The 144,179-nt window shown below is 36.0% G+C and overlaps 3 protein-coding genes and 2 long non-coding RNA genes across 6 annotated transcripts; 3 read left to right on the top strand and 2 right to left on the bottom strand.

Moving 5' to 3' along the window:
• Positions 1-3,108: 3,108 nt before the first annotated feature.
• Positions 3,109-8,328, bottom strand: LOC141379272 (uncharacterized). Its single transcript, XR_012395792.1, has 3 exons — positions 8,240-8,328; positions 7,024-8,193; positions 3,109-3,248 (listed from the first exon to the last, which is right to left on the bottom strand). It is a non-coding gene; the product is annotated as an uncharacterized lncRNA (long non-coding RNA).
• Positions 8,329-33,886: 25,558 nt separating this feature from the next.
• kcnk13b (potassium channel, subfamily K, member 13b) lies at positions 33,887-40,175 on the top strand. Its single transcript, NM_001025483.1, is given in 2 exon segments — positions 33,887-34,226; positions 39,277-40,175. Coding segments are annotated over 2 exon segments (1,239 nt in total).
• A 12,908-nt stretch (positions 40,176-53,083) lies between these two features.
• On the top strand, positions 53,084-76,240 carry psmc1b (proteasome 26S subunit, ATPase 1b). The gene is given in 11 exon segments (NM_001002091.1): positions 53,084-53,113; positions 53,976-54,029; positions 54,119-54,215; positions 56,627-56,751; positions 56,836-57,021; positions 61,131-61,259; positions 63,857-63,953; positions 65,318-65,507; positions 72,284-72,435; positions 72,716-72,870; positions 75,966-76,240. Coding segments are annotated over 11 exon segments (1,323 nt in total). The 5' UTR covers positions 53,084-53,110; the 3' UTR covers positions 76,101-76,240.
• A 2,158-nt stretch (positions 76,241-78,398) lies between these two features.
• Positions 78,399-118,887, top strand: calm1b (calmodulin 1b). The gene is given in 6 exon segments (NM_200082.1): positions 78,399-78,461; positions 103,064-103,094; positions 103,171-103,314; positions 114,620-114,726; positions 114,851-114,986; positions 117,939-118,887. Coding segments are annotated over 6 exon segments (450 nt in total). The 5' UTR covers positions 78,399-78,458; the 3' UTR covers positions 117,968-118,887.
• LOC110439135 (uncharacterized) lies at positions 92,870-99,867 on the bottom strand. 2 transcript variants are annotated; one of them, XR_012395791.1, is made up of 6 exons: positions 99,476-99,867; positions 99,262-99,362; positions 99,095-99,149; positions 98,840-98,909; positions 98,221-98,322; positions 92,870-93,795 (listed from the first exon to the last, which is right to left on the bottom strand). It is a non-coding gene; the product is annotated as an uncharacterized lncRNA (long non-coding RNA). The 2 variants fall into 2 exon arrangements; XR_012395790.1 differs by lacking the exon at positions 99,095-99,149 and having other exon boundaries at positions 93,350-93,795; positions 99,476-99,588.
• Positions 118,888-144,179: the final 25,292 nt, after the last annotated feature.

A 144,179-nucleotide genomic window follows, 5' to 3' on the forward strand; every position in this document is an offset into this window, starting at 1 on the left:
ATGGTGTCACCATGGTGTGTCAGCCCCAAGCCATTCACCAGCCTCCCTTTTCTTTCTGTCTCCGCCTAGGTCCATGTCTACTTTGACTTTACCTTAAGACCCCCAATATACTCTTTGATTGAGGGCGAAAAGAAGAAGTCGGTCTGGGTATGCTGTTTTAGAACACCCATATACCCCCACGCTGCAGTAGGCAGGTTTCGTAAATGAGTCAAGCTGTTCACATTGACCCTTAAACCTAGGGTGTCTAAACTCAGTCCTGGAGGCCCAGTGTCTTGCTGAGTTTATCTCCAACTTGCTGTAACACACCTGCCAGGACATTTCTAGTATATCTAGTAAGAGCTTGATTAGCTGTTTCAGGCATGTCTGATCAGGGTTGGAGCTAAACTCTTCAGAACACTGGCCCTCTAGGATTGAATTTGGACACCCCTGATCTAAACACAATAATTGTGGCTAAAAGGAAAGAACAGTTACAGCATAAACATCTTGCAGACAGCCTTGTCCATGAGGAGCACCACCACAGAGAATTACATCTTTACATTGTTTTCTATTAATTTTCCATTTGTATTCTTTTCAAATGGCAATTGCTGCGTGTGCAAACTGATATAAAATATCATCCGCCGTGTGACCTGATGTGCTTTTATGTGCCCACCGGTCTCCTTTTTTCCTCCACATGTGCTTTTCAGTCTGCTGAGTCACATTCTCTATCTTGGCCTCCAGTTTTACTTTGGCCTTTTAGCCGAGTGGATCTTTGTTACCTCAGGTTTGTCTGCGTCTCCACCTTTCTCTGCTTGACCTGTCATTTAAAATCCTACTTTCACCACTTTCCCCATTCGTTCCTAATGCTAATGGATTTCCTCAGAATGATCTGAATGCTGTTCTCCCTCCACATACTTTTGGGCTCTTCTCCTGGCTCCCCCATCTGAACTGTTGAACTGAATCTGTTGTTTCATAGTGATGTGGCAAAGTTTCTACTTACCTGCATAGTTTTTTTTTTTTACCAAAAACCACCTCCCTCAATCCATTATTTGTTTTTGCTTTAACTGATCTTGTGTCTTTTATCCAGTGGAGTTTTGTGTGCATGTGTCTATGAACTAGCCAGCAGGTCTTTTTTTTTTTCTCAGGCCATTTTTCTTGCTGCAATCATGACATTACTAGGAACTATTTCTGGTAGATTATTGCATTAAGTGTGTGTGTGTGTGTGTGTGTGTGTGTGTGTGTGTGTGTGTGTGTGTGTGTGTGTGTGTGTGTGTGTGTGTTAAACATCCAGTAGCTAAGGCTGAGAAAGGCACAACACCACAGACAAAGATGACAGATAAATGTTACAAAAATTACTTTTGTGTGTATCTTAATAAAAAAAAGTGTGCCAGTGTTTGTTATGGCATGCATTTTTCCAGTTAACATACACTTATATCACTGGTAGTTACTTGTGTGCTGAGTTAGACCCCAAAGTCAGAGCTAATGAAGTTATACCAAAAGATGTTCCTGTAACTAAATTTGTCCAAGCTCTTGCAATGCGAACATGCAAAATATTTCCAGCAATATTTTCAAGAACTATAAAAGAACTATGTTCATAATGAGCTATTCTACTGTTGTTTCCTATTTTATTTGATGCTCATTTTAAGAGGAAAGTGTATAGAAATCAAATGGAGAACTATAAAACTATAAAAGATTACCAATCTTGCATAGGATAATAGAAATCTAACTAATCAGACACTGATATGGTCAGATGGGAAAGCCTGGCTTGCAGGTTGCATTCTAATTCATCACAATGGTGTTTAATCGGGTTGAGGTCAAGACTTCAGGCCAGTCAAGTTCTTCTACACCAAACTTGCTCATCCATGTGTTTATGGACTTTGCTTTGTGCACTAGGGCAGTGGTCCTGAAACACCAGTCTGTGGATCAATTGGGACTAGGCCGCACAAGAAATCATTAATTATTTCCATTTTATTTATTTATTTACTCAGAACGATCTTTTATTTAGAAAAATGACCGTATTCTCCCGGTTACATCTCAGTCACTTGAGCACCCAAATTTAACCAACAAGCCGCAAAATAAGTAAGAATCAGACTGTTACGCACCGTCTAGGGATGGTGCACAACATGAAAGACAAGACAACAAAATGAATTCAAAGATTTATTGGGGTTTGAATTCGGGAGCTGACAAGGCCAAAATAACAAACAAAAATTCCTTTATATTAAATCTCTAACTTACCTGATCACAAATAAAAGAAAAGAAAGTACAATTCACTTCCCTAACTACCTAACACAAAAACAGAGGCAAAAAGGTTTTACAAAGAAAATGGCGTCAAACTCCTTACTATCCCAATATATACACTATTTACAATCTATTTACAAAAACAGGCAACCATATTTGAAGGACAATCCAAAATCAATGTCAGCAGGCAACAAAGGTCAAACAAGCCGGTGGAACAAAGTATCATAAACAAAGCAAACACTAAAACAAACAGTACTCACAATTCTCAATATAATCTCAGAACTCAAACAAAACAAACAGTACTCACAAATCTCAATATTCTCTCAGAAGTCAAACAAAGCAAACAGTACTCACAAATCTCAATACTCTCAGTCCTAACACATCCAAAAACTCTGCACTTTACCACAATCAAACATTTCAACAAACACAAGCAAGTGACCAAAAACAAGATGGCTGCCAAGGAAGTGGTGTCATGGCTTTTTAAAACACCGTAGGCCAATCAGGATCAAGCAAGCTGGAAGTGGCCAATTGGATGTGTTCTAAGCAAAACAGGAACAAGAAAAAAAACAGATGAGACAAGACAAACATAGGATTGTAACACCCCCACACATAAGTGTAAACATGGTTACAAGTTTACAAATGTGATCTAGACAATGAATCTGCAATTATATTGTCAGTACCTTTCTTGTACTTAATTTGTAAATTAAAACTTTGACAAATGAGAGCCCACCGCATCAGTCTTTGATTTTTGTTACACATTTGTTGAAGAAACACAAGTGGGTTGTGGTCAGTAAATACTTCAATGGGTTTTGGACTGGATCCGACATATACTTCAAAATGTTGCAATGCTAACAAAAGAGCTAGTGCTTCTTTTTCAATGGTACTGTAATTAACCTGATGACGATTGAATTTTTTAGAATAGAAACACACAGGATGGTCGATTCCTTGTTCATCTTCTTGTAGCAGGACAGCACCGGCCCCCGTACCACTGGCATCCACTTCAAGTTTAAAAGGTCGGGTGAAGTCTGGGGCAACTAAAACAGGAGCATTACACAATAAATTTTTAAGACATTCAAAGGCAAATTCACACTTAGAGTTCCAGCTGAAGGGTACATCTTTGCGAAGGTTATCAGTTAGAGGTTTTACAACATCAGAAAAGTTTTTACAGAAATTTCTGTAATAACCAGCCATTCCAAGGAACCGCCTGAGGTCTCTTTTAGTTTTGGGCACAGGAAACTCAACAATTGCCTGAACTTTAGCCCCTAGAGGGCGAACAGTACCATGACCAACTTCTTTTCCCAAGTATGTTACAGTGGCATGACAGAACTCACATTTTGCTAAATTAAGAGTAAGATTAGCTGCTTGAAGTCTTGAAAACACTTCCTCCAGTGTTTGTAGGTGATTACCCCATGTATCCGAGTAGCATACCACATCATCTAGATATGCTTCACAATTTCTTACATTAGCCAATACTTGATTCATCAAGCGTTGAAAAGTAGCTGGAGCGTTTTTAAGGCCAAAAGCTAGAACTTTGTATTGTAAAAAGGAGTTTGGGGTGGCAAAGGCTGAGATTTCAGAAGCACGCTCCGTGAGCGGCACCTGCCAGTATCCTTTAAGCAAGTCTAACTTGGTCACAAATTTAGCACTTCCAATGCGATCAATGCAATCCTCCATTCTGGGAAGAGGGTAGGAATTGGATTTGGTTAATTGATTCACCTTTCGGTAATCTGTGCAAAAGCGGGAAGTTCCATCAGGTTTTGGAACCAACAAACATGGAGAACACCAGGGACTACAGCTTGGCTCTGCCAAACCATTCTCAACTAGATACTGGGTTTCTTTTTTCATTATTGCACGCTTGACTGGATTCACACGGTAAGCATTCTGCTTTACTGGACGATGGTCACCAACATCAATGTCATGCATCAACACACCAGTCACAGTTGGGACATCTAAGAAAATACTAGAATACTTGTCAATTAAGTGTACAAGCTCACTTTGAGATGAACTTGGCAAATGGGAAAGTTTTGAGGCAAGAGATTCTAAAGTTTCAGAATTTTGCAATTTAGCACCAGAAAGATAAGCACTTCCTAAATGAAGATCATCTAGGCAAGGAGAATACTCTGGAGAAACCACATCTATGGATGTTACAACAGCAGGAGTTACCACCGGAGAACTGACAGAGTCTTTACAATCAGGGCGAGAGACATACAATTTAAGCATATTGATGTGGCATATCCGAGTCTTTCTTCTTCTTTCAGGAGTTTGTACGACATAATCAGTTTCACTTAATTTTTCCTCAATCACATAAGGGCCTGTGAATTTTGCTTGTAGAGCAGAGCCGGGTAAAGGCTGCAATACCAGAACTTGATCACCAACCTTAAATGAGCGTTGGACAGATTTCTTATCATATCTGCTTTTCATTCTGGACTGAGAGGTTGCTAACGACTGTTGTGCTAGTTTCCACACTAAATGTAAACGTTCACGAAATGAACTCACATGATCCAATACATTCTTAGGAGGAGTGACTGACTGACCTGTAGAAAGTAACTGTTCTTGTAACAGTTTCAGTGGTCCGCGAAGAGTATGTCCAAATACTAATTCAGCTGGGCTGAATCCAAGTGATTCCTGTACTGTATTGCGAATAGCAAACAATAAAAGTGGGACATCTTCATCCCAATCTTTCTCACGTTGGACACAGTAGGTTCTGATAAGGGTTTTGAGGGTCTGATGAAACCTTTCAAGAACACCCTGCGACTGCGGATGGTACGCACTAGAGACACAATGTTGAATGTTTAGCTCTTTCATGACCTTACGGAAGATTCTTGACATGAAATTTGACCCTTGGTCCGACTGAATAAACTTTGGCAGGCCAAATGTGGTACAGAACTTCACAATTGCCTTCACAATGGTTGGAGCCTTTAAGGAACGCAGTGGGATGGCTTCAGGAAACCTAGTAGCAGAACACATCAAAGTTAACAAGTAGGAGTGACCAGATTTAGTCCTTGGTAAAGGTCCAACACAATCAACTACAAGTTTCTCAAATGGCTCAGTCATTACTGGAATTGGCTTTAAGGGAGCTGGGGAAATAACCTGATTTGGTTTGCCAGCAACCTGACAAGCGTGACAAGATCGACAATAGTGAGACACCGTAGACTTCATTCCAGGCCAAAAGAAATGTTTCAAAAGATTGTTATAGGTCTTCCTTATACCTAAATGACCAGACAATTCATGGTCATGAGCCACACTTAGCACATATTCTCTGTAATCTTTTGGAATGACTACTTGAAATACAGAGCTCCAGTCACCCTTCATGTTTTCTGGACTCCACTTGCGCATAAGTACCCCGCCATCTAAAAAATAAGCAGCTGGATGATTGGGTAAGTCAGATATCTCAATCACAGCAGCAAAACATGACTTCAACGTATCATCTGCACGTTGTGCATCTATTAAGCGCTGTTTGTCAAAAGGAAAGTCAAATTTAGATTCTAGACTCAGATTCTGTAAACAAGCATCTTCAGTTTTGTTCTCAACATCTGGTAAATCTGAATTCATGAAGGAATTAGAAAGATCAATTTCCTTATCAAGTTTACGAGCTTGTGCACGAGTCACAACACAAGAACGAAATACACTGGGAAACTCTCGAGTCAACACATCCTCTTCTGGCACACAAGGTACCTCAGTAACCTCAGGAAGACAAGAAACTTTGTTCCCTGCTAAATCATTCCCAAGGATAAGGGAAATTCCCTTCAGTGGTAACTGAGTACGTACAGCCACTTTAACTAAGCCAGTCACAATGTCAGAGCGTAAATAAACAGTGTGCAAAGGAACCCTAACCACACCAAGTTCAATTCCCTGAACTAAAACATCTGAATTACAGCTGGACTGTGAAGAGAATGGAAGCACATCTGCCAGAATAAAAGACTGAGCAGCACCTGTATCCCGAAGGATGTGAACTGGTTTATGCTCCTGATCTAATTCAGAAAATGACACTACACCTTCAAACACAAATGGATAAAAAGAGGGATCAATAGAGTCTACTAATTCAGAAGTGTGAGTACTCGCAAAGGCCACAGTTTTAGATGCATCCTGAGCTTTTCTCTGATTTTTGCGCAGTAACACAGGACAACCAGCAATTAAATGCCCCTTTTCATGGCAGTAATAACACTCGCGGGACCCTGTTGAAGATTCAGCAATGCGATCATCTTTTGGCACAGCTACTGCTGTTCTAGAGCTACCCCTGCGATCTATAACAGCACGAGATGAACGTGGGGACGTGAATGCAACCTTGTGTGTGAGCACAAACTCATCAGCAAAAATCGCAGCCTCAGATAGTGATGAAACTTTTTGTTCATTCAAATAAACTACAATCTTTTCTGAAATGCAATTCTTAAACTCTTCCACTAAAATGAGTTCTTTCAGTTGCTCAAATGTGGTAATTTTGCTAGCAGCACACCACTTTTCAAACAGTGTGGTTTTCTCACGTGCAAACTCAACAAATGTTTGACTGGGGTTTTTCACATGCTTCCTAAACTTTTGTCGATAGGCTTCTGGAACGAGTTCGTAAGCTCTTAACACGGCAGCCTTAACCGAATCATACTCCAAACTTTGCTCAAGTGTCAGTGCAGAACATACTTCTTGTGCTTTGCGAACCAGTTTGCACTGTAACAATAAAGGCCAAATATTTCTTGGCCACTTTAACGTGGCTGCAATACGCTCAAAAACAGTGAAATATGTGTCAACTTCACTCTCTCTAAATGTAGGAACCAATGAAATTTGTCTGCTAATATCAAAATCAGTGTTAGGACTTACCGGTGTCACAGATGGCACTGCAGGAAGAGGAGAGGAGGCATTTACTGGACTCTGCACAGGAGTGCTTCCCTTTGTCAGGGAAGAAGGTGGACATGGATTTTGTCCAGTCTTTAATTCAAGTTCCAGCTCTTTCAGCCGGATGTCTCATTTTGTCTCAAGCTCAACTGCTCGAACATGTAAAAGCTGGCTCTGATACTGCTGTCGACTTAACTCCACCTCCAGTTCTTTCAACCGGATTGCCAGCTGTGGATCTGTTAGCGAAGGCGGATTAATGGGATCCATGCTCGCAACATCCGTAGGTTTGAACTCTGCCTCAGCAGCTTCCAACTCTTCAGATAATGCTGTATTTGCAACACCCAAACCCTGCACATTCGCATCAGGTAAGATCTTTTGTTTAACAAGCTCCATGTACAATGCCTCTCTGATCTCCTTTTTCAGTGCATTTCGAGGTACGACTATATCAAAAAAATCTGCAATCAAAAACAAATCGTCTTTGCGACATTTATCTAATTGCTCCTCTGTTGGTGCAATTGTAAATTTATCAAGTTCAAATTTTGATGCCATGCCAATCAAAGTAGTTGGGCCAATCACTATATTTTCTCCCTTATCAAAAGAAAAACCCCAGGCAAACAAATGCAAAAACAAATGAGCCAAGTAAATTCAGCTAATAGAGCATATAACCAATGGACGAGCCCCCAATTTCATGTTACGCACCGTCTAGGGATGGTGCACAACATGAAAGACAAGACAACAAAATGAATTAAAAGATTTATTGGGGTTTGAATTCGGGAGCTGACAAGGCCAAAATAACAAACAAAAATTCCTTTATATTAAATCTCTAACTTACCTGATCACAAATAAAAGAAAAGAAAGTACAATTCACTTCCCTAACTACCTAACACAAAAACAGAGGCAAAAAGGTTTTACAAAGAAAATGGCGTCAAACTCCTTACTATCCCAATATATACACTATTTACAATCTATTTACAAAAACAGGCAACCATATTTGAAGGACAATCCAAAATCAATGTCAGCAGGCAACAAAGGTCAAACAAGCCGGTGGAACAAAGTATCATAAACAAAGCAAACACTAAAACAAACAGTACTCACAATTCTCAATATAATCTCAGAACTCAAACAAAACAAACAGTACTCACAAATCTCAATATTCTCTCAGAAGTCAAACAAAGCAAACAGTACTCACAAATCTCAATACTCTCAGTCCTAACACATCCAAAAACTCTGCACTTTACCACAATCAAACATTTCAACAAACACAAGCAAGTGACCAAAAACAAGATGGCTGCCAAGGAAGTGGTGTCATGGCTTTTTAAAACACCGTAGGCCAATCAGGATCAAGCAAGCTGGAAGTGGCCAATTGGATGTGTTCTAAGCAAAACAGGAACAAGAAAAAAAACAGATGAGACAAGACAAACATAGGATTGTAACACAGACGTCTTTGGAAAGTTTCTTTGCTAAGGGGAAAAGGCTCAGTGAAGGACCCGCAAACTGCCAAGGAATGGATTCGCAACCCATTTGTCAACAAATCAGGTGAATCCACTAGTCTGTGCAATAAGATCAACTGCTGAAGATTGCAAATGACAGCAGCCTTAGGTGCTTTTTGTGCGGCTTGTGTGAAGTACGTGATAAGAACTGACCAATCAGCTTCAGCTTGTATGGAATATACACATTTCAGCCACATCACCCTGCAGCCCAAGACCGGCTACTCACTGAAGCTAGGCAGAGCTGAGCCTGGGTAGTACCTGGATGGGAGACCACATGGGAAAGCTAGGTTGCTGTTGGAAGTGGTGTTGAAGGGGCCAGCAGGGGGGCGTCAATCTGTGGTCTGCATAAGTCCAACCAGTAGTCTGCGTGAGTCCTAATGCCCCAGTTAAAGTGAAGGGGACACTACACTGTCAGTGGGCACCGTCTTTCGGATGAGACGTTAAACCGAGGTCCTGACTCTCTGTGGTCATTAAAAATCCAATGGCACCTCTCGTGAAGAACCCCATGGCTACTCTCCCCCCACCTCACCCCATCCCCTGGTCTGCTGTAAAATTGTTAAACATTGACCCGTCTGAGGTGATAAAAAGGTTGGGGACCACTGCACCTGGGCACAGTCATGTTGGAACAGAAAGAGGCTGTCCCCAAACTGTTCCCACAAATTTAGGAGAATGCAAATGTCCAAAATATATTGGTATGCTAAAACATTAAAAGTGTCTTTTACTGCAAACTAGAAGCCACACCCAAGCCCTGAAAAACAACCCCAAACCATAATCCACCTCCTGCAAACATTACTCTTGGCACAATAGTAAGACAGTTGTCGTTCTCCTGGTAACTGCCAAACCCAGACTTCTCTCTCAGATTGGCAGAGAAATACGAATGTTGACTCCAGAAAACATCAGGCAGACTCGGGTATGGTTCACGGGTGTGCACTCTAGTTCCAAAGACAAATTCTAAACACCTATATTCAATAATTTCGAGGGCTGTCCCAAAAACTTTGGCAATACAATAGTGTATGCTATAGAGGGGTCCAATTGTGCTCTTTTGCAAATTCTTGATTCTGTTAGGAGGTGTACAAGAACTTGCTCTTGTACCTGGCAGTTAAAAAATGCATTGTTTCTCACATGATTTACATTGTTACAATACCTTTCTCCGAAGCCTGGCACATACAGCTCGTTTAGTTCCTGGTTTGATTAAGGTCCACCTTTGGCTCCAAGTTTTGTCTGTTCTGCGATGGCTGGTACTTTGCCAAAGAAACAACAACATTTGTGCTATCTAGTAATCCATTTGACCTAAGAATATTGGTCAAAGGGAATAATGTCGAATCTTTTCAGGCATGATAGGAAGTTACAAGAATGGCAACGTTATTGTTGTTTTGCCTCCCCCAACCTCCTAACCATTTGAATTTCTATAGTCCATAGATATGAGCTGCTTTTGTCATCACAAACACCAGAAAACAATGCTGAAAGTCCAAATGAACCATTCATATAGTTCTTATAAAGAGATGTCCCTTTGGAGTAAATCTTAGACATCTTTGGAGACATAATTTTATGTCCAAAACTACAAACTGACTAACATTCAAAATGTGAACAAGTATAATACGAGCCCTTTAAGGATATTTAACTTGCGATGAGCGTTGACATCATGACATCTTTGTTGTGCTCCAAGAATGGCATGAGCCGTTCACAGGATGCCAAGTAACCCTTTCATAAATGGGTCCTATGAGAAAAGGGAAACTCGTTGCAGGGAAACACAGCTCACCTGACTGGGTCAGCAATGCTTTTTGTGGTTCTGCCACATCATGAGAAATAAATAGAGAAGGGTTTTGTTTCTACACACCCATCCAAGTAACTGTGTAATCAGTGTTGCCCAAAGCAACGCTGAGAGGTTGCCAGAGGGTTCCTCCCCTCATGGGCTTCACCCGCACAGTCAATGACAATGTGTTTGAGGGCATGTTTGTGTAAGAGTCTAGTGGGATCCAAGACAACACTGATGAATTGCTTTCAATGTTTAATTTAAATGTTTTAATGGGGATCACCCAGATATGAAAACCCTATCATTGTTTACTCACCCGTAGGCCTTGTGTATTACAGAAATGCTAAGATGTTTTGATTTGATTTTATAAAGAACTGTTTTCGTGTTTTGTTTTGTCCTGTTATACGAGTTTTGCTTTGCTTGTTTTGGATTTCAAATTCAGATATTTTGGGAAATGTTTTAGTATTTAGGTTTTATTTGTTTTTGGAAGAACACACTTTGAGAAATGTCAATGTATTGTTTTCGTTTGGTGTTTTGTTTTGTATTGTTTAAAGATTAGCATTGATTTTGAGGTTTTGCTGGGGTTTTATGTTACTTGTTTGTTTTTATTTTGTATTCTCTTTAAAGATATTTTAAGATTTTTGTTTTCATTTGTTGGTTTGGTTTAGTATGTTATTTTGTAAGAAAATATTTCTGTGTTTTGTTGGTGTAGGCGTACCCCAGGGCAATGGAAATTATTAATACAAATATATTTTACATCACAGCCTCTTGCAACTAACTAATTGCAACATTTCAAATTGCGATGGTGATTCAGTTCCGATTAATTGCACAGCCCTAGTTTGTATTATTTTGCCATGAACCAGAAGAAAACAATCAAAAAAAACTTGAATTAGAAAAAGTATTCAATAAATTCTTATTTAGGTTAGTTTCAAGAGTTCACACTTAGCTGATGATTGATAATAAATAGAGCTTATAAGATCCTCGAGCCCTGGGCTCCCTCCCGTTGCAAGGCGAGACGGGAAGTTTGAGCTCAGGTAGATCTTGATGACTCTACCTCCTGCTTATTGTAGCTAAGTGTCAGATGCTGAAAGGTGTACTCAGAGTTTAGCTAAAATATTTTAGATTAATTGTTTAGGGTGCTTGTTTTTGAACTGTGGGAGGAAACCGGAGAACCCAGGGAAAACCCAAGTGATCACGGGGAGAATGAGCAAAACTCCACACAGAAATTTTGCCTGGTTTGGAAAGGAATTGAACCAGGGGGGCATTCTCGCTGTGAGGAAACAGCGCTAATCACTGGCCACTGTGTCGCCCGTTTGAAAGGAGGGAATAGGATTGGGTAGGGGGGTTTCTTCAAAAGGAAGATATTCTGTCTGGTTATTTATGGTGAGTGAAAGATCCTCTGATAGGATAGTCATTAGCTAAAGTTGGAACAGCTGTGAACAATCATAAGCACGTGATCCTCTCGAAATTTGTTTATAAATAAACTTCACTTATTGCTTTAATTGTTTGATTTCTTTGCTTTGTTTCATCCATGCAATCAAAGTTAGTGGGTTTTTTATGTTTTAATGTTCCATTGTTTTCAATTTATATATATATATATATATATATATATATATACATATATATATATATATATATATATATATATATATATATATATATATATATATATATATATATATATATATATATCTTCTTTTTTTGTGCGAGGTTAAATTTTTTAATTGAAAGTCAAATAACAAGTGATATTAAAAATATTAGCCCCCCTTTTAATTTTTTTTCTTTTTGAAATATTTCACAAATGATGTTAAACAGAGCAAAGCAATTTTCAGAGTATGTTCAATAATATTTTTTTCTTCTGGAGAAACTTGTATTTGTTTTTCTGTTTTGGTTTTTGTTTGTTTTTTGTTTGTTTTTTTCAGCTAGAATAAAAGCAGTTTTAATTTTTTAAAAATAATTTTAGGATAAGTATTATTAGCACCTTTAAGCTATTTTTTTCCCAATAGTCTACAGAACAAGCCATCTTTATACAATAACTTGTCTGATTACCCTAACCTGCCTATTTAACCTAATTAACCTGGTTAAGTTTTAAATATCACTTTAAGCTGAATAGAAGTCTCTTGAAAAATACCTAGTCAAATATTATTTACTGTCATCATGGCAAATATAAAATAAATCAGTTATTAGAAATTATAATAGTTATTTAAACTATTATGTTTAGAAATGTGTTGAAGAATTCTTTTTTTCGTTAAACAGAAATTGAGGGAAATGATAAACAGGGGGGCTAATAAATCTGACTTCGACTGTATATTGTTTAAATAAACACTTGGGGCAGGTGTCCTATGGTTCACTTAAGCACCAGTAAGCTCAATAAAGAAATGTCACTTTCAGTAAGCAAGATATTGAAGCCCAGAATGCTTTGGTTGTTGCTAAAACTGCTCTGAATACCATAGCAACCACATCACACACATACAGAGGAGTCAGTTGGGGATATTACATAAAATTATCATAATTTAACTTATTTAGTGATATACAAACCGAAATTGTCCTTGCATATTTTACCCTGAAAATGACAACTCCCTTATAAAGATCCATATTCACTCAATCCGTCCAATCAATTGTTGCCCAAATGCCCCTGGTTCTCATTTCTGTGTTTGGCTAATGAAGAGGAAACAGATTGTGACTCGTGTGAATCTGCTCTGGTAATGAGGGAGAGAAAGGCATCTGAATTCAGCTCCACCGGGTCTGGTTTTGTCATATATGCAGACCATCTGATACACCCTCACGTCTCTGTGGGCACATCCTCCTTTCATTTGGATTCACTGCCACAGGCTTTCTCGTACTGAGTCTCTCAGCACAATATCAGCAAGCAGAGCCTCTGTTTTCTGTCCTATTTTCAGCTTCAACAGGATATGAGCAGCTGTGGGTAAACAAGCTGTTCAGCTACTGTAATGCTTTTCTAATATGGATCTTATTGTGCATGTTTTGTCTTGAGAATAACTTTTTTTTTAATACAGAAAACAGAAGGAAATTATTTCCCTCTTTTAATATTTAATTGACATTTAAAGGTATAGATCACCAAAATATAAATGGAAAATATAACTGTTTCCCCATTGTATAATCAAATTGCAAATAATCATTCTCCGATATTGATAGCTGTTCATGTAGCTTCTCTGTAAACTATGGCCCTATGTTGTACATTGCAGAAAATGATTTTCTTACTTGGATTTTTTGTCTTGTTCTTAGTCCAAAAATCTAAAAACTTTTATATTAAGAAACATTTTCTAGGCAAGCAAAACGTATTGTTTTGTTTTCAGAAATAATATGCCAATATTGAGTTTCCTTTTGACTTAACATTATTTTGCTTACCCCACTGGTAGATTGTTTTGCTTGTTTTAAGGAAAAACTTAGTTAATTTTGGCATATTATTATTTTAAAACAAGACAATATGTTTTGCTTGTCTAGAAAATTCTTCTTGATTTAGGAATTTTTAGATTTTTGGACAAGAATCAAGACGAAAAAAAATCTAAGTAAGAAAAGCATTTTTTTTTTCATCTGACATTTTTGCTCTAAACCTTAGAATTTCATTCGAGTGTTTGAAATAAGTCCTGTGAGATGATAAAGCACACAACAGATTTCATAGTGTCAGGAAAATTCTAATAAGAAGTTGTATAAGACATATGTTGTCATAGCTGTGTGTTTATTAATTCTGTTTTAAAAGGTGAAATCAGTTAAAAGTCTTCTGTCTATACTCCGACCACTACATTAATTTCCTGGGTTTCTTCAGGGCATTTTTGTGGTTCTGTGCAACTCGCGATGCGCCAAATACCCTTTGGAGGAGATTTATTTCTAATCACATCACGTACGTTCCTCACAAGATGTGCAAGAAAATCATAGATTTTGCTAAATTTCAATTGCAATTTTATTTTGATTCATCATTCAGAACTGATATATACATCATCGTTCAACATTAGAAGGTGTTCTACAATATAGCAAAATAATCTTGTTTTTCGATTTGTGATAAGATTATTTAGCTTACCCTATTGGCAGATAATTTTGCTTGATTTAAGGAAAATCTCACTTCATTTTGGCATATTATTTCTTAAAACAAGACAATATGTTTTGCTTGTCTAGAAAATGCTTCTTGATTTAAGAATTTGTAGATATTTGGACTAGAAACAAGACAAAAAAAAACTAAGTAAGAAAAGCATTTTTTGCAGAGCACTGCCATACACACATACACTATGGACAATTTAGCTTACCCAATTCACCTATAGCGCATGTCTTTGGACTTGTGGGGGAAACCAGAGCACCCTGAGGAAACCCACGCGAACACAGGGAGAACATGCAAACTCCACACAGAAATGCCAACTGACCCAGCCGAGGCTCGAACCAGCGACCTTCTTGCTGTGAGGCGACATCGCTACTCACTGCGCCACCACGCCGCTCTAGTCATTGATGTCTTTTTTACTGTCATTTTTGATTGACCATAATAACTCATGTCAGACTGATATCACAGCACATTACAAGAACAGAGTAATAAAAACCCACTTTAAGTGACTACCTCACTCTAAAATCAAACCCAAGCCTGCAATCCAGTCAGGAACACGGTTTACTCCCCTTAAATCACTTGAGGTCTTGATTATACAACATAGGCTATATTCGTTAATTTTGATGTTACTGTTTCTTTTTTGAAGACATATGTGAGTGTAGAGCCGGGTGTTGAAATGTTTTGAAACAGCAACTCTTTTTGCTTCGACTGTTTCAGTGTTTCACTAAGCTCTGACCACCATTAGGGTCAGATCAGGCAGCAAACAATTATGAAACACGAGACAGTCAAGAGTACAAAAACGGCAGTAAACAAGGAAACATTAAGAATTGTTGCAGCAGTTAAATGAAATCAAAATGTTCTCTTCTTATTTTTACATGTACATAGTAGTGCTTGTCATAAACTATGTATCTGTGCACTTCATTATTGAAACAGGATGTGGGACGCTGACAAGGGAAGTGTGGATCAAAATGCAGGTTTATTTTGCAGAGAATGGTCAGGCAAGCAATCAGTCAACAAAAGAGCAAACATATATATACAGGCAATCCAGAATCGTAGTCAATAAGCAAGCAGCTGGTCAAAGGCAGGCAGCAGACATGAATAAACAAACAAAACAAAACAAGCAAAGATTGGTACACGGAAGGCAAGGGAAACGCTTTACAATGTTCACAGTAATGTATAACAACACTCAGCAACTAGTGTGTCTGTGCTGCTTAAGTGAAGTTTTTCAAACTAATTTCGAGAGGAGCACGTGATATGATTGACCGCAGCTGGCCGCCTATCTACATTCATTAGTTAGCCATCAGATCTATTCTAACTTACTTTAAGTAGCCTAGCTAGATATTCTCCCTTATCTTCGTTTTCCGAAGAAACCCCCCATCCACCCCTTTCTCCTCATTTCCTCCTTTACTATAGGGGAGCTCTCGAGAACCACCTGATCTCGTACTCCCCTCACATGCTCTATGAACCTGGCAGGAGCCCTGGGCTCAACTATCTCTGAGCTCAGGGTTCTCTCCCGGGACAGCATGCCAAACCTGCTAACAGTTGTCAAACAATATCTAAGTGTAAACTCTTGAAATTGTCCATGTAATCAGTCTTTGACAATCCTCCAGCTGTATGTATGCATTCAGTCAGGATTAGGAACTGCTGTGTGTGTGTGTGTGTATGTGTTGCATGACTGAATCTTGTAGTCCATGACCGTATTAAGTAAAAATTCATTTTGCAAACATTCATAATCTTTAATCTAATACCAAATATCTCAAAACTACTTTTCTTTACTTCTAGTCACATAATCTGCCTTAAAGATGGGGCTATCAGTGCCGGTCTCATTTCTTTCCTGCTTACACAGCAGGCAGTGGTTTAAACAAATATCACAACTGAGTGCAAACCGGCATTCAAATCTTCCTCCATTTTGTCAACAACAGCATCTTCCAAAGATCCAATCCATTATCAAAAAATGAAATTGTGCGCCGCCTTACATTTTTTGTTTACCTAAGACAACCATTTCAATTGGATGCGTGTCATGATAGAGGGATTTTTTTTGTTTAACCTGTATGAGACTCTCAAGGTAGAAGTAGCTCCTAAGACTCTCATTTTATGAATTACCAATGCCCACAGCTGAAAACCTTCTTTACTGCTCTACTGAAGGGGATGAAAATGTCAAGTTCATCAAGAATGGCCTGAGAGTGAGTAAATTATCATCAAATTTTAGGGTGAACTTCATCTTTAAGCCATGCAAACTGAGCGTCTGCAGTGCTGTTTGTACAGTGACCTTGAAGGTTTAACGGCGGCCTGTCCTGCTAAAAAACAGATTGCAGAAAATGAAAAAATGGACAGGGACTAATGACCCTGTTTGGCTTTAAGAACACTGTCTGACTTGAGGCCGGTAATCGCAGAGCTCTGCCATTTGATCTGCCCTCAGAGAGAAGATGGAAGGTCAGTCATTCATCTGCTGCAATTTAAAACATTCCTCTTGTCTGCCATTTCATTGAAGCACTGCGGTATATAGATATAAATGCACAGCTGATGGTCAGCAAACAACCATAACATTATAAATATCACATATTCTTTTTAACAACCCCAAATCAGAAAAGGTTAAGACAGTTTGGAAAACAAATCAAAAAGAAAGTAGTGAAGTTTACTTTGACTTGTATTTTATCACAGACAATATAACAAACATTATTGAAAGTGTTCCTCGTAATTTTTAATTTTTAAATAAACATGTATTCCAACTTGGCTTCTTGCAACACATTTAAAAAAAAAGTTTTAACTGTAAAGCATTTACTACTTTATAATGTTTTCATTTCTTTTCACACTTGACATTAAGGGATAGCAAGACACCAAGTGATGAAGTGTTTCAGGTGTAATTTTGTCCCATTCTTCTTGCAAACAAGTCTTAAGGTGGACAACAGTACGGGGTCTTCGTTGTTGCATTTTGAGCTTCAAATTGTGCCCCACATTCTCTATTGGAGACAGGTCGGGATTTCAGACAGGCCAGTCAATTACCTGTATCCTCTTCCTCATTAGCCAGGACATTATAATGTGTTCAGAATAAGGTTTCGCATTGTCTTGTTGAAATATGCAAAGGCATCCCTAAAAAAGAAGGCAGCATGTTGTGCTCCAAAATATCTATGTGCTGTTCAGCATTAATGATGCCTTCATCGAAGTGCAGGTTACCTTTGCCAAGGGCACTGACACAATCCCATACCAAGACAGATCCTGACTTTTGACCCTGTTGCTGGTAACAGTCTGGAGTCTGGATACCACAGTACATGTTTCCACTGTGTGATGAATCATCCCAGATGCCTCTGAGTCCAAAGATGTCTACATCGCTTCTGGATGCTGTTAACATAGGGCTTTCTTTTGGCACAATAAATTTTCACTGGCATTTGTATATGTAACTACATATTGTGGTCCTTGACAAAGGTTTACCAAAGTAGTTCTGAGCGCATGTGATGATATCGCTTAAAGATAAATGATGGTTCTTGATGCTGTGCTGCTTGAGAGATCAGAGATCACGGTTATTCAGTACAGACTTGTGCCCCTTGTCCTTTACACACTAAAATTCCCTCAGATTCTTTGAATCTTTTAATGATGTTATGTACTTTTAAAGGTGCAATATCCAAATGTCTTTCTTTCTTTGAGGAATGTTTTTTTTTTTTTCAAAAATTTAAATTATTTTCTCATGTATTTGTTGGCAAACTGGCAATCCTCAGCCCAACTTTGCTCCTAAAGGACTAAACCTTTCTTGGATGTTGCTTTTGTATCAAATCATAATTACAATCCACTGTTGACATCACCTGTTTCAAATCACATCATTATTAACTAATTTACTTGATTTCCACCCCTAAACTGCTCCTTTCCAAACGTTTTTGGAATGTGTTTCAGGACTGAATGACAGGCAAGAATGTATGTTTACAAATGAAATGAAGTTCACCAGACAAAACAGGAAATTTCTGTCTTTATTTTGTCTGAGATGAAATATAAGTCAAAGTAAATTTGGAAAACACTACTTTCATTTTTATTTGTATTTTCCATGCTGTCCCAACGTTTTCTGTTTTGGGGTTATAGTTTGAGAAGTTTTAATAAAGTAAAATGTATTTTAAAACATTTCTAAAGCCATTTGAGTTATGTATGCTGAGCAAGAGTGTTTTATTCAAATATCTGGGTGTCAGTAAGACCTTTTGTTTTTTTTGAGTGAAAAAGTAGGGGAGAGATCGAGGATGAAAGTAATAATGAAGTAAAAGTAACAAATGATTTTCTCAGAACCCTTACATTTGATTTCCAAGCTATAGCAGCACATTCTGCATGCAACCCTTGACAGAGCTGCCAAATGTCAGAAATTATGGTAAATGAACCAAACAACAAAAATGTATGCATATAGCCAACAATAAAAAATTCTAAATTATTAGATTTTGTGTTGTTGGGTTACTTTTGAAACATTTGATGGAACTGAAAACATAACATATTAAAAAGGTCATAAGCTATTAACAAGGTCATCCTCAGTTGTAAATAATATAAACAAGCGTAAAAGGCTAATAAAGCAATAAATGTGCTCTTTTTAGAATCTTGATATAGCTGTAAGCAAAAGAATCTTGATATAACTGTATATGACCAATAGGAGCATTTACAACAATAGACCCTTTTCACTTTTCCGGGTTTTTTTCCGGGTCGTGAAAGTCGGCATATTTGAGTATAAGCTTAAGAGTGCAGTGAATTGGAGGTTAAAACAAATAATTGTTTGCTGAAATAATAGTGTTATCAAGACTTTCAGGAAAAAAAAAATAATGTGAAACTGATGATGACGGCCAAAAAAAAAAAATTTTAAATTTACTCTCAGCCCAATTGACACTGCAGTAGAAACACCTTGCATAAGCGGTAATTTGTTTTTTGAAATTTGACGCAATGATTTAATAGATTCATAATTCCATATAAATTTTCATACGTTTTAAAAAATCTAAATATTAAAAACTTTAAAGGATTTAAGATTATAATGACCGTTAAGCAAATCATAACAGTCTTGTGAAAAGGGTCCATGGTGTCCCTACTGTAAGGCATATTGCAAAAATCTTCATTTATATACATTAATCTATATAAACGTTTGGGATTTGTGTAGCTTGATTGGTAAAGCATTGTTTTAGTATAATTGCTGATTTGATCTCATGCAGGGCTCACATGTACTGATGAAATGTGTTTCTGGAATAGACTGTAAATCATGTTCTATTGCCTCTGCCAAATAAATATGGTTAATTAGGAAGGGAGCAAATGTGGGAAAGGAACTGTCAACAAATTCCACACATTATGGAGAAATCAAATTGCATTTTGGTAATGCAGATCATATGAATCATACTAAAAGCATTTCTTAATAGTATTACATGAGGAACATATATTTTGAAATATAGTGAGTGAATGAGTGAGTGATGATAGTAAAGTATCAAACTGAAATCAAAGCACAAATAACTTAAAATGGAAGTCATCTTGTGATAAAAGTTCACATTTCAGTTTTAATGTAAAAGATACGTTTTACAATTTCCTCTGTATACTATTAAGACATGGTCACTTCATCATAGTTATCATGTTTACAAGCTTTTTGCACTATATAATGTTTTGTAAAATACACTCTTAGAAAAAAAGGGTACAATGTTGTACAGAAGAAGGCACAAATCCTTGTAACTGGTGCAGTACCTTTTTATGGGACAGAATTGGACAGAAATTTGTACCATTGCAGTTTGTGCCTTTAAGGACATGATTTGTACCATGGGAAACCAAAAGGTACCTTTGATTTTTAAAACCCATCAGATACAATATTGTAGCTCATCCATAATGACGGTTTGGTTTAGGGGCGGGATTTGGTGCAGTGCCGTGTTTTTTAAAATTGCACATTTTCGTAGGACTGAACTCATAAGAATTTGTATTAATTAGCCCTATAAACTGACAAATGTAAAATACTTATGTTTCCTCAGGAGATCAGGCTGCCAGACCCTTCTCTTTTTAAATAGTTATGCTGGCAGTTCATTGTACTAAGAGCGACCTCTTATAACTTAGGTGATGAGCTGAAGGAAAGTGAGTGAGTGGGGCTTAACACATTACAGCTTAATAAAAAAGTGTAAATAACTATTGCTACTGTAGTACTGTACTGTGATGTTCTGTCAGATATCTGAATATTTATTGGATAGTCTGCGCTCGTTTAAACTTATTTGCTATGAAAATGTTTGATGTTATGATCACCAGAGACCTAGCGGCTGAAACGCACAATTCGTTTGAGAACTAATCCGCAACATTATGGACTACGACTCCATACATGCACTCGTCTCACACACACACCTGTTTCAAGTTCCAGTTATAAGCATACACACAGCCAGAGGATTGTTACCAACTGATTACATGGACATGGTTAACAGGAATCGGGCCAGTGCTTTACAGCCTTATCACAAACGCATGTGCTGGAGAGAACTGCGGGCCACACTCGGCCCAGATAACACTCGCCGTTGCAGAGTCGAAGCTGGAGGCGCCAAAGGGAAGCCGATCTCGGGCCGATAACTACCTGCTATCTGAGTAGCGCCACTTCAGCCAGTGGGAGTGGGAATAACAGTTAGCGACAAATTACAATAGATAACCCTGAAAAAAATGACGGATCACCTTCAGATTTTTCCCTCACTGCTGAAAAAAAAATCCATCAATGACGAAAAATATTCGGTTAACGCAACCTCTGGCACACACATACATCTGGGCTAAGTCTTTTATGAAATAGTAAACATTACCATGCATTTTCCTTGCCTTGCCTTGACCCTCGCTTTGTTTTGTGTTTACGTTGCTTTCTGCCTGCTTATTGACCACGACTCTGAATTGCCTGTACACATCTGTTTGCTCCTGTGTTGACTGTTGCTTGCCTGACCCTTTTTTGTTTAATAAACCTGCATTTTGGATCCACACTTCCTTGTCAGTGTCCCACTCCACATTAAAATGGTACATGAGTGGGGAGTGGGGAGGTGGGGGTTTGAATTGCACTGCCTGACCAAAACCAAATAAACCTGTAACAAAGAATAAAATTTACCTGACGTATGAGAGACTTGGGTTCTCTGTATATTTTGTCAGGTTGAAAATAAAATCAAGCTTTCTTAATTATTCTCTAATGTTGATTTATTCTCAAATGCAATATTGTTCACCTAACAAATGGTAGAAAACATATTACGGCTGACACACTAAATCTTATTTTATTCATACAAAGTGTAATACTTACCCAATACCAACCAGACTAAACTTTCTAGGTGTCCTAAACTTTGAACAATATCTGGTGTCTATGGTAACAGAAACAGGGAAACAGAAAAAGTGAGTTAAAAGAGTTACTGAGAACATGGTGAGAAATAATGAGAAAACTACATTCCTCCACAAAGCCCTCTTTTGTGGTGCCTTCTGCCCAAGCACAGCAAGAACCAGTGTGAGCATTTACATTCTTGTAAATCAAAGTTACCATCAGTTAGAGGCTGCCAGAGCTAAAGTTGCAGTTGAGGCATTATTATAGCCTCAAGTTTTAGACCCTTTGCGATTTACATTATACATGCTACCCCTGGATAACAATATTAGAAGGCACAGAATCAGCTTTCACAGCTATGCAGACTATAATCAATTATATATTTTTAACTAAACCTGATGAGATGTCTGAACTGTCTAAGCTAAATGACTGTATTAATGATGTAAAAGACTTGATGAGCAACAATGTCCTTCTTTTAAATTTAAACAAAACAGAATTATTACTTATTGGACCAAAATCCTGAACACAGCAGATCTCACAACTCTACTTTAAAAGATCTGTGTTGTATTAGACAGCTTGAAAACTATATCTCCCATGCCACAAAAGCAGCCTTCTTTCATCTCAGAAATGTTGCTAAGCTAAAAAAAAACATGCTATCTATGTCAGATGCAGAAAATCTAATTCATGCTTTTATGACCACCAGATTAGATTACTGTAATTCTTAAAGAATAATGAAAACTGAAGCCCTATTGTTGTTATGTTTTCATATCAACATTTTCCATATATACTATATGTGGTACAACATAACCCAAGTATTGCCGTAATTGGCCAGAGGATGGCGTAACAGTGATCTAAAGTAGTCACACACTGAAATGTCTCATATAACTGGAATCTACTGTTAAATAACTTTTTTCTTTTACTTTTGTAAGTTAGGTTTCTCTTTTTATTTTTTTCTTAGAAACCACATAACCCTAGCAACATTCAAACTTGCTCTAAAAGTTGTATACATTATAGTCTATCACTTTTACCAATTTGGATCAATAGTTTTGATGACATCACTCTGCACTATGTGTTCATTTAAGCTTGATGGTTATGAACCCCCTAGTGTTGGCAAATGCACCAATATTAGAAAAAAAAGAGCTGAATCTCAGCAAATACTTGCCTCATGGAGTATATATATATTAATTTTTCTTGAGTATATAAATAGTAATATATCTACATAAAGCTGGAAAACCCAACTTGAAAACAGAAAACTAATGTTATTTGGTTTTGTAATCTGTATTAAACAAATATCTTAACTTTCTGACCTAATTATCTTTATTAAGTTCCCACCTACACATGCAAATCATATGAAAGCGACAACGATAACACACAAACACCCACAAACTTGTAAACAAAGAGGCCATTGTCGTCTAAGGTGAAGATTTGTAATGAGGAATAAATGATAAATTACCTCAGAATTACATCAGATTTAAACTTATGATACACAAGAAAATACTTATTTTTTTTAAGCTATATGTAATGCAGGTGCAATTTGCTGCACTTTAGGCTATGTTTACATGACAATGATGTAGCCAAAAACAGAAGGGTTTTACAAATTTTAGAATATTTTTTAATGAAAATGACCAAACATGCTGTATTACATTGCATCTTGTTTGTAAACAGTAACTTAAATTGCCGTGTATGTGTGAAGAGTCAACACTGTTGATTGTAATGTGAAGTAAATTCAAATTTTGCTGATGAAGCGTTATCAAACCCTTGAGCAACAACAACACTACCACGTACTCTACTGTTGTGTGCTTGTTCCTGCCTGATCTAAGGAGGAAATGTAAGTATTTTAGGAGTTCAGTGATGAAAATGTAAAATAATTAAAAAGAGGTGTTGGGAAAAAGCAAATCATACTAAATTGTATGAATGGGATCGTACAAATTCATACGAAATTTAGAAAAGTTACTAATTGCCATACGATAACATTGGTTTGTTCCTTTAATCTACACCTGCCTAAACACATACTACTGTATGCACACTCACTATGTCATTGTATTCTAAGACTCTCGTTTTTGAGTGTTTATACAGACACCACAATAGCAGATTTAAAAAAAAAATCCATTTTGTTGCTCATTTTCAGATTTATGCATTTTCTTTTCTAAAAACGATGTTGCTCTGCAAACGAAAAGGCAAAACACATAAAAGTTTGGCATTTTGGCTGAAAACATAAACTGTTATATAAGCATACGCTTAGGCTAAAAAGGTCAGGAAGATGCCAACCTGTCTCTACTGTTTTTCAATGGTGTATGATTTCAGTTGGTAAGGAATATGCAATGTGTTTATGACCAATGCAATTGGATGTATATCTGATGCATTTCTGCATAATTTTTTATTATGGAACCTGAAAATTTTGGAAGCAATGTGCTTTTTTCATGCTTACATGACAATCATATCCAATTTGTGTCAAACGGGAGAAAAAAAAAATTTATATAGTAACTTAATACACCAATATGAAAGCAACCAAGTGACCAAATACTTGAACCAACTGTTTCAGACGGTATATTATGAGCAAATTAAAGTCGTTTTTGATTGCAATTGACTGTAAAGCAATTACAAGAGACTTTTAAAGACTTTTATGTGCGCATTTCAGGCGCACACTTTAGTCTATAACATTTTTGTTCAGTTTTCTTTTGTTAGTTTACTGAGGAAGGAAAGATAATGAAATTCTGCCTTCAACAAAATAAAAGAGATCTTTTTAAAAACTGAAGCCTTTAGAAATTCTGTGATTGCATGAGGTTCAAATCTGACAAATTTTGTTGTTAATCCAAATTACAAATGATAAACTCTGTTTTCATTCACAGGCAACATTCAGTGTTCTGCTCTGTCCTTTGTGCATTGGTGCTATATATTACCATCTGATGTCAGGAAGACCTCAAAACTCCCAGGAGGGCGATGTGTGCTTTTGGCTGGACAGACATCAAACCAACTGTGTAGAGGAGGAAGAGAAGCGTAAAAAACACAAACACTGATCCAGCAGAGATGAAACACTGTTTAGATTTGCAAACAGGTGATGTTGAAAACATTCCTATTATTTACACCCTACTCTACTTCCTAACGGTTAGCCCAATATACCAAAAACCTCAGTTTTTGTTACAGTAAATTGGGAATTACTACTAAATGAAGGTGAAAATAATAATTAAAAAGATTTATACATGCGCACAGTTGAAAATCTACAGCCACTGTGACTCTTCTAAATGAAACGAAACAGCTTTTATCCAGAGAGGGTGGAACATCAGTCCCTTTTCTTCAAAGCTTTGAAGGTACACTCTCCACTGGACTATGGGGGTCATTCAGAGATGGACTGAAACAACTTTGGATTGAAATGAGAAGGTAAATCATGCAGTCAATATACTAAACAACTGGAATGTTGAACTGAATAAAATTATGCATCAGGTGGTTCTTTGCCTTTATATTGCATTCAAAATGTCTATTAAATTGCTGTTGCTGTTTATTTTGATTGGCTGATGAGCTAAGGTGTGTAGTTCTGAAATGGTTCCAGATTGGTTTCGACCATATTACAGTAGTATATTAGTATGCCAAATTAGTGCTGGGCAATTAATTGAAAAGTAATTAGAATTGTAATTCAGAATCTATAATCGATCCCAGATCAATTCCCAGATCAAATTTTTTTAGACAATTTTTCCTACTGCGTGTAGAGTCACGTGTCCCCCTCTGTTAACACTAATTTATATTTCCGCGTTGAGCACACATGTATGGTCGTGTGACCACATAACCGTGAAACTCTCAAAAAATATGACTAAACATCACGACGACTTGTAGCGCAAGGTCTGTAATTGGTCGGTTTGGTAGCTGTGACGAGCGTGGGCGGTGCTGAAAGCCGTAAACCCATTAGAGCATGTGTTTACAGTGTCGAGTCCCATTGTTTTGTGCTTACCGTTTGATTAAAGTTGTTGCACATCCGGCAACGCAGTGGCGCAGTAGATAGTGCTGTCTCCTCACAGCAAGAAAGTCACTTGTTCGTGCCTCAGCTGGGTCAGTTGGCGTTTCTGTGTGGAGTTTGCATGTTTACTCAGCAATCGCTTGGGTTTCCTCCAGGTGCTCCGGTTTCCCCCCAAGTCCAAAGACATGTGAGTGTGAGTGAGTGTGTATGGATGTTTCCCTGAGATGGGATGCGGCTGGAAGAGCATCCTCTGCTTAAAATGTGCTGGATAATTTGGCGGTTCATTCAGCTGCGGCGACTCCAGATTAATTAAGGGACTGAGATGAAAAGAAAATTAATGAATTAATTAATGCACATCCGCCGGTTCCTGCCTCTAAATAAGCTAGTTTTAGCTTCTTGTACATTAAAGTAGCATTCAGAAAAAGTACCCTGTGAAGAAACTAGACACAGAGGCAAAAATAAAAAAATAAATAAATTAATTAATTAATTAATTAATAATAAAAAAAAAACTTTAGATGAAAAAAGTAGTCCTCACAGAGCAGTGGCTTAAGGACAAAAACCTGATAAATGTCTTGAAATACAAAACAGTCCAGAAATCTTCAGGGGCCTCGTGTACGAAGACTTGCGTGGAAATCATACTAAAACATTGCATACGCACAAAGCTGTAAATGTGCATACGCAGAATGGAACACTGCGTACGCCGAATCCCACGCATATTCTTTTGTACATCTGAATGAACGTGAAACTGAGCGCAACATACACGAGCACAAAACCCCTCCCTGCCTCCTCCCCCGTATGAATATGCTAATGACTCTACTTTGGCAAAGCCCAACAAAAAACCAATGGCAAAAACAAGCAATAAGAGAAACTTTGAACAGAATGTGAATTGAAGGTGCTGCTTTTGGGGGTAGACCGAAGGAGAGTTTAGCTGATGCGGTTAACACAGTTAAGTCTGAACATCGCACTGTGGAGTTAAAAGAGAAATAGTGTGATTTATAGGTGTAAAATGTTGTAGTAGCCCTTAACAGTCTTAGTGGCGCAGCTCGTAAAATCCATGTTAACATGTTTTGACAAATTCGAGCATGAACTCGGTTCGAATCCAGCATCTGATGAACTCATTCTTCTTTTTTTCCCCTGCTACATATAAGATTTTGCCAACTATTTATCACGAGAAAGACAAGTAGGAATCATTAATAAGTTTGTGCATCATATTTTATTTGCACATTTATTGAATGGAAATGTTTCTGATTCACTCATGCAAATTCATCTTCAGATGGTGTCTTTATAGCAATGTGCGTGCGGTAGATCGCTCCCATTACAATGGGAAAACAGGCGACCGTTGCAAATTGCGCTTTAATGTTTGGCTGGTCAACTGTATGGTATGGAAACCTTATATACCTGCTAGATGAACCCGTCTCATACAGCTGCCATTGTAAGGCTCAAAGACACTTTGTAGAGTGCAATATAACACAACTGCCTCTAGGAGTCACCAATGGAAATAAAACAGACACGCACAAAAAACGTGCGTACGCCAGCCATAAAGCTGCCGTGGAGCTGCGCACATTCCCACGTTCAGTTCATCAATAGTAAATCCAAACGTGAGCTATTCTGAGCGTGAAAACTTTGCGTACGCAGCATTGATACATGAGGCCCCTGGTCTTCAAGTGCGATAACACTATAATAAGTGAAATATTCAACTGAGTTTTAAAGAAATAATACACATCCTGGCCAAATCACCACATTGGGCATACATTAATTTTTTAATAATTCAATGACCATTCATCAATCATTTCTTTTACACAATTGCTTTGAATGTGATAATTAGTGTCAACTCTCAATACTAGTTGCTGACTTCCAGTCTTTCCTTGGGCCAGGACTTCTCTTAGTCCAGCATCAAAGGCATGCATTTGAAACCACTTCATGGAACTAGGACTCTGTAGAATGGGTTTGGCACCAAAAGTATCTTTGAGTGAAATAAAAGCTCCTTCACACTCCCTTGTCCACTGGAACTTGAAAGGATTCTTTTCAATAAGGTCAGTTAGTGAGGTAGCTAGGGATGAGACCCTGCGTAACCATCCAATTAAACCCTGAAAGAATCTCACTTGGTTTTGTTTGTGGCTTTGTTTTGCATAGCTGTAAGCTTTTCAACTTGCAGTTTATACAATGAGGTGTCCAACACACTTCTGTTTTGACCCATGAAGTTTACAGGTTAATGGTAAGTTCAGCTTTTTTGAAGCTTTTGCATATGCACCAAAGAGATGGCCTAGGTCAGGGGTGTCTAAACTCGGTCCTGGAGGGTCGGTGTTCTGCAAATTTAGTTTCAACTCCAATTAGACTAGCTAATCAAGTTCTTAATAGGCTTTTCTAGAAACATCCTTGCAGATGTGTTGATGCAAGTTGGAGCTAAAATCTGCAGGACACTTGCCCTCCAGGACCGAGTTTGGACACCCATGCCTAGGTGTTTCTGCCATGTGTGACTACAAATCACAACATCACGCAAATATGCTCGTGCATATTAATCAAATCCAGCAAGAATCCTATCCATAAGCCTCTGAAAAAATGCAGGGGCTCCATGTAAACCAAAAGGCAGAACAAAACCAAAAAATAACCCAGCTTTACAGAGTCCAGACAGCCTATAGCTGTCTGTATAAACACGCACACACACACACACACACACACACACACACACACACATAAGCACCAAGCACACACACACAGACAAAGCTCTCTCTCTCTCATTCGCGCGCACACACACACACACACACACACAGCGACAAACAAGCTAAACACAGCACCGCGCTGTCTCATTCACACACACATACGTGTGCTCGCTCTCTCGGGTGTCGGGAGCGATATCGCTAGACGGCCCCCTCCTATCCAAAATTAAACCAGTTACCGACCGCTCCAGCGCTTTATTCGGAAATTTATTACTGCTCCGCAAAAATCTAGTCGGGTCCTGCAGCTCCTGCTGGAAAGCCGTGGGAATGCAGACCTCTACCCTGAAGTCTGAAGTGCATAGACATCACCAGACGCTGGGTTTTATTTTTGGTGGTGTTCTGCTAGGTCTCTACAGCAACTGTCTTCTGTTCATGCTTTTTCTTGGGGCATTTTCCCTTCCGTTTTGTCTTTAGCAAGTGAAATGCATGCTTAATCGGATTCAGGTCAGGTTCAGCACAAGGGTGCTGAAACAGACACATCCAATGATCATCATTAACCAAACAGCATTTGTCCAACTTTATATTTTCTTTCATTTACAGAATCCAGACACCTAGCAGACACAAAACAGACACTCGGGAATGTGCGCCTTCCATATAATTAAAAGAAAATTAACAGAAATACCATTTAAAATCAAAATAAACTAAAAATTGTGGTAATTTGCATATATTCAGTATACCACAATATACTATATTAACCAATTAAAGACAGAGAATCTGAGAGCATATATATATATATCATAGGAAGCCCAGCTGGGAAAGCTCTTTTAAGTCTTGCAATGCAGTCTAGAATGATGAATTCACATTTGGTCCAGTTTATGGCCTGAAACCCAATGAGGCTTTCATTAATTTCGGACATTCAAAAATAATTGACATGCATGTGGGTCGAGGCTGAAAGTGGACGACCTTGTTGCCTGTTTTTTCCACCCAGTTTTCCATAAATGTTTGATGCTTAATTTAGCTTGCAACCCAGAGAAACAGACTTTTTAGGTCAATTATTTTAAATGATAATATCGCAGCTTCTCCAGAACCTAAAGTCATATGATTCTAAAGACAAACGTTCTGATCTGAATGAGGACTGTTCTTCCATAACAAACATCAAATGAGGATTATGGCATATAATAAAAATAGTAATAAGCATACTTGTGTTGTAATGTGAGGGAATTAACTATCCAAGGTCCTGAGCACAAGGACATTTCTGGGCTCTAAAAATAACGCAATGCATCAGACTTCAATGCCTAAACCGATCAATTGGACAGTTTAGGAATGAATCTATAAATACAGGCTGTTCGTCTGTCTTAAATGCATAATGGATTTTCATCTCCCTCTCCAAACTGTGACATTTGCAGAAGTAGCCTCCGGACGTCTCAGAGTAAATGTTGAAAATTTCCCAACCAGATCTGAAAGGTCATACACTATTGATCCAGATGATGCATCGCCATCTAATCTAATAATGCAAACATGCTTAATGTTACATGACTATCTGCAAGAATTTTGTGCATTCTTTTAAATCCTTTGTTTTCATTCTAAATGTCTAAATATCAAAAACGCGATCAATTGATAAAACTTGAAAACTTATCGTGTAACCAGGCTATAGGTTGAGACTGGTCAACACTAAGGCAGTTCATTAGAATTATTAGTTATATGAGCAATATCACACGAGTGTATGCAGCCACATCGCACTGCTATGAGTGAGATATTGTATTTATACAACAGTTCGGTGGCATAATCGTGTATATAAAAAAAATAAAACACGGAGAGTCATAGAACCCTTTTGTAAGAGGAACTACTTTCATTCACCATTGCGTCATATCTGCAGCAGACATCAGAACAGCAGAAACCATTGCTCATTCCCCAACGTCACTTTAGAGCTAGTGTTCGAATGATTATGTAGCGTAATGTCTGAAGTGATGACAAAACAGGTAAATTGGTTGACATTTTAAGATTATACGACTGAACAGCATGAAATGTCATCAGTCTACAGAGATGACAATTGTACTGTGGTTAAAAACAGCATTACAATATATACAAAAAAGAGATCTCGACTTAGAAAGTCTTTTACCTGTGTATTAATGATTTGATCAGCTGTAGTTTGAAATTACAATGTTTTCTCTTGAGGCTTATTATGTGGTCTCTGTCGCCATCCTGTGGATAAACATCGTCAACTGTCTTTGCTCAAAGAGAGGCTAATGGCCGTCAAAGCACTGTCTTTCAGCAATTGTAAATATTTGAAAATAGGCACTATCCTTGTGAATAAACTGCATAGTTGCAATCTAAACAAATACATTCTTGACTAAAAAAGCTCAAATGTACTTTATGTTGCCCAACAGCAGCAATATTTGTCAAACTGTAGAGTGTCCTCTGCTTTTCTCTGTATGTAAGCAAAGCAATACAACAAGGGTGAAGGGTTAAGAGGCTGCAGCAGTGCTGTTACTGGAAGAATATCGCACAGCTATGAGCCAATCAGATACAAGAACCAGACTAAACTGTTGTATGAATAGTAATATAAATATGAATCATTAGTAGTTATGTGAAAGCAAAGGAGATCACATGGCAGTAACAATTATTTAGTGTTATTCAGTGTATTGACGAAATTTCTATAGGAAGACAGGAAAACATTTGTTGTATTTCATTTCAAAACCACTGAAAGTGATTTAAGTTACAATTAAGTTACAATGGCAGCTCCTGCTCTTACCTGTGAAGTAAGGTCTATAAATCAAAGGCCATTTTAAAAATGGCCAGGGGCTGCATGCAGCCTGTCTTCCTGTTTTAGTAGAAATTAAGTCAATGGATGGAATATCCAACACAATCTCACGACAATCCGTGACTTTTTTATTTAGTTGCTAATTCATATGAATTCGTACAATCTCATCCATACGATTTAGTACAATTTGCTCAGCCTCCAATGACTGTTGGATTTAGGGGTGAGCTTTGATGCCGTCTTTTTTGTAAATTTTTATACAAATCATACATTTTCGTATAAGTAAACTTTAGAATTAGCCACGAAACTAACAAAATGGAAAATAGTACATTTCCTCATGGGATCCAGCTGGAACAACACTACCATGCAATCTCCTATTTTCATTGTATTAATTAAAGTCTGCATGAACCAGAAGTCAGCAAATTTAGTTAGGGGCAGGGGGTTACTTTTGCGCTCCTCCTGTTTTCTTTCACTCATACAAACTAATGGTTGGAGGGGTGTGGTTAAGCATATTATTCACCTAATCCGTCAAACTGACATCGGCAGAGAACGACTGCCATTGCAAAGCAGAAGCAAATGATTAGATTTTGATTCAGGATTACCAAAAAAATATTTTAAAAAATTCAGTAGAAAACTTACAGAGAATAGCTTGGACAGGTTAATTGTTCACTTTAAGTTTAACAATGTGCTCTAGCAAAAAAAAAAAAAAAACATTGCACATTTTGGTTTAATGCAGACTTTCCATAATTCTTGTCATGTGCATTTATACAGCACATACAATGTAAGCATGCATGTATGTAACCAGCAAGCCATTGTGTGTCAGTTTTATTTAGTTAATTTATTTATTTATTTATTTATTTTGTTTTCTGTGGCTGTTTAAGTGTAGAAAAACAGCCAGTAATTCATTCCAGGAATATCTGAGTCATGTTTATATTTTCTTCTGTCACTGACCATACTTTTGTTCCCTTTTTAATGAAAAGGCATGAAAAGGCACGTTAAATGGAGTGGTGTGATATTAAAGTAATGGTTAATCCAAAAAATTAAAAGTCTGTCTTCAATTATTCACTCTCTGCTTGTTCAAACATGTTTCAAGTTTTCTCTATTGAACACAAAAATTAAGGCATTTTGAAGAATGTTGGTGTTTCTTCTCTAATATGTATGTCATTGTTGACCAAAAATTGACTTAGAAGTTTTGTTTTTTGTTTGATTTGTGTTGGTGGGATTTTATTGTGTTGTGGAATAACATTAGCTTTATCGATTGCAGTGCAATTTGGCATGATTCGGTTGTACTTTGGTATGATTTCATTGTGTGATTTTGTTGTTTTGTGGACTTATGTTTGATTTTCAAATTCTGTTTTGTTTTGTGTAGTTTCCTTTATGTGTTGTCCTGTTTCCATTATGTTGTCTCTTGATTCCATTTTGTTTTGGACTTATGTTTAATTCTGTTATGTTGCACACCATATTGATGGTTATACCACTTTCCAACATTCTCCAGAATATCTTCTTTTGTGTTCAACAGAAAAATCGAATACAGGTTTGGGACTACTTTAGAGTTATTTAATAGCAAGGTTGTAGGTGAACTATCCCTTTAAAATCTGTTATTAAAGGGATAGTTCATGCAAAAATGAAAATACACTCACAGTTTATTGATGCTCAAGTGGTTATAAACCTTTATGAACTTCTTTTTTGTTGTTGTTGAACATAAAAATAGATATTTTGAAGAAAGCTGAATGTCAATGCTTACAGGTTCTTTTTTGTGTTCAACAGTAGTAACCAATTTAAAACAAGTGGAAGATGAGTATATTATGACATTTTTGGGGTAACTATCCTTTTAACGAAAAAGAACGACTGCCTTGAAAATGAGTTAGTAGACTCTAAAAAACATTTTTGATATTGAGTTATATTTTAATCAGTTGAAATTTGTAGCCTTCTGAATTATTAGCCCCCTGTATATATATTTTCCCCAATTTCTGTTTAAAGATTTTTTAACACATTTCTAAACATAATAGTCTGTTCTGTAGACAATTGCAAAAAACAAAACAAAAAAAACAAAAAAAAACTAAATACTCAAGGGGGCTAATAATGTTTGCAATAAAATGTTTTCTTTTTTATGAAAAACTGCTTTTATTTATTCATTCATTTTCTTTTTGACTTTTATCCCCCTTTTTATCCCCCTTTTAGACTTTTAGTCCCTTTATCATTCCGGGGTCGCCACAGTGAAATGAACCACCAACTTATCCAGCATTTGTTTTACGTAGCGGATACCCTTCCAACTGCAACCCAACTCTGGGAAACATCCATACACTTATTCACACTCATATACTATAGACAATTTATACCCAATTCACCTGTACCACGTGTCTTTGGACTATGGGGGAAAACAGAGCACCCGGAGGAAACCCACGCGAACGCAGGGAGAAAACAGCTTTTATTCTAGCCTAAATAAAACCAATGAGACTTTTTCCAGGAGAAAAAAAATATTATAAGAAACACTGTGCAAAAAGCCTCCCCTTTGGGAAATATTTGAAAAAGAAACAAATAATTTTGACTTCAATTGTATTTTTTTAAAAATTATAGAATAAAGAAATACCTTTTCAACAATTTGTCACATGTTTAGGAAGGTTTCCCTTCGTTTTTATAATCTTGAGTCAATGAGTGACCCGTGCGTGCGCTGATCAGGTTTGACGCACTGAGCGGCCAGGTGCGCGCTCTTGGAGAGGTGGGGGTCCCTCCGTCCAGCGCTCCGTTCCAGACAGACCACATGCGCGCACACCATGAGCAGAGACCAGAAACTGCACACATCGAGCAGCAGAAGAGCATCCCATCTAACACCAACATCCCCGAATATCCAGAGCTCTAAAAATAACCATGCGCGATGATTCATGATGAACTGGGATGTGGTGGTTCATCATCTCTCCCTATAATATTCCCATAACACATAATGGCTTGCCGGTCTGGATGCTGCTGCAACAGCATCGGCAGCTTCAATGAAGACAATGCGAGGTTTCTGATGCTGGCTTTGCTGATCATCATCTACTTGCTGTGCGGGGCAGCGGTGTTTTCGGCGCTCGAGCAGCCGAAAGAGAAGCTGGCCAAGGAGAGATGGGCTCAGAGGATCGAGCAGTTCACGAACAAGTACAACCTGAGTCAAGACGACCTGAAGAACTTCTTGAGGAACTATGAGGAGGCCAATGTGGCGGGAATCCGCGTGGACGCAACCCGCGCGCGCTGGGATTTTGCAGGAGCTTTTTATTTCGTCGGAACTGTGGTTTCAACTATCGGTGGGTTCTCTCGAGATAACCTTATACAATTGACTATAACCCTCGTATCTAGCTATGGAATAAAACATAATGTTACAACTAATCGTTTTATTGTGATTTTGAAGACGAAACAGATTAAAGCAACAGGTCTTTTTTCTTTTAGTTCGCATTCAGACAATGCATAGACAAGACAATTCAGCTGTACGACGAAAAATACTTATGATGCCGTGGCACTAATGCAATATTAATATTATTGATGGACTTGATTCTTAACCATTTGATTAAATGGATATGTCAAAAGCGTTAGCCTAGGGAAACGGTCCCCAATTAGCGTTTTGATGTGTGAAGCAAGATTTGCAGACCAGTTAATTTAATATTAATAAAAAGTATGACGTATATGCAAACTGTTTATAGCCTATTGACATTAAAGACAAAATTATATATCTCTATCTATCTATCTATCTATCTATCTATCTATCTATCTATCTATCTATCTATCTATCTATCTATCTATCTATCTATCTATCTATCTATCTATCTATCTATCTATCTATCTATCTATCTAAGATTTCACAACTATAATGTCATATACAAGATTTGTGAAATTAATATTAAAGTCACCGACTGCTTGAGTTGAACAACAAAATATTTAGACTGGGTTTTCATTTTTAATGTATATACATTTTAAAATAATTTTCAATTTTATTTAGAGCAGCCAATTTGACAAATTGCAAAAACACTGCTCAGAGTTTAAATCTATCGAGTTAATTTGTTTATGCTGAAGTGAATGCTGTGCTTTTCAACATTTATCTGATACATTGAATTTGATTATGTCGACCCATACTGAGTGAAAACACAGATGAAACAATTCAATATAAAACACAATTACTCAACTGGCATGTTTTTTCAGTTTTGCAGAGCCTGTTAATGCTAAAGTCAACACCCATGAAAAATAATGGACAATATCTTATACATGCAGATGAGTTTCGATATGAGCACCTGAGAATTTCTATTTAGCTTCTCAACAGACTGAGACCATGTTCAATTAATTCTCAGCATGTGTCAGATTTGCGTTCGCAAAAGGGCTAATGAGAATAATAAATGCGTCAGTTCTCGTTTCCATACAGTCTATCATCAGGAAGTTCAAAGAAACATGCACAGCAGTGACAAGTTTATTTTAGCTTCATTAAAATGTACTCTCATCTGCTTGTCAAGCATGTCTAGAAAATGAAAAATGCATATATTTTATATTAGATAATTATTTATAGGGCGTCACGGTGGCACAGTAGGTAGCATGATCGCCTCACTGCAAGAGGGTCGGTGGTTCGAACCCCAGCTGGGTCAGTTGGCATTTCTGTGTGGAGAAATTCTCCGGGTGCTCCGGTTTCCCCCAAAGTCCAAAGACTTGTAGATGAATTGAATAAGCTAAATTAGACGTAGTATATGTGTCTGAAAGAGTGTATATGGGTGTTTTCCTGTATTGGGTTGTGGCTGGAAGGGCATCTGCTGCATAAAACATATGCTGGATAAGTTGACGGTTCGTTCCGCTGTGACAACCCCTGATTAATAAATGGACTAAGTCGAAAAGAAAATGATTGATTGAATTAATAATTAAGTATAAACAATCCAGCTACACAGTAAAAAAAAAATGCTGGGTTTTACACACTGTGTTGGGACAACATGAAGGAATTCAGTTAACTTAGTAGTTTTACTAATTTAAGTCTATTGAATATATAAAGAATTAAATTGTCACCAAAAAACTCAAGAATTGTGTTGAATCAACTCATTTTAAATAAGTAGAACAAACAGCAAACATTATCTTTTAGTGTAATTATCCAAATAGGAAAAGATCTAAATAAATACACTGTAAGTTAGTGTGTAGATTCGTATTGCCTATTTGTAGATGTTTTGCCTATGTGTAGATGGTTATTGCCTTATTATGTCTATTGGTGAAACTGACATAATTAAAACAAATCAAAACAAACAGCACTGCATGTAAAATCTGTCAAATACAAAAAGAAGAAAAAACAATAGGGAGGGATTCGTCACCAATGGCAACCTGTTTCTAGTGGTTGGAGAAGAAGTGAAAGAGGGGTTGTCTGAATGGTGGAGGTGATTGGAGCTTGGGCTTCATGTGGGATTTGGAGCACATGCTGCTCATTACGGGACAATTACTGCTCAGTTTCTAATTAATCCCAACAAAGCTTCCTGCAACACAGCACAGCAGTAGGCCAGTCTGCAATAGAGTAGTAAAGCCTGCAGTGTTTTTTTTTTTTTTTTTTGAGTAGACAAAGACATATGACTTTCACTCATTGACTGTGACCTTTTATATCTTCATAGATTATATTAGGAAACGTATATGGAATTACTGTCGACGAAACAATGTTGGAGACTGTTTCACAATGTATAGGGGTAATCTGATTTGTGACCGAGCAACTGCAAGTTATATACTGTATGGCTAGATCTGATTATTTCTGTTCAGACGGCAGTGCTTTACTAGAATGTCCATGTTGGTTATTGAGGTGAAGATGCGAACTGATTTTCAATATACAGACTATACTTGAGATGTTAAGAATGGTCACACGTATTTTGATGGTCCGTTTGTTGAATTTAGGTTGCATTGCATCTACAGGACAACTGCCAACTAAGTCTCATCAGATTATAAGTAGACTGTTAGGCTTAGTTTAAGTTGACATGCACTTACAGTAAATTTCTGTTGAAGGAGCAGTATCAGCAGATAGTAAGCAGACAGTCTACTAATACTCAAATGGACCATCAAAATAAAGTGTTACCATGCATTATGTTTAATGAAGTCAGTTGAATGTGACAATAATTGTTTTCCTAAAAGAATGAAAACACCAAAGGGTAGAAAGACTAAACATCACAAAACCTGATCAAGAATCATTGTATTTAACTAAAACCCCTCAAAATTGGTAACTTAATTATTATTTTTGGTCCCACTTTATATTAAGTGTCCTTAACTACTATGTACTTGCGTCAAAAAATAAATACAATGTACTTACTGTGTTCATAATGTATTTGAAAACACTTGTGGTCGTCTTGAGTTGGGATAGAGGTTGGGTTATGGACAGGTTTGGTGGTATGGGTGGGTTTAAGGGTGGGTTAAAGTGTAAGGGATGGTCAACAGTGTATTTACAAATGTAATTACAGAAGTTAATTAGAGATGTAATTACATACAGGTATTTAATCAAGCATAAGTACACAATAAATACATGTATTTACACAACAAGTACATTGTAACAAACTATTAATTCCTGTGTAAGTGCATATTAGTAAAGGCCACTTAATATAAAGTGGGACCTTATTTTTTACCTAAACCCATATTTAAATGATTAAATTTAAGTTTAACTTGTATTACCTAAAACTATAAATAGTAAATGTTTTTTGGAAAACAATACAATTTACAAAACATTACTAAAACTGTAATAGGAAAATCGAAAATGGCCACTTTCTATGTTATATCAACTCAAATTTGGGTAAAGTATGGACTAACCAACAGCTGGGTTAAACAACAACATTAAAAATGTAATGCAACAGTTGGTAAAAACAACTTAACATCTTAGAATGCAGTATAAAATGAGAGCGCCACGGTGACTCAGTGGTTTTTGTGGAGTTTACATGTTTTCCCCGTGTTAGTGTGGGTTTCCTCTATATGCTAAAGTCTAAAGACATGTAGTATAAGTGAATTGGATTAACTAAGTTGGCTGTAGTCTAGGAGTTGGAAGGGCTTCCACTGCTTAAAACATATGCCAGAATAGTTGATTCATTGTGCTGTGGCGACCCCTGATAAATAAGGGACTAAGCCGAAGGAAATTAATGAACGAGTATAAAATGAAACCCACTAAAATAAGTCATAAAATATAAAAACAAAATTGCATTTAATACAATTTCAAACCATGTGTGTAGCTTGTGGTTTTTAATCACTTTCCTGGAGCCCCCAACATTACAGAATGTGTATCCCCCTTAATCAAATACACCTGTTTGAACTCATCAACTCATTAGCAGAAAATTGCAGAAGATTTAAGCCAGTTGCTCTCAATTACATTCCTGAAGTACCACAAACACTGCTCATTTTGCACCGTCACCTTTTCCTGACAAACACTCTACAGGTCTTGGATTATCTGCTAAATATGTAATGACCTGAATTGTGTCTTTGATTAATGAGATGCAGAATATGTCAACACTGGCATATTGTGAAAATGTACGCCATCTACATTTCTGGAGAGCACAATTTATATAGTCGGAGTTACAGTAGGTATGGCTGCATTTCGTTTTTAAAATGAATGCTATGATGCCCCTGATGGCTTCTGCTCCTTTTCGTGCTACCAGTTAGCAACTTACCTTCATTTGGATGGCTTTTCTGCTGTTATTATGTTCCAGTGTTGGGTTTGAGTCTAGCAAAGAGCAATACCAGAAATCTGGTAAAATCAAACAGAAAAGGCAAAAATAAAATAAAAAAGTAAATAACAGGGTGAGAATGTGGTAAGATCTAAAAAACGTGGAGAAAAAAACAAGCGGCCGCGAACGCTTTTCTTTTTCTGTATTGCTTTTGATAAGGCCGTCAATTGGGTTTAGGGAAGGAGATAGGTGGAAGGATCAGTCAGTCAGTCGATCAGTCAGTCAGTAAGTCGACAGCTGCCTCTAGTGGATTTGTTCAAGAAGGGCAGGCTTGAATAGCACTGGTGGAAGAAATTTGAGATCTCGAAATGTTTACACAGCGGCCTCTGGTTGATTCGCGAAAACAAAAACTGCAAAAAAACTGACAACATGGGACACATTTCACACTCTCCAGAAATGTATACAGGGGCAAGTGTCCTCAATGAGCCTGGCTTGGAAAATGAGCTGTTTTGCTGTGATTTCAGGAATATAATTGAAAAATATTCTGTTAGACCAGTGTTTCTCAAATCCAGCCTTATTTGTGTCTCACCGCTCTAGACTGTTGGGGAGCTGCAGATGTTAGGGAACCACTGATGTATGTTTTGCTTCTTTGTGATCGCATTGCAGTGGGTAGAGATCTAACATCCTTATTTTATGTCTTTGTGTGATGCAGGTTTTGGGATGACGACACCCGTCACTATTGCTGGGAAGATATTCTTGATCTTTTATGGACTAATCGGTTGTGCCGCCACCATTTTGTTCTTTAACCTCTTCCTGGAACGTGTCATTACCGTGATTGCATTTGTTTTGAAATTCTGCCACGAGCGCAGAGAGAGTCGAAAAGCAGGCCCGACTCAAAACTGCCATCGTCCTTCCACCGACAACAGAGATAGGCGCACAGACAGCTTGGCCGGCTGGAAACCTTCAGTGTACTGTGTGATGCTCATCTTGGGAGTTGCTGCCATCTTGGTTTCCTGCTGTGCATCTGCTATGTACTCAGCAGCCGAGGGTTGGGACTACCTGGATGCCCTCTATTTCTGTTTTGTAGCTTTCAGCACTATTGGTTTTGGGGATATGGTGAGCAACCAGCGTGAGATATACGAGGCTCAGGTGGCGTATAGGGTGGGCAACTTCCTTTTCATCCTAACAGGGGTGTGCTGCATCTACTCGCTGTTCAACGTAATTTCCATTGTAATAAAACAAGTTCTCAATTGGCTTCTTCGGAGATTAGAGACTCCCTGCCATTGTCCAGGCCGTGGGAACCGCCATCCAAGGAGGAATGCTGTCGTCCCTGGCCACATGAGATCCCGGAGGGAAAACTCTATCGAGACTGATGCAGTCAATGACAGTGAGGCAGATGGACGGCGGATGTCTGGAGAGATGATCTCCATGAAGGACTTCCTGGCTGCCAATAAAGTTAATCTGGCCATCATGCAGAAGCAGCTGTCAGAGATGGCCAATGGACACCCTCGCCAGTCAGGGAGCAGCTCACGGCACAATGAATTCTCCGGAGGAGTCGGAGCACTGGGAATCATGAACAACCGACTGGCTGAGACCAGTGTAGACAGATAAATCTACCATTTACAAATGTGAAGTAACTAGAGGACCTCCACAGCAAAGCGCAATTACTTATTTGGGCTGACAGACAAGCAAACAACTTCACTTAAAGGTGCAGTCACACTGATGAAATAATACAGGCAACTGTTAGGAAGGCAAAATGACTCAGTGGGTTGCTCTGTTGCCTCACAGAAATAGTTAAGGCTGAACCAGGAGGCCTTTCTGTGCGGAGCTTGGATATATTGGATGAAGTACATTTGTGTAAATTGTGTGATTATATGAATCAGAGTGTGGGTGTTTCCTAGCACTAGAGATTTCATTAGTTGCATGAGCGTAGAGTGCAGTTCATTCCACTGTGGAGAACCCTGATAAAAAAGGAAAATGGCCAAAAGAAAGTAAGTGTCTACAAGGGATTCACAACTGTTGTCTTTAATGTCCACCTTTCTACAAAACTTCCTGACCCTAATAACTGACCCAAACAAAACTCTAGCCAAGACTATAGCTAAACCCTGCTCAAAAGTGGGCATCAAGAGTCCAGTGATGTTATCAATGTTAACCTTGTTAATACTGTTAGATTGTTTAACAGTATTATTATTACTACCGTAAAGTACATCAGTAACTTATCACAAATCTGTGGTCACATTACTAAAATTTTGCAGGCAATTTTGTATCAGGGCTTCAGTTGAGAAGCCCTGATACAAAATTGCCAAAATTGCCTTCGATAAAAAAAATTCAGCTTAGATAGCAATTAAACACATCTGAGCAAGGCTATCAAAATTTTCAGGATTTCTTTGGAATTAAATAGGCAGTTGTGTTAGGTTAAGACTGGATCTTAACTTTGTAGGAAAGTGGACATCTAAGGAAAGAGTGATTTTCAATCCTGGTCTTTCCAACCGCTCTCTACTTTGCATGCCTCTTGTGTGTAACACACCTGGTTGAGATCAGAAAGACAAAATGATCTGAAGTGGGTACCTGGAGCATTTATTACACCACTGTTTCAAAACAACTAAAATCTCTGTTTTCGACATTCAAGACCAGTAGTCAAAAAAAGATTAAAGGTTATCTGGGTAGGGAAATCTCTTGCAGTCACACAGAGTCCGTTATCCCAGGGATAGGGAAGTTCAGTACTGAAGAGCTGTAGTCCTGCCGAACTTTGCCTTATACCCTAATGGCTAGTTCAGACTGCGTGATTTTAGCCCCGATTTTGGCTCGCCGACAGGTTTTGAAAAATCGCAGACAAATGCCTGAAATCACAGGCAAATCGCTGCTTGTGCACGTGAGTGACAATCACACAGTATGAACTATCAAAGACGCCATGTGAGAGGATCGCAGATGAGTCGCCGATGCCTGTGAGATATTTGGCATGCTAAATATTTGGAGCTGTCGGCGATTCAAATCATGCCGTGTGAATTGAGTTTTGACTGAAAATAACATCAGCCATCGCCTACAGCCAATGAGAGAGCAGCTTTCACTTGTGTGTGCGTGTGTGTATACCTGCTGCAGGCCAGCGGGAGGCTGGGGGAGGAGTTTAAAGCGCTCTTTTTCGGTTTATTTGGACCCACGAAATGGAGGGAAAACTAGTGGAGGTTTGACAGGACTCAGGAGCAACTGTGTTTGACGTTTCATACAGAAAGAAATTAGTTTATTATCAACGTTGAGGAGAAATGGCTAATTCCCTTTAAACCCAGGTGAGCAAACATGTACATGTTCTACCCCATTAAAGGCTTCTTTCTCATTATGTAGTTAATAACAAAAGATATACTACGTGTTTTTGGCTGTGAGATGTAGTTTGGACGAAGTTGTCGGCGATTCTTCCTATAGTAAAGTCATGCAATGTGAATGTCCCTGTCGCCGATCCATCTTGCAGTGTAAACAAAGCAGCGACGAAACGCTAGCCCAGATAGTCATGCAGTGTGAAAACAACTGTGACACGACTACTTTGAAAATCATGCAGTCTGAACTCGGCATAATCAAACACACCTGAACAATCTTATCAAGTCTTAGGCTGTGTCTGAAATTGCCTACCACTCAAGTAGGTACTACATTTGCATTTGAATTTACTACACTGCCATTAGAAAAGTTTGATCTACATTGTATGAACGTGAGTTGTATGAATGGAACTACATCCACTATTAGTCCTTAGCATGTGACCAACCCGTGTCTGTTGCATCACTTCACTCTTTCATGAGGCATTATGGGATAGCATAGCGTCCATCAGATGTGCAAATCAGAATCTTGCCAAAAGTTGTAGATCATCTATGTTCTTCTCGCAAACTGCTTCCGAATATTAGGATTTCAGATACTGTATACTCAGCCTGCATACTGTTTTAAGTGTACTCTATAGTATGGAAATATGCGATTTTGGATGCAGCCTGAGTGTCCACAGTTACGCTGTAATTTTTTCCATTCATATGAATGTGAATGCTCCAGATGACCTGTAGCTCATTTGGCAAATTTCGAAAGTTTCTACTTTCAAGAGTTCAAACTAGATGAACTCTGACCAGCAAAATTGAAAGTGAACGTGTGACCAATAGAATATCAAAATGTGACCTCTCTGTAGAGAAATGTAAAATATGGAGCTATGGTTTGTTTTTATTAGTGTTGCATCAACTTGATTTTTCCTACGTCTTTTAGCAGCACCACCCAACATACTTTTTTTTTTTTTTTTTTCCAAATTCTACTGTGACCACAGCTTTACTTGAAAGCTACAGGCAGGTGAGTTTTTATCTAATCCGGATAAAAACTCTGCAGAATTGTGGCTCTCCAGGACCGAACTAGTCTACCTGTGCCATATTCAAAGCATTCCTAATGGCACATAAAACATTCTCTAAACATCATGTGACTGCACCTTCTAGGTCTCGTTCACGAATAAATTGGCATGTCATGATTTTGCCAAGTACGATGCGATCCTGGATTAACATCCAAGTTAGATATTACCCCTAAACCCAACCATAACTGTAAATTATTCCCAAAATCAGAGGGGAATAATAGCTGGATAACAATCATGTAGAAGTGCATAAACGGTAAACACACCCCTTAAATCGGATTGGCTGTGTTACGAATTAAATTAAAAATCTTTAATCAAAAAGAGGTTTAACCAAAACAGGGTTAAAAATATAATCCCTGGTGCCCCCGCGCTCTTTCTCCCCAAAATATAAACCAAACACAACCACTGAGAATTAACGAGAAAAGATGATTTATTTACAGAAATAAGGAGCAAAATAACATTGGGAGGGGTTCAGCCAAAATAAATGACACAACCAAGCTAACTAAATTGGATAAAACTTCCCTAGAAAACAGATAATAAAATAAAATACAGAAAACTTACCTCCGTACTTACAAACACAGGAGAAAACGAAAATAACAAATAAAAGGCACCAAACCTACCTACCATGCTCCAAGCTAGACAGGGAAACAGAAAACCGGGCATCTCCGGTTAGAATTAACAACATCACATCGGCATCTCACAAAACGCCACAAAAGAGATATAAGCAACAAACACTCAATTGATCACTTAAACAATAATCTCCACTGAGCATACGCGGGGAATCGAGAGAGAGCGGGGAGCCATCGAATCCATGCTCTCTGCAGGTTTATATACAGCGGCTGCCAATCCAAGCGCCAATCATGATCCGACCCAATTTAATCCACTGCACCTGCGAATACTTAGAAATGAAAGTGAGTGCGAGAGAGAAAGAGAGAGAGAGAGAGGGAAAGAACACCACACACAAGCCTACAGTACAACTACACGTAACAGCTGATTGGAATGTTGTTCCAAGATCAACATAGATGTTAATCCAGGAACATGTCCTACTTGGTGAAATCAGGTTGGCGAATAAAGTGTGTACAAATATGTCTTGGTTAGGGATGTCATGATACTGGAATTCGATACCAGTTGTTGTTGAAATTTTAAAATCATCCAATTCCCGCAAACATTTTAGCGATATTAAGCACGTTCTTAAACATTGCTGATTAGCCTTTGTTTTCACATGCTCAACAGTGTGTGACTGTGATTGATTGTGAAGGTCATCGGTTAATCGAACTCACCTTTGTTTATTGAGTGTAAACACAAATACAGGGAAACTGGAGCTTTTTTAAAGTCATGTTGATCTGCTGGTTTGTCTATAAGCTGACATACAAGCAAGATAGAATACGAATGTGGGCCGCTTTAGGCAGTTATGCGGCACTGGTGGAATACCTTCGGCCCAGACAAAATGAATGTGAGCCTGAAGTGGCCCACCTGTACAATGGCAAAGGGGGGCTAAAGGGTTAAATTCATATATGGGCCATTTAAAGCAAAGATTTAGCACTTATGGCAAAATGTAATCTGATTGTGAGCCTGATGTGACCCATCTGGACAATTATTAATTTGGCCCAAATGACAGAGGACAGATGTAGGCCATAGTTGGCAAAATAGTGGCATAGTCATTTAAGGGTAATCTGGGTCTAAACCTAAAGTGGCTAACATGTGTAGGTGCAAATGTGGCCATTATCTTAAGACATTTAGCAAATATTTGGCACAGTAAGCTATGGCTAATGTGGATTTGAGCCTGTAGTGGCCCAGAGAAGATGTGGCAAATGGCACCCAGTTATCCTTAAACAAATGTGGGCCACTTTTGGCAAATATTTGGCACAGTTAGTTCTGGCTAATGTGGCTGTGAGCCTAAAGCGGCCCGGAGAAGATATGGCAAATGGCCCAGTTATCTTAAAACATATGTGGACCACATAGACTAAAGTCACCATCATGTTTGCTTTAGTTGGGCTCATAGCCCTGAACCTCTTCTTATAAATTTTGATTTGGGCTGCTGGAACTTTTAAAAACTTTGCTTGAAAAGTTTGTTCATTACAGCAAATAAATAAATAAATAGAAGTAATAGGCTACATTTAGGCCAGAATAAAAGCAAACTGTGGCCTAGAATAGGGTCAGTTCTGATTCATTTGGTTGAATTCTGGCTAATATGAGGTATTGCTTTGGCTTATTTTTGGCCCAGATCTGACAAACAGGATTGGACCGCTCTAGAGCCATCATTCCATTCAGTATGCAGTCCAGATGTACTTTAAGTGTCTGATGTGGGCCAGATCTGGGAAAAGAATAAAAGCAAACTGTGGCCTAGAATAGGGTCAGTTCTAATTCATTTGGTTGAATTCTGGCTGATATGTGATTTTGCTATGGCTTAATTGTGGCCCAGATCTGGCAAACAGGAGCGGACCACCCAAGTGCCATCATTCCATGCAGTATGTGGGCCGGATTTAAGTCACATGAATTTTGCTAGCTAGGAAGTGATCCACTGATGAATCGCGGCTTTAAACCCTCCAGTGTCCCTGTATCTGTGGTTACATGGAGTAAACAGCGGTGAGTTCGTTGAACCGATGATCTTCACGGCCATTTACAGTGATTTCTGTTGGGAACTTGAACACAATGACAAATCAACGCTGTTCAAGAACGTGCTCCACATCGCTCAAATGTTCGCAGGAATTGGATGTTTTTAAAATTTCAGTAACAATTGGTACCAACTTCTTCTCTTGTGACAACCCTAGTCTCGATACATTCACAGATAATGTATGAATTATTATAACTGGCTGAAAGTAAAGTTAGTAATTAGCATAATACATGTCCAGCACATCTCCATAAGGATGCATGCTATCATCTTACCTGTGGTGTGCAATATTTACCATCCAGAAATGTAAAGAAAAACTGTAATAAATTATAATCTTAAGTTTAATAAACAGAAAAGTAACTAAATGTGATGCTTTTTAGGAATGTAATGGGAAAGTATATGTTATTTTTATATTTTATTTACACACACTGGCCACTTTTTTTGGTACACCTGTCCAACTGCTTGTTAATGCATATTGTAATGGTGTAGGGGATATTTTCTTGGCACACTTTGAGCTCATTAGTACCAATTGAGCATTAGTGTCAACTCCACAGCCTACCTGAGTATTGTAGCTGACTATGACCATCCCTTTATGACCACAGTATACCCATCTTCTGATAGCTACTTCCAGCAGGATAACTCACCCTGTCATAAAGCGCATATCATCTCAGTTTCTTGAACATGACAATGAGTTCACTGTACTCAAATGGCCTACACAACCACCAGACCTCAATCCAATAGAGTACCTTAGGTATGTGGTGGAACGGGAGATTTGCATCAATGTGTAGCCGACAAATCTGCATCTAAAAGCAGAATAATATATTTGATTGGGTTCTTGTTAGTCAAAATTGATAAGGTATGTTTGGGAACGTCAACCATTGTGATTGACAAATTTTACAAAACAGTAGGTAAAAACAAAGCTAATGGGCGCGCTACATTTCATAGATAATTTACCTTTCATCCAACAATTTGAATTCTGCCTACATGTGTTCAAATATTAACGTTCAACTACTGGATTTAATTAATTGTGATTGTTCTCTTTTTTTCAGTTAAACGAGTGAACAAGATTAGCCAATTAGTGAACGAGAACCAATGTGAACTAAACAATTGTATTGTATTGCTGCTGATTCTGGACTCTGACATTTGAGCCTCTGTGCTGTATTAAATATATTTCAAGCTAATCTCTGAGCCATCGTAAACCTGCATAGTGCATTAATGTGCAAACAAAAAGCAATTCACCACTTACCTTTAGTTTCCTTGCATATTTCAGCACCCTGACTGTATGCTAATGTGTTCATTATGTATAACTGTAGGGGAAGAGTGACATTTATGCATTCATAGACTGGAAATTGTGTAATTTGGACACTGCATCAGTTACATGTAGAATATGGGAACTTTTCTTCAAACAAAACTAGAAATTTGCATGAATAATGACTTAAACTTGGCGTATTTCCGCCAGATATACAAGTGGAAGTTATATAATATTGTATTTGATAATGTAAACCAAAAGGAGAAATAACACAATAACAATTTGTGACCAAATAAATCTTCCTGAATTATGCTCTGTGATTGTTTGTGAGTGTGTGTGCGGCTTGTCAAAAACTAATCCAGCTAATGGTTTTTAGCACTCAGATGTGAAGATGGAGCCGAATGTCTTCAGATCATATTACCAGAGATACAATATGTTATGAGGTTGCTATGGAAACTAAAACTCTTAATGTGCGAGAAGAGAGCTCACATCCAGCAGACTCAGATATAGGAAAGTGTGAGATGTTTTGGCTAAAGCTCTGTGCGGTCACGACTGCCTCTGTTTATGGATCTGAAAACCTAAACACAACAAAAGAGGCAATCAGCCCAAACAGTGCGGATGGAAGAAGACGGTGGTGAAAATAGCCAGTGACCTACATTCAATAAATGAGATCTACAATCATACAAAGAATCAACAACAACAACATGTCTGACTTCATAAACGCTGATGGATTCTTGCAGTCAAGCAAATCATGTTTTAGACTGGTTTGTACTTTGTTGGCTTTATGTGTGTGTCTTTGTCTGTGTGTGTTGATTTTGGTGGTTTACGAAGGCACAAATTTGTGTAATAACATCTGTATTACCAAAGTCCCTTTAAGGCAAGTAATTTCACTCGGCGGCCAACTTTGAAATGCCTCTCAGGCAGTCTTCTCGTGCATTCTGTCTGAATGCGGAAATATCAAACTCTCCAAAACTGCTATCCAAACTTACAATTACATTGGAAATTTGAAACCACTAGTAAAATTAAACAACACATGAGTTTCGTTTTTAAATGTTTGCATCAAACAAAATTAATATTTGTTCAGGTTGTCTAAGCTAATGCACATGTGCACTCGGAAGGAGCGAGATCACGACACCAACCTCATTTATGGCAGTGTTACACATTTCCTGCATCCCAATTTGCATACTATAGACAAATGACCATGTTTGTAAACATTCAAGATGTGCTCGCAGCGAGGTGGCAGAAAAAGACCTGAGAGCGCTAGCATTTAAAGCGAGGGAATGACATCCAATGTGGTAGAGTTTGTTGTTGTCTAAGAAATAACTTATATTGATTACACACACATATATATATATATATATATATATATATATATATTATTATTATTATATATATATATATATATATATATATATATATATATATATATATATATATATATATATATATATATATATATATATATATATATATATTATTTACATAATGCTTTCAGCTTATTATAACAGCTTGTTACCCAGTAATAAGCACAGTGATTCGGCAAATTAACGTTAAAGTGAGCGGCATTCATCTAACAGGTTCATTTGCGATAGCACCCTCCCAATGGATATCGGATATGAAATGACCAAGCATCCAGCCCCAAATACACATCTCATTAAAGCTCCAAGTGTTTTAACAAGTGATTAGTTAAAGGCCTACAAGTCTTTGGATGCCAACAATTTTGTTCTGTGTGGTCAAGTGCAAGAAATTATATTCCACGATTACCAGATTCAAAACTTAAAGAAAAAAAAAGACAAGGAAAAAAGACGAAGCTATACAAGACCTGGGTAATCATAGCAAAACAAGCATTCTGAGAGCGAACTGAACCTGTACAGCAGGGTATGTGGACTTACACATAGAGGTAAAGTTGTTATATATTTGCGCATTCGGACTTTCTCCTTAATAATATAATTTTCTAAAACTATTATTTGCAAACTCTAAATAGCGAAATCATATTAGCAGCCAATAACTATCAAAGTACAACATTGTTCACAGTGAAATTAACAGTGTTAATGTTATTTTCAAGTCACACTTGAAGGTTATTTCAGCCGAATATTCAAAGTGACGTGTTAAACAATATAGCGAGTGTGTCACAAGTTGTCACTGAACGAATGTGTAAATATAAGACCAACTTTACCTTAATATTGTACACTTTCACGTTTCATTCTTAGCATTCAGTGTTCGCAGTTTAATTATTCATTCATTTATTCTCTTTCTGACTTAGTCCCTGTATTAATCTGGGGTAGCCACAGCGGAATGAACCGCCAACTTATGGAGCATTTGTTTTCTGCAGCCGATGCCCTTCAAGCTGCAACCCATCACTGGGAAAACATCCATATACACTTATTCACACACATACACTACAGACAATTTAGCCTACCCAATTCATCTCCCCAATGCAAACTTCTCACAGAAAGGCAACTGACCCAGTGACCTTCTTGCTGTGAGGCTGTTGTGCTATCCACTGCGTCACCGTGCTGCCCATAGTATAATATAACATAATAATCTAATCTAATCTAATATAATCTAATATAATATAATATAATATAATATAATATAATATAATATAATATAATATAATATAATATAATATAATATAATAATATAATATTAATTTAATAATAATATAATATAATATTTACTGTTAGATAACACCAAACAAGCAAAAGCACCTACATGTACGACAGATATGATTAGTTTTTGTACTCTACAAAATATGTATTACAAAATACACTTACATAAGCAGAATAAATCAATGATCAGACCCTACAGCTAATATAAGCTCCAAAATGAACAGTATTAATGTTTATAAAACTTCTGAGAGGTAACAAACCGCACATCATTTACTGTATGCCAAAATACTTACATTTTTTTATCGCATTTTTACAATACAAACATATTAACCATAACAATAAATGACATCAAGTACAATAATAAACAAGTAAAATTAATAATAATAATAAAAAATTATAAAATAAAAAACAGAGTACAGAGGCAAATTATCAGATTAAATAATATTTACAAAGTCTTTATAAAATTTCACAGTTTTAACACTGTTTTTTTTTGCTGTAAACATTTTGTAAAGTTGTAATTAAACTATTATTTCAATTTAAGTCAGAGAAAATTCTGCAACTTAGGTAATGAAGAAAATTTACATTTGTAAATATTTACCTAATAAAAAAATAAATTGCCTTTACATTTTATGTTATGTTTGTCATGAGAAAAGTAACAACTATATCACACTTGGAAAAGTCAATGTTAAACTTACATTTTGATAAAAAATGGATGGATAAATCAGACCAAAACACATTAACATGTGAGCATTTGACAAAAAGATGATCAGTCGATTCGATGCTTGAATTACAGAAGACACCATCTGAGCTAGGATTACCGAATTCAGATACAATCTCATTTGTGGGGTAGATATTGCACTCTAAACCCAAATGTTGTCTTTACTTGAACAATTAAGTAAAGTTAACCAAACATTTCTATAAATTTAGCATTTTGGTTCTGTAACCTAAAAGTATGAGTTAATTTAACTTATATGCAATGAAAAAGCATAAACTTGAGATTTTAAGTATAGTAAGCTCAAAATCACAATTAGTCCTTTGAAAAAATAGGTCATTTTTAATGTAGTCTTGAATGTAGAATTCTAATGTGTGCAACCTTTTAGTGTGCAATGTCTTTTTTAATGAAAAAAACAGGCTTCATAACTGTTCATGAGTTCATCAACTGTTCATGGGAAGAAATGGCTATTATTTTTATTTTAAACTTTTTTTCCATAGTATATTATTACACACACCGACACACTGAACCGAAAAATTTAAGTATAGTCTACCAAAGTTAAATAAATGTGCAAGTTTTGGGAGACTCTGTTACTCAGTTAAACTGACGAGTTTACTCAGTTAATTTCGTTCAGTCAACTTATTAGGGGTTTCAGTGTGTGTTTTAAATGTAACAAAATTTGTAAGGTAAGAGCCAAGCTTTTTTCCCCAATAAATGTTATCTATTAGAGAATTCCAAAGAAATTTTCCCCGTGGAGTGATTCTTTTCTTTGACTGAAACACGTTTCTTATATTTTTACAACATTTTAGGTCGCGGCCGGACAGCAAACTGCTCTTTGGCAGGTACATTAAGGTAAAACTGTTGTCATGGATACAGTCAGCTGTAGCCATCAGAATTAATTGTGTGCATGTATGTGTGTGTTTATTTATGCCTATATATTTATCTATCTTAGAAAATGGGCAAAACATGAGTCCTAACGTTAGTGGAATGGAGGGAGGAACCATCAACCTATGACATTATTGTTTCAAAAAAGAACCTACCGAAAAAGAAATTTGAACCTGGGGATGTTGTGGATGTCGCCTATGAGGATAAAAGTTCACCAGCCACAGTTCTAGACATTAAAGGTAAAACGTACAGCAAACATGAAGACTTGTGATCATGAGTAGGCATTGGACAATCACCGGTTTCAAGGTTTATATCTGTTTGGAAAAGTCACGGTTTTATAACCACCAATATTTTCTGCTATACCGTTTCCAAGGTATTTGTAAAGGTTTTTTATGTGTTGTAAAGAAATCTGTGTTTTTGAAACTAATGACGACAGCAGCAGTCAATGATTTATTTTAAATTATTTAGCCTGACATGTTTGCCGTTCCAAAATATTTAAAATCTTTCCTAAAATACAATGTGTTTAAGTTGTTGTTTTTTACTCAGATGTTTAAAAATAACTTATTTTAGAGCAGTAATAACAATATTGTGATATTTTATCCAAGGTTATCATACCAACAGAAACTTAAATCCTGCTCATGCTTTATCATGATTGAAGATAAGTATTTTCAACTTTATCTATTTCTCTTTAGAGAACAAAGAAACTCTCAGGAGGAGGATATTCAGAAGAGGGGAATTTACAGACGTAGTACAGAAGAAGTTTCCAAACGTACCAATAAAATTTATCAGAGCAGCAGTAAGGGAAAAAGTAAATGATGAGCACAAGTTACAAGTAAGGCAATCATTTGTGTACGCACGCACACACACATACACACGCACACACTTGTATGGACCCTTTTCACATTTGCGTGTTTTTTAGCAGCTGAAATCATCATAGTTGGTAAACTTCGAGCGCAGTGAATGAGAGAGTACAACGACTTTTTTTTTTTTTTACAATTCTATTTGCTACAGAAAACAATGTCAAATTTACTGTCCTGTCCCCATAGACACTTCATTAGATACTCCTCGCATTGTTTTTTTAATTTGACATAAAGATTGTATTATACATAAATGAATGTAAATGTACATAAGTTTAAAAAATCTAAATAATAAAAACTTTAAGGTATTTAGGATGCAGATGATCTTTAACAACACATCATAACAGTCTTGTGAAAAGGGTCCATTGGTTGTTTATGGGGATTCTTCATAGCTGTAATGGTTTTTATACTGTACAGACTGTATTCTGTATACTCTACCACTTACAGGAGACTTTTTTTCTTTTTTTTTTTTTAGGAAAATGGAGTAAACGCAGCCTGTTCATTGGATTCTGGTCTACTTTTTATTATTATTTTTTTTTTTACAATTTTAATAAATAATTTGTGAAAATACATTGATTCATTGTGAAATTTCTCTAACTTCATATCTATCCTGCACAATAATCCTACAGGAACTGTATATTTTAATAGACCTGTAGGATTGTAATTCCTGCAGGAACAATCCCTGCATAAATTTCCTTCATAAATTTCTTTCTTAAAATTTCCTTCACAAAATTCCTGCAGGTATTCCTACAGGAAAATGAGCTGAAAATCCTGTAGGATACCTGTATGAAATTCCTGCAGGATTCCTGTAGGCTATTTTTGTAAGGGAGGCCTAAATGCATTTGTCTTCAACTAAAACTTTTTTTTTTTAACAGTCACTTTAGATGACAAGTGGCATTTCATTAAATGAGTAAGGCCATTAGGTATGGTCTTAATCACAGTATGGCATTCTTTATGAATAACAGGGAAATTATTTTTAACCATAAAATCACCATATGAAAAGCCGTTTCCTTGTGGATCAAGTAAAGATAATAATCCCAAAGATAATAATATCTTTTTCATGTCAATTCGTATAAAAAAATCGATTAATTCTTTACTAAGATGCTTACATTATTCCATAGCATCACTTTGTGAAATTGTGAACGAAACATAATTTCCAACTACTTACGTTCTACAAACGTGTTTTCATATTTGACGTAATTTGTCTCACCGGTTTTCCGTAGTGACGTTTATTGTGAGCGACCAGCGGTGGTGAAAATGGTGAGTGAGCCAGCAGTTTATTTACCGACTGATTGTTTATTTAGTGTTTGTTTGTTCACCTTTATTTTATAATTCGGAGATGTATTGTGTGAAATCAGTCAAAACCAAAAGGCGCGTGAATGATGTCTGTTAACTTTACATTAAATACCCTTTTTAATAGATTGATGTCGGATTAACATGTCGGTGATGTTCTGTAAAGAAATAATCAGCGATTATTAAAGCTATGCAGACATAAAAGATAATACCTCTGTAGACTAATAGAATTGAGAGTTGGGTGATATTATATTTATAATTGTGGTAACGTTATTTGTGCTCGTTCAATGTCATAATTTAGTCGAAAATAGTAAAGTCAGTGTAATCTCTGGGTATAAATAAAGCCAAAATAAATAAATAACGTTAAATAAATGTTTTGTAAAGATTATAGTTATTATGGTGAATCGTTTTTGATATAATATTTTATTATTGAGAATTTAATGTACTATTATTCACAGTGTTTTGTACGTTTGTCTATCTATCTATCTATCTATCTATCTATCTATCTATCTATCTATCTATCTATCTATCTATCCAGTCTTATATATTTCATATTTGCTTTTTTTCTATTGCATAACTTCTATTTCTCCATAGTTTCGTTTGTTGTTACTATTTTAAGGTCACGGGTGGTTGTGTAAGAATTTCACTGCATATTTGTATGACTCTGTATGTCACAGAACAATTTTATTTGAAATTTGATTTATTTTACAGTTGTTGTTTTTTTGTTGATCACATACATGCTATTTGTGTTACAATAATTATTCCTACATTTTCACCAGTAGTGTTTCAACTGTTTATTAATTTTAGACCTGATCTTTTCTCAACTCAGGGCCAGAGTCAAAGCGGGGGACACGGACCAGGAGGTGGAAAGAAAGATGATAAGGTAACCAGAAGAGCATGCGTTTATTTTAAAATTACATTACCAGCCAGAGTTTTGTTTATATTTAATAAATGTACCTTTGATCATAACAGGACAAGAAGAAGAAATATGAGCCGCCCATTCCAACCAGAGTAGGCAAGAGAAAGAGGAAGTCCAAGGGCCCTGATGCTGCAAGCAAATTGCCTTTAGGTACAGGATGTCCCATTTGAATTCCACCTTCTTTTAATTATATTGTTTTTTTTAACATATTGTCTTTCACATAGTGTTTAATGCAGCCGTTTGTGATTGTTTTAACACCTTTTCAAAGTCAAAGTACATAAATGAAGTTATTATTTCTCAAAATGCCCTGTAAAGGAGGGGATTTTCTGATAGCTCCAGGAAGGTTTGACATATAGCCATTTTTATGGTTTCATTATTATTATTAAATGTTTAAGGATGTTATTTAAATCTTTGTAAGGATTTTGATCATGAATTAAAGTTAATCAATACCTAGTTTAGTAAATAAAAAAATTACTAAGACAATTGTTACTATGTGGTCATCCATCAGAAAGTCCACCCCTTCACCTGAAATGAGTCGTCTGTAATTCCAGGCTTACGTTGTAAACAAACATACAAGTTTTGTAAGTGAATTGCGCAATGAGTGTCAGTCTGTGGTCTACGTTCGTTGTCAATGACATCTACTTTTATTCTCAAACGCTGTATTAGCTGAGGACTGGAAGAGTTGGGTTTGTGTTAATGGCATGTCAAGAAAATAAGGAAAAGTTGTGAAAACAAATTCACTTTGCCCTTCAGAAAGACTTGATATTTTTTCTGATATTGTTGATATTGTTATTGTTTGTTCGACAGTGTTTCAAGCAAGGTTATTTTAGCAGACTAAAACTAAGACCAAATCTGTTGATCTGAAATTCGATCAACTGGTGCCAAAAATCAACAGTAAAAATGGAATTTTCTGTGATTAGAGAAGCTGCGTGAATCTTTCTTCATTTAATGAATGACTTGTGCAGTAAACGCGCGGTGGAATTTGAAGGCGTCAGACTCAGTGCACAGACACTTGATTCTGGAGGTCATTAATAATATAATACCACTAATACTGAAATGGGTAAGACGTTTTAGAATGACCAAAACAACATTTCAGATGTTTTACAATCTGCAGCCTGCTGGTTTATCCATTCCCACACGTGTTTATCATCACTTGATCTCTTCTAACAAAATCACATGACTTAATTTAAAATTTGCATTCTGGATTTTGTTTATTAATAGTGTTTCCATCATAGTTACTGTATGCAAACCTTTTCTTATCGAATAAAAAGTTCAGCTACTTAGTTATGCGCATATGTTTTTTGCTCATTTTCAAAATGTATGCTCATCTTAGTGTTTCCATCAACTGTTTTTTTTTATGCACATATCCTAAATGTGCATAAAAATAAGTGAATGGAAACGTAGCTATTGAAGAACATAATTATATACACAAACTTCTTATATTTTTAATTTAGCATTTTATATTTAATTTAACAAGAAACAAATGTGTTCCAACTTTTCTTCATTTGCCAATCACAAATGTAAAATAGACATTTTTAACTACATACATACATAATCCTTTAATATAAATTCTTCAGATATAAATTTTATATTTAAGTTGTATATGTGTGGTTTTGGATTCAGTGTCTGTTCAAACCATTATAATATTTGTATTACTAAGACGTTTGAACATGAGTTTGGCCCGATCTCAATTCTGTTTTTGTACCCCTACCTTTTCCATTGGCCCTTAAAGCTGAGTGTCAAAATTTACCCCTAAAAATTGTAATTATTTTTTGTTTTTTAAAGTTCCCAGGTTCTGCTGGTTGCAATGTTCCGTCTTTTGTTTGCCAATCTTAAGTTAATTGTAATGGATTGTTTTGGTTCAATTTGGAATTCCTCCAATACTAATTTGTGGATCTTCTTACTTCCGGGTGCAACTATCCTGCCGCTGTGGCTGGTGTATTCTGGGAAATTTTCTTACACCTTGTTTTCGAGTGTGGTCCTGAAAAATCTTCGTTTGAAGGGTTTATCTTCCCCTTCCCTTAGCACTACGCATTCAAGCTAAAGAGAGTTGGGAAAGGCTAAGGGGTAGAACTGGGATTGGGCCTTTTTGTATGCTGCCAAAACACTCAACTTTGCTCTGGCCTTTGTTAAACTTTGGTAAACTAGAATAGCTAAAACTCAAACCAAATTTATCAAAACTTCAATAGAAATGTTTTCACAAATATAAATGAAACTGAAACAAACAAAATCGTCAACAAAACAAACAAGCAAGTTTAAATAGTGTATCAAAATAAAAAAAAACTAATTGTAAAATTCATAACCTTGATGTCAAGTGCTGAATTTGAGATATGGGAATGTCTTCTAATATCATCAGTGGGCCAATCAGAGCAGTAGACCGTCACTGAATCAACGGTTTCAGACACTGAGTGAAAATGGCTGATGCTGCTTTTTTTAATGACATAATGTAAGTGTTTTTGACCATGGATTCAAAAAAAACAGTTGTAGGAGACCGAAAAAAAACAGGGAACTTTAAAGATTCACATTTAATTGTGTTAACGTCTGATTGTTTCTCCATACAGTCACTCCTCACACACAGTGCAGACTGAAGCTTCTGAAACAGGACAGAATTAAAGATTACCTGCTGATGGAAGAAGAGTTCATCAGAAACCAGGAGCAGATGAAACCTCTGGAGGAGAAACAGGAGGTGTGCCATCAGCCCAAAGTCTCTTTCGCTCTTATTCTTTAAATAGTTTGTCTGTGCTGATGTTACGTTTTTTTCTGTTCATAGGAGGAGAGGTCAAAGGTCGATGACCTCAGAGGCACGCCCATGTCTGTGGGCACCCTGGAGGAGATCATTGATGATAATCATGCCATCGTCTCTACGTCTGTGGGCTCCGAGCACTACGTCAGCATTCTGTCGTTTGTGGACAAAGATCTGCTGGAGCCCGGCTGTTCAGTCTTACTCAATCACAAGGTAAATGGAAGTAGATTACGTAAGGAAATATGTCAATATTGGAATAGATCCTATTTGATCTATTTGATTCAACCTACTGAATCAGAACACAGATTTAGTTGCCACTTTAAAAACATAAGCTCGAATTAAATTAAAAGAACAGCCGTACAGGTCATTCACACACCGCATTAGAAGCACATCTCTAAATACTTAAGTATAGTAGTCCCTCCAGGATTTTGCGATCCCTGAATTTATTGCAAAATTACAGAGACCAGGGGCCTCATGTATCAACGCTAAGTACGCACAAAAACTTTGCGTACGCCAGGTTTCACGTTCAAAATAGCTCACGTTTGGATTTACTAACGATGAACTAAACGTGGGAATGTGCGCAGCTCCACGCCAGCTTTATGGCTGGCGTACGCACATTTTTTGTGCTTGTCTGTTTTATTTCCATTGGCGACTCCTAGAGGCAGTTGTGTTAAATTGCACTCTACAAAGTGTCTGAGCCTTGCAATGGCAGCTGTATGAGACGGGTTCATCTAGCAGGTATATAAGGTTTCCATACCATACAGTTGACCAGCCAAACATTAAAGTGCAATTTGCAGCAGTCGCCTGTTTTCCCATTGTAATGGGAGCAATCTACCGCACGCACATTGCTATAAAGGCGCCATCTGAAGATGAATTTGCATGAGTGAATCAGAAACATTTCCATTCAACAAATGTGCAAATAAAATAGATGCACAAACTTATTAATGATTCCTACTTGTCTTTCTCGTGATAAATAGTAGGCAAAATCTGATATGTAGCGGGGAAAAAAAGAAGAATGAGTTCGCTGGATTCGAACCGAGTTCATGCTCAAACGTGTCAAAACATGTTGACATGCGTCTTACGGGCTGCGCCACTGAAACTGCTAACGGTACTACATCATTTTACACCTATAAATCACACTATTTCTCTTTTAATCCTCAGTGCGATGTTCAGACCCAACTGTGTTAACCGCATCAGCTAAACTCTCCCCGCTCTATTTTTTTCTTTTGTTGTTAATTCCAGAGGACAAACTTGCAAATAACACTGTTTTCCTCCGGTATACTGTACCTCCGAAAGCAGCACCTCCAATTCACATTCTGTTCAAAGTTTCTCTTATTGCTTGCTTTTGCCATTGCTTTTTCGTTGGGTTTTGCCAAAGTAGAGTCATTAGCATATTCATACGGGGGAGGAGGCAGGGAGGGGTTTTGTGCTCGTGCATGTTGTGCTCAGTTTCACGTTCATTCGGATGTACAAAAAAATATGCGTGGGATTCGGCGTACGCAGTGTTTCATACATCTGAATTTTTTTCTGCGTACGCACATTTACAGCTTTGTACGTACGTAATGTTTTAGTAAGATTTCCACGCAAGTCTTTGTACATGAGGCCCCTGGAAGGGATGTGATGGTGGGGAAAAAAATAGATAAAAGAAAAAACGGAGTGAAAGGAAAACATATTTTTTAAAGTTTTTGCGTTCCCTCGCTAAGATGTTTTGCCTTATCTCGCAAAACTGTTTTTTCATGGACACTTCCTGTTCACTTCATTCCATTGATATTTACATTAAGTGTCGCCTACCCTGTTGTTTTCTATTGGAAGTAAGCCTTCAACAGAGCCGCCATTTTAGTACAGCGTAGCGCTCCTTTGAAATGAATGTAGCACCAAGCTGCAGTGGAGGACTGTGGCCATCCAGAGCCAGGGATATATATATACACGTCTATGATTGTGAGTTTTCCCAGTGGTCAGTATGTAAATATTTTTTTCAATTTTGAAAATTATAATTTTGCATCACTTTTCTACACTGATGGATAAGTGACCACACGGCATGGCGACAGAGCATGTGTTTGTGTTCATGGAATTGTATTGTCCTTCCTACCTGTTAAATTTGATCTAATCCATGTCCTAAAACACCCCCACCTCCTCCTGCTTTCACTTCTCATTCTGACAAAGGGAGCTCATTCACTTAGCTGACAATAATAGAAGTTTCTAGCACCGTAGCTTCTTGTTGTCACTTCATAACGTTGTTTGCTTATTTTATTCAACAAAACTAGCATAAGCCTAGTATTTGCTGTGAGTTGGTGCTACTTTGCCTTTTGGCGAATGCAGTAAGTGTATTATCATCAAAAACGTTACTTGTTTAACACAAACGTTTATAACATACAAAAACGTAAAAAACTAACTCTATGCAAACGCATACATAGAACAAAACTATTACATATACAAACTATACATATACAAAACTATTTTGTTATGTATATACATATATATAATTTTTCTATACAATTAGCTTCAGACAAATATATTTGAATATAAACAAGCATTTTCTCAAATATATGCATGCATGCATTCATGGTTTCCGCTACATTCATTCTTCCATGGCGGGTCGCCACGGCAAAATTCATCCCGCCTCAGCTACATTATAGCTTCTCATTCAAAACATTTTTTTTTTAATAGCGGGTAATAATTGCACCAAAACGTGAAATTTAACAGCACAAACTTTGCTGTAACCACAGTAGTGCTGTGCGTCATGTGTTTACCTTTTAAGGTGACGTGCTGACTGACTGATTGACTGACTGACAGATGCATGAGGCCAGCAAACACGACATATAGCCATTTCACTTTACTTCAGGATGCATTAATAACGCTCTGCAGGTCTATTGGAGACATTCATAGATATTCCTAGCAAATCTAATAAATGCTGGAGACATACTGGTTACATAAACGCACTAAATCGCACTTCAGCAGTGTTTAATTGAGAGCGCACAAAAAGATCTGCGCTTATATTTGAGGGGCGTGCAAGAAGTTTTGTGCATCCGCATGATCCGCATGCTCGTAGGCTATTACATAAATGCGATCTCGACTTCTAATACTGTGCTCATGACATTTGTCATTGAAATAACGCCACAGGTAGTTGGTAGATCTGTGTAAAAAAAGGCCTGCCGCCACAGATGGAAAAAATCCTAGAGGAAAGACTGTATATTCATAATAAATATACACTCACCGGCCACTTTATTAGGTACACCTTACTTTTACTGAGTTGGATCCTCTTTTGCCTTCAGAACGGCCTTAATCCTTCGTGGCATAGATTCAACAAGGTACTGGAAATATTCCTTAAAGATTTTGGTTCATATTGACATGATGGCATCACGCAGTTGCTGCCGATTTGTCGGCTGGCCATTCTCTTCTGACCTCTGGCATCAACAAGGCATCTGGGCCCACAGGACTGCCAGTCACTGGATATTTTCTCTGTTCTCCATAAAGCCCTAGAGATGGTTGCAAGAAAATCCCATTAGATCAGCAGTTTCTGAAATACTCAGACCTGCACGTCTGGCACCAATAACCACCTTTCTTTCTCATTCTGATGCTCAGTTTGAACTGTAGCAGATCGTCTTGACCATGTCCACATGCCTAAATGCATTGAGTTGCTGCCATGTAATTGGTTGGTTAGACATTTTTGTCAACAAGCAGTTGGACAGGTGTACCTAATAAAGTGGCCAGTGAGTGTACACATCACACGCTCAAATTATGTCAAAACAAATGTTTTTTTTTTATTAATTGCGTAAAATTTATATAACTTTTTTACAATTTTTTTAATAGATATTATTCAGTTAAAATCTTTCTTCTCATTGTGGCTCAGTTCAGGCACTGATTAGATTGATTGGTATTGATTTGGCACTGGTACCACAAAAAACAATACACAGATTAGTGCAGTAGTACTCATGTGGCATACTAAACTCCATCGCAAAGATGAGGTAGAGCGTGTCGAAATAAGAGGAAAGAGTCTCGACAGATCTAGTCACAAGAGACACGACTAACTGCATGATATTACCAAGAGGAAGCGGTGATGTGTCTCGGCTGACCACTTATGATCAGATTACTGAAAAGGCATGATGATACCAAGAGGAAACAGAGCCATATGTGCGTAAACAGATACATTACACACTGAATCAAAAGCAAAACATTAGAACACACCATATGGCCTCTTTAATATAAATTGAATGGCTTTGAATCTTTAAATGTGTCCTGTCTGCAACAGATTGCGAGTCTGCAGGCTAATTCTGGATACTGAACACTGGTAGACTGATCTGTTAAATAACTTGTTTTTGTAGGTCCATGCCGTCATCGGGGTTCTGATGGATGACACAGACCCTCTTGTTACAGTCATGAAGGTGGAGAAGGCTCCACAGGAGACTTACGCTGACATCGGTGGACTGGACAATCAGATACAAGAAATCAAGGCAGGTTAAAGGCAGTTATCGGATTGAAAAGGCAGGAGTGTTTATTTGAGTTATATTAGTGTGGAAGATCCATAAAAGGCTGTTTTAAATTAGGGATAATGTACATCCAGGAGGTTGTTGTCGCAGAATAATGCACTGAGCAAAGCGGGGGGCTGTTGTATAAGATGGAAGTGCTTTATTTTGCGAAAACAACTGCCTGGATGTACTCTATACTGCTTATTACATGGCTGCTTGCCACAAAATGTAAAAAATAGAAACTAAATATTATTCTGAGCCATAATAATTTATTCATTTTTTTCATTAAACACAAAACTGACTATAATGAAAATGGCTGAATGGAGCATACACTAACCTACATATTATTCAGTCGCCAAACTGACAAAAACAGCTTTGTAAGAGAGATCTTGTTATGAATGTGAACATATTCACTGATGGTCAAGATGATTCGAAGTTTCCGGATGAGCCTGTTTTTTTAATACTTTATTTTTATTTTATTTTTTTGGAGTAAGAATGAGGAAAAAAAAAATAATACAAGAAAATACAATAAGACATCGGAGCTTAAATGAACAGTTGACTGGTGACATATTTCCTTACAAGTCACATTAACAAATACATATAAAGATCAGTTTACACTGTGTAAAGACATAAGTGCAATCCATTTCTCCCAATACTGCAGGTGTTTGTCCACAGATGAGCCTGTTTTAATAGTTTTCAGCTGGTGTTATCTGGTAATACTACAATTAACCAATCAGAATCAAGTGTTCTAGACAACTGTGTAACAAAATAAGGTGTTACGAGTTAAATTAAAAACCCTTAATCAAAATAGGTTTAACCAAAACGTAACAAGATAACAGGGATTAAACATATAATCCCTGGTGCCCCCGCGTTCTCTCTCTTCCCAAAATGTAAAACAAAACCCAAACCACTGAGAATTAACAAGAAAAAATTATTTATTTAAAGAAAATCGGGAGCAAAAATAACATCGGGAGGGGTTCAGCCAAAATAAATGACAATAAACCAAGCTAACTAAATTAAAGAAAACTTCCCTGGAACATAGCAAAGATAAAAAATAAATACAGAAACCTTACCATCAACTAACAACACAGGAGAAAAAAAAATAAAATAAATAAAAGGCACCAAACCTTCATACCATGCTCCAAGCCAGACAAAGACAGAAAATCTGATTTCTCCTGTTAGGATATACAACTTTACATCGGCATCTCACAAAAATCCATATAAGAGACATCATCAACAAACACTCTTTTTTTATCACTTAAGCAATAACATCTCAGCAGAGAATAACAAACAGGGAATCGAGAGAGAGCTGGGAGCCGCTGAATCCGAAGTCCGATGAAGCCTTCTCTGATGTTTTAAATACAGCCGCCACCAATCATGAATCTGTTGCACCTACAAATAATTCGAAATAAGAGAGAGTGAGAGAAAGAGAGCAAGAGAGAAACAGAGAAAGAGAAAGAGATATACTCATATATATCCATATACCCAGATAGGATGAATTGACATCTAGACTACCTGCAAATTATGTACACACCCTACGCACCATAAGAAATGGTTAATGTAAATTCTTGTACTTAATTTAAATAATCTAAACTTTTTTTGCATTATTAATTTTATCAAATGCATTATCTGATTTTTTTGTTAAGTTTTTTTCTTGTCTACTGTATTATTAATTTATTTAAAAAAAATTTGATGATGTTAATATATTAAAAATTGAAAATGCTTTGGCAATACTGTATTAAATGTCATGCCAATAAAGCGACTTGTACTTGAACTTTTTACTCTTAAGCATGGGTCTCAAACTTGATTCCTGGAGGGCCGCAGCTCTGCACAGTTTTGCTCCAACACTAATTAAACACAGCTGATCCAACTAATCAAGGTGTTCAAGACTACTAGAGTTTATTAAGCGCATGTGGGTTGGAGGGGGTTGAAGCTTAACTATGCAGAGCTGCAGCCCTCCAGGAATTGAGTTTGAGACCACTGCTCTAAAGACCACTGCTTGATATTGTTTTAGTAGTGAAAAAATGCAAATATGCAGACAGTGCAAAAGTCTGTGTATAAATTTGTAGCATTATAACATAAATAACAATTAAAATGACAAAATATATCAATAAAACATAAAAATATATAACAAACTTTACAGTGCTTTTTGTTTTATGTACTGTATGTCAGTTTTCCAAACTACAGTTGGCTAAAACTATTTGCTTTAAAACGGTTTATATAAAATTAGTGTAGAATATTAAGTAATATATAATAAAGTTGTGTATAATATAATAATAATTATAATTATATAAAATTGGTAAATATATTTTAAATGAGGTGAAAATGTATTCAGGTTTATACACTACTGTTTAAAAGATTCTTAATTAGATTTTTGAAACATAAATGCCTTAAATGATCAAAAGTGTCTATATTTTTACATTGTTGCAAACAATTTTTTTTTTGTTAGATTTTTCCCGTTATCAAAGAATTCTGAAATAAACAAATAACGTGTGTTTATGTTTAGATAGAGAAAGGTGAGTCTGCTTTGCTAATAAGATGCTGCTTAATATTAATATTTTGCCTGTCGCAATGACTTACAGGAGTCTGTGGAGCTGCCACTGACCCACCCTGAGTATTATGAAGAAATGGGCATTAAGCCTCCTAAAGGAGTTATTCTGTACGGCGCCCCTGGAACAGGTGAGTTTTAGGGGAGTTTGGCATTTGAAATCAACGAGAGTATCCTAATTGTTGTTTTAATCAATCATAAATATTACTCACAGTGCAAAAACATTTTTTTTTTAAAAAGTCCTAAAACATTGCAGAATGCAGTTATAATGATCCTATAGTTTAAATTATAGAAAGCAAAAAAATTATCCATTTGTGTTTGTTTTTGTATTTATAGAAATAAAAATTTGATGAGAATTTTACAGTGAGTGCGATCACAAATGCGACATTGATTTTAGACATTGAACTGTTGTATAAGTCACATTTATGAAGTTAATTTTAATTGTATTACATTTTAGACGCAATTTATTTTCTTTTTTGTCCGTGACAATAGTTCTAAATATGCAGAAACAGCACATTTGAGTGCCTCATAGCAACACCACAATGTTTTGTTTGTGAATAATGTTTTCGAAAATGATTTTGTATAAAGGCAAATTATTAGAGCGGTGAAAACAGAAAGTGACAGAAGAAGTATGTACAAATTTACAGTATTCGTAAAAAAGTAGACAAAAAATGGTACTTTAAAAGTAAAGAGGTAACCTATTATTTCTGATTCTGAAGTGATTATGGGATGGACATGAATATCATATACATAAGTATAAGGCTATGGGATAGTATTTGTGAAACGCAGTAAAGTAACATTAAGTTACGCTGGTGAGTCAGATAAATATAACCAGACAAATGTCGTCATGTCCAGATTCCATATTTATTACTGGAACGTTTTGAACCATTTTGCTTTGCATCTAAATAAATCAGCGGTTTTGATTCAATCAATTGAATAAATGAATCACAGTTTTAAATGAAGAGAAATTTATTCATTCAATTGATTCATTTAAAACCGCTGATTCGTTTGGATCTAAAGCAAAATGGTCTAAACGTTCCAGTAATAAACATGGAATCTGGACATGTTAAATGTCATATTTATTAACTTACGACAAGCTCAAACCAACACAAAAACAAGCTTAAAATATTGATTAGCTCTCACTATTTAAAACGAGACCCTGAACCTGAACTTCTCGAAAGTTTGCCAATAATACATTTGTATGCGTCAAAAAAAGATTTTTTCTTTCCTTTTTCTTTTATGCCAAAAATCATAAGGATATAAAATATTTTGTACATTTCCTACTGAAAATATATAAAACCTTGATTTATGACTATTAATATGCACTTCTAATGAATGCTTAATACGGACAAATAAAAAAGCTATAATTTTTTTTATTAGTTTTCTTTTTTTTCAAATAGTAATCTCTGATCCTTAATTACCTCTGAATATTGACAATGACAATTTACAGAATAAAATCAGATCTTGATGTCTAAAATATTCCTCTGCATGACAGGTAAAACCCTCCTCGCCAAGGCCGTGGCCAATCAGACATCTGCCACTTTTCTGCGTGTTGTGGGTTCAGAGCTGATTCAGAAGTATCTGGGCGATGGTCCCAAACTGGTACGTGAGCTTTTCAGGGTGGCAGAGGAGCATGCGCCCTCCATTGTCTTCATCGATGAGATAGACGCCATTGGAACCAAGAGGTACAACAATATATATTATTTAATAATATCAGATATATGCTCTATTATAGTATATACTTTATATACTATAGACCATTTCAACGTGGTCATGTCATTGGCCCATGAACATTTCCTGCTTGTTATTAAATTATTTCATAACTGTAACAAGAGGCAATTCAATCATAACTTCATGTTAAAACAGCTATCATAACATTGTTTTTCAATATGTGGCTTTTTGGATTCTCTAAAGCGATAAAAATTAAAAATGCAAAACAGGAAATATGTTGGGACCGTTGTTTCGATTTACTTCCCTCAAAATGGTCTATAGTTCTTGGATGATCATATATATTTTTAAGGGGATCCATTATCCCTGCTTTTCTAAAGATGTAATATAAGTCCCTGATGTCCCCACAATGTGTCTGAAGTTGCAGTTGCAAAATACAGTGCAGGTTGTTCATCATAGCTTATAACAGGGGGCTGTTGTTGAATGCTTAACTTTGAGGTTGGCTTGAGAAAGCCTGTTTGAAGTAGCTTGTTTAATTTGAAACAGTTTGAACATATAGGTTAGCCTGTTGTTAGCATCGTTTAGGTTGTTGCTAGATTGGATGTGGTTGCAGCCGGAAGTTAATAAGAATTATTTATATTATTTATTAAATTTCCCATTTATTGTATTTTATTAACGCCTATCAAAACCCTAAACCCAACCGTCACAGTACTGAAAAAATGTTAATTATTGTTATACAGTGTCATAAAAAAATTCTACTAGATTGATGTACAGATCACACTTCCGGCCGGTCGGGTATCCGATCTAGACTTTACCTATGGTTTAAGCATGATTCTAATATGAATTAAAATGTTGCTAGCACGATTTTAGCAACAAAGTCACCTTTATTGTAAATTCTGCCACATGTACAGACATACAGAGAATTAAAATTATGTTACTCTTAGACCCTCGGTGCATACAGAAAACAAAAACACTACAAGAGGATTGTAACAATATGTACAATAAATACAAATAATTTTAGATAAAATTAAGAGAGAAAATACCAGAGGTGGGACCAAGTCATTGTTTGGCAAGTCACAAGTAAGTCTCAATTCATTGCCCTCAAGTCCCGAGTCAAGTCCCGAGTCAAGACAGGCAAGTCCCGAGTCAAGTCCCAAGTCAAAGGCAACAAGTCTCAAGTCAAGTCCAAAGTCCTATAGTTTGATTTTCGAGTCTTTTCGAGTCTTTTTAACAGAAAAATGAACTGTAAACAGATTATGTATGGTTGTAAGATCTGTATTTATTAAACAAACCTTTTTTTATGAAAGAACATTGCTCAGATATATAAAAACACAAATGTAATTTTCTGAAAAAGTGCTAAACAGTGCTGCATCTTGTCTACACAGCACATTGCACAAGAACGAGTTCCACTACAATAGACTCCATTTTGCCTCACATCACACAGAAATTGCAGGTCTACTGCTGTCTATTTCTAATTCATTAAGTTTAGTTGTGCTATGTTATGTCTTCTGTGATCAACTTGTGATTAACTAAAACTACATAAACGACCTCAATGAGGCAGCAGTAGACCAACAACTCCTGTATGCTGCAAAGTAAAATTGAGTGAACTTGGTATTTTGTCAATTGAATCTCGTGTGTGCTGAAGAGATGGAGATGCAAATCTGTCTAGCAGCAATGTAAAATTGTGGCACATATTCTCAATGAAGTCGGCTACTTTATACAAACATTAACGTTGTTTTCTTCACATAACAATGAAGAACTTTGCTCTCTACCTTGTGTGATGCTCGTGCACCGATTTCCTCTGTGGACAAAACTGCTTGCGAGCTCTCAAATATACGCTGCTCACGCGCAAATTTTCTCGCTCTCAAATATGCACTGCTAACGCACACATTTTCCTGCGTGCTCTCAGAGATTATATACAGAATTTGAGTCTTGTGTTTCCTCTTCCTTTCGTGCTTTTTGATATGATTTATATTGAGGCACTATTTATTAACAATAACCAAAATACTAAAATAGACTTACATATTAAATTTTTTATCTAGTGAACCATAAAATTTTGGCTGTATGTTTTATGATGAGATATTTCCAGTTACAAACACTTAAAGACACAGAGAATAGAGGTTGGATGTAAAGAATGCATTTTGTTTTACAAACATTTATTAATCATCCGAAAGGTGTACCATACTAATCAAATAAAAAAAAAACATTTAAACCAAAATATAACTAACGCAAGCAGAAATGTAACTGTGATAAAAATAAGGAAAAACTTGATTTGGCATTATAGCCTACTGTACTATTCACTCTTTAAATAAATCTCACTATCAATCCCATTTTATCATGGCAACTAAAATAAAATGAACACGTCTCTGCTGTCTTCCACATTATTGATGAGATTGTGGAGGACATTTTCCATGTCATCCTCTTCATTTTGAGGAAAAGCTGTTCCACAGGGCCCCTGAACACATCTATTGGCATGGACAGGGTTTTGAACAGTACTATAGTAAAGTACTTTAATTAATTTGTTGGGGTCATATTATAGTTGCTATGGTAACACAAGTGTAATATAAACAAATGACCCAGTGCTGTAGTTTTTTACAATATAGGGTATATTATACTACAATTCACCACACTTTACTGTAGTAAAACTACACTCTGTATTTTATTTTATCAGTTCACTATTCTTAATACTACAGTATGCTGAAGCATTCATTAACAACTTGTAAATAATACTAGCCTAAAACATAGGCAGTATACCCAACTCTCAAAAACACTAGTATTTATTATAGAATTTACCTTAACCTCATAGTTTTTCATGTATTGTTACTAAATAGTGTAGCAATATATAAACCATATCAACATTCTGGAATAATCAATTTACCAGGAGGATCTCTGGAGAGCAAAAGCAGGAAAGGTTTGAGGCGCCAGTGTGGACAAAACTCAAGCAAACGCAGAGAGACTGAATACATGCACGAGAGACCAGCCAATCAGATTGAAGTACCTGCCCACTGGTGAAAGTAATGTCAGAGCCAATCAGATTTTTCTTTCTTTTAATAAAGAATGGGGTTCAAATCCCACTTAGGCACTTGTAAACTATCATTTTAGACCATTTTGTCAAAAATCCCTACTGAAAAAAACAGCTTGAACCAGCCTAGGCTGGTTTTAGCTGGTCGACCAGGCTGGTTTTAGAGGGGTTTTGGCCATTTCCAGGCTGGTTTCCAGTCATTTTCAGCCTAGTCTTAGCTGGTCAGGCTGGGAGATGACCAGCTAAAACCAGCTTGACCAGCCTAGCCAGGCTGGGAGCCCAGCCAAAACCAGCTATGTCCAGCTTAAACCAGGCTGGTCAAGCTGGTTTTAGCTGGATTTTGCTGGTCAGTTTCCAGCCTGACCAGCTAAGACCAGGCTGGAAATGGCTGGAAACCAGCCTAGAAATTACCAAAACCCCTCTAAAACCAGCCTGGTCGACCAGCTAAAGCCAGCTTACCAGCCTAGGCTGGTTTAAGCTGGATTTTTCTGCAGGGATATTGTTATGTTTAACAATTTATTAGAGCCACAAATTATCTAAAACTTGTTTTCATGTTTGAATAGGCAATAAATGTGCTAAATAAATTAAAATAGAAATACCCACAGTGAAACAGTTATATAAATTTAAATATTAGTTTAAATACATTCATAATGGTTTTAAATATCTTTTAATATGTAAAGTAGAGTTCAAATTCAACAAACTGAATAAAACAAGTCTTCGTTTTTAGTTTATTTAAAAACAATTACAAATGGAGTAATTCAACTCACAATTAAATGATCTCATTGAGTGATGGAATAATAAAGGTAAAACTTTAATTGAATGATCAGTCAAGTGTTTTCCAATGAAATCTGTTAAAATAAGAGTCCTACAAAACAGGAACAAAGACACTCATGAAACGAAATGTGATTGTCAATTGTATTTTTTATTAGATGGTTGGTTTTAAGTACCTTAAAAATAGTAGATAAGCCTTAAATATAGAGGGGGAAATACAGAAAAACAAACAAACAGAAATTCAACAATATAGATGCATTACATTACAATCTCACAATAAAAATTTAATTAAAAACCATATAGAGGACTAAAATATTGCTAAGAGGCATAACATCAACAATAATACAAATACTTTTAAGGTTTTAAATACTAAATAAAATTAATAGTATCAATCCAAAATATGAAAAATGTAACACTTTACAATAAGGTTGTATTAATTAATTAAGTTTATCTATGTACTAATGTGAACAAACAATGCAGTGAAGTACAGTTACAAATCATTACAGTATTCATTAATTAATGGAAATAAAATTATTGGTTAACCTTTGTTAAATCACAGTGCATTAACATTAATGTTAACAAGCATACCTTTAAATTGTAATAATGCAATAGTAAATGTTAAACTATAATTACTAAAGGTTTAAAAGTATAGTTCATTATTAGTTCATGTTAGTACATTAACTAAAAAAAACCTTATTGCAAAATGTTACCAAAAAATAACAAAATACTTTTTTCACAGTTTTAAGAGCTTTAAAAATAAATTATATATATCTAGTTATTATGGCATGTAATTATTATTACTACTAATTAAATAGTTAGAAAATACTGTCAGAGGATGGGCAAAACACAAAAATAAAACATAATATGCGCATTGACACAAACGACCAAGTGCAAAAACATAAATTACAGCCATGTTCATTCATAATTATGTGAAATAAATCACGAGAGGGTAAGTTTGGTTAAAAAAACTGAAGTTCATTGACTTATGCACAACAGTAAAACAATGCTTTTGCACAACAGTAACACATTGCGAGTAGTAAAGTCTCTTACCTTTGACAGATGTTGTAAATCCGCTGAATAAAACAAAAGAAGCAGATCGCGGATGTGTTTATTTCACTCTCCGAGTCAGAATGAAAATGGCATCTTCAAATTTCCCGCTGGTGCAAAAACACGGAAGTGCGCCACAAAGCGCTAGTGGTCGAAAGTATGCGTGCATGCTCTCTTGTCACACACGCACACACACAGAGATAGAGCGCTCTGTCACACACGCACACACACAGAGATAGAGCGCTCCGTGTCAACATACTTTTTATCTTTGGGCTTTTTATAGAAAGTAGCAAGTCTTTACAAGTCAATAGGCGCAAGTCCAAGTGAAAGTCCGAGTCATTTATGTTCAAGTCCAAGTCGAGTTGCAAGTCTTTTCATATTTTGTCAAGTCGAGTCTGAAGTCATCAAAATCATGACTCGAGTCTGACTCGAGTCCAAGTCACATGACTCGAGTCCACACCTCTGGAAAATACTAAGGACACAAAGGACACATAGCAGGTAAAGTGCAAATAAGGAAGGATTTCAGTAAATTTTAGCAATTGAATTATATTGTTAGCATGCTTGATGCTAGTACATCTAAATATATAACTAATTATAAGCATAGATAAATACAATAAAGCAAAGTAACATAAAATCAACAGAGCTTTCTTGTTTTTTGGAGGAGTCTAATGCTGCGTTCACACCAGACTCGGAAGAAGGCAAAGACGCGAATAAACATTATGCAGCATAATACGTGCAAATGGCGCGGCGCAATGGGGCGGCGTGAATGATGCGATACACATGAAGCCAATTGAGCGTTTTCCGAATTTGACTCACTTAACGCGCGAATCGCTCGATTTGAAAATCTTAACTTCAGCAGGCATTCCCGCCGCGTTAACCAATCAAGAGCTTGCTCTTATGGGGATGTGATTATGACATAGTGCCTGTTGTTAGTGTCCCAGCGGAAAATCCTCCTGCCTACTCCGACAACAGTTCATCAAACTGGGCTCAGCGCAGTCAGAAGCACCGCTAAATCATCCAGGCTACGTTTCTGGAGGAGTTTATGAGCTCACAGAGCTGGGTGCACCACTGAAAGCATCTAGTGGACTCAAACACTGCTCCAAACAAATTAACGCTGTTTTTCAGCATTTATAAAGCACATAAACACAGTAATTTTCTCAATAAAATTCATGTTAGCCATTTAGCAACAAAGCTACAGTCACCAGGCAGACTAAAAGTGAATTTGACACATGAATGAAGCGGATTTGACACGCGAATGAGGCGAGTAAACTCAAATGTTCATGCGTCTTTTTACCCGCGAATATCGTGATTTATCCGCACGTTCCACATCTGGTGTGAACACAGCATTACAGTATTCTGGTACAACATTTGACTAATCAGTTGTTAAATCACACTGTATAGTCTTCATTAATTGAGTAATATAGTTAATCTTTGTCAAATTTACAAACATTATAGTTTCGAGTGTGGCAATGTATTAACCTCTCTTAAAACACATGCAAATAATCATCTTATAATCAACAAACACTCTATTATGGTTAAACTTTGCAGTGACTCCACAGATTACATGAGCCTGCTCCACTAAAATCAACACTAAACATCCTGTGACCCATTTACTTTCAGTGACAGTATTGAGTTACATTTTAGACACAATTTATTTTCTGTTTTGTCAACCAAAATATTTTCAAACAGGCAGATTCAAAACATTTGCATGTCTCAGAGTTCCAGTGTTTTTTACCCAAATAATTTTGTATAAAGTGAAATTATTAGAGTGGAGTATGAATTCACGTGCTATTAGTAGGTGAAAACACAGAGGACAGTATTCATAAAAAAATTGAAAGAGGTAACCTCTTTTTTTCTGATGTGATTGCAGGAAAAGCGATGTGATTTCAGCGATATCAATGCTGCATAGATATATTTGTCATTGACATTCCCTGACTGCGTCTGTGTTTGCAGATACGACTCAAACTCAGGAGGTGAACGTGAGATTCAGAGGACGATGCTGGAGCTGCTCAATCAGCTGGATGGCTTCGACTCGCGTGGAGACGTGAAGGTCATCATGGCCACTAACAGAATAGAGACCCTCGACCCTGCGCTTATTAGACCCGGTATGACATATTTGAGAAATGTAGCGGAAGTCACTGGCTATGTCACTTCTGTTTTTAAACTTACAATCTGATTTGTTGCTGAAAACAAGTCAGAGTGCTCTTTTCATCCAATGACTAATGCCAATTTGACGTATTGAACTCGATCCAATGTTAACCTGATGAGACTCGACATATGGACCTAATGACCTAATGACTATAGACTTTGTGTGTCCCAGCCTTTAGAGCTCATGTGAATTGTAGATGTGCCTAAAGCTGCGTTTCTCTCTGCTTTCTCTCTAAGGTCGAATTGACCGTAAGATTGAGTTCCCCTTACCAGATGAGAAAACCAAGAGGAGGATTTTCCAGATCCATACCAGCAGAATGACTGTGGCCGAGGACGTGAGCTTGGACGACCTTATCCTGGCCAAAGACGACCTTTCAGGAGCCGATATTAAGGTTTGTTGATGTTCACTAGTGGTTCAATTCAGTTCCAAAAGTTAAGGGAACACTCCACTTTTTCCCAATAGGCGTTTTCTTAACAGTTATACATTTGACCCTTCGCTAAGCCCCGCCCTCCTTAGTTACTGTTGCTACGCCTATATTATATATATATATATAGAAGTATTATATAAGTATTATTTTAATATAAATATAAAGTATATTAAACGCAACTGCTCAGTTTGTGATCACATCTCGGTTTTGATCTGTCGATGTGTGATATTCGTAGCTTGAAATCATCAATCATTGAAATATGATTGCTATTAGAATGATTACTATAAATACTAACAATAAATACTACAGAACTGAATAATTTGTTGCTTTTATTTTTCATATTCCATGATAATTTTATGGTAAATGTGTCTTTGCCTTGGTGTAATGTGTCTTGGAGAAATGTGTCTTTGCCTTGGTAAATATACAGTTGAAACCAGAAGTTTACATACACTCTTAAAAAAAGGAACATAACCATTTAAAAAAAAAAAAAGGTAAATCATACTAAATGTTTACTATTTTAGGTCCGTTAGGATTACCTAAATGATTTACACTAGCTAAATGCCAGAATAATGAGACTTTTTTTTTTTTTGAGATTGTTTGTTCATTTCTAGACAGTCAAAAGTTTACATACAATTCCTGGTATTTTTTAGCTTTGCTTTTAAACTGGATAACTTTGGTCAAATGTTTTGGGTATCCTTCCACAAGCTTTTCACAATAGTTTGAAGGAATCTTGGCCAATTCCTCCTGACAGAATTGATGTAACTTAGTCAGATTTGTTGGCTGTCTTGCTTGTATAATCTTTTTCAACTCTGCCCACAAATTTTCTATAGGACTGAGATCAGGGCTTTGTGATGGCCACTCTAAAGGCTTAAATTGAGCTGTGCTTATCAAGCGGAAAAAGAAAAAAGAAAACGCCAGCCGGGAAACATTACCTACTTTGTATTACTGTAGGAAACACAGTTTAGATCTGTTTAGGGTAGGAGGTGTGCGAGTTGTTGCCGTTGGTCTATCACTGAAAGTGAATATCAAAACCAACTTATCTCCGCTCCTTTAGCGCCCCTCACACAGCTTGATCCACGCTGGCATTCCTCCTCTTGGGTTTTAGGTTTTGAAAAGGAAAAAAATTCCACCTCCCGTGTCCAAACTTCCAGGATACCAGGTATCAGATTTGCACAATCCATATGCACAGCGCTTTGGCTTGTTTCCCTTGCTCGAAAGCTTGACAGAGCCCCTGCGCATTGCTACAGTTGCTAAGCCCCGATTGGTGGATGGCGGTTTTTGGGTGTGGCTTAGTGAAGGGTCAATTGGGTTTTTCCATTTTTGAATCCATTCAGCTGATCTTCAGGTCTCGCAAGGACACTTTAAGCTTAGCTTAGCATAGATCATTGAATCAGATTAGACCATTAGCATGTCACTCAAAAATGTCAAATAAGGGGAGTTTTGATTATTTTCCTATTTAAAGCTTGATGCTTCTGTAGCTACATCATGTACTAAGACAGACGGCAAATTAACAGTTGCTATTTTCTAGGCCGATATGTTTAGTAACTATACTCTCCAGCGTAATAATCAAGGAACTTTGCTGCCGTACAATGACTGCAGTAGGGGAATATTTTTGTATGTGTAATATCACTGTGCCTGCTACAGTCATGGTCTTTGTTGGCAATAGAAACTAGCTTTAGAATGATTTAATTGCCTCATGTAGAGTACTGTAACGTCTTAGTGAAAAACTGTAGATCTTGCAAAGCCAGTAACTCAACAGAACTCAATCGTGGTGAGTAAATGTAATGATATTACTCACCATATGGTTATTAATGTTTTTAAAATATTTTGAAAAAATTTCAACAACCTGATCGACTTTTTGCAAAGGATATGTGTTGCAAATGGTGGTTACATCAGACACTGGGTGTTTTTCAGACTCCAAACCGTCTCACACCAACCTATTACATTACTTACATTTGGCTCAATTATAGTAATCAACATAGATCATGATTAATAATAATTCAGATTATATGTTATTTTCACAATGTGTTCTGCATGTTGTTACTGAACTATTTCATATATTTGTTCCTGGTTAAAAATAGTCATACATTTTTTGCCCATTAAAAGGTGTGGCAAACTATTTTCAGTTTCGATGTGGTTTGTTTTAAAGGTACTTTCCCCCTAGAAATTAAATTACTATCATCGTTTACTCCGGTTTACTGCACATCTTCATAAAATGATTCAATTATGAATCTTAAATTGGGTGAAAGTTTGAAATGCTCCCCTTTGAAGTGTTTCAGAAGTCTTTAATTCTTATAAATTGTTGGAATGGAGTAAATGGGTCAAAAAAGTACATATCTTCCAATGTACTTCATATCTCCCAAAACATAACATTAATATGTCGATGATACTTCAAAAAATTAGATATGTTTTACAATTGCTCAGGAAATGTTTTTATGTCAAACGAATGGATCTCTATGGTCCTCTGCTGGACATGTATGGTCAAAATACATTATTTCTAAAACTGAAGTTATTTTTTAACCAGCAGATGGCAGAATTGTGCCTGTATTCAATTTAGATCAATATTTAAGTAATGAAACTAGCTGTGTTTTTTGGTGTAAATTAGTTAAGAAATATATATATTCTTTATCTCCTTGATCATAACAGAAATGTATAGATAATTGAAAAAATCGAATGATAAATAGTGTTTATATCATTAAAAACTTTTTTTTTTTGTTTACTAAAATTAAATGTCTGAGGCCACCCTGACCCCAAACATAAAGACAAGCTGCAGAAATGCATAGGTCTCAAATTTCTGGAAGGCCGCAGCTCTGCAGTTTTGCTCCAATCCTAATCAAACACAGCTTATGCAACTAATCAAGGTGTTCAAGACTCTCGATAGAATTTAACACCTCGATAATTTAGATCAGCTATGATTGATTAGGATTCCCTCCAGGGATTGAGTTTGAGACATGGTTAAAAGCGTTTTAAAAAAGCTCTGCTGCCCTCTTGTGTTGTCTTCTTCCCCCATGATTTTCAGTCGAGTTGCTCATCGTCATTATATTCGCGTGTCTCTGCAGGCCATCTGTACAGAAGCAGGGCTCATGGCTCTGCGAGAGCGCAGGATGAAGGTCACCAACGAGGACTTCAAGAAGTCTAAGGAGAATGTGCTGTACAAGAAGCAGGAGGGCACACCTGAGGGTCTCTACCTCTGACCACGCTCCACTTTCTTTGATCTGTCTGAATATGAGTTTATCGCTCCTCCTATTAACACTTCTATGTCAAAGCTACGCATGTTCTTGTCTGCCAGTTTGTTTTTCATTCCTGTGACCAGATCAATAAATACTACAGAACTGACTGATTTGTTGCTTTTCTTTTTTATAATCCTTGATAATTGGTAAATGTGTCTTTGCCTTGGTAAAAATACAGTTGAAACCAGAAGTTTACATGCACTAAAAAAAGGAAAATAAACATTAAAAAAAAATTAAATAAAAATAAAGGTAAATCATACTAAATGTTAACTTTTTTAGCTCCATTAGGATTACCTAAAAGATTTACACTTGCTGAATGCCAAAATAATGAGAGAACTTTTTTTGAGATTGTTTGTTCATTTCTTGAGAGTCAAAAGTTTACATACATTTCCTTGGTATTTTTTAGCTTTGCTTTTAAACTGGATAACTTTGGTCAAATGTTTTGGGTATCCTTCCACAAGCTTCTCACAATAGTTTGAAGGAATCTTGGCCAATTCCTCCTGACAGAATTGATGTAACTTAGTCAGATTTGTTGGCTGTATTGCTCGTGCAAGCTTTTTCAACTCTGCCCACAAATTTTCTATAGGATTGAGATCAGGGCTTTGAGATGGCTAATTTAAAACAGTCAAATATTATTTACTGTCATCATGAAAAAGATAAAATAAATCAGTTATTAGAAATGAGTTAGTAAAACAATTATGTTAAAAATGTGTTGAAAAAGTCTTCTCTCTCTTAAACAGAAATTGGGGAAAAAATAAACAGGGGGACTAATAATTCTGACTTTAACTTAATAAATAGTATATATATATATATATATATATATATATATATATATATATATATATATATATATAAAAGCTCCAGTGATGGGTTGCAGCTGCAAGGGCATCCACTGTGTAAAACATATGCTGAATTATAAGCTGGCGGTTCATTCTGTTGTGGCGAACCCTGATGAATAAAAGGACTAAGCCGAAGGAAAATTAATGATTTTTTTTTTTTATTTCTATGGATGTTATTTGTTATATTTCGAATTTTATTTATGAGGTTGATTTACTTATGAGTCTCACATTAACCTATAGAAAGTAGAAATGCATTTCCTCTATTTTATACAGAATGTATATAGTGTATATGTAGGCAAATACCAGTGAAATCTGCTTGAATAAATAAATGTAAAAAAAAAAAAAAAATTAAAAGTTTTCATAAGATCTCTGTTAGGATATCTTCTCAAACACTGTTGCCTGGTGCATTGCAGGTCCAGGGCGGCCAATAAAGCCCCCCTCAACACTGTGTATAATATTGCAGGTCCGCGTCCACCAATCAGCAACTCCGTAACAAACCGACACGGTGAATTCTCAAGCGTAGGGAAATCTACGTGTCCTTCCGCCTGGAGAAAATAGTCCTACACATGAGTTTATCGAAGAGCCAGACCTTCGGAGAAACAGTATAAAAATACAGTTTATTAAATAGTTAATATTAAATTACGCACTAATTGAAATTATATGTTAAAAAGCACAGAGTAAATATGCTATTCTTTAGTCTATCATCTATTTGTTGCAACAGTTTTGTAAAAAATAAAAAAGTTACACTATAATTCACCTCTCCCAATGACATTTTATAAGATTAATAATCATTTAAAATAATAAAACTGTATATTTATAGCCCAGTAAATGTATAAATAAAATGAAATATAATTAATATGTTATACTTTGTACTTATTTTTTAAATAAAATTATTTCATTTTACTCTTTTGTGTAATTGAATGCTAACTTGTTTACAAGTTTACCCAGTCAGGTCTGGCTAAAATGACCTTTATAAAATATTTTCAAACACTTTTTTCAGAGCCCTTTGTATGAAAATGACTGTGTCGCGTGTGGTGGCCGTTGCCAAACATAAGTGCACTTATTAGTAGTCATACATGAGTAAATAAACATACATGACCACAGTACACCCCAAAATAAGAAAGTTCAAGTCAGTCAGTTTGCTTTAAGTTACTCACATCTTCTAATCCTTTAAAAGGGCAAGCAGAGAACTTGTAAATGTGAACAGCTGTGCACTTGCTCCATCATCTTCATCCTCCGGACGCGTCAATGTTTTAGCAGGACGCACGGCCAGTGCGTTTTCTGCGTTCTGCATCGGCGTCCCTGCGCTGTAACACCGCCTGTGATTGGCCGAGGGAGTCAGGAAGTGCGCGGCGGATGAATACATGCGCGCTTCTTCTCATCGAGTCCACAGCCAGAGCCGCGCCAGAGCCCGCGCATCCCGGAGAGACTCGCGTTCAGTCCGGTCTGGAGATTATCATCAGCACCCGCGCGCCCTACAAACATGGTACGTATCCGTCTTTTACATCACACTCTGTTTAACGCAGTACTGTAGACTAAAGAGTCGGTTAACGTGCAGGACGAGTGTCTGAAATGGCATTTAATAATAATTATAATAATAAGCATTAATAGTATTATTAATAATAAACATTCGTTTGTTGATGTAACTTTCCCATATAATTGTTTACAATGTATGATAAACACAGCGCTTTATTAAAGCACCTGCTGTTGAGGTGTAGTTCAGTGATGCAACAGTCTGAATCTACAACTGCGCAACTGTTACATCCCTTTTCTATCGTAGACACATACATACGGGTTACACAGCTTTAGATAGATGAGAAATCCTCTATATATATGATAATAATTATTATATTGTGTCCTAGAACGAAAATGAAGTTTAATATACATCACCATTAGATTACACGGTAACCCCTGTACCTGTCATATTTGAATCAGACAGACATGTCATGTGTAAGTGTTTATTTGGGTTAAGGTTCATCATCAGGGTTGACACGTCATGCTCATGTTTGCTGAAATATGACGGATGGGACATGATGGAGATGGCTGTTAGATGTGTCTCAGATGAGGATGTGGCTCCGTCAGCCTCTGTTGCATCATCCATCTCCTCTCAAAGACTGAATTACAGCAGCAGGGCCGGTGTTTGCCATGAAAAGCCCTTTACAGGCATTTAAAGGCCTCGCTGATCTGACAGGCGCTGGTGTTTTGAGCAAACCACCACCACACTGTTGCATGGACTAAAAGGGTGTAGCTGGTGCTCAGTTTCCTGTATTTTCTCTCTAGTCACTGTAGCTTATGCAAATAAAAGGTGTGTCTTTTGTGAAATGTCTGCCGCCTGGTTTGTTGAATCTGAGAAGTGTTGTTCGACATTTGGTGTGATGTGTGTAGTTGCGCATCCTAGTAAAACAGAACCTGTTGGAGTTTTTTCTTAAAGATGCTTCTAAACAAGAGACTTAAAAGCCTCTCAGGTTTCTTTACAGATTAAGACGACTCTAGATGTCTCCTATGTCCTGTCAGGAAGAACAACTCAGGAAGTTTCACATCAAATTCGTCCAAGATCTTAGTTCTTTTGTGCGTTTATTGTAAAGATTTACACTCATATTCTGTATGTCAACGGTTAAACTACCACATAAATTACCACATCATCTACTTAGCCTTTCCTAGTTTTGGCCGAAAGGGCATCCGCTGCATAAAACATATGCTGAAATAGTTGGAGGTTCATTCCACTGTGGAGGCCTCTGATAAATCAGGGACCAAGTCAAAGGAAAATAAAGGAATTATTTTACTCATCTTCTCAACCCATCTTCAGAGTATATTTGATATTTTTCCATCAGACAAATACGGTCAGAGTAGTTTTACATTTTATACTGACTTCTCTTAAATGATGTATAAAGGCGTTGGATAGTCGCCATGTTTGGGATGTCATGAACATCCCAAATGCACATAAATCCATCGTGATACTAACCCAGATGCTGCCAGGGTGTAAATGCATGTCTTATGAAGCGGATCAATGGGTTTCTGTTACAGAAATATTTCACATTTTTTAATTATTCCCTTGAATAGAACTGCACTTTATTGAGAAACATGAGAGATGTTACTGAGAGAAAATTTATTTTGCATAGATTTTTTTTAGGTAAACGATTTAGGACTATGTAGTGGTCATACAGGTTATAATGGATTTTTTTTGACCGAATAAACTTTTCTGTTCTAAAAAAACCTGTTGAAGTGGAAATATTTTGACATTATGAATGAACGTCTCTATTTCTGCTTTTCTTATTTATTTTCAGCTGAAGGTTCACCTTCTAGCCAATACGAGAATAGCACCTTCTGGGTAGGCAGGTATTAAGATAGTAAGGCCACACCTGATTGGTTAAATTTGGATAAACAGTCAGTGTTGAATCTGTCGATTAGGTATGGGCCGGTATAAGATTCTGACCGTATGATAACCTTGGATAAAAATATCACGGTTTGACAGTATTGTGATTACTGCTCTAAAGTATTATTTTTAAATTTCTGGAGAAAACAAAAACATTTAAACACAATATATTTTATTTTGAAATTTTTTTTAAAGATTTTGGATCAGTAAACATGTCAGGCTAAATAATTCAAATGAAACATTGACTTCTGCTGTCTTCATTTATTTCAAAAACTTTTTACAATTTTATATGGCATCTTGGGATATATTTTTCAGTTGGAGATACTGTTGTCCTAAAGAACAACTAAAAAAGTCAATAAAAAATTCTACACATACCTTAGGAACGTTTTTTTCAAGGTTTTAAAACCTTGACTTTTCCAAACCGTGATATACCTTCAAAACGGTAATCGTCCCATGCTTAGTGTCGAAAGAAATACACCAACTTATAATGCCATTGTTCTGCATTTTGGTGCATCCATAAAACAAGTAATTATATATTATATTAGAAAAAAAAAAACATCTGCTATATATATTGCGATATAAATGCAATTTCACCAGATTACTGTAAAGATTGGGGTGATTTTGTGGGGGAGTGTACATGTATCTGCATAAAATATTTACTTAAAAAGACATGCATAGTTAAATACAACAAAAAACATTCTAAAAAACAAAAATGTATGATTTTCTGGGAAGTCAAACATTATTTAGAAGCCTAAATCAAATAATCATTGTATAATAATAATAATGATAATAATAATAATGATAATAATAATAACACTATATCATTTTATTGAGTACAAATGTACAATTAACCTTTAAGCTACAAACGTTTAATTTATTGTGCCCAAATGTTTAAGTTTTCCTCAAATTCTTACAGTCAGACCTTAAAAACACATGCAAATAATAAACTTTCACTCTATGGAGCCTATTTTGACGAGCCAGGCGCAAAGTCCAAAGCGCAGGGCACAAAAGCATCAAGTGCATGCCCCAATCCACTTTTGCTATTTTAACAATTGAAGGATCTGCTTTGCGCCACTGCACATGGTCTAACAGGGTTGAGCTTATTCTCTTAATGAGTTATAGGTGTGTTTTGACAATAAACCAATAAGAGTCTCATCTCCCATTCTCTTTAAGAGTCAGTTGCATTGCGCCATAGCGCATTTGCTATTTACACGCAGACTTTGTAAGTTGAAAAACTGAGCACTTTACCAACGAGAAAATAGTTAAACAGAACATCTGCAGCGCCGAGAATGAGAGATGAGCTTCCTTATTCTTCACTTTCACTTTCACTCTCGTGGATAAGGAAATGGTGTTGTATGCACAGACCTCCATTAGCCTATACATAATTAATTTAATTTGTTAAGCGCAAAGATTTGTTTCAAAACTATTTCTAAAATCTGTTCTAATTTCCAGCAAACAAATAAATAAACAATAATAACAAAATGTGGTCAAAAAACTTGAGTTATTTCCAAATACAAATTCTATGCCTCACATGGTTTATTAAAACCTGACAAGTGGACAAATCTAAGCTTTTTTAAAAAACAAATATAAATATGCATATAATAAATGATACTACTAATAATAATAGCATTTTACTGAAGCAAATTGTCATGAATAAACCGAAAAAGCCCCCTGAGATGAAGAAGGCATGAAAGTATGGTTTTTATATTTATGTAGGCTAGAAAATAATAATTTGTGTCATACTTTAATTCTTTAATTCTTTTTTTTTTTTTTTGTAAAGATGTTTCTGTATTGCTGTACATCCTGTGTGTATTAAGCAATGTTTAAGCGAGGCGCACAACTAACGTGCTCTGCACTGGACTTTAGACCTTCTCTTGGCTGGTCTATTGCGCAGTCTATTTTAGTTCCTCAAAATAGCAACACGCTAGCAATGCGCCTTAACACACCTCCTTTTTCAGACCAGAATTTCTATGGGCGCACATATGAGCACAAATGCATTTGCTATTTAAACAGTGTAGTGCAAAACGCCATTGCACCGAGTGTATGATAGGGCCCTAAAAGTTAAAATCTGAAATGACTCCACTATGTTGTTAACTGCAATATCTGGTCAACTATAACTATGAATACATTGCAGATTGCTGCGATAAGACAATTGCGGACTCGCACATTTCGATATCAATGCTGAAATGATATATTGTGCAGCCCTAGCGATAACGAGAATATTTCCATATATTGTTTAGCCCTAAACTCCTATCACTGACTTACAGCTGCAACTAAATGCACGTTATGCCCGAGTGATCTATACGATATGACACATGACATAAGATGGGTACACATATGAATGCGACATTGTCTTATTTGTACATGTCATCAGAGGAGGAAAGCCCCGCCCATTAGTGATGATCTCTCCCTCATTAGCATAGAATTTTAGTCTTGTTTTTGAATCTGCCACTATACTGACACATAGGCATTGGTAGCTCTGCCCTCTTTGGAAAAGTGCACAATCTCATTTGAATTTAAAGCAACAATCTCACAAATGGCACAATTAGGATTAAAGTTTCAGAGAGTTATAAGATATTATTTGTGTGGTATTTCAAGCTGAAATTTAAAATGCACACTCTAGGGACATCAGAGAATTGTTTTACATCTTGTAAAAAGGGCCATAACAGTTCCTCTTTAAAACTACTCAAACTGTGTGACAAAGAGAATGGTTTGAGGGTAAATTGTGGGGTAATTTTTCATTTTAACTGTTCTGTTCTGGTAAAACAGAATATTAAAGACTCAGCTGAAACTGGTCTTTGGTAAATCATAAAATGAAAGTCAATAACTGACACTTTGAGAGTCCAAATAATAATAATGTGACACAAAATTTATACCATTGACTTCTGATGTTATGTTAAGCTTTTACAAAGTAAAACAATCAGTCTTTGCAAGAAACTGAACATCATCACATTTAATCCAAAGCCTCTGCAAGCAGTCTTCACACACAACAGTCTGAAGCACAAGCTTTCTGTTGCGTAATTATGTTTGCGCACATGTAAACTCACAAGTGACTTGACACTGTTTATTTAAAACAAAGTAGGACATGTGTGCGTATCATTTGTCAAAATGGTAATTCCTGGTGCTCATCCTGTATGCTGCAAGAGCTGTGAGTTTATTTTATTATGCAACAGAAAGCATTCCAGACGGTTGTGAACATGCTTAGGATTGTTTGCTGATGCTGTAAATTAAAGGTAATGATAATGTTAATACAATTTTAATGTATCTTTTGGTTGGTTGGAGCGAGAACGAGCAATGAGTGGCCAGCACCCTGTGGCCAGTATTTGATTGGTTTAAGTAGAAGGTGGGTGGAGTCCATTTATTTGTGGAGTCCATCTATTTGTGGATTAGTGTTCATCTTAGAAATGTTATGAAATGTTGGAAATAATTTAAAATCCACATATGCACAGAGAACTACCTAAAAATGCCCACAGCAATCTACAAATACACAGAGAGCTACCCACAAATGCACACTAATCTACAAATGCACAGGACGCAATTCACATATAAATGTCAGGCAAAATTGTTTTTGTAGAATAAAAAAAAAACATTTGTGAGTGTTTTTGATTTGATAGGCTAATTTTACTTTCTTGTGAATATAATTTATGTTTGTGGAACTCTAAGATTTATTTGTGGATCTCATTTTATTTTGTGAATATGCAACATTTCCATCCCCATATAGGAGCCGCTGGTTTTAATTTTGTCCAGTCTGTACATTTTTATTACTTTTTTATGGACTTCCAGCTGAAACGGAATATTGAGTAGGGGGCTGGGCTTTGTTTCTGCACCATAGAGGTGCGTGGCTAAGAATATTGCAACTAAAACCGTCAAACGGACATTAACAGAAGGTCCACCACTAAAAATGCAGAACAAACGGTCAGAGTTGAAATAAATAACCTTTATTTTGTCAGAAGATTAACATGTACAGATTAATTGTTTACTTTACAAATAACAATGTGAGCTAGCAAAATAAACATTGTAAATTTCAATCTCATACAGACTTTAAAGTACTGATACAGTTGAATTTTTGTTTAGATAAATTACCAAAGACCAAAGTTTCAGTTAATAATCTTCAATGTTGAAAAGAGTGATCTAAATCTTGGATGGTCTGAACACAGAGTTGCACTGTTAAAAACTTTGAACGTGATTAGTCACGATTAATTGTTAAACAGCACAACAATAACCTATTATTTTATACAAACCAATAGACATTTACCAAAATTAAACATGGTAGAACGACTGTGATATATATTGTGATATGAAACAATCTCACTAGATGAGTTGAATAACTATTTGAAAAGAATTTTTCATTTTAGATTGACGGTTCTGTAGGGGAGTGCATGAAATATAATCAAAAAACGACAAGTAAAGAATTTCAATATAGAAAAATATACTAAATAAATAAATAGCATTTTATTGTTTTCTAAAGTCAAACTATTATATAATTGAACAATCGAATGTAAAATAATACTGCATAGTCTTCGTTTTATAAACAATTCAATAAAATTAATCATTAATTTTTCAGTTACAATTTCTTAGGCTTGAATGCTTTTAAAATCTTCACACAGCCTCAAAAAACACTTGCGAAATAATAAATCATTGTCCAGACTCAACATTGCATATACTCGAAATATCTTGCGAATGATCACATTGCAGTAACGTTGCTGAAACAATATATTGTGCACCATAAATTGGTTAATAAATAATGGCTTTTAGTTAAAAAATAATGATTTTTATTGGTTACTACTAATTGGTTTTAAATAATGATAAGCCAAGGCTAGCAACTCAGTATAAAATTAAAAGTACCTCAGGTATCCAGTGCTAGTTTCAGCATCTTTTGAAAATGCAGAGGGGAAAATAGTTCTTTTGATTCCATTTCACTAACTGCGATCGCAAATTTTTAAAATAAAGATTTACCCGTCAGATGCACTAGTAGCTCACCGAGGACACCTGCTGGTCAGAAAGGGTCAAAGCCAAATGAAAAGTGTGAACTATAAGTAAACAATTTGCAGGATGCCAATATGTTTATTGTTATATTTATATTCATAGTTATCTTTGTGGAACTAACAAAAAATAATGATAAGTAATAAGAATAATTAGTGTAAATCCAGGGTAAGGCATTAACTACAGTAAGAGCTTGTACATCTTTCCGATGTTCTGCACTGGCAGTAGATATCAGCTTGTTTTATAATGCAGATGTTTTGATGTTTATGTTGGCGTTGTGTGGAGGATCAGCATCTGGATGGAGACAGATGTCCTGGGTGAAGCTGGGCTGTAATGCTCACTGAAACTTGATGTGTTTTTATGTGTTGGTCCTCTTGAGGATTGGACTGCGCTTTCTGACCTACATTCATTTGCCTGAACATTTTTAATAAGCGGCAGGACAGCAGTTTAAACAAACACGTCTCACCGCAGATAGGTGAGAGTAAATGTCGCATGCAGTGTCGCATGCAGTTTCTGGAGTTCAAATACAGTAAACAGTTCACATTTTACAGAAGTTGGTTTGAGTCTAGGTTGTTATGCTTGTGTTTTTTTGTAAATTATCGTCTACTTGTAAAAGTCTACTTTCATTGCAGAAATGTTAACCAACAGGCCCTTGTCATATACAGATACATTTCTTAATAAATAACCAACTATAAATTAAAGCTAACGTATGTTATATATTTATGTTTTCACCATTTTCAGAAGCTTTGGAGACGTAACATAAATTCCGCTTTTAAGTAATAGGTCACCTATTAGTCATGAGCCAGAGCTGTGTTCAAAATGGCATAAATGTTTTCAAATTGCACTGCGAAGGGAACGCAAGTGTCAATATGAAGATAGCTAAAACTGAACTGTAAAAAAAATACTTGGAAAGCAAATTACACCTGAGAAAGATGACTTTAATGCTTTTTTAAATCATTCCATGTTTAAAGGTTAAAATGTTTTAAAGGTATAGGGCATAAGGGGATGACTGGAAATAGAACACAACCAGGAACTACTGTATGCTTCTGACTACAGCTCCAGAGGTGTAGTTGCAAACGTACAAGTTTGCAATGCAGTTTGCAAATGTTCGTTGGAACGATAGATTTGGGAAATGCTAAATCAGCAAACTATGTTTGTAACAATGCAACTTGCAACCTTAGTTGGCTAGCAGTGTTTTTCGAAAGTGCACCCCAGGTAATTTGAAGTCATTTGGAAATATGTGGCTGAAACTTTTCATAAACTTTTTTTTCAAAGAGACAGATGTTTTGCTGAAATTTAAGCACAGTATTGGAAAATACAGTATGGAATATAGATATATAGTGGCTGATTATGGCTTAAAGTCTTCAAGTATTCATCTTTTATTCATCTTTTTACGGAACCCTGGAAAGGACGTAGTGGAGGAGAAAAAAAATGGGTGGGTGAAAAAAAAATAATGGGTGAAAGAAAAAAAAATGGGTGGGAGGAAAATATATATTTCTAAGTTTTTTGCGTTCTCTCGCAAAGTTTTGCGTTACCTCGCAAAGATGTTTTGCGTTCCCTCGCAAAGATGTTTTGCGTTCCCTCGCAAAGATGTTTTGCGTTATCTCGCAAAGATGTTTTGCGTTTCCTCGCAAAGATGTTTTGCGTTATCTCGCAAAGATGTTTTGCGTTCCCTCGCAAAGATGTTTTGCGTTATCTCGCAAAGATGTTTTGCGTTCTCTCGCAAAACTGTTTCTCCACAAACACTTCCTGTTCACTTCACTCACGTAAACCCTCCCGTTTTTGCTGAAATTCTCCCATATTTTACCATTCTATCCCACTTTCTTTACATTACTGTGCGCTGATTGTCGCCTTTCACTTTGCAACCTCTGAACCAGTGAATGCATGTATAAGCGCTGACTGACAGACGCGCTCCGTACAATAAACTGATCCCAGATCAGCGTCTGTACGCGCCGTTTAAAGGGACACTTCTGTTATCAAACAAGTGCGCAGCAAATGAATCTCATGTTTTGTTTAGTTTGATAACAGAGGTGTCTCTGTAAGAATGCAAAGATCTATAATGAAAGCAGTCCATTACTTTAGAAACTTCATATTATTCAGTGTAATTGTCTGTTTAAACATACACCCGCTCCTCTGAAAATGGCGTGTACAGACGCTGATCTGGGATCAGTTTATTGTACGAAGCGCGTCTGTCAGTCAGCGCTTATACATGCATTCACTGGTTCATATGTAGCATACGCACAGTAATGTAAAGAAAGTGGGGTAGAATGGTAAAATACGGGAGAATTTCGGCAAAAACGGGAGGGAGATAACGCAAAACATCTTTGCGAGGTAACGCAAAACTTTGCGAGAGAACGCAAAAAACTTAGAAATATATATTTTCCTCCCACCCATTTTTTTTTTCTTTCACCCATTATTTTTTTTTCACCCACCCATTTTTTTTCTCCTCCACTACGTCCCTTCCGGGGTTCCGTATCTTTTTATTTTATTTAGACACAAGTACACACAAACAGTATATCGTTTGTTCATATATTATATAAAACATTTTATGAAATAATATTAAATAATTTTATTTACACACACACACACATATATATATATATATATATATATATATATATATATATATATATATATATATATATATATATATATATATATATATATATAGTTAAAAGTCAGAATTAATAGCCCCCCTTGAATCTTTTTTATTTATTTATTTATTTTTAAATAAAGCAAGGACATTTTCACAGTGTGTCTGATAATATTTTTTCTTGTCGAGAAAGTCTTATTTGTTTTATTTTGGCAAATTTTTTTTTTCGATAATCTACAGAACAAACCATCATTATACAATAACTTGCCTAATTATCCTATCCTGCCTAGTTAACCTAATTAACCTAGTTAAGCCTTTAAATGTCACTTTAAGCTGTATAAAAGTGTCTTGAAAAATATCTAGTAAAATATTATTTACTGTCATCATAGCAAATATAAAATAAATCAGTTATTAGAAATAAGTTATTAAAACTATTATGTTTAGAATTGTTTGTTGAAACATCTGCTCCGTTAAACAGAAATTGGGGAAAAAATAAACGGGTTTAATATTTCAATGGGACTAATAATTCTGACTTCAACAATATATATATTTATACAGTATGAGCAATATCACACAAGTAGCAGTGTGCTATGGCTGTATATCAGCACTGGTGGGAGGCATGCGTTGGCACGTGGCCGTAGGCATCACATCCTTTAACGTGATGACAAAACAGCAAATTTTGCTCACATTTTAAGATTATAAGGCTGAAAGTGACATGAAATGCCATCCGTCTACAGAGATTTCTCACCAGACTGCTGTTGTGTTTGTGATAAGGAGGAATCCAGCTTCTTATTAGCAGCTTCTTAGGCCCCGTTTACACTGTCAGGTCTTGATGCCCAATTCCGATTTGTTGCCTATATCTGATTTGTTTGCCTGTCTGTTTATATGTTGTTTTAATTGTGCCCCATATCCAATTCATGCGTTTACACTTGCCATATAATTTACGATGTTGCGCATGCATAAAGGCGTCTAAACATTGCGACCATCCACAAAAAATATTCTTATTATTTAGTTGCTGTTGTACCATGGATATTCTCTCAAATTATCATTACACGTGGTGCTAACAAATTACTAGGTAAAATAAGATTTTAATCGGTTGTCATCAGTTAAACAAGCCGAGTACTTGTTAGAAGCGGCCCGGACTCTACACACAGACTCGGGCCAGATATGGTTAACAGGAATCGGGCCAGTGCTTGTGTGTGCAAGCGAGCTGCGGGCCATACTCGGACTGGATAACACTCGCCAATGCCGAGTCGGAGCCAGGGACGCCGAAGGTCAGCCGAGCTCTGGCCGATTACTACCTGCTTTCTGGGACTAGCCACAATGGAAAAAATTGTGTTGTTTTTAGCTCTGCGAAATATCCGAAGTGTAGTAAAAGCAGTGAATGGTTCAGTCCAGATTTACCCCCAAGCAGTTTATGTAATGGTATGGCCCTGATGTGTGTGTGTGTGTGTGTGTGTGTAGTTGAAGATGTAGCGTTTGCCTGTGTGCACTGGTGTTAGAGAGAATAAAGTTGTTCTATGTGAAGCCGCAGTGCGTGCATTAATAGCGACAAAAAGCAAAAGTTACAACAAGAAGTTCACCCAACTTTAAAATGATTTGGAGGTAGGAAAGGGCCGTCATTGCAGCTTGCGCTTATGATTCATATGCTTTATTGATGTCGTCCACCATTCAGAGGAATTTGTGGGTACAAGAGAGATCTTAGGTCTGGTAAGAGCAAATTGTGGCCAATTGACCAACTGTATCCTCTTTTGTTGTTTGCCGCGTCGGCATCTCCACACACGCTCTTCCTTCTACGTCATTAACCACAGAGAAGCACCACATTGTCGCAAGTTTAATGATGTACAGAAAGGAATGCCTCAATAAATCCGATCTGCCTGTTTACATGACAGTCGCATTGTCACATATCCGATCTATATCTGATTTAATTCCACATATAAAGGAGGCCTGAAACCGATCCCTGAATATCCGAATGCATGTGTTTTTTTTCGTGTTTACACTGTTATAGAACAGATCCGATCTTTGTCACAAATCAGCAAAAATCGGAATTGGGTCACATTTAACTTGCAGTGTAAACGGGGCCTTACTGACTCTATCCGGTCCACCTTAAAACCATGAAGCTTCCGTTTTTCAACTTTTTAATTTGCGCTCAAGAGGACACACTGAGCAAGGGCTTATTTTTCGGTTCTGGCACCATCTTGTGGCCGCCGAAGAGCTCTCAGAAACTGTAAATATTTTAAAATAGGCACTATTCTTAGAAATAAACTGCATAGTTGCAATCTGAACAACTACATTCTCGACTGAAAAAGCCTCAAAGAAACATTTTGCTGTCTAACAATTGTAATATTTGTCAAACTGTAGCCTGCTTGTAGCTTGCTGTATGTAGGCGGAGTAATACACAGAGGTGTAGAGGCCTTTGTGTGATGTCACTGGCAAAATATTGCATGGCTATAAGCCAATCAGATTCAAGAATCAGACAGAACTGTTATATATATATATATATATATATATATATATATATATATATATATATATATATATATATATATATATATATATATATATATATATATATATATATATATATATATATGTACTTTTAATTAAATTACTAGTATGTTTACATTTGATATAGAAAAATTTGTGTTCTGAAATTATATTATAGATTTCCAAATATGTATTTTTAGTATTTAATTTTATTATAAATATTGCATTTTAAAATTTTTAAGTAAAATAAACTGTCATTACTTCATTTAAATTATTTGTAATTTATTTAAGCTCATATTGAAATGTAATGCGAAAGTATTGAAATATTAAAATAAATTACGATAAAGTCATCAAAACTTTTATGTGAATATTAAAATGTTTAGATTTTTAAATTAAACTATCAATGTGTTATTTGAATGGTACTCACAAGTACTAGCGAACAACTTGCATTAACATTGATATGTCTGTAATAAATATGAAATATCAATATAATTTATTATTTGACCGTTTATATTGAAATTAAAATGTTCCACTTGTTATATCTTTGTATGTGTAAAAATAATTAAGTTGAATAAGTATATTATTATTTATTTATTTTTTTATTTTTTCAAATGTTTAGTGTTGCTAAAAAGGGTGGCGGTTCACTCCGCTGTGGGGCCCCCAGGTTAATAAAGGGACTAAGCCAAAAAGAAAACGAATGAATGAATGATGAGCTAAAAAGGGTCTGAATGTTGGTCATATTTATGAGTTATTGACAGTTCAGTCAAAAATAACTGCAACAATTAAAAAGAGTAGCAGCCTGTTAACTGTGCACCTGATTTTTTATGTTAAACATGCTCAAGAAAAACAGCAGGTTGTTGAGCATTTTGATAGTTATTGGATCTCAGAGCTCCTGTCTAAAGCGTGCATGTTAGTGAGGCTTTATCGACCCACAGCCGCCGTTTCCCCTTTATTGACCATTAAAAGTGTTTTAGACAGTCATATGCGGCTCGATCGGGATGTCAGGGAGTCCCAGAGCAGCTGCGCCCTGTCCCGCTGGGTCGCCTGACACTGGCCAGTGAAATGAGCTGTAATGTCTATTTGAATGTTTTTCTTACCTTAATTTATTTACATTTTAAAAATAGTGTAAATTAGAAGCGTAATAGTATAATAAATATTCAAATTTGCTTATTTAAAATGTTGTTTTCTTAAATTATATGAGTCAAATATACATGAAAATGTATTTCAATGTTAAATTAAGTATTTAGTTTTAAGATTGAAATAAAAAATGAATTTTTAGAATGTTTTAATTTTAATCTAAATTTTAAATGTACTTTTAAATATAAAAAATGTAATATAAACATGTTTATTTTAATATTGTTTTCACTTTCATTTAATCAGATTTTACAAATAGTGTATTTGTTTATCAGTGGTAAATGGATAATGTTTAAGTTTTTTAATTCTAAATATTATTATATTAATTGAAATTTGCTAAAGTGAATTACTTTTAGTATTTAAATGTAATATTTAAAATTAAAATACATACATAAAATTAAAGTATATTATAATTTTATAAAATTTGAAAATGAGATATTATAATTATTGTAATGTTATTGACTGAAATGTAATTATGTATGTTAGGGGTGTCAAAATGAATTGTTTCTTCGGTGCACCGTGATGCACAAGGTATCGGTTCAGTAATCATAACCGGTTATTACTGACGTCATGCGCTAGCTTACTATAGCGAGGGAGGCGAGCATGAGTAATTAAAACGCTCTAACTACTTTAAAACGCAGAAACTGCACAATTCACAGTGTTTGCTGGACAGTCGTCACTAATACTGTAGTTATAGTAGAAGCCCCTTTTTCACTGCGATTGAGAAAAAGAAAGTAAACTTCATTTCTCTCTCTCTCTCCTCTCTCTCTCTCTCTCTCTCTCTCTTTCTCTTTTGCGGTGGACCTTTGACCTGCTGTCGTAATGTAAAGTTTCCTCTGCTCTCGGCTATTACTGCTTTTACTTTTGGATCTAGACACAAGCATGTCTGCAGAGCGAGTTTTCTCCACGTCTTCACAGATCAGCTGTGATTGCCGCCAACATTTATCAGTGTTACTCATCGCTGAACAGCACCAGAGCGGTAGAGTCAATCACAGCCCTTTCTGTTAAGCATATGATCAATCATAGGAGTGCAAGAACTCGCTCGCCAGGGCTCATAAAGGGAGAGGGATAGTTATATTTGTTTATTTATATATATATTTGTATATACTTAAGTTTTTAAAGGTACAGTTTTGACTGTTTGTATTAAAGGACAAAATATTGTTACAAATATTATAGAAATATAAACATATTTATAAATTTAATACAATAATTGTTGTGCTGTTAAGTAAAATATAAAAATGTGTATGAAAAGCATCGTTAATGCATCGTGATGCAGCGATCGAAGGCATGATAATCGCACACACACACACGCGCAATTATATATACACTGTAAAAAATTTCCCTGTAAAAAAACGGTAATCTACTGGCAGCTGTGGTTGCCATTATCATACTGTAAAAAAATGGTGCCCTACCGTTTTTTAAATTACCAGCATGATACTGTTTTTGTTAGCAACAGTATTCTACTGTTGTGGAACTGTAAAAATACAGTGCCCTACTGTTTTAAATTAACAGCATGATACTGTTTTTTTAGCCACAGTAATCTACTGTTATGGAACTGTAAAAATACAGTGCCCTGCCATTTTAAATTAACACCATGATACTGTTTTGTAAAATACAGCATACCACTGTTATTCTAAGGTAAAAATACAGTGCCCTACCTTTTTTACATTTTATCTACAGCATGCATCTGTTATTTAGAAGCATAAAGCTGTTAAATTACAATCCATATTTAACCATATTATTTCAGATTAAAATGATTCAAAAAGAGAAATAAATCCAAGTTATATTTCACATTTTTTATTTTCAAACAACACAAAATAAAGTCTGCATTGTGTTTGTGAAAATATTAAGCCAAAGAACAGGCAAAAATTGTAAGTTCTCCAGAAATGTTAAGATCGTTTTCAGCATTGTACAACAAGAAGCAACTTACCGAATGTCATAGAAAAAATTTAATAAATAGCCACTTTACAATTTAGTCTTGGATATAAAATATAAAAATATATAGCCCAAAAATGAGCTTCAGCAAATAAAGAAAAAAAGGCCTCTGTGTTGCAAAAGTAGGGGGGTGCAAGCAAGCTGCATTTTAAATAAAGTCCCATTCAAAGTCCATTAGTTTCTTTAAAAGGTTTGAAACCTTGGGGTTTACAGTCATGGTCTTCTTCTGAACTGTCTTGCCAGTTTTTTTTTTTTGACGTCACATTTCCTCTCACAGCCTTGGTTCCCCTCTCTGGATTTATGCCAGCAAAGCATCTGAATAATAAGAATAAAAGATTTTCTGTGAACAAGGTATTTAAAACTGTATGACTTACAAAAATAAATAAACTATCTGCAAAAGTGATTTTCTGTTCTGAAAGAAAAATTTTGTGAAAAAGCACATGCATTTTTGCAGCACTAAAATGGTTTTCCCTGAAAAAAGGTTATTATTATATGATGAAGATTAAAGACATGAAAAGGGCATTCAAATGTTAAAATGTTTGATTTTTGAACAACACCAGTGACGTGTGTGTACATAGTTAAAGTCCCTATTTGCTATTATATATGTACAGTTGAAGTCAGAATTATCAGCCCCTTTTTTTGAATTATTTATTATCATTATTTTCCTAATGATGTTTAACAGAGCAAGGAAATGCTCACAGTATCTGATAATATTTTGTTTTATTTTGACTAGAATAAAAATAGTTTTAATTTTTTTTAAATATTGATTTTATGGTCAAAATTACTAGCCCCTTAAAGCTATATAATGTTTAGATAGTCTACAGAACAAACCATTGCTATATAATGACTTGCCTGATTACCCTAATCAGCCTAGTTAACCTAATTAACACAGTTAAGCCTTTAAATGTCACTTTAAGCTGTATAGAAGTGTCTTGAAGTATATCTCGTCAAATATTATTTACTGTCATCATAACAAAGAGAAAATAAATCAGTTATTAGAGATGAGTTATTAAAACTATTATGTTTAGAAATGTGTAGAAGAAATTCTCTCCGTTAAACAGAAATTGGGGAAAAAAATAAACAGGGGGCAAATAATTCAGACTTCAACTGTATATAATATAATATATATATATTTTCCCCAATTTCTGTTTAACAAAGAGAAGATTTGTTCAACATTTCTGAACATACTAGTTTTAATAACTAATTTGTAAAAACTAATAACTGATTTCTTTTATCTTTTCCATGATGACAGCAGATAATAATTACCTATATTTTCTTAAAATACTAGTGTTTAGCTTAAGGTGACATATAAACGCCTAACTAGGTTAATTAGGTTAATTAAAGTCATTGTATAACGATGGTTTGTTCTGTAAACAATCAAAAATATGTATTGCTTTAGGGGACTAATAATATTGACCTTAATATGTTTTTAAAAAAAATAGAAACTACTTTTATTCTAGCTAAAAATCAGAAAAAAATTCTCCAGAAGAAATAATATTATCAGAAATTCTGCGAAATATTCTTTGCTCTGTTAAACATAAATATGTAAATATTGAAAAAAGAAAAAAAAATCAAGGAGGCTAATAATTTTGACCACGCACGCACGCACGCACACACGCACGCACGCACGCACACACACACACACACACACACACACACACACACACACACACACACACACACACACACACACACACACCACATATAGTGTTCAGCATAAATAAACAGCCCCTTTAAAAAATGTATATTTGTATAAATTCCTCAGTGAATATAGACAAATATATATTGGTGCATTTAAACAAAACAGTTTTATTAAACAGAGTAATATTTTTTTCCTGTTTATTATTAAAGTTGTATTTATTTTTTTTCATCAAAATATTCACTGGCGTGTACTAAGTTTATTAGCTCCAATTTTGGCTTTGACTAATCTAATGTTTATGCACAAATATATAATTGTAAAGCATTCTATTTAAAATATTAATCTGAAGGACAGATTTTTTAGAGGTCATGTTTAAAGGCTATTCTGCTCACAAAGGCTGCATTTATTTAATCAAAAATAAAGTAAAAATGTTGAATTTTAAAGTGTTACTACTAGGGATGTAACAGTATCAGAATTTCACTGTACGATAATACCTCGGTATGAATGGCATACTTAATGAATAATTTACAGGAAAAACAAAACTAATGAAAAGACTCGAAAAAAGTGCCAAAAGTGTTTATTTACCTTAGCACTGAACATATCAATGACATACAAATTAGCCATCTATCTGTAAGTTTCGAAACAGGAACTTCAATTTTTAAATTTTAATAACAAAAAACTATTAAACTATATATATATATATATATATATATATATATATATATATATATATATATATATATATATATATATATATATATATATATATATATATATATAAAGTTTCAATTTAGTATTGTTGAAAACTCATCACATTCAACATTTAATCACTCACTCACTTAGATAGAGATGGTTTTTTTAAAGAAATGATCATATAACTATAATCTGGTAAAAGCTGGGATCTCTGGGCATGTCCCCTGCAACAGAAAAAAAACCCTCTCATTTGGGACTGAGGTTTCTGGGACAGAGAGATATGATTAAGCCAAGGTTGACAGCAGTGGGTAACGTTGTGTCTTTCCCCCACTTGAGAGGACAAGCCATGAGTGAGATAGAGGTCTCTTTGCATTACAAGTCAATGTCTGCATCAATCTAACAAGTGTGCTGTGTTCTGCAGTCCCCATGACTGTTTTTAGTCGTATTCCCCGACTTATATTTCACAACAGTCTGGCAGTGCCTGCATACCGGGTTTTTTCTTTGTCTGTCACCTTTTCTCCTTTCTTGTATCTTTTTAGAGAGAAACCGAAATGCTTCCACACATCCGATTTGAAACCCACTTTAGGTTTGATCATTTCCAGCTCTTTTTCTTCCCCGCTACTAGCACCACACTCCATTTCCGCATTACTGGATATGTAGCGACAACAGACTGCAAAGGATGATGGCCACGCCTGGGCTGATGGGAATTGTAGTTCCCGCTACCTCCCGTTCGCTTCATTCGCCTAAGCAAACTTTTCTAAGAAAAATAGTTTTATTGAGTCATGCGCCTACGGTAATATTGAAAAAAATTACTATTGCAGTATGACGGTATTTACAATTTTGTTACATCCCTAGTTACTACACAATTTGAATAATTCAAAATTTTCAATTTTTATTTTTTTTCTTATTGAACGTAGTTTCACATTTAATTTAGTGTCACATGATCCTTAAGAAATCATTATATTATTGGTACAAAACCACTAATATTGATTCTTATAATGATCAGTGCTAAAAAAAAGCTTCAAAGTATTTTGGAAACTGATACATTCTTTTACGATTGTTTGATAAAAAAAAAAAAAGTAAATTTTTTTTAAAATCTTTTTTGCATTATAAAAAATGTATTTACTTTTATTCATTCCTTCATTCATTTTCTTTTTGGCTTTTTCCCTTTATTAATCTGGGGTCGCCACAGCGGAATGAACCGCCAACTTATCCATCATATGTCTTACGCAGCGAATGCCCTTCCAGCTTCAACCCATCACTGGGAAACACCCATACACACTCATTCACACTCATACACTACAGACAATTTTAGCTTACCCAATTCACTTGTATCGCATGTCTTTGGACTGTGGGGAAAACCGGAGCACCCGGAGGAAGCCCACACGAACACAAGGAGAACATGCTAACTCCACATGGAAATGCTGACCCAGTCGAGGCTTGAACCAGCAACCTTCTTGCTGTGAGGTGACAGCACTACTGCGTTGTCTAATTTACTTTCATGCTTGAACAATTTAGTTTGATGAGTAAAAGTAATTAATTTTCAATGGTACTTTGAAATAGTATTGTATAATGTGTACTGACGTGGTGGCGCAGTAGGTAGTGCTGTAACCTCACAGCAAGAAGGTCACTGGTTCGAGACTTGGCTAGGTCAGTTGACGTTTCTGTGTGGAGTTTGCATGTTCTCCCCGTGTTTGCGTGGGTTTCTTCCTGGTGCTCTGGTTTACCCCACAAGTCTAAAGATGTGGTACAGGTGAATTGGGTTGGCTATATTGTTCGTAGTGTATGTGTGTGAATGGGTGTGTATGGATGTTTCCCAGAGATGGGTTGCAGCTGGAAGGGCATCCACTGCATAAAACATGTGCTGGATAAGTTGGCGGTTCATTAAGCTGTGGCAACCCTGGAATAATAAAGGGACTAAGCCGAAAAGAAAATGAATGAATAATGTGTATTGTATTGTTTCACAAAGTTATGACAACAACAATAAATGTTTATTCTTAGCAGATGGTTATATTAAGCACCATAAGAATTATGTGACACTGAGGACTAGTATTTTTAATGATGATCAAAATTTAACTTTAAAATACAAGAATCACATTTTAAACTAAATGCAATAAAATACCAGTACATGATTTAATTAGTTTATGATAAGTATATACTATTTAACTGACATTTCACTATATCACAGTTTTTGCTGTATTTGTCCTTGTTTCTATTACAGTATTGTTTAGCCTTTGTGAGCACAAGAAGCTTATTATACGACATAAAAATATATTTCTGATTCCAAACTTTTCACTTGTAGTGTATACACACAAACACACATGTGACAAGTTGGACATAACAATATTCTATTCCATGAAGTCCTCATGCTAAATTAAACAAAAAATATGTAAGTGCAAACATATTACCTTTGAAGGAATTCCAGTGTGCATGCTCTCCCTCACAGATTACTTTGCCTTCCATGCTGATCATCCATTGTTTTATCCACTGGCCCAAAGTATCATCTGAACCTTTAATAAATTGGTTGATTAAAGTATTATTTAGGAATTATTCTGGAGATTAATTATGTGATTTATCATTTGTTTTGAAAGGCTTGGTGTAGAAAGGGCCATGATAAAATTATGCAAGATGTGATAAAGCCATACAATATAATTTTTCAAAATTAAAATAAATATTTAAATAACTATAATAAGCAACTACATGAAATCAAACCAGGTAATCTGAGATTCAAAGATAATGAAAAGTGACAGAATGTCTTAAGCATGTGTTAAAACATTGACAATAGTATGTCAATAGTAATACTAAAGGATAACTAGGCTTCTAAAAGGCAAGTTTATTTCTTTGGCAAGTTTTAGGCAAGTTTTATTTCTTTATCAGATCAAAACAAATACATACATTTCTAACTAAATGAGACTTTGCTTTAATGAATTAAAAATGAATGAATCTATTTCGTCAAATACAAACCAGCAAAGTCTATAGCGGGACACAAATTAGATTTTTTCCCTATCTTAATCACAAAATACTTACCAGGCAGAATCAAATGAGGAGTCACAGGCAGGTTACCCATCTTTTCAAGATTAGCAGTGGTGGCAGACATCTATTGGTCAAAAATGAATTGTAAAGAATTTTCATTATAATAGCAGTTACTCCTTACTCACATCATCAAAAAGATTAAAAGCTCTGCCACTTTAGGTAACGTTACCAAGCATAAAATCTGATCGTAACTCTAGTCAATTTCTATATAAACCAACTGCAATAACGTAAAAATAACAAAGGTCTCACTCAATCTTAAAATGTTATTTTTAGAAGCACCGGAGTTGCAGATGAAAAGGTGTATCTGTAATAAAATGGACCAAATATGCAAGTTACACATGTAACCACATGAAAAAAAAAGATTCTGTACAATCTTCACTCAAAGTTCATGTAAAATCTAGGTTTAACATTCTTACCTGTGTGTGATGTGAAAATGAGTCCTCCAGCTATCGTTAGCTTGCTAAATTAGGCTAAAGTTACCCCCTTTCTCTTCTCAAGACATTCACACGGTCGGATCCTGCAATTCAATAAACAGGTGCTTTGGTTATATGTTGATTGGATGTTTATGGCATGATATTTAAAATTAATAAGTAATTTAAAGATAGTACGTTTACAGATATAGCTTCTTACCTCGTCGAAAATATCCAAATTATCCAATTATCCTTTCTTGTAAGTACCTTGGAGTTTCAAACAGAGGCACGCAGTTCAAATCTGTCATAAAATGCAGGGCAATGTACCAGTTCATGTAACCACAAATTATAACGTTCAACATTTGCACTGTTCCTAAAAGTTCAGGTAAAATATCCATCCAGGCTCCAGGAGATGTGAGGACTAACGTTACCGAGTCCTTATGCTAATCTTGCTTTTCAAATTCACACAGTCAAATCATTGTTGCAGTTGTGTGTTTATTGGATGTTTACATGTGATTTTAAAAACTAACAGGTACTTTACAGATAGTTAGTCACATTTGGAGCTGCAAACTTACCTCATGTAGAAAATCCAAAATGGCGTCTTGTGTACACAGAAAAAAATATGGTATAAAACCGTTAAATTACAGTGACCTTACTGTTGTTGCTCAACCACTCAAACTGAAGTGAGCAAGTCTTCCCATGATGCATTGTAAAAAACGGCAACTTGCTGTTTTTACATCAAAACAGTATTTTGCTGTTTATTTTCACCGTAAATTTACAGGAATTTTTTACAGTGTATATATATATATATATATATATATATATATATATATATATATATATATTTTACTTTTTTATTGAAACATTTAAATAAAAATTAATAATAATGTTTTTAAAAAGTTTATTTTACACTAAATAGTAAAATATAAAATTAATTAAAAGTTCATATTTTTATTAACATTTGAAAATGTAAGTAATATTGAAATCTGTTCATTTGAAATGTTTAGTTTAAGCAAATAATGATCAATATAGAAATCAAAATGCTATATGGAAATAACAAATGTGTGCATACTTTGTACTTTACATTTAATATTAAAATACAAATGCTGTAAAATAATATTAAACACTTTCATTTAAATGCTAAAGAGTTCATTTGAAATCTTATCAGGTTGATTTTAAGGAATAAATTGGAATAAGCTGTACAGCAGGAAGAGCCAGTTATCCAGCACTCCTGAGATGCTCATATTACAGCAGCACATTAAAAAGACTCTCAGCTGCATGTTATACATCACACCATGTGCAAAAGTCCACTTCTTACATGGAGCAAATACACAATAACGAGTGTGTTGCTCTGTCTTCAGCCATTAGTGCTGCTCCTCTTCGTAATGGCCATCATTTGTTTTTCTTGCAGCTCTGATCCACTTTCACAGACTCTGGAGACTCAAACTGCAAGCTTTTTTCTCCGCATTGTTAAGCTTGAAATCTGACCCCGCTGTGATCAACATGATAGTGCTGTTGTTCAAGTGTTGAAAGCAAAACATGCTTGTGCAGGAATTAGTTTTGTAAATGTGAAGGAGTTTAATAATTTTATACAAGAAATAATGTGATACTGAATTTGTACCATTGTTTTAGAGACATATGTTTCTGTTCTTCTGTTTTGCCATTGAAAATAGTTACAAACCAGGGTGTCCATGGGGTCTTAAATTGTCTTAAATTCAAAAACTAAAAACTTTAGGCCTTAAAAAGTCTTAAATCGACTGAAATATTGTGTTGTATGTCTTGAATCATTTTAAATGGGTCTTAATTTTCCTCTGTCCAAGTAAAGCCTCCCAATCAGGCAGACATCCATCCAATCACCAACAATCTATCTTAATAGAATCAGGAAAATAATACTAAAAACAATTACACAATTTATCATGATAATAACAGAGCAATTTATCTCTTTACCATGTCTTCCATTCATACAAAAGCTATTCACAGAAGTAAGGGGTAGTAGACATAGTATTTATAAATAGGCATGAAACTTAAGGTTTTATAACAGAAACACATTGGGTTAATTAGGTTATACTCAATCAATTTTAGACCAAAAGCCAACAAATATATATATATTTTTTAATTTATGTAATTTTCTCCACAATAAATAAAGAGTTTAGATGCAAAAACCCCTAAATGCCATCTGACATTTTCCTCTAAAACGAGCATTTTCATCAGGCACCTGTGTGTATGTTCAGTAATATCATTTGTATGGCTTAGAATAAGTTAATTTCCTCTTCTTTAAAGTGAAATACCTCAACATAAACAAAGGACGTTGAGAAAAATGTTCATTTTCTATGGAAATTTCAGATGGCACTTTTTTTTCATCTAAACTCTTCAAATATACTTGTAAAAATGTTAAACTCGTAATTTTATAAAATTCTTGAACTATTATGTTAAAAATAGTGTTTACGATTAGATTTTTCTTGTTTTGACACATTAAAGTATGTTGCTAAAAAATAACTACATTAGATTTTATTTATTTATTTATTTTTTGTGGCAAGTAAAAAAAAAACATTGGGCCAACTGGGCCATTAGAAATATAACCATTATTGTTTAGTCCTGTATAAGTCTAAAGTTTCATTCATAATAGTCTTAAAAGGGTCTTGACTTGATGGAACCTGCAGAAACCGTAACAGGCACAAGTTGTTGTTTTTTCTCCTGTAAATACTTGATACATTGCTTTGAAGGAAAATGTGAGGCTGATATTGATAAGTGATATTGATATTTGCAACTTTCATTGCTAGTGTCTATTTGTGAAAAAACAACATTCTTTTAGTTAAATGACAGACACCGTTTTGATGTAAGTATTTAAAAAAATTATTGCAAGTGAAAGATGCATTGGCTTCAAAAAATAAATGCATTTTTTATTTTTACATTTTTTACATTTAAACGTTTAGAAATTTAAGTACAAAATCTTGAATTTTCTGCAAAATTCAAAAATATTAAAATATAGACCAAAAAACACTAAATAAAGGAAAAACTAAATAAAGGGCATTGCACATGCCTTAAGTTTGCTTAGTGTGTAGAACTCTTTTATATATATTATTTATTTGTCTTATTTTAGATTTGTTTTTGTTTTTTGGACAAAACACATTTTCTTAAAACTAAAGTATTGTGTGAAATGAGTCATGTCTTTATTAACAGTGCTCAGCATATCTTTTAAATTTATACTTTTAATAGGAAGCGATACAATATTTTATTTGTGCATATACATTAGATTAGTCAGTACTGAAGCCAAATCTGGAACTTATTAAACAAAGTAACTGACAATAACAGTCCAAAAACTAGTACACCAGAATGTATGTGTTAAAAAAAAATAATAATAAATACAAATAAAATGGGAAAAATTAAAAGAAGCAAAAAGATAATTTAGTAGAAATTTTGTAGGTTGTAATATTTTTTTGTTATATCTTGCCAGAATTTATTTGTATTATCTTTTAATCTCTAAATATTTAACCACACTGAACTGAATCAAACTGAACTTCAACACTGAAAACTGGACTGACACTGTTTCAATATATTATAATCTTCTATGTGAAGCTGCTTTGACATAATCTACATTGTAAAAGCGCTATAAAAGCAAAAAATGAAAGGTGAATTTTCACCTTCTTCATGCAATAAGTGTCACTTTATCAGTTTTAGTGAGATGTGTTTTTGTATTTTGTTCTTGATGGACAGATTTGCATTTCATTTAATCATTTATTTTAAATATTAAAGCTATACACATGTTTTATCTCTACTAAGTAACCTTAATTTTCTCTTTGATTTGTAGGCTGATCAGTTAACAGAGGAGCAGATTGCAGGTGAGGGTTGATCAACTATCTCTTTAATTGGTTTCATTTGGAACTCAAAATAAACAACGCTTGTCTTATTTCTCAGAGTTCAAGGAGGCTTTTTCCTTATTCGATAAGGATGGAGATGGTACCATCACGACCAAAGAGCTGGGCACTGTCATGCGGTCGCTGGGTCAAAACCCTACAGAGGCAGAGCTGCAGGACATGATCAATGAGGTGGACGCCGACGGTGAGTGCGTTTTACAGAAACACTGTTTGTTTATTTGTTTATTTAATTACAATTGAATTTTTTTTTAAAATTCAAATTTTTCATGTAAGGGTCAGGATTCAAATGATCAAATTATATAATTATATACTGTCAATTTTCTTTCTTTTTTTTTTTTTTCTTAAACTCTACTATTTTTTATATATATATATTTTATATTAATGTTAAGCACCTTGGGTCTGAGAGTAACGCAATTTCGATTCTCTGTATGTCTTGTACATGTGGCTGAATTGACAATAAAGCTGACTTTGACTTTGACTTTGACTATATAACTGATGGATATTATCCTATTACTCAATGTACATTTCTGATATGTTTTGCACTAAAACATTCAATAAAAATCTGAAAAAATAACTAAACTCAAGGTTGAAAATGAGAACTAAGAACTGCCCAATGTGAAGCAAAGTGCTTTTAAAATCCAGTTTATTATCCTGCTTATACCGTTGTAAAATCTAGTTTTGCTTTTTGCAGTACATTATTTGACCGAAATTCCACCAGTTATGGCATGTTAGATCCTAGTCCCCACATTTAATCAACAGTCAGAGGCAGACATAGAAAGAGAGAGAGCGGGTGAGCGAGAGATTGCGTGTGTCTATGTAAACGACACAGGCATATCTAATAGCTCGTATAACATGTAACGACCACTTTGCAAAAATTTTTAAGCATATATGTGTGTGGGTAATCCTCATATGCTCTTTGGCACATGTACTCAAGACAGAGGAATGAATACTGTGCAGTGTTTCCTCTAGGATTTTTTCCAGCTGTGGTGGCAGGTCTTTTACACAAATCTACCAACTACCTATGGCGTTATTTCAATGACAAATGGAGAAATGTGTTGAGCGCATTATTACACGTCGGATCGCATTTATGTAAGGTTAATACGAGCATGCCAATCTCTGCTTGCGTGCCGATTTCCTGTGCTCGTGCACAAAACTTCTTGCACGCCCTCAAACGCTTTCGCTGGTGGGCTCTCAAATAAACACTGCTGAAGTGCGATTTAGCGGATTTATGTAGTGAGTATGTCTCCAACATTTATTAGATTTGCTAGGAATATTTATGAATGTCTCCAATAGCCCTAGAGAGTGGGATTAATGCGTCCTGAAGTAAAGTGAAATGGCAGTAAACTCCAGCGAGATAACGTTAAAGTCTTTGTATGCAGAATCACAGACCTTCATCTATAAATAAAGTTTAATTATGGAAACTGTGTTCATCTTAACTGAAAGCTACGTCATGTTTGCTGGCCTCACGCATCGCGCACCTGTCAGTAAGTCAGTGTCTTTCAGCACGTCACCTTAAAGTGTTAAAAAAATAGCGCACAGCCCTACTACGTTAACAGAAATGTTTGCGCTGTTATAATTCAGGCCCCGTTTACACTAGTGCGTTTTAGGTTTAAAACGGCGTTTTAGAATGAAAACGATCCGCGTCCACACTAGCGTTTTACCCAGCGTTTCTGAACTGCTCTCCGTCCACACCAAAACGCTGAAAACGCACATCACGTGACCACACACACACTTTTGGGCAAGCGCTGCAGCATTTCTACCCAGATTAGAGCTGTGCTGGTCGGACTGCTCATCAAGCAGCTCCCGCTGGATCTAATATCACTATATTTGTTAAACGTCATATTTAATTAATCTTGTTGTATATATCTAACGACATATTCCCCGACTTTAGTCTTTTGAATAGATTACTTGTCCACAGGTAACGTGTTTTGGCTGAGCACAAAGATAAGTTAATAATTAATGTAACCACGTACATTCTGTATATTGACTGATCGCTTGTGCGTTATACTTTCATAATGGCTATTATTGATTAATAAAACTGACATATAGCAAAGCAGAGGATACGTTTCTTATTTTCAATGAAAATGAAAGGGGGCAGTGATGTTATACAGGCTCCGTTTAATTATAAATATGCATATAGTGAAGATGCAGCACGACAACCCAGCATTTCTGCTGTCTGTTAAGTTGTTAATATAAAAAATGAAAATAGGCAGTTCCTTAAATCATGTTTTCATTTTATTGTTGAGAAAGTGAAACAACGTAGCCAGGATGATGTGAATAAGGTTATAAAGTACACTGTTCCCTTTGTAGATTTACCAGACATGTCCTCGAGGATCTGTTTTCCATATCAAACTTGCGAAGTCTGAACTTAAAGGGAGAGGATGCGAGACTGAACTGTGTGTGTAGACTACTTAATATTGAGGAAAAGCCCCAATCAGCTCCGCCTCCGTTTTTAGATGTCTCCGTCTTTTTCTCTGCCTCTCCAGCGTTTTCAAAACGGCGGTTGAAAACACCAGCGTAGTGTGGACGGATGGCGTAACCATAGCAAAACTTAAACGCATTGGTGTAAATGGGGCCTCACTTACCCTTTAAATCATTTGGTGCGATTATAACCACTAATAAAAACAACAACAACAACAATGAATGAATGAATGTTTTGAATTAATAAGAAGCTTAATGTAGCCGTAGTGGGATGAATTTTGGTGTGGTCCCCCGCCATGGAAGAATGAATGTAGCGGAAACCATGCTGTGTCAAATGTCACTGTTTGAGAGACGCACATTTATTTTAATAACTGTGATCAAACCTGACATTAAACTTTTTTGCACACCTCACAACCAATCAGAATTAAGTATTAGCAGGATAAAATGGAACAACTACCACTAGTGAAGTGTGCTATAATACTATTGAAAATCATGATAATTATATTCTTGTCTAATCTCAGATATTAAGACAATGATCTGTTTTGTAAAAGAATATTGGTGTCTAATATGCAGCAAAGTCCAGAGACTGAAGTAATCAGCATGATTTTGTAAAATCATGACTTTAAGTGAGTAGTAAGAAACTCTAATGGCTGAAGCAGTGTTGTTATGCCAGAATGTTGCGTCAAACTGAAAGTTTGTTCAGGAAGTCTTATTTATAGCTTACTTATAATTGGGTCAGTGACATGTTTAGTTTTTAAGCTGGATATGTTTATTTATTTAAAGATACTTAAAGTTTATTCAGAGAAGCTATATAAAAGTGATTTAGGAAGCAGCATCAAGTCAAAAATAGGAGGGTGATGTAGTTGTGTGAACAATCTTCTTTTGGTGTTTGATTCTGGAACTAAATCCAGACTAACAATTTTGTTGATCAAAGAGCTGTGGAGCAATTGTTGATTGATAGAATGAAAAAAAAAATTGCCAAGTAATGTACTGGGGTGTGTTTCCATAAAACATCGTTAGCTAAGGTTGCAAGTTCCATAGTTACAAACATAGTTTGTTGATTTGGCGTTTCCCAAATCCGTTGTTCCTAAAAACATTCTCAAACTGCGTCACAAACTTGTACACTTGCCACTACACCTCTAGAGCTGTAGTTTGAAGCATAGTTTCTGTTCATTCATTCATTCATTTTATTGTCGGCTTAGTCTCTTTATTAATCCGGGGTCGCCACCGCGGAATGAACCGCCAACTTATCCAGCAAGTTTTTATGCAGCGGATGCCCTTCCAGCCGCAACCCATCTCTTGGAAACATTCACACACACACTCATACACTACGGACAATTTATCCTACCCAATTCACCTGTATCGCATGTCTTTGGACTGTGAGGGAAACTGGAGCACCCGGAGGAAACCCACGGGAAGGCAGGGAGAACATACGAACTCCACAAAGAAACGCCAACTGAGCCGAGGTTCGAACCAGCTACCCAGCGACCTTCTTGCTGTGAGGCGACAGCACTGCCTACTGCGCCTCACCTAGTTTCTGTTCTATTCGTCCTATTCTTTTAGAACATTTAAACTTGGAATGATTAAAAAAACATTAAAGTTATCTCTCTAAGGTTTAATTTGCTTTCAAAGTATTTTCACAGTTCAGTTTTAGAGATCTTCATATTGACATTTGCGTTCCCTTCATAGTGCACTTTGAAAACATTTATGCCATTTTGAACACAGCCGTGGCTCATGACTAAAGGTATAGGTGACCTATTATTTAAAAGCGGAATTTAATTATTTTGAATGTTTCATAATGTAAGCAGACTTTTCAAAAAATGTAAATAAACGAAATAAACAATATCCTAATTACTACTCAATTAATATGGAAAGCGAGGGCATGTTTAATGTGTGTGCATGTAAAGCAATAATTTGCTATAATTTAAAAAAAATATAGGGTTTTTCTATAAAGAAGTTGTTACTCCACCCCGTGTAGAGTGTCATTATGAACGTTTTACATTATAACTAACATGGTTAAAATGATGGATCTGCGATAGACGAACTCAATTTGGGAAAAACTCGTCACTACATCGTTCTTTTCCCAAACGATGCATCATACTATGGTAGTTTAGCTTCAAGTAATGTCATTGTTTGGAAAACACCCTGGTTGGTAAATGATTGACTCTAAAAACCTATAAACCTATTTACCAACGAATTAAGAATTCTTTTACTACAGGGCTGTTGAATGTCTGATTCTGATTGGCTGATTTATACACTGATAATACACAGGACAACTTTTTGAGCAATGTTGTTGCCAGGCAATAATTCAGAGTAATGTTGCTTGGCTACTTTGCTATTGAGAATAGGCAACCAAAATGGATCTGGTTGCCTTTTGTCTCACTTGGTTGACCATTGATGGCATCAGGTGCCAGGAAACAGTGCTCAAAAGACAGTTTTTTTACTGAATTATAATTTAGTATAACTACACTAAATGTTATCAGTTAACCTACATCAGTCAGATATCAAAACAAAACCGAGATGCATAAGAAACTAGTGCTAAACCAGTTGCTGATAAGGTGTTTGACATAAAAATAGATGAATGGAAACATAGCTACTGTCTGCTGGGACATAAAATACAAATCTGAACAGTGTCTTTAGGTGTGGATTAACTGTAGTATAATGTGATAATTGACTCCGTTCTGTTGAATTATCAGAAAAAAGAGCACATCCCAGGTCATTAGTCAATGGATTTACAGCATTTTAATTTATTTTATTATTTGATACTTTTAAAGGACTTTTAAAGAAGTACATCCAAGTCAAATCCAAGTTTTTCATTTAAAAAAAAAACTAAACTATGAATGTAGGCATAGAAACAGGCACATAGGCACATTTTTATTGTGTATTATTCTTAGCATTCATCCAATTGTACCTACTTACAAAGCCAGTATAGTGGCATATGATGCCATGTAAATGACGCTCTTTAGACTGCATGCTTACAGTCATTTACTAATACTTCTGTAAGTACAGCCTGTCTGTGAGACCATTTAATCTCATCCTCTCATCGCTGTGACATAACAACGTCCGCCGATCCTCGCAGCGGAGTCTCATCAAAGAGCGATGCTCAAGCCGGGATGCTGTGGGAGGATCGAGAAGCCAATCACATTGAGCAAGTCTTCAATCAGTCAATCAATAGGCCTGTGGGATAAAGCTGTGACAAGATCCAGGTCAGATGGCAAATAATATGAGCATTGGAGGGGGAGTAATTGGATAATCCACTCTTGGTGTTCGTCATCTCATTCCCACACACTGAACCTGTTGCTGGGAAACTTAGGAAGAGCTTATTTTGAGATTCTCTTCTGGAAGCGACCTGGAAATGGCTGATCTCAACACAATGAAGTGGTGCTGAGTGGTGCTTCTAGTAATGAGTTGCGTTCCCCCTTGGTACCTGTGAAAGACTGCGCTAATATGACTCAACATGCTGTTGCAATCAAAGGTCTTTTTTATCTGCCATGCTAACAGTGTGGTTCACTGTACATATCTTTATTGAGTTTCACTCTCAGGTAGGGTTGGGTATCTTTTTTAAATTGAGTGATTCAAATTCTGCTTGCCAATTCCAGTTCTTATCGTTTCTTTGTTCTAATCACAATATTTTTGGAGATAAGATAAAGAGTAAAATGTTTTAATAGGGATCCTCCGATTGATCAGTATCAGCCGATAATCAAATTTAATTACTCGATCGGTACTTGCTGAACTGGGGTGCGTTTCCCAAACAACGACATAATTTGTGGCTGAACTATCATAGTTTGATAGATCGTTTGGGAAATGAACGATGTAGTGACGAGTGTTTCCTAAAAACCATAGTATCTCTGTCGCAGATCCATAGTTTGAACCACATTAGTTATAAAATAAAATGTCCTTAATGACGCTTTAAATGGGGTGAAATAACAATTTCTTTATAAAAAAACACCTATACTTTTTGTGTGCAAATTAGTTTGTTTTACACATACTTGCATAAAAAAAATCCAATATTAGTTGGTAAAAACATGCACTCGCTTTCCATATTAATTGAAATATATATAAACAACAAATATAGGATCTATATATGTTTCCTTTAAAAATAATATTGCGAATATTCCATATAAAATCACAAAGCTAAGACGTGTTTTAATCTCAATAAATAAATAATATAAATCGTTAATAGTTGTAGGTTTATTTATCAGGACTATCATTATCGGCCGATCACCTTGACAAGGTATCCGTACTCGGTATTGGCTGATCACGATTACAAGGTATTCGTACTCGGTATCGACTGATCACCATGACAAGGTATCGGCACTCAGTATCGGCCAATCACCATGACAAGGTATCGGTACTGTCTACTGGGAATTTTTACACATGACCCGATATCAGTACTCGGTATCGACCGATCACCATGACAAGGTATCGGCACTTAGTATTGGCCGATCACCATGACAAGGTATTGGTACTCGGGATTGGCCAATCACCATGACAAGGTATCGTTACTCGGTATTAGCCAATGACCATGACAAGGTATCGGTACTCGTATTAGCTGATCACCATTACAAGGTATCGATACTCAGTTTCTGCCGATCACCATGAAAAGGTATCATTACTCTGTATTAGCCGATCAGCATGACATGGTTCCGGTATTCGGTATCGGCTGCAAAAATCCTAATCGAAGCATCCCTAGTTTTTACCTTGTATTTTGGCCATAATCAATAGGCTGTAACTGTTTACTGTAACAATTTGGAGAAAAATAAATAAATAAATAAAAAACACTCTTATTAAAAGTTTTCGTTTGTGTTTTGTACTTGTGTGTTAAGTATTAGCTTTGTCTTGTGCATTATCAAAGGTCTTGACAACTGGGAGAGTTAAACACATTGTATTCCTTCAGAATATTGCCATGTTAAAGCAAACATTTCATTACATTAAAGTTTAATCCTCCCATCCACTAAATATTTTGCCATATATCTTTCATGGACAACCAGCTTTTTTGTGGGACTTGAATGAGTTGCAACATGTAATCTTCTTCTCTTGCTCTGACTAAAAGGCTCACTCTTTGGTGTCCATCTGGTTAAGCTGGTTTCAGTGATTTTTAAATGGCTCACTATCTCGAAATACAGTAGTCAATATTTGAAGTGGATCTTCACCTTTGATTCACTTCAAAGGTGGACCATCAAAGTTGTTCTAAAACGTTTGACTACTATAGTTTGTCAGATAATGAAAGAAATTATGGCCTGTTTTCACTGGCTTTCCACTTGTGAAAGAATGGTGTTTAAGGCTCATGCTATGGCCATTTCCACAACTCTTATTGTCTGACTATGTCTAGGGATATTCATGTTTTCGTTATAAGGCACTGCTCTTTTAGGATTACTTCAATTGTAGTATTTTCTCTAGTTTTGATCTCCACTGCATTATGCCACAGACCATTAAATCACCATCTGCTCAAAGCCACTAAAGCGCAGGTTTCAAACCCAAGTCAAAGTTCAGTTTCCCTTTCAAGCTGGCTAATCCTAGACCGGTGCCTCCACACAACTATCGGTAATCCAGCCTTGTCTTTATTACCGCACAGTTGACCTATTTCAGACCATTAAACGTGTTTTAACTCTTTTATGGTCAGCTGCATCTATAGACTGTGCCAGCTGTAGGGATCTAGCCGTGTCTCTTATATCAAAGTCACTCTCTCTGCTTTTATTATTCAATGCTGTCCCTCCAGGACTATCATCTCCTGCTAATCCACAGTGAGTCACGTGGCTTTTGATCTCTCTTAGCGAATCCCCACCTCCCTGTACACACTCATCTCTTTGAAGAGTGACCACAACGGGCCCCGAGAGTGGCTACACTTTATGCTATAGACTGGATTAGTGGCCACCCACTTTTTTAGCAGCTCTGGAGATTTTCTTTTTAAATAGGGATTTTAAAAAGGCTTTGTGTTAAAACAGTACAAGTCATAAACAAGGCCAACCCGCTAGGAGGAGATCAAGTTTACATACTTTGATTTGAAGCAATGAACTATACACTGCCTGACAAAGGTCTTGTCGTCGATCCCAGTTGTAAGAGCAACAAATAATCACTTGACTTCTAGTTGATCATTTCGAAAAGTGGCAGAAGGTCGATTTTTCAGATGAGTCGTCTATTGAACTGCATCCCAATCATCACAAATACCGCAAAAGACATATTGGAACCTGCATTGACCCAAAAATGTGCCAGATCTGCAGAGTGGATGACAACATCAACAGCCCGAGGTACCTAGATATTTGTGCTGCCCATTACATTATTGCATTATTTACATTAAACCACAAGAAAGGGGAAATTCTGCAGCAGGGTACTTTAGTCTCCATATCAAAGTTCCTTAAAGCAAAGAAGGTCAAGGTGCTCAAGGAATGGCCATCCCAGTCACTAAACATGAACATTATTGAGCATGACTGTAGTAAGATAAGGGAGGAGGCATTAAAGATGAATCCAAAGAATGTTGATAAACTCTAGGAGTCATATAAGTCCCTTCTGATACCAAATGATCAACTAGAAGTCAAGTTATTATTTGCTGTTTCTAAAAATTTAATAGACGACTGCAGACTTTTGTCAGGTAATGTATAAGGTTATATATATATATATATATACATATACATATATATATATATATATATATATATATATATATATATATATATATATATATATATATATATATATATATATATATATATATTGGACTGAATTTTCGACCACGCAAAATACAGAAATGTTGCTGGAATTAAGAGCCAAAAAAGGTTTTGGTGTGCCGCACTTCCCAGCAGACAGTAGCTATGTTTCCATTCATCTATTTTTATGTGCATTTTGGAATATCGCATAAAAAAACTTAATGGAAACAAGCACAAGAGCATTGAACGGACTTGTAGTTACAAAAGTACAAAATAGTTTAATATTCTGCTCTGTGAGTATTCGTTTACTTATTTATGCATGCCATGAACTGCTCATGTTCAATGGAAAAGCAAAGTCCACTCAAATGACACACTGATAGGACATTTCTCGACTCACTCGCTGTCAATGAAATATGGTTCATTTATTGGCTTGCGTTTTTTAAAATCAGTAAAATAGAAGTTATTAAGTTAAATTTAAAGTCTTACAAAATAATGTTTTAAATAAAATAATAAATCACTATCACAAAGCATTTTCGGTTAGATTTTCAACCAAGCACATTAAGAATTTTCGGTTTCAGCTCAGAATCTATATTTTGGTGCATCCCTAGAAGTAAATGAAGATTAGATGAAAAAAGCCAAAGGTACAAGTCTTTACAGCTTTAATGAGGGAAATAACTTCAGGTTTACTAGAACCGGCTTTACTGACAATATGCCCATGACAATCACCCTCAGTTCATCTATCACCCATATTAGAAATTATATTCTTCAAGCTTTTTGTCAGTGCATGTGTGTTAAACACTTCAGTATGGAAATCAAAATCAGCCAGAAAATCAAATATGTAACAGGTAATTATGAAAAAAATGGTAACTATGAGGAAAATGAATTATACACATTTTTATATATAAAAGGTTGCAATAATGAAAACGAGAAATGACTATTAAAAATGTATCAAAAACTTGTTTATTTCTTACAAATTTAAGATAAATAGTTGCAGATGTAAGATCTTGTGATGGTTTCCGCCTGGTATTAACATGTTTTTAAAATTCGTTCATTAAATTGTGATGAAAAACCATTTCCACTTGCTATTAACATTCATATTTAAGTGCACCTCCTATGAACACTGATGCCCCTTTCACAGGAGGGTTCAGTGCAGTGGTTATTGAATGAACAAACCCATGTTGAGTGAGTGTAGGATGACAGCTAACATTTCAGTTGTTATCTGTTTGTATTTGGCACAATGCAATAATAAATACCTTGCTTGCACCGGCAGAGTCCTTCATTTTGTGTGGGGGGAACCTACCAGTACACCACAAGCTCAATTTTTTTTTAACAAACCTCTACCATATTTTCTACTTTTGAAATTATTTATAGCCTATTTTTTTCTTTAGTGGGACTAGTTTCCCAGGTAGCAAAGAACTCTGGCCCAGATTTGGCAGAAAATTGTCATAGCAGGTATTCATCCTTGGAACTACCTCACAATACTACCAATGATGTGTGAGAATCCTTCCAAAAAAGGCTGCTTCTGACATGACATTGGCTTTATCGTGCAATAATACATAGAATTTGTCAGCTCTTTTAAAAGATATAAACCTTATGAAGCCCTATTGGCATTGAAACGATGTGATGCATGAACACACAGTACAGTATATGGGGCATTTCGTATATGAGACATTTCACTGCTCTGGCTGTGTCTGGAATGCAGCATTAAAGCTTGCATACATGACTAGTAAAGGACCAATAACATCACATGTCAGGATTATTGCATGAGTCTAGAATTGCCTGTCCAATTCAGCCAGTGCCTCAATTTCTGTGTCAGTATTAATGACATACATATGCAAGAATCAGAGTTGGAGACCTCCACGCTTTTAGTTGTGGGTGTATTAAAAAGTTGACAAATGTATCAATTTTTTTTCTGACTAAAGTAGGAATCGGGACAGAACGAGAAGAGATTCTACATGATACTTTGAGATTTGTGAGAGTATGTATGAAAAAAAAACATGAATTAATAATTGTTTGGCCTAAATGTACACATTAAAATAAAATAATGCAAATAAAATGAGGCAGTGTGTACATACAATGACAACATCAGTTCTGCCATCAGTTGGCTCTGCTCCCCCTAAACTCCACCTGTGCTTGTTTTAGGTGCACTTTCCCACAATACATCCCATAACAATCCTGTGTTTGGTTAGCAGGCAGAGAGCAGGTGGTCTTTTGTGACTTTCTGAAATGCTTTTAACCACATGAGAGTTTACACTCTAAAAACAAATCTAATCAAATGCGTTTTCCACCTCTGGAAGTGGTCGAGATTGGACAAGATCAAAATGTTTTAGCTCCTGTTTACGGCTGTATTTAATATTAAAAGATGTGTTTCATACGTCAAAGTGAACCTTCGATTTCAATAAAATCTCACTTCCTCATTTCTAGGAAACGGAACCATAGATTTCCCAGAGTTCCTGACGATGATGGCCAGGAAAATGAAGGACACAGACAGCGAGGAGGAGATCCGCGAAGCCTTTCGGGTATTTGACAAGGTATGCTTTGAGCTCTAACAGCTTATGTGTTCTTTGCGTTTATTCTGTTTTGCTAGTCAAACTTCAGAGTAGACTGATGCTTTCCTTGCTGTTCCATTGGCTGACGTTTGCTGTTTCTCTGCAGGATGGTAATGGCTACATCAGCGCTGCAGAGCTGCGTCACGTAATGACAAACCTGGGCGAGAAACTGACAGATGAGGAGGTGGACGAGATGATCAGAGAAGCCGACATTGATGGAGATGGACAAGTGAACTATGAAGGTCAGTTGCTCACTGCGTTTCCTCAAACATTAATTTTTACTTATATGCTAATACTATATTTGGGAGTTATATCTAAAGCTATTGCACATTAACTTTTGTATGGTTTAGACTAAAATAGAAATGCTACAAATCATTATTTTTTCAATCTCTGACTCATTGGCCTCATTTTTATGAAGAACATAAATGTTTAATAATCACATACTGTACACCCCTCTTACATTTACATTATAGGGAGGATGTTCAAGTCCACTAGACCCATGATTAAAGTATAGAAATTGTAGGTCCTATGTAGGGCTATACATGCACCAAGTGTGAAACGTACAAATGTTACACGGTAAAACTCTTCCTTTTGTGTGGTGTACAGGCTGGCATGAAACGGCAATGTGTTCAATGGGGCTGATAGTGCAAAAATATAGTAGCATAATTATCAACCTTATTAGATAAATGTTATTTAATAAAGGTAAATTGAAAATATTAACCATGAATGCTGTTTATATTGCTTTTAACTGGGATGACGTAAACGTCTGTTGAGTATTTTAACATAAAATGTAAGAAAAAAAAAGCCAAAAATGGAGCGGGTAGACCAGTCCCATGAACAGTTACATAAATATGTACACCATACAAGGGTTAATATTAGTGTTGTCAAATGATTAACCACGATTAACCGTGTCTGAAATACAAGGCATGGGTTTCCTCAGGGTGCTTCAGTTTCCCCCACAGTTCAAAGACATTGCGGTACAGGTGAATAGAATAAACTAAATTGGCCGTAGTGTATTGAGTGTGAATGCAAGATTGTATGGGTGTTCCCCAGGTTTCCCAGTAATGGATTGCGGCTGGAAGGACATCATAAAACATATGCTGGATTATATATTATATGGTGACGCAGTGGCACAGTAAGTAGTGCTGTCGCTTCACAGCAAGAAGGTCGCTGGTTCGTGCCTCGGCTAGGTCAGTTGGCATTTCTGTGTGGAGTTTGCATGTTCTCCCTGCATTTGCGTGGGTTTCCTCCGGATGCTCCGGTTTCTCCTACAGTCCAAAGACATGTGGTAGGGGTGAATTGGGTTGGCTAAATTGTCCGTAGTGTAGGAGTGTGTGTTTGAATAAGTGTGTGTGGATGTTTCCCAGAGATGGGTTGCGGCTGAAGGGCATCCGCTGCGTAAAAACGTACTGGATAAGTTTTTGGTTCATTCCGCTCACATATTATGCAAATACAAACTTATATCTTGGATTTGATTAATCGTTTGACAGCGCTAGTTATATATTTTTCACTGATACGCTGATATTTTTTGATCTCAGATTGGTCGATAATAACTAAGGCAGTGTGTGTCAGTGCTCAAAGGCCACTGTACACATCCGTACATTTTCTCCCTGTCAATTTTTAGAACTCCCTGCACACATGTGAGTTATTACAAATGCATGATCAACTCATCATATTAGAGAGAGTCAAATTAGCATAGCTAAATGTTTACATTTACATACAATAACATGGTTACTGCAGGTCTTAAAATGTGTTATATCATTGCACAATTAAAGGCCTAAAACTGTCTTCAATGAAAGCAGAACATGTTAAATTGATTAAAGTAAATATTGCATGCACTGTTGAATGAATGTTTATTTTATTAATGTGTTCCAAATATCTACACAACTTTAAATCAAGATACATTTACTTGAGATGCAATATAAAGTCTTGTTTTCAAACAAAGTAAACAAAAGTACTATAATTATTTATGCCAAGAAATAAGAACAAATGTATTTTAATGGCAGTTTTACAGTTTGATTCTTTAAAAAAAAATGTAGGCCAAGTGACTAGAGCTTTACGATATTGGAAAAGCAAGATAGTTGAATAGCACAATTTGGCGGTTTACTGTGGAGTCTAACAAAATTCAGCTACTAAAATTGATTGATAACAATAAAAAAAAATGCTTTTCTTAGTTTGATTTGTCTCATTTTTAGTCCAAATATATATATATATATATTAGATCAGTTAAAAGTATTGTATTGTTTAAAAAGTTGTTGACAATTTTGTTTTCAATTTGAAATGTAGATATTTGGATTAGAAACAAAGACATATTAATATAAGAATTTTTTTTTTTGCATAAATTGTATTAATTCCATATAAATACAGTGATTAATTACAATTCTGTAGCACTTGGTCAACAATAATCCAGACATAACGTTGCAAATCTTTGCGATGTGACTATTGCAATATCAATGCTGAAATTGATATTGTGCAGCCCTATTATGGACCGATATCTTGTTTTGTTCATCAACCATCAACACACTCCATTTCACAAAAAAAAAAAAAACTTTGGTCAATTTCTATTCTAAAAACTTGATAGTTGCTCTGGAAAATGTCAAAACACTAATAAACAACACTGTTTAATCCAGTATTCCAATTATTCTAGTTATAATCCTTTATTTGCATTGAATATTTGTGCGTTCTATTTTTACATTGTCTTTTAAAAGTCTCCAAAATCTGAAAATGTATCTTAAGCCTTAAAACCTGCAGAAACTCTGCACTGAGAACAAAAGATTTTCATGACATTTGTTTCCTGATGATTCCAGACTTTGAATTGGTCTTAATGATGCACTTAGTGAACTGGCCCGTTACTTTATAGTCTCGTTTCTGATGTTTAATTATTCATTTCCATGTTGGAATGACCACAGCATCTTTTAATTTGATCTGCATCGGAAATGGCCCAGAATGCATCACAATAGTTCAAGGCTCATGCGAAAGAGAGCCTTTTTTTGTTTTGCTGAGCTCCTTGATTAGTTGCGTATGAAAGCTATTCGGAAATGGGAAGCTAATTACCGTGCGAATTCCACCTTCACCTTCTTGATTAAAAAATTAATAAACCATTGCACAATTTAGCAGCTGGATGCACAGCATGGCGTTCGGCCAAAAGCAACTGCCTAATCTAATTTTCTCTCCGTCTCTCTCTCCTCTCGCAGAGTTTGTACAGATGATGACCGCAAAGTGAAGCCTCCTCCTTCTGCCGTGCCCTCTTAGAAGAGAAAAAATAATTAAATCAGTCAAATGTTTTACTTACCTCTTGGGAAAAAAAAGTTTATTTATTCATAATGTTTCTGTTTTAAAAATAATTGAATGTTAAAATAAAGTATCCTTCTGTCCACACAGAAATAATGGAAAAATTAATCTAATATCTGCATGAAATGGTTAGTGACCCTGTCCCCAAAAATCAGTTATTCAAGAGAAAAATAACCTGTAACCACCTTTAAACTGAAGAAAAACAGCATTTGGTCAACTCCTTCAGTTGCACCTGCTCCTGATAATGTTTGGGCTGGCCAACCTCCTTCTTTCTCTTTTTTATTATTATTATAATTATCCGATCTTCATGCATGCAGCTTGAGCCCGGAGCTCATTCTCCAGCCAATCAGAGCCTGCCGAGTCCACTGAAGTGTTGTGTCGTGGGGTTTTTGTAATTTGAGAGGAATCACATGTAGAGAGAACGCTTGTAAAACTCAAGTTTCCAGTGGAATGGGGCTTTGAAGTATTGTGGGGGGGGATACAAAGTTAAAAATTCAAAAACGAGAAAAAAAAATACAAAAACAAGAAAAGGTCGAACATGTTTGGCATGATTTTATCGTTTCAGATTTGTTGTTTTTTTATTTTTGTCGATCATTTGTTTTTGTTTGTCTTTCTTTCTTTCTGGACGGCCATTTCCTCTGTGGTGGCCGGGATTTGAGGGATGTTTGTGTTTGAGATGAGTGGAGGAGTGTGGCTGAGCCGTCACTTTTCTATCCTCTGTTTATTTACTTCTGACCAGTGAAATCTCCCCTGCGTGGGAGTTTTGCGCTCCACTCTTCAGTTTGCATTCATTCCAAGTTGTACATGCTACTGTTTTAATATTTTCTTCAAATAAAGTGACCATGTACTTTACGACTGCCACTCTGCTCTGTTTTTTCTGGGAAGCCATGTTGTGTCTGTTAAATAGTTGTGTAAATCTGATTTACTTGAAACCCTTAAGACTTGTAATCACAACCCAGGCTCATTCCGATTATGTACCACTATATACATTTCTGGAGAGAGCAAAATATGTCTCAAGAGGTACGCTTTTTTGCTGTTTTTGTTTTTGCAAATCCACTCTGGCCGCCCTGTACACTTTTTCAGATCTCAAATTTCTCTCGCGAGTGCCATTTGTACATGCTGTTCGACCCCCCCCCCCACTTTTTTTTTTTATGAAATCTGTCCTGCAGGAACTACAATTAATGGCTCATTTTGTCTACAAGCATTGTTTCCAGTGTTTATGATGCCACAAACTGACTTAAAACTCACTTGGTTTTTGGTGGAATTTGAATGGTTGGTGGGTGGGAAGAGGCAAAACAAAAATAATGTTACCTCTGTAATATGTAACTAATCATAAGACATTTCATATTTGGAAGGTGGGTCTTTATCAAACCTTAAACTAATTGAGATATTTGTGCCAGGCTGGGTAGAAAGGTATTTTAATGTAAATTATGTCAAAAAAAATCATTTTTCCAGTATTAGTATTACTGTGATTTGGGAAAGAGAACTTGAAGCGCAGAATCACAGCTTTGATTTAATTTGACAAAATATTTCAGTTTAATCTAAAAATCCTTCCCACCAATTGATAAACTGCAATGTACGTAGTTCATATCATTTATACACCTCTAAAACTTTTTGAATGGAACTTATTTCTTCACCTGTTTGTGCCAAGCCATCGGTAGCTCATGTTCTTTGGGAATGCCTCCTGACCTACAATTATTGGGTTAACATTTCCATTCTCTTGTCACAAATTTTGGAACCAACCATTGATCCTGAAGCTTGCCTTTTCCTGTTATATGATGATTCTTCAATAAGCCTGACTTTGAATCAAAATGGAACCTTTTTCTCAGGATTAACAGCTGCAAAGAAAACAATCATCAGTTCCTGGTTCCCTCCTAATCACCTGTCAAATCAGCAAAGGTTATACTATTTTATAGACATTATTTCGACTAGAACAACCCAATGCCTTAATTAACAGAGCAAAGATTTAATTATTTCTTCATTAGAGCCAAATACACGATAATTTGATCTGAAGTGATTTAATATAGTAGAAACGATCAAGATGTCTTTTAATATTTAGGTGACAAACCATTTTTGTTTCTATTTGAGCTGTTTTACAACCATTTTATTAGACGCTCTTTTCATTCATGTACTTCTCTGACATTATGTATATAGTTTTTCCCTCTTGATACTATTAACCATCCTATAAACGTTGAACCAAGTAAATTTTGAGGAATTCTGTCATTACTATTGTTGAGAACCATGTTTACTAAAAACACAAAGATGTTTAAGTAAAAAAGTAATAATTGTGCATTTTTCGAACCACTAAGTATGAAAGCATGTTCTGGTTCACCCCAAACAGAATCAAGACTTTGTAAAAAAGTTAAATAAAAAAGCCTAATAGAACCAATTTAAACACATTTGATTGGCTATTGTGTTCAAGTGCTCTACAGATATGACTGTGATTGGCTCCAATAATCATTGCTTGACTTCCCTAATGGGGTATATGGACATGGACTTTTAATTTTCAGCCAGCCCCAGGGCTTCCAGTGAACTGTCTTTCCATTACAAAATTGACACATTTATGGTCTTATTACTTTAAAAATCAGTAATCTTCACTGTCTGATAGATATACGCTATGAAGTGGGTCTCAGACCGGACAAGGAGGACTGCATTAAATTCCATTTCCCCTGCCATCTCTTTAAAATATGACAATTTATTTCACCCCAGTATATTCAACGGAGTTTCTGTTTAACGCTCTAACAACTTAATAAATGCTTAAGTCTATTTAACTGAATGTATTGTAATTAAATTACAACATTGATGCTGTTAAAGCAACCTTGTTCAATTGAAAATGTCACATTAGCCTTTTACTGGAAGTTCATCATTGGCTGAAAACTCTAGCTGTGCATTTACCCAATTGATTCACTTAAAACTCATACTTAAAATTATCAAAAAATAATTCAATAAGCATTAGGCTTCTGAATAATTGCTTGCAACTGAAAACAAGTTAAATGTTTTTTGCAGAAGCTCAAAAAAGCTGAATTACATGCTTAAATAAACCTCAATGGTAAGAAGCTCAAATGTGTGGTGTGACGTGAAAATCAGTACATTTAAAAATGCATGCTTCCTTTCTACACTATAAAAAAATATAAGCTTCCACACAATTCCTTCATGTTGTCCCAACAGAATTACAAACACGATTAATTAACTTAAGTGTTTTTACAAACAATCCTCCAAAAACTCAAGAATAGTGTTAATTTAAAGCTTATTTTAAATTAGTCTGAACTAGCAGCAAATTGAGTTTATAGTATGTGATTAACCGTATATGTACAAATTCATACACTGTAGAAAATTCTAGATTTTCACGTTACTGTAATTTTTCATAATAAATTACATTAGTATCACTTTACAGGTTTTAATGCGAAGTCAATCAAATTAGCATGTTTACAGCAAATCACTGTAAAAAGGGCTAATATTTTTTGCATGTTAGTTGTAGGAATTCAAACTCTTTATTTCATTCAACATAGACATTGATACAAATAAACTTTTATACTAGTATTGGCATTTGTTTTGATATTTAGATATTTAGAATATTGCAGCCCTAAAAATAATTTGGAAGGAAAATCCTGTTTTTAAATGACATGAATGTGTATATTTTCATTTTTGGGTGCACTGCACCTTTATTTAATTTTATACGGTTAACATGGGAATATGAAATAATATTTAGTGAACTTTGTGCTACGCCAAAAACTTAATAAAACGGAACAAAAGTAATTGATTCATAAAACTAAACACTGTTAAACACCCAAAATGAATTTAAGCTTAAGTTTTTTACAGTTTAGTTTTTGAAAAAAAAAAACAGATGCAAATTATCTGGAGGAATGGACACTTTACTATCCCATGAGGCCATGCAAGAGAACAAACTGTAGGTCATGGGATAAATACAGAAATTCAAAGGTACATTGGAATTACATTTATACTAAACAGAATGTGCTTTTCAAATGATTGTAAGCTTAAATTCAAATGTAGTACCTACACCAGTAGTAGCACGTGAGATCATTGGTTCATGCTGAAGCTCAAACATGCCACATGACTCTTGAGAATGACCCTTACCGGTTCTTTCAGAAGCTCAAGTATCTGTGATGTAAGAATGACTCTGATTGGTTCTTGCTCAGACAAAATGCGTGACATGCAAGAAAATGACAAACAAACACACTTTAGCTTGTGTTTTCTCATTGTTGATGTTCATATGTGACTAAAAGCATCAATCAAATCATAGAAAACATTATTGCATTGTAAACACTTTTCTGTAGAATCTACAGTAACTTGCTGTAAATCAATTCGAGCAAAAATACAGCATTTACATTTATAGCACTTTTTATTTTCCTATATGCAATATATTACAGTGTCTTTACTGTAAAGTATACAGTCATTTTCACATTACAACTTTAAAATACAGTAATATACTGCATAATTGTTCTACTGCAAAATACAGTTTATTTACAGTTAAATATGTTAAAAATGTTAATGTTAAAAATGTGTCATTTACAAAAATTGTTTACTCTGTAAAACTTCCACTGCTTGATTCTTATAGATTAATATTTAGAGTTTTGTGTGAAGAGACACTCAATGGACAGAAATCCTAGATTTGATTAGAAATGTCTTCATTTGTGTTCTAAAAATCATGTATCTGACACAAGTGTGATTAAATGATGACAGCGGATTTATTTTGAAGTGTACCAACTGCTTATCGGCTCTGGGTTTGCATGAATTCTTAGTCTCTGACATTCAATAAGCTGGAGCTCAAACTGATCAGTTTCAGCATCAGACCACCCGTGTTCAGCTAAATTACAGCTTCCTGTTGAGTCGAAGACATCAAACATTTAATAACCCAATCATCCGAGTTTTCTACAGTGTCTTTTTACACCTCAGTTCATTTGTAAGTATATTTATAAGACAAGACATAAAAATTTAGTGTCTTCATTGAAGTCAGTTAAAAAAAATGGATTTAATATATGAACAGAATGTTCTAATGTGTAAATAAATGTGAAAATGTGGGTAAAACAATATCATAATTCAACATATATTTCTATAAAAATGAAACAACATACCTATTCTAACCTCTACTTATTGATATACATAAAAAAATTTATACTACAAATAATATATTTTATTATTCTTTTGCTAACAAATTAGTAAAACCTAATGTTTGAAGGACCGTGGCAAAGTATAAAGCATTAAAGCATTAAAAAAGCATTAAAATAAATAATTAGTATTGTGATACTGCACTTTCATGCTTAAATAGAGTTGGGCTTTTTTTTTTTTTTGAAGGGGACTTCATTTTGGTGGCACTTTAATGACACATTTGGACCTATCAACTTCCCTTATTAATGAAAGCTTCTGCAAGAATTGTTTTGTTTTGTTACATAAACTACTGCTACAGTAAATTACATTTTACTGGGTGTCTTCGTTAAATCATGGTAAAAGTGTATGACAGAAATAATAACAGCACACTGCAATCTCCAGTTGTGTTTCACTTTTATTGTTGGATGCTTTGACCTGCATAACACCGGACCTATCTCATACACAAACACACACCACATTTTGACATCTGATCTCTTGCTGGGGTTAAATTAGCTCATAAATCTTTCATGTGAAAATGAGGCAGTGTGTTTCTGTGGCAGTAAGCAGAGAGCAGGGTTTACCAGCCTCTGCTTCCAGCCTTAGTCATGTCAAACATCAACAACACACACTAAAACACTATCAGATTATGCTAAACCATGCTGAGAGCAACTCCTGCATGTTTGGGAGGCAACGTCACGTAAACACCTTTGTGGAAGAGCATTTCGTTAAAGTAGCTAGATCTAAAACAGCCTTAAATTTAGGGTTTATATATATATATATAATTTTTAATAATATAGTAATTTTTCAAATATGACAGAGCAAAGGATTTCAGGACACGGTATTTGCTATAATATTTTTTTTCTACTGGATAAAATCTTATTTGCTTTATTTCGGCTAGAATAAAAGCAGTTTTTAATTTTTAAAAAAAACATTTTAAGGTCAAAACTCTTAATTAAGATCAGGGCTAATAATTCAGGAGGGCTAATAATTCTGACTTCAACTGTACAAGATGTCAGGTAAAGGTTACAGTGCAGGTCTAATGATTTAGTTTTTAAATCCTCAAACATTTGTTTACCCATGTTTGAATCTTTTTTTTTTTTTTGCAAAAATATGTCTGTTCTGCTGAATGAGGATGAGACATTGCTCATAATTATGGATCAAAGTCATTGTTTTCCTCAAAAAAGAAAGAATGTTGAAGGTTTTTTGACTTTTTCGGGCTGAAATGTGTGGGGAAAATGTTTTTAAAGGCTGATTTATACTTCTGCAACAAGCACGAATGCAAATCCCGGGGGGACGGGGGGGAAATGTCCCCTCCCATCCGAGGGTTGGGAGGGTTATTCTGCTTCAGGAGTCAGTCTATTGACTGTAAACAACACAACAAACAATGCAATAAGTAGTTTCGAAGAAAAATTTGCTTTGTCGTTGAACCTGAGAAAAACTTTAAAAATGATCATAATGACATAGTCTCTATGCTATAATAATAATGATGAAACCATTTTGTAACCGCGGGAACATATCTTTATTAGTACAATTCGGCTCTATTATTTGTGTCACCTTTAAAAAAATGCTCGAAATGAAATTTAATATTTATTGTCCCCCCCTTACTGTTAAATCAGATTTACGCCCATGGCATCAAGCGCACACACCTTTAAAAAAAATGTAACTACACGTCGCAATGACGCATAGCGCAAGCTCTGTGATTGGTTGGCTTGGTATCGCTGATGAGTGTGGGCGGGGCAGAGAGTCGTGCAAACTAGATGGAGCGATTGTTTACAAGCGTGGAGTCCTGTGAAGGAGCTCCGAATGGAAAGTTTGTTTTGTGTTTACCTCATGGTTAAAGTTGTTGCACGTCCGCCGGCCCCTGCCTCAAAATGAGCGAGTTTGAACCACATGTACATTAAGGAAGCGTTCAGAAAAAACAAAACACCAGCGAAGAAACTCGACACAGAGAAACATAAACACCTCAGTGCCAACTAGTGTTTTGGAAGTGTTATTGCAGAGCAACAGAGACAGCGTGGAGAAGTATGAATGCACAGCTACACTTATTGCATGCGCTGTGGGTCACGCAGATCACTAGAAGTATAAACCAGGCTTAAGGCTCCATAATATCAAACCCTGCATGAGGTGGGACCACAGGAGTTTTCAGCCACTAAAACAATAAACTTTCTGATCTGAGAAGAAGATCAGGAAACCATTAAAAATAAAACAAGTTTTATTTAAATCACCCTGAGCCCCCCTTCCTGACCTTTACTTCACCATCTACATCAGAGCAGATCACAAAAAAATGTCCAGGTCTTTATTATGGTGTATCTTGTTGCCCTATATTCATGTTTGGTATCATTCTAAATGTCTCTATGTGATACGTAAAATTGTCTTAGTTTCACTGGAATATTTCACTTGTATTAGTTGATCTGGTTTTCGATTTGACTGAGTTGAGTATTTTAGGGAAAGGTGCAAAGACATCATTGCAATCCTGTAGTGTATGAGCCTCTGAGCTTTTGCATCAGAGACTTATATGCTACAACATACTTTATACATTTATAAGTCTCAGATTTATCTTTGAGTAATTCATGTAGTGCATTTCTGAATTGGCTTTTATTGTTTGATTCTGCAACTTGCATGATACACTTTCTTCTACAAAATAGTGTTAAGATTTGATTTATTCTGAATTCTCCCGAAATCTTTTATATCCAGTATATTATGTGGAGGTTGGTGCTACCTTGATCTGTGTACATGATATCCAAACAAATGGCAAGACACTGTATGGAGCAGTCAGCACATCAGTGCATAGCCTCTGATTTAGCCAGTTGTATGGAAATAACTAAATTAACTGCACTTCTAGTTTGAGTGAGCAGGAGCCAACCGGACTAATTGGGAATTGGTTAAGCCTACATCCTCTGACTAACTTCAGAGTGTCGAGATCCTGTGTGTGAGAATTTACACAAATCCCAAGGCATGACAGCTCTGTGCGGCGTTTGGTTTCTAATGGACGTAAAACTAAAAAGTGTGGAATCAGATAAAAATCAAAACTCTAAAATGAGTCATAAATGATGTATGTGATCCGTTCTTACAATTAGAAATACAGTCTAAATTCACTTAAAATTGGAGCCAAATTAAATTCGAAGCTGAAAAACTAATATGAATAAATTTTAATAAATAACAGAATTATTTTCAGAAGGCCTACAGAAGGCTTATATGCATTTAACCTTCGACCATGCTGTTAGTTTCGTCATTGAGCTAATAGATTTACAGTTCAAAAATGCGATGAAAAAATAACTTGTACAATATATAAAACAAATTAAATAAATGAGCTTTATCAAGGAAGTAGTAATGCAATATTGTCATTATCGCCAGCTTTCTAGCCTGTGCAGATCCCTGGAGAACTACACTTATGATACTGATAAGAACTGCAAATCCCATCATGCACCGCACACACACACCAGTTCCAGCTGGAAGCTCATGATGGACTAATGATGGACCATATAAACAGCTCACACACAGATATTGCTGACTCTGGATGGTTATACAATATAACAATACAATATAACATTTCAAAACATTTCCTGTGTCTCGTCTATCCATGTTTGACTCTTGCCTTCCGCCTGTATTGAACATTTGCCTGTGACCTAACTCTGCCTCTGCATTGTTCATGCTCCTGTTTTGTCCCTGTGTTTAGCATTCTCTATTGAGTAAAGTACTGCCTTTGGATCCTCAAATCCGTTGTCCAGCATGCAATATTATATCCTGTTTACATCTGTATTTTCAGATTTCCACTTGTGAGGATTTATTTGTTTAATCAAAATGTAGTCTTTGTGATTTTTTTAATCATATTTCAAGAAGTCATATAGCGACTGGAGGTTCTCTATATCAGCAACTTTTAAACTGAGGGTCAAAAAGATGAAATAAGTGATTAATACATCATAAAGATGTCATTATAGTAAATAAAATAAAATTGTTCATTGCTTGGCATATTTCTATATTACTAGCATGATCACGAGTGTGCTGAAGGTCACATCTGTGTTTCAAGTAATATTTCTATTGACGGAAAGACCCTTTAGGTCTCAAACTCAATTCCCGGAGGGCTGCAGCTCTGTGTATGTTTGGGTGTGTGTGTGTGTGTGTGTGAGAGAGAGAGAGTTGAAAATTGCATAACCTAATAATATTAAAACCTTGGCTAATTAGATAACAGGTTTAAAGATGAATAAATGTTCTATAAAGTTACTGTTGTTTGTTCATGTTGAAAATTAAAGGGCTCCTATTTTACCCCTTTTACAAGATGTTAGATAAGTCTTTGGTGTCTGTAAAGTTTCAGCTCAAAATACTGAAAAGAGTGTTTTATTATAGCCTGTACCTTTAAATGCAAATGAGCTTGTTCTCCCCAGCCACCGATTCCATGTGTCTATCTGTTTCTTCTGTTGTCATGTCAGATAAACAGCAGTCAGTGAAAGACACGAAGGAAGGAGTACCAAGTAAGGTTATTTGATGTGTTTGTGGTGGAGTTTATTCAAGCCTTTCTGCAACGATGATTTTGACACAAATACCAATATAAAACTCACATCACACACAAAACACACACACTTCAATCTCTGCACTGTTTTAGCTTGTCTACGTGCAGCAAATGTGACAGGATACAAGTTAATATATATGTTTTAAACTTGTAAAACTTATTCTGAAGGTCCAGCTGATTACAAAGAGTTAGAGCAGATCTTTTAATCCAAGGTTCTTTGCGAATCCTGTTCTGTGGACATGTTTATATGTGTTATGACATGTTGATATGTACGCGTCAATTAATTTAGTGGTTGGGGGAAAAGCGCAGTCCTACATCACGCCGTAGTGGGCCTCACAATCACTGATTTGAATCCTATTTTATCATTAGGAAGTTTAAAAAAAAGAGATTTGTTGTATTTATATCACTCCAGTTTGATTGTGAACACAATATACCTACAAACCGTTCAGCCTAAACAGTTTCCAAAAGTAGATTTTCGCATCAAAGCTGCCTTTTAAGATTTGTAGAAAATAAAAATGAATGCAAAGTTATTGTGAAGCTTTGACATGTTATTAATGCAGTACTGAAGTAAGCCAATGATCTATTTCAAATAAAGGCAAGTAATTTTCCGCTCTTTTGCTTTCTTTTATTAGTCATATTAATCAACTGGGTGGAAACACATATCAGCAGAAACCACTAGTATTCCTTTTGATTTTGCCTGTATGTTTTTTAACTCTCAAAGTCATGGTAGCCATTGACTTCTATTTTAGGAACCACTAACCGACCCAATTTTAGCTAAAATTCTGTAATAAAATAAAAATCACGTAACTCTGCATAAATTGTCTGCATGTACACTGAAAAAAACTATTTATATGGGCTGAATTTAAACACAGATTACATGTATTAATATTCAACTTATTTTTTTTAATTCAGCTCAAATAAATAGTTTAAAAAACACTTTTCTCTAAAAAAACTAAACTAAATCCAATGATTATTTTTTTTCACTGTATAATATTTTTTACTTTTGGAATGAACAAACCCTTTAACATCTGTTTGCGCAGTAAAATGGGTAGTATTTGGCTCATGCTGCGATCATTAGAACTCGACAGAGTTGGCAACACGTATTGTGCAAATGATGTGCAACATCCCCTGATAAAAGATCAGTGTAACCTTTAACAGCCATTCCTGGGGTAATGGCTTCCTCCTGTCTGATATCAGATCAGTGTTTCTGAAGGTTTCTATTGTGAAACTGACTATTTCTTCTGTATTACTTATGATTCCACCCATATATGGAAATGTATAATATGTAATTCTTGGATATTTTCCTGATATACCACTAATCTGCTGAGCTTTGGTATTTGGATGCTAATGACACAATTAAAAATGCACGAATTAACGATTGATCATTCAGTAATCAGAGCTACCGTAACAAAAAAAACTGCACCACAATTGAGAGTGGTCTGGCTGCAGACTCGGTGGAGATGCAATATGAGCTGCATCCAATGCTTTTTAATCACCTAACCCAGTGGTGGGCAAACTTTTTTGACGCAAGGGCCACATCAAGTTCTGCAAACCAAGTGAAGGGCCACATGTCAAATCCTTCAAAAAATAACTTTTATTTATAGTGGCAGTATGCATGGAACATGTAATATCGGACAGAAATGTGTCACATTAACACACATTATTTTATTAGTCATTATTGAGTCATATTTACAAGTACATATTTACAAAAAAAAAATTTGCACCGCTATTTATATTTACTTATCCATCATCATAAAACGATAAAATAATCCCTTATAAAATATGATAATGATAATAAAAAAAAAAAATATATATATATATATATATATATATATATATATATATATATATATATATATATATATATATAAAATATATTGTCTGATAGAAAAAAATCTCATATTAACACATTAAAAATGTAATTCGAATGTTTGCATAAAAAATGCAGACTTAGGTTGTAGTCTTTAAAAACAGCAATACTTTATTGGCATATTAGACATACCACTTTCTGTCTGATATTGGTAAAGTATTTTGTTGCTCATTCTTCCTTAAACACACGACATTTAGAGTCAATTTTTCTCTTCTTTTTTTCTTTTTTGCTTGATTAATTTTCAGTCATTAACGGTTGAGTGCATTTTAATATCCGAGAGTGTGTTCTAATTTCACTGGTTGCGCCAAAGCCTAGCCGTACACAATGATGTCACTAGCTCCATTGAGTGCATTGTCTGACATTGCATCTCTGAGGGATGCAATCTCAGCTTGCCTCATAAAGGCTGCATCCAGAAACTATTTTCCCAATTTCATCAAGAAGCATAACTATTTTATGTGTTGTTAGTAAAGAGACTAACGTGTACATATTCATGACTTCATTATTATGAAATTGTATGATTTTTAAAAGCCAAAACTGTCCCTAAACTACCCATAAATACAAAATATACAAAAATCATACAAAAATGTACTAATAAAATAGTACAAATTTATATGAGTAAGCCACTAAAATAAAAAGTAACTAATTACTTTAAATTGTACTTACCATTCTTACCATTTACACAAATGGTTACAAATTTCTATGAATTTCTTACTTTCTACCCCAAACACATAGAAAGAAATTAAGAGACATCAATGATGGATGGTTTTCAACATTCTGCAAAACATCTTCTTTTGTGTGCATTAAAAATGTACTTGTTTGAAACTCCTACACTGTAAAAAAATAAATAAAATTTTAAGGCAACAAACTTCAGGACATTTAAATGGAGTTTAAATCAAGTGAAATGCTGTAATTGGGTTGAAAGTAGAGTAAACTCAAAAAATGTCCTGAAGTTTGTTGCCCTAAAAGTTGAGTCAACTGTTTTGTTTACAGTGTTGGAAGAAGGAAATGTAGACCGTTTTCATTTTTAGTGAACTATCCCTTTAATATTAATAATCTGTTTTTGTTGCCTGCAATTAAAAAAGGCCTGCTTTTAAACATAGTGGACTCTGATTGGCTGTCAATATTTTAATCGTTAATTTTAGTTCTTAATTAAATACAGTTAGTTGTGTACAAATGACAATGCTGCACAAATACTCCCCATTCAATCAGGTCTACCAAAAAACAATCTGTTTTCTGCATATCAGGTGTGGGTAAAAAAAAGACAATGTGCCTGCACAGGCAGACACTCTGAAAATGACTTTTGCTGCTTGTTTAAACTACTTGTGGCCTGTTTCCACTGACTCGTACGGTACGGTACAGGTCACCTTTATCAAGCTTGCTTTTCCACTGCCTAAAGTGTACCAAGAGTAGAAATGTTTCAGTTGACGTCATTCTTGCTCAAAATAAAGCTGTACGGGTCGTTCACATATCATACGAGAAGCACTTCTCACAAAACAAATGCATTGTACACATAAGAACTTCTGTATAAATGTTTATTACCAACCTTTCTATAAACAGGATTTGACTATAACTGCAGATCAATGACAGTGTGAAATTACCTTCTGTAAAGTCTGTGATTGATATTAAATAGATAAACTAGATTATTAAAGTTTGTCTCGACTTGAGTGCCTGTTGGTAAGAGTTTATTTAAAAAGGATAGATAGATAGATAGATAGATAGATAGATAGATAGATAGATAGATAGATAGATAGATAGATAGATAGATAGATAGATAGATAGATAGATAGATAGATAGATAGATAGATTAAAATAGTTTGAAAAAAGTACAGACAGATAGATAGATTCAATGTTAATGACAGTCAATTGCAATGGAAGTCTATGGAACAGTTGCTAGGGTGCAGTATCTGGTTGTTAGGGTTTGGCTAGAAAGTTAAAAGGCCATCAGTGATTGGCTGCTGGCTAGACTGAGTTAAATGAGCTCAGCCATTAGTCTGTAGGACAGTCTGATGCAGAGTTATGAGCTCACAGAGTTTGATCCAATGTAAAATCAATGACAATCTTTTGAATGGAAGTCTATGGGACAGTTTCTAGGGTCCAAAAAGTGGTTGCTATGGCGTGGCCAGAAAGTTAAAAGCTCATCAGTAATTGGCAGTTAGGTAGTCTGACTTAAATGAGCCCAGCTAGAAGTTTGTGTGACAGTCTGCTGCAGAGTTATGAGGTCACAAATTTTGGTCCAATGTTAAGTCTATGGGATTTTTCCGACGGTTCCGGGACGTTTTTCGGAAAACCGAAAGTCGGATCAGTCGGAAAAGATATAGCACACCGAGTCAGACCAGTTTGGAGGTCTGGTGTGAGTTTGGTGGTCATAGCTCGGAAGCTCTAGGAGGAGATAGTGTTTGATTTTTAGTCTCAGAAGAAAAATAGGATTTCAGTAGTCTGGCTTGCTTTCACAAGCCAGCCTAATAAATGCAGCATATATGAACACATACAGACCCTTATAGTCTCTGATATGTTACCAATTATAAAAAAAACTACACACAGCATACATTTAGTCCTTATTTGGGTTCAAAAACAATATGTAACATAAGCCCACTGTCAGGGCAAACTTTTCATCAGTATCTTTAATCTTCTGCAGAACTTGTAGCCACCTGTTAGAAAATATTTCCGTCATTCCAAATTCATAATAGTCCAAAAGGCGATGATGACATGGCTGTTTATTTATCCTTTAGACTGCTGAAAAAAATCATTCGCTCCTTTGTTTTTTCGGGCTTTCCTTTTTTTTTTTTTGCACTTTACTCTCCCATTAATCTATTTCTGAAAAGACTGGATGTTGGAAGCACTCCAATAAGCACGGTATTATCATCAGCTCAAGTAGTTTTTTATTTCAAATATTGATGTGCACACGAGCGGCCACGAACTCTCTGGACAAAGTGAAACCGCTCACATTTTAGATGGCCTCATAAAACAAAAACAGGACACGGCAGATTTTGTTCTTCCTGGCTTTGTGGCTGTACATCAAGACAAGGACAAGGTTTGTTTGAGCTCGGGTCAGCCATGGCTCGTTATTATATGCTTATATTATTACAATGTAATGTCTCAGCTGTGTATTTAAAACATGGTGGTTTGTTTGTTTTCATTCGCCTGGCTTGTGTTTGCATGAGTGACGTTTCTCTATGAACCAGTAGCGTTCTGCTGCTTGCTATCTCCACTTTTTGATACCCTTTTGTCATGCTTGGTACCCTTTGCAAACGGTACCTAAAAAGGGGTATGGTACGGTTTGCTTTTAGGTACCTTTTGACAGTGGAAAGGACCATAAAAGTGTACCGAACCAAAACCACTCAGTGGAAACGGGCCATTATTTAAATTGAGTTTAAACTCATTCCTAAGTTTTTTGGTGAGACATTAATTGTTTTATGTTCAATTCACTTAAATTTGTCAATATGATTAAGTTGATTTAATATTTTTGTGTTGGGACAACATGAAGGAATTGTGTGCAACCCAACATTTTTTACAGTGCAGTCCTGTAGTCCACCACTATAGTGCTGGAATTAATTGGTTGTAAAGAACTTACAAACTTCACCTTTCACAAAATATACACTATCTGGAAAAAAAAAATTGGGGTCAGTTATATATATTATATATATATATATATATATATATATATATATATATATATATATATATATATATATATATATATATATATATATATATTTTTTTTTTTTTTTTTTTTTTTTAAGAAAAAGATTCCGTTCATCAAGGCTGCATTTATTAAATGTAAAAAAAAAATGTTGAACATTTATTACAATTTTAAATAACTGCGTTCTTATTGTATGTAGTTTCGAATTAAATTATATTAATTCTCATTCATTTTCTTTTCGACTTAGTCCTTTTATTAATCCGGGGTCACCACACCGGAATAAACCGCCAACTTATCCAGCACATTTTACGCAGAGGACGCCCTTCCAGTCGCAGCCAATCTCTGGGAAACATCCACACACACATTCACACACTCACTCATACAACATGGACAATTTAGCCAACCCAATTCACCTGTACCGCATGTCTTTGGACTGTGGGGGAAACCGAGCACCCGGAGGAAACTCACGCAAACACTGGGAGAACATGCAAACTTCACACAGAAACGCCAGCTGACCCAGCCGAGGCTTAAACCAGCGACCTTCTTGCTGTGAGGCGACAACACTGCCTACTGCGCCACTGCGTTGCCTGATAATAATATTATTATAATAATAAATATTATTAGAGTGATTTCTGAAGGGGGTGAGGCAGTGGCGCAGTAGGTAGTGCTGTCGCCTCAAAGCAAGAAGGTTGCTGGGTCGCTGGTTCGAACCTCGGCTCAGTTGGTGTTTCAGTGGATTTTGCATGTTCTCCCTGCCTTCGCGTGGGTTTCCTCCGGGTGCTCGGTTTCCCCCACAGTCCAAAGACATGTGGTACAGGTGAATTGGGTTGGCTAAATTGTTTGTAGTGTATGAGTGTGTGTGTGAATGTGAAGAAACCCTCCATCCACCCCTTTCTCCTCCTTTCCTCCTTTACTACATATGGGGGCTCTCGAGAACCACCTGATCTCGTACTCCCCTCACATGCTCTATGGACCTGGCGGGAGCCCTGGGCTCAACTATCTCCAAGCTCAGGGTTCTCTCCTGGGACACCATTCCAAACCTGCTAACAGTTGTCAAACAATATCTAAGTGTGAACTCTTGAAAACAAGGTATATGTTGAGAGAATTTGCAGTGGTGTATATGGAATTTTGCAAGGATTAAAAGGAGATAATAATGAAATATTCCTTACTTTTATCATTGAGAGTATTGAAAAACCCAACAGGATATCCTTAAAAGATAACAAGAATCCTGGTAGTATTTTGCGATGTATAACCAAAGATAGTTTAATCCAAAAGCATTGTGCATGGGGGCAATTCCAAAAAAATAGAATCAGCAGTTTCACTGGGTACATAACAGAAAAAAGCAGCATGTATCTACAATTGACTTAAATCTTTTCAGAAATGTACGTCTTTGTACATTGTAAATAGTTATAGCTATCATCTTTGCTGTGGTTTTCTTCTGCAGTATTAAGTGTGTATACTGGCATTGGGCAGGAGGCTGTGGAAAATGTCAGGCGAAAGAGAAACCCACAGACACACTGAGACAGTAACATCAGCATAAGGATTACAAAGCCTGAAGACATTTCCTTGCATAACACTGCTGACAGCCATGTGTGTTTCTGTGTGTGACCATGTCTGTGTGGGTCTGCATACCATATAGTGAAATACACTGAACACGCCATAAAAAAGTCAGGCACAAAACTCTAAAACACTCAATGCGTGAAAATAACAACAACATTTCAAACATTCAAATGCAGAAAGATTTAATAGGGGCCCAAAGTGTTTAAAAAGAATTCCCCCCAACACCATTATAAAACCACCAGCAGCCTAAATCATCAATATACAGTATGATGGATAGACAGATGCACTAAATTCTGACCATATCAATCAAATTTTGCAACAGAATCACAAGTCATCAGACCGGGCAACCTTTCTCCAATTTGGTGAGTCTGTGTGAATTGTAGCCTCAGTTTTCTTACAGGATTGTCACTGGGCTCAGACGCTGTATATGTCATTACCCTATTCGGAACTGTACTGGTGATTAATCCAGCTGCACTGGTCAACTGATTGTTTATTGGGGTCTTCTGCATTTTTCTGTCCTCTTGTGCCTCTGTCGTTCATGGAGCCAATATTTTGGGGGGGACTTAAATTTGAACCAATCAGCTTCTCTTATTGATGAGAGCTTCATCCATTTGGTCTTCATCTGGTCAACCTGTTATCAAAGGGTTTCAGTCACCTTACAACAGTTCATCATCTCATAAGATCAGAGAAAAGTTTACATTTAGGCTGCCAGTTAAACATGGGTTGGAGATGTAATATGGTAGTACCACTACCTGTTGATATGATAAACTAGGAATCTTGATTTGTCAGACCACAGCAATTGCCTACACCAGCATTTACGCAGACATATATAATAAACAAAGTTATAGCACATTGCCATGGTCACCACTGTTGTATCTGCTGGTGATTTGTGATTTGTGTCCCTGCAGTCACTGTGAACATTGCACTGTCAAAATTAGTCTACAAATATCTACAGCAGTAATTGAAAACCCTGTTCCTAAAGGTACAGAAGCACTACACATTTTCAAACTCTTCCTAATCAAACACTCCTAAATCAACTCATCAAAAATAAGAAGAGACTCCAAAACCTGAAATGAATGGGTCAGATAAAGAAGACACCCAAAACTTATGCTATTGGTGTGACTCCAGGAACAGGGTTGGGGAACACTGATCTACAGTTTCAAAGAGAATACTTCCACCTTGATACACTTTTGGACAAAACAAGCCCATGGCAGTGGTTTTATGCTTTAGGTTTGGTTTTCTTGAGACACATTAAAGGGCCATGAAACACCCCATGTCTCAGCAGGGTAAGTAAGTGAGTCATCACCAACCAACATTTACATTGGATCTGAGAGCTGTGCGGAAGTGGAGGATTTTCAGTCGGTGATATTGTAGTGATATTACTGTAAACTTAGAAACTAAATCATTCTGACTAAGGTATGTCTTTAAAAACTGTAAGAGTACTGCTGACGATACTAACTAACTTTGCCATCTAAATAAACAGAAACAGAGAACACTGATCGAGACAATTAACATGAACTGGAACCAGGGGCCTCATGTACGAAGACTTGCGTGGAAATCATAATAAAACATTGCGTATGCACAAAACTGTACATGTGCGTACGCAGAAAAAAAATTCAGATGTATGAAACACTGCGTACGCCGAATCTCACGCATATTCTTTTGTACATCCGAATGAACGTGAAACTGAGGGCAACATGCACGAGCACAAAACCCCTCCCTGCCTCCTCCCCCGTATGAATATGCTAATGTCTCTTCTTTGGCAAAACCCAACGAAAAAGCAATGGCAAAAGCAAGCAATAAGAGAAACTTTGAACAGAATGTGAATTTAAGGTGCTGCTTTCGGGGGTAGACCGAAGGAAAATGGTGTTATTTGCAAGTTTGTCCTCCGGAATTAACAACAAAAGAAAAAAATAGAGTGGGAGAGTTTAGCTGATGCGGTTAACACAGCTGGGTCTGAACATCGCACAGTGGAGTTAAAAGAGAAATAGTGTGATTTATAGGTGTAAAATGTAGAAGTACCCTCAACAGTCTCAGTGGCGCAGCTCGTAAAACGCATGTTAACCTGTTTGAGCATGAACTCGATTCGAATCCAGCGTCTGATGAACTCATTCTTCTTTTTCCCCCCGCTACATATCAGATTTTGCCTACTATTTATCACGAGAAAGACAAGTAGGAATCATTAAGAGGTCTGTGCATCATATTTTATTTGCACATTTATTGAATGGAAATCTTTGATTCACGCATGCAAATTCATCTTCAGATGGTGCATTTATAGCAATGTGCGTGCGGTAGATCGCTCCCTTTACAATGGGAAAACAGGCGACCGCTGCAAATTGCACTTTAATGTTTGGCTGGTCAATTGTATGGTATGGAACTCTTATATACCTGCTAGATGAACCCGTCTCATACAGCTGCCATTGCAAGGCTCAGACACTTTGTAGAGTGCAATTTAACACAACTGCCTCTAGGAGTCGCCAATGGAAATAAAACAGACACGCACAAAAAATGTGCGTACGCCAGCCAGAAAGCTGCCGTGGAGCTGCGCACATTCCCACGTTCAGTTCATTGTTAGTAAATCCAAACGTGAGCGATTCTGAGCGTGAAACCTGGCGTACGCAAAGTTTTTGTGCGTACTCAGTGTTGATACATGAGGCCTCTGGTCTTTTTTAAAAGGAGATGAGTGGCAAATCAGTATTTCACCATTTCCAGATGCGAAAATCTCTCCGGTAAAAAAAATGTTTCTTACAAACATTTTTTTGTCATGTGTTAGCAGACCACTGTTATCCACACATGTGGGTCCACACGTGAGCTGCGCTCTCATTGTAGGCAAATGGAAACAAAGCGGCACATTTATAAGCACAACACTGATGACCCATGTCTCTGAACAATTCTTTTTCTTCTAATTGTTTAAATTACGTTTGGCAACACATCGTGGTGTCTTCCAAGCTATATTATGCATATTAATGAAGTTGCATCTTGTTCACAAAAGAGCGTGCTGATTGGTTTAAACCTAGTCTTCACCATGAATTATTAAACAGATGTGCTGAAAACTGTAGGTCACTTTGTACCAGCCGGTACAGACAGCCAATCTCTAAGCTGGAATTTACGCAAGAATCTAATCGCCGTGACGTAAAGTAGCTTTTAAATTTCTTTTAACTTGGAATAACGAATTTGCTTTGAACAATGCAAAAACAACCAATTTTGACTTTTTATTTAAATAAATGTGTTCTAACAGTGTTTTTAGCAATGTGGGACACATATATGCCTGTCAACATCTCAAAAAATGTGCTTTGGTGTTTTGTGACCCTTTAATAGCCCATTTCCACTGAGCACTACAGTTTGGCACAGTACAGTATGCATTGATTTCTATTTCAACTGTCAAAGGCATTAAAATATCAAACTTACTTTTACATTTTAGTTTTAAAACATCGGTTTACAATGAAAATGATCCGCGTCCACTCTAGCGTTTCTCCCAGCATTGCTGAACAACTCTCTGTCCACGCCACACCACTGAAAACACACATCACGTGACCACACACACACTCTGGCATGCGTTGCAGCATATCTACCCAGATGAGAGCTGTGACTGTTCATCAAAGATCTACCGCTGGATCTAATCTCACTATATTTGCTAAACATGATATTTAATTCATCTTGTTGTCTCTATCTAACAATATATTCCCCAACTTTGGTCTTCTGAATCTATTACTTGTTCTCAGGTAACGTGCTTTGGCTGAGCCCAAAGATAAGTTAATAACTAATGTAACCACGTACATTCTGCATATTGACTGATTGCATGCCTTTATTTCCTGTAATGTATAAACATATTATACATTATACTTTTATAATGACCATTATTGATTATTAAAACTGACATTTAGCAAAAGAAACAGGGTGTGTTTGTATTTTCAATGAAAATGAAAGAAGGCAGTGATATTATAGGCTCCGTTTTGTTATAAATGCATTCAGTGAAGATGACACTCATATAAGTATGCAACTATATGACGCCTCAACATTTCTGCTGTCTGTTAAGTTGCTAAAATAAAAATGAAAATAGGAGTTCCTTAAATAATGTTTTCATTTTATTCATAAGATAGTGAAACAACATAGCCAGGGTGATGTGAATAAGGTTATAAAGTACACTGTTCCCTTTGGAGAGTCACCCAACAAGTCCTTGGGATTTTGTTTTCCGTATCAAACTTGCAAAGTCTGAACTTACAAGGAGAGGATGCAGGACTGCACTGTGTGTAGGCTACTTTGTACTACATTGAGGGAAAAGCCCCAATCAGAGAGGCGAACGTCTGCAGCCAAGCCTTCGTTTTTAGATGTCTCCATTGTCCCCCATTTACACTAAGACGGAGCAGTGTTTTCAAAACACTCCGTTTTCGACTTTACGGTGCTCAAAAACTCTGGTGCAGTGTGGATGTATGGCGTAACCATCGCAAAACTCATGTGTTTTAAAACTAAAAAGTATTGTAAACAGGGCCTATATATACCCAATTGATCCTGTTGATTGACCCTTGCCTGATTTATGATCCTTGTAAATAAATCTGCATTTGGGTTTGCACCTCCGTAAAAGCCTCCTTTAGTTATAAATGCCTTGATACTATAAACTGACTCCTTGATCTGTGCAGGCTGCTCTGAATGTGGCTGATAATTGTGAGCAGTTGTGTTTTGCATTTTTTTTTTGTGAAGGCGACTGCAGCAGTTCGCTGACCTACATTTCTCAAACATCACAGTGCAATAAAACAGGCCATTAAATTACAGAAGCAGAGGAAAATCATCCCTCAAGCCCTTTAGATCAGATATTCTGTGAATAATTAATTAATTTATGACTGTGAAAAGAAAAAAAGCTGCAGAGAGCAGAACATAAAACTAACTGAGGTATCCCAGCTTTTCTATGCTGCATGAATCCTCTGCACCGTTACAGTGTTTGTGTGAGAGGGAGACTGTGAGTATGTATGTACAGCTCTGTTCATTGGAGGAGAACATATTTTACTATCACTTATATGACACAGAAGTTCAAGAAAGCTTCCCCACAAAAACTGCAGCTGCTGTGGAAGGTGAAGACTGTCAAAGCATAACAAAGAGGGAGGAAAAGCACTGCAGGCAAGAGGACGATCCCAGGCTTTTACACATCAGGAGGAAACCCTGAGGCTCCTCTCCTGCTTTCTTTCCTTCTGTCTTTTACTTTAATCCTCTCTCCTTTGCTTTTCCTCTTATAGAAATATACAATTTTGAGAATGTTTCAGGCTTCATTTGATCAAGAAAACAGTCAAGTGTAAAATATTTTACATACAGTGACAGTGAGCCCATAAATATTAGGACATCGACAAAATTATAAAATTTTTCTATAAACCAACACAGTGGATTTGAAACAAAACAAGCAAGATGTGCTACAACTGCAAACTGGCAGCTTAAATTGAGGGTATTTACATCCAAATCAGGTAAATCAGGTAAACAGTTATCAAATCATCCAAATCCATTGCAGCCAATTACAGACTGAAGTCTGGACCGCATAGATATCATCCGACGCTAATATTTATTCCTGGTGGTGTTCTGCCAGGCCTCTATAGCAACTGTCTTCAGTTCCTGTTTGTTGTTGGGGCATTTTCCCTTCCGTTTTGTCTTCAGCAAGTGAAATGCAAGCTCACTTTTGCTATCTCTCTAATGGGTTTGTTTTGTTGTTTAGCTTTATGACACCTTTCTTGACTGATAGTGACTGCTCTTTGGATCTCATTTTGAGAGTTAAATAGCACACTAGAAATTAACTCTAGACCTTTTATCTGCTCACTGTAATTTGGATAATGAGAGAATAACACACACCGGGCCATGGAACAGCTTAGAAGCCAATTGTCCAATTACTTTTGGACCCTTCACAAGTGGTAGGCACATACGAAAACTGTTGTAATTCCTACAGCGTTCAGCTCATTTGGATGTAAATACCCTCAAATTAAAGCTGACATTCTGCAGTTAAAGCACATCTTGTTTAATTTCAAATTCATTTCAAATCCATTGTGTTGGTGTATAAAGTCAAAAATGTTAAAATTGTGTCAATGTCCAAATATTTATGGACATAACTATTGAGAACAGCTGTTTGACTGCATTTTATGTAAAGTATTCATTTGATGGAAATGAGCATTACGCCATAGATGTCACACAATCCTTCAGAAATCATTAATAGCTTTTTAATAAAGGACTCTTTATTCTTAATAATAATCAAGGATTCTTTAATAATATACTTTAATATACATTAATGTATAATTTTATCATGACTTATCATACTTGAAGGGGCACATCACCATTAACTTATCCTTTGTGATCTCCTGTGTTTAAACTGTTTATGTTAATATTAAGAGAACACTTTTCTGTTGTTATCCAGAGTAAATGCACTAGACAGACGTGCATTAGGAGTTCATGAGCAGTTAAGAATGGATTAATGACAATGTTCCCCTCCAAGTAAAGTCATGATATAATAATATATTAACAGTTCAAGAGTTTATGGTTAAATTAAGACTAAACTAATGTGGTAATCACTTCATTAATTTACAAACAATCATTGACTAACAAGCAATTAAGCCGTTATTCACAAATGAACTCATGTGAGTCATGGTATTATTAAAGTTAGTTCATGATAAGCACATGCATTAACTCAATATCAATTCATAATAAAGCCATGATTAGTTTACATAATAACACATCATTATTCATGTACTTTGGCCTTTAGTCCACATGACACTAGTATTGTCGGTACTTTTTGAGTTACTCTTCTGTAGTTGTGTCAATAGGCAAAACTGCACTTTTTGTAAACAATGATGCCACAGTATCAAATGACCAGAAGAAGAGGAAGAAAGAGCCCAGCACTTAATAACTGCTAACAACAACAAAGCTGTGTTTATGCTGCAAGTTCTGCTAAATTATTTAGTATTATTACAACAAAACAGTTATGTGTATGGACAGAAAACATTTTTAATCCACAAAAGAGAGAGAAAAAAAAAACATGATAACTGCCGTCTGGATGTACAAGCCTTTAAGACCATGCACTGGCCACACTGACCATTTCTTCCCATTGTCAAAAACTTTTCTTCATCTAGGAGTAGAAGGTAGGTCACATAATAATGACAATTGAAATCCAATCATACTACTCACATTCACACTATATAGAACGTACTTGTCTAATGGTCGTGTAGTAAATTCAAATTCAAATGTAGTACCTACTCAATTAGTAGATGTTTCTACTAATTTTGTTGTTGTTGTGTCAATTTTGACACAACAACAACAAAATGTTGTTTATAATTTTGGTCCTTGCATATTTCACATGTCTGTCTTGTTTAACACACCTTATTTTAATAACTAGCCTGTTATAATAACTCCGTGCATGAACAGTGTTCCTTACACAGTGTGCATTGCTAACTTTCCCCCCCTCCTTCATTACTCTCTCCCTTAGAATGAGAAACTTTTATTTCTCTTTCGAAAGTTCATTCCTGGATTTACACAACGGCACAGCCTGCATCATCTTTTTACAAGAGAAGCATGAAATGTGACATAATATACATCTGTAAAAAAATACAATATAATTCACATATCGCACACTAAATTGCCGTTTGAAATAGACACTCCCTTCAAATTGAAACCATGGCAGAACATCCTATGGAGTCCACTTTGTAGGGCACTTATGGTTGAATTGTGAATTGTACATAAATAAAAAATAAAAAGGTCAAACTTTATTTTGATAGTCCATTTGTTGAATTTAAGTTACATTGCAACTAATTCTCTTTAGATCATAAGTAGACTGTTAGGTTGGGGTTGGGGTGTGTACCTGTAAGTTGGCATGTGCTTGCAAAGTTTCTTATAGTCAGTTAAATGTCTGTTTAGCAGCAGTATCAACAGATATTAAGCAGAAAATCTACTAATACTCAAATGGACAATTAAAATAAAGAAAAACATACAAAATGGGGACCGGGATTGAGAAACGCTGGTCAATTGAAATGTTGTTCCAACACAAACAAAAAGGTTTTACTTGATGAAAACATGTTAACCAACAAAAATACAATGTAGTTTGCACCCAGCATTGGTTCAAAACAAATTCCTCTCAGAACCTGCTAGCAAACTTTATAAATAATTTAAAAAGTTGGAGTGTTGTTCAGAGTTATGACTAACACAGACTGAGTTGTGGATGTGTCACCGCTCAAAGAGTAAGCCTAAAGTGAGACGACAGTTACGCCTACGGCTGAGAGAAAACAAAGAGTACACCAGAAAGAAAAGAGCCCATGCTGACCCTGTGGATGGATGGAGACCTCCAGCCACACTTTGAGACTAAACAGAGCATGTGGTTTTCCTCTGCAGTGACCGAATGCGCAGGAGATACTAAGAGACTGCAGCAGAGTCAGCAATCGTAAACCTCAGGCCTTCCAGCTACAGAGAAACTGCTGAGCTGGGATCCTCCTGCCAGGGATTTCCTCATGCTGATCTACCCACCCGCCCTCCATCCCCCCATCCCCCCACTCCCACCCCCTACTCCGTCCCGCACTGTAATCCTGGATTTATGCCACCTGAGCAGAGTAATGCTGGGATACAACATCGTAACCCACTGCAGAATGAGTCGTGGCAGTCAGAGCGCTAAATGCCCTGCAGAGGCAATAAAATGCTAAACAGTGTGCGTTTGACACCGCAGGTTACATGGAGCGGTGAGGAATTGCTGTTTACGATTGGTCAGACGAAGAGTCAATTTCCTCCGTTTGGTCATATCGAAGTCAATCTGCTGCTGAATGAAGTATGTCAATTTATGTTCCCCGTCCTGCGGTCTAATCAAACTGAGCCTTTCCAAGAGCTGTTTTATGGTCTTCTGAAGCACTCGGCCCATCTTTGCTGCCAGTTTCTGTGGTATTGATGGCGTCTGCAGATCTCTGGGGCAGTGAGGCATATGGAGCTGACGCTGCCGTTTGATGGAGGTATGGCCTGATGCAGGTTCTGCACTGCGCAAAGGAGGAGAAGCTGTTCTGGTGTCTTATTGACTAGATGTTGAGATAATGAGGGAACAATGAAGAAAGTTCTTAATGTTGACCATAGTGTTCTACCTCTTTTTTTATCATCCTTCAGTTTTGCACATTCATATGAAGGAACAGGACTTTCTTGATTCTCTGATCGCTGAAGGGGTAGGGGGAAGTAGAGTGAGCTATTTAAGCAAAGATTTTATTAGGACCCAAGTAAGACCTAAGTTTTTTGAAGTTATTATTAAAGTCAGCATAAAACAGAAGTTAAGTTTGTCCTTTTTAACCTGAAGTACATCCAATTCAAACAGTTTGTGGGGGTAAAAGGTAGGGCGGTGCATGAATTCATTTTTTGGGGACCAATTGGATCTTTGGAAGATGGGCATTGCTAACACAATGGAGGAAGATTGGAATGCCAGTTTGCACTCAGTTGTGGAGGGTTTTATTGTCCACCAACATCACCATTGG

This window comes from Danio rerio, chromosome 20 (assembly GCF_049306965.1).
Source record: "Danio rerio strain Tuebingen ecotype United States chromosome 20, GRCz12tu, whole genome shotgun sequence".
Lineage (NCBI taxonomy): Eukaryota > Metazoa > Chordata > Actinopteri > Cypriniformes > Danionidae > Danio > Danio rerio.